The sequence below is a fragment of the Cetorhinus maximus genome, unplaced genomic scaffold (genome assembly GCF_964194155.1).
Source record: "Cetorhinus maximus unplaced genomic scaffold, sCetMax3.hap1.1 HAP1_SCAFFOLD_933, whole genome shotgun sequence".
Taxonomy (NCBI): Eukaryota; Metazoa; Chordata; class Chondrichthyes; order Lamniformes; family Cetorhinidae; genus Cetorhinus; species Cetorhinus maximus.
The window spans coordinates 1-138,758 of record NW_027596875.1 but is presented as its reverse complement, the minus strand read 5'-3'; the positions used below and the strand labels follow the sequence as shown (position 1 = coordinate 138,758).

The following is a 138,758-nucleotide window of genomic DNA, read 5'->3' as shown; positions in this document are numbered from 1 at the left end:
GACCCTAATCTCCAGATTACACACACACCCCCTCAAAAACAGACCCTAATATTCAGTTTACACAAACCCAATCAAAAACAGACCCAATATTCAGATTATACAACCCCCGCTTCAAAAACAAACCCTAATATCCAGAATACTCACCCCCCTCAAAAACAGACCCTAATATCCAGATTACACACACACCCTCAAAAACAGACCCCAATATCCAGATAACACACCCCCTCAAAAACAGACCCTAATATCCATTTTACACATCCATCAAATGCAGTCCCTAAAATCTAGTTTACACACACCCCTTCAAAAACAGAGCACAATATCCAGAATACACACCCCCTCAAAAACAGACCCTAATACCCAGATTACACACCCCCTCAAAAACAGACCCTAATACCCAGATTACACACCCCCTCAAAAACAGACCCTAATACCCAGATTACACCCCCCTCAAAAACAGACCCTAATATCCAGATTACACACACCCCCTCAAAAACAGACCCTAATATCCAGATTACACCCCCCTCAAAAACAGACCCTAATATCCATATTACACACACCCCCTCAAAAACAGACCCTAATATCCAGATTACACCCCCCCTCAAAAACAGACCCTAATATCCATGTTACATACATATGCAGATTGCACAAACCCCATCAAAAATAGACCCTAATATTCAGATTATACACATCCCCTCAAAAACAGACCCTAATATGCAGTTTACACACCCCCGACCAAAAACAGACATTAATAATCAGATTACAAATCCCCCATCAAAAACAGACCCTGATATGCATCTTACACACCCCCCCCGTCAAAAACAGACCCAAATATGCATCTTACACACCCCCCCTCAGAAACAGACCCTAATATCCGGATTACACACCCCATCAAAAACAGACCCTAATATCCACATTACACATCCTCAAAATGCAGTCCCTAATATCCAGTTTACACACAGCCCTTCAAAAACAGACCCTAATTTCCAGATTACACACACCCTAAAAAACAGACCCTAATATCCAGATTACACACACTCCCTCAAAGCACACCCTAATATACAGATTTCACACGCCCAGACAGCCCGTAACACAGAGAGCACACACCCAGACAGCCCGTAACACACAGAGCTCACACAGACACACCGTAACACACAGAGCACACACCCAGACACCCCGTAACACACAGAGCATACACCCAGACACCCCGTAACACACAGAGCACACACCCAACCACCCCGTAACACACAGAGCACACACCCAGACACCCCGTAACACACAGAGCACACACCCAGACTCCCCGTAACACACAGAGCACACCCCCAGACAGCCCGTAACACACACAGCACACACCCAGACACCCCGTAACACACAGAGCACACACCCAGATACCCCGTAACACATAGAGCACACACCCAGACACCCCGTAACACACAGAGCACACACCCAGACACCCCGTAACACACAGAGCACACGCCCAGATACCCCGTAACACACAGAGCACACGCCCAGACAGCCCGTAACACAGAGAGCACACACCCAGACAGCCCGTAACACACAGAGCACACACCCAGACACACCGTAACACACAGAGCACACACCCAGACACCCCGTAACACACAGAGCATATACCCAGACACCCCGTAACACACAGAGCACACACCCAACCACCCCGTAACACACAGAGCACACACCCAGACACCCCGTAACACACAGAGCACACACCCAGACTCCCCGTAACACACAGAGCACACCCCCAGACAGCCCGTAACACACACAGCACACACCCAGACACCCCGTAACACACAGAGCACACACCCAGATACCCCGTAACACATAGAGCACACACCCAGACAGCCCGTAACACAGAGCACACACCCAGACAGCCCGTAACACACAGAGCACACACCCAGACACACCGTAACACACAGAGCACACACCCAGACACACCGTAACACACAGAGGACACCGCCAGACACCCCGTAACACACACAGCACACACCCAGACACCCCGTAACACACACAGCACACACCCAGACACCCCGTAACACACAGAGCACACACCCAGACACCCCGTAACACACAGAGCACACACCCAGACACCCCGTAACACAGAGGACACACCCAGACACCCCGTAACACAGAGCACACACCCATACACCCCGTAACACAGAGCACACACCCAGACACAGCGTAATACACGGATCACACACCCAGACACCCCGTAACACACAGAGCACACACCCAGACACCCCGTAACACATAACACACACCCAGACACCCCGTAACACAGAGCACACACACAGACACCCCGTAATACACAGATCACACACCCAGACACCCCATAACACACAGAGCACACACCCAGACACCCCGTAACACAGAGCACACACACAGACACCCCGTAACACACATATCACACACCCAGACACCCCGTAACACACAGAGTACACACCCAGACACCCCGTAACACACAGAGCACACACCCAGACACCCCGTAACACACAGAGCACACACCCAGACACCCCGTAACACACAGAGCACACACCCAGACACGCCGTAACACAGAGCACACACCCAGACACCCCGTAACACACAGAGCACACACCCAGACACTCCGTAACACACAGAGCACACACCCAGACACTCCGTAACACACAGAGCACACACCCAGACACCCCGTAACACACAGAGCACACACCCAGACACCCCGTAACACAGAGCACACACCCAGACACCCCGTAACACAGAGCACACACCCAGACACCCCGTAACACACAGAGCACACACCCAGACACCCCGTAACACAGAGCACACACCCAGACACCCCGTAACACAGAGCACACACCCAGACACCCCGTAACACACAGAGCACACACCCAGACACCACGTAACACACAGAGCACACACCCAGACACCCGGTAACACACAGAGCACACACCCAGACACCCCGTAACACACAGAGCACACACCCAGACACCCCGTAACACTGAGAGCACACACCCAGACACCCCGTAACACACAGAGCACACACCCGGTCACCCCGTAACACTGAGAGCACACACCCAGACATCCCGTAACACACAGAGCACACACCCAGACACCCCGTAACACTGAGAGCACACACCTAGACACCCCGTAACACGCAGAGCACACACCCAGACATCCCGTAACACACAGAGCACACACCCAGACATCCCGTAACACACAGAGCAGACACCCAGACACCCCGCAACACACAGAGCACACACCCAGACACCCCGTAACACACAGAGCACACACCCAGACACCCTGTAACACTGAGAGCACACACCCAGACACCCCGTAACACACACAGCACACACCCAGACACCCCGTAACACACAGAGCAGACACCCCGTAACACGCAGAGCACACACCCAGACACCCCGTAACACACAGAGCACACACCCAGACACCCCGTAACACTGAGAGCACACACCCAGACACCCCGTAACACTGAGAGCACACACCCAGACACCCCGTAACACACAGAGCACACACCCAGACACCCCATAATACTGAGAGCACACACCCAGACACCCCGTAACACATAGGGCACACACCCAGACACCCCGTAACACACAGAGCACACACCCAGACACCCCTAACACACAGAGCACACACCCAGACACCCCGTAACACTGACAGCACACACCCATACACCCCGTAACACACAGAGCACACACCCAGACACCCCGTTACACACAGAGCACACACCCAGACACCCCGTTACACACAGAGCACACACCCAGACACCCCGTAACACTGAGAGCACACACCCAGACACCCCGTAACACTGAGAGCACACACCCAGACACCCCGTAACACACAGAGCGCACACCCAACCACCCCGTAACACTGAGAGCACACACCCAGACACCCCGTTACACACAGAGCACACACCCAGACACCCCGTAATACTGAGAGCACACACCCAGACACCCCGTAACACTGAGAGCACACACCCAGACACCCCGTAACACTGAGAGCACACACCCAGACACCCCGTAACACACAGAGCACACACCCAGATTACACACCCCTCAAACACATACCCTAATATCCAGATTACACACACACCCTCAAAAACAGACCCCATTATCCAGATTATACTCCCACCCTCAAACACAAACCCTAATATGCAGATTATACAAACCCCATCAAAAACAAACCCTAATATCCAGATTACGCACCCCCACAAAAAAATACTATAACATCCAGAATAGACACCCCCTCAAAGCAGACTCTGATATCCAGATTACACCCACCCCCTCAAAAACAGACCCTAATATCAAGATTACGCACCCCCACAAAATGCAGACCCTAATATTCAGATTATACACCTCCCCTCAAAAACAGACCATAATATCCAGATTACACGAACCCCATCAAAAACAGACCCTAATATCCATGTTACATATCCTCAAAACGCAGACCCTAATATTCAGATTATACACATCCCCTCAAAAACAGACCCTAATATGCAGTTTACACACCCCTCTAAAAAACAGACACTAATATGCAGTTTACACACCCCCCATCAAAAACAGACCCTAATATTTAGATTACACCCACCTTATCAAAAACAGACCCTAACATCCAGATTATACATCCCACCTCAAAAACAGACCCTAATATCCATTTTACACATACATCAAACACAGTCCCTAATATCTAGTTTACACACACTCCTTCAAAAACAGAGCATAATATCCAGATTACACACACCCCCTCAAAAACAGACCCTAATATCCAGATTACACACACCCCCTCAAAAGCAGACCCTAATACCATGAATATGCACCTCCACAAAAAAAGACTATAGTATCCAGACTACACCCACCTCAAAAACAGACCCTAATATCCAGATTACGCACACCCCCTCAAAAACAGACCCTAATATCCAGACTACACACACCTCAAAAACAGACCCTAATATCCAGTTTACACACCCCCTCAAAAACAGAGCCTAATATCCAGATTACACCCCCCCTCAAAAACAGACCCTAATATCCAGATTACACTCCCCTGAACAACAGACCCAAATATCCAGATTATACGCCCACCCTCAAAAACAAACCCTAATATGCAGATTGCACAAACCCCATCAAAAACAGACCCTAATCTCCAGATTACACACACACCCCCTCAAAAACAGACCCTAATATTCAGTTTACACAAACCCAATCAAAAACAGACCCAATATTCAGATTATACAACCCCCGCTTCAAAAACAAACCCTAATATCCAGAATACTCACCCCCCTCAAAAACAGACCCTAATATCCAGATTACACACACACCCTCAAAAACAGACCCCAATATCCAGATAACACACCCCCTCAAAAACAGACCCTAATATCCATTTTACACATCCATCAAATGCAGTCCCTAAAATCTAGTTTACACACACCCCTTCAAAAACAGAGCACAATATCCAGAATACACACCCCCTCAAAAACAGACCCTAATACCCAGATTACACACCCCCTCAAAAACAGACCCTAATACCCAGATTACACACCCCCTCAAAAACAGACCCTAATACCCAGATTACACCCCCCTCAAAAACAGACCCTAATATCCAGATTACACACACCCCCTCAAAAACAGACCCTAATATCCAGATTACACCCCCCTCAAAAACAGACCCTAATATCCATATTACACACACCCCCTCAAAAACAGACCCTAATATCCAGATTACACCCCCCCTCAAAAACAGACCCTAATATCCATGTTACATACATATGCAGATTGCACAAACCCCATCAAAAATAGACCCTAATATTCAGATTATACACATCCCCTCAAAAACAGACCCTAATATGCAGTTTACACACCCCCGACCAAAAACAGACATTAATAATCAGATTACAAATCCCCCATCAAAAACAGACCCTGATATGCATCTTACACACCCCCCCCGTCAAAAACAGACCCAAATATGCATCTTACACACCCCCCCTCAGAAACAGACCCTAATATCCGGATTACACACCCCATCAAAAACAGACCCTAATATCCACATTACACATCCTCAAAATGCAGTCCCTAATATCCAGTTTACACACAGCCCTTCAAAAACAGACCCTAATTTCCAGATTACACACACCCTAAAAAACAGACCCTAATATCCAGATTACACACACTCCCTCAAAGCACACCCTAATATACAGATTTCACACACCCCCTCAAAAACAGACCCTAATATCCAGATTACACACACCCCCTCAAAAACAGACCCTAATATCCAGATTACACATGCCCCTTCACATACAGACCCTAATATGCATCTTACATACACCCCCTCAAAGACGGACGTTAATATACACATTACACATCCTCAAAATGCAGACCCTAATATCCAGAATACATACACCCCTCAAAAACAGACTCTAATATCCAGATTATACACCCCTCATCAAAAACAGAGCCTAATATCCGGAATACACACCCCTCTCACAAAACAGACCCTAATACCCAGAAAACACACACCCGACAAAAACAGACCCTAATGTCCAGAATATACACCCCCCTCAAAAACAGATCCTAATATACAGATTACATACACCCCTCAAAAACAGACCCTAATATGCAGCTTACACACCCCCCCCCGCTTAAAAACAGATCCAAATATGCATCTTACACACACACCCTCAAAAACAGACCCTAATATCCGGATTACACACCCCATCAAAAACAGACCCTAATATCCACATTATACATCCTCAAAATGCAGTCCCTAATATCCAGTTTACACACAGCCCTTCAAAAACAGACCCTAATTTCCAGATTACACACCCTCCCTCAAAAAAAAGACCGTAATATCCAGATTACACTCCCCTCAACAACAGACCCTAATATCCAGATTATACACCCACCCTCAAAAACAGAACCTAACATCCATATTACACATCCTCAAAATGTAGGCCCTAAATATTCAGATTATACACATCCCCTCAAAAACAGACCCTCATATCCAAAATACTCACCCCCTCAAAAACAGATCCCGATATGCAGATTACACCCAACCGCTCAAAAACAGACCCGAACATCCATATTACACATCCTCAAAATGTAGGCCCTAATATCCAGATTACATACATCCCCTTAAAAACAGACCCTAATATCCAGAATACACCCCCCCTCAAAAACAGACCCTAATATCCATGTTACATACATATGCAGATTGCACAAACCCCATCAAAAACAGACCCTAATATTCAGATTATACACATCCCCTCAAAAACAGACCCTAATATGCAGTTTACACACCCCCGACCAAAAACAGACATTAATAATCAGATTACAAATCCCTCATCAAAAACAGACCCTAATATGCATCTTACACACCCCCCCCGTCAAAAACAGACCCAAATATGCATCTTACACACCCCCCCTCAGAAACAGACCCTAATATCCGGATTACACACCCCATCAAAAACAGACCCTAATATCCACATTACACATCCTCAAAATGCAGTCCCTAATATCCAGTTTACACACAGCCCTTCAAAAACAGACCCTAATTTCCAGATTACACACACCCTAAAAAACAGACCCTAATATCCAGATTACACACACTCCCTCAAAACACACCCTAATATACAGATTTCACACACCCCCTCAAAAACAGACCCTAATATCCAGATTACACACACCCCCTCAAAAACAGACCCTAATATCCAGATTACACATGCCCCTTCACATACAGACCCTAATATGCATCTTACATACACCCCCTCAAAGACGGACGTTAATATACACATTACACATCCTCAAAATGCAGACCCTAATATCCAGAATACATACACCCCTCAAAAACAGACTCTAATATCCAGATTATACACCCCTCATCAAAAACAGAGCCTAATATCCGGAATACACACCCCTCTCACAAAACAGACCCTAATACCCAGAAAACACACACCCGACAAAAACAGACCCTAATGTCCAGATTACACACCCCCCTCAAAAACAGACCCTAATGTCCAGAATATACACCCCCCTCAAAAACAGACCCTAATATACAGATTACATACACCCCTCAAAAACAGACCCTAATATCCAGATTATAAACCCCCCTCAAAAACAGACCCTAATGCCCAGAATATACACCCCCCTCAAAAACAGACCCTAATATACAGATTACATACACCCCTCAAAAACAGACCCTAATATCCAGATTACACACCCCCCTCAAAAAAAAGACCCTAATATCCAGATTACACTCCCCTCAACAACAGACCCTAATATTCAGATTATACACCCACCCTCAAAAACAAACCCTAATATGCTGATTACACAAACTCCATCAAAAACAGACCCTAACATCCATATTACACATCCTCAAAATGTAGGCCCTAAATATTCAGATTATACACATCCCCTCAAAAACTGACCCTCATATCCAAAATACTCACACCCTCAAAAACAGATCCTGATATGCAGATTACACCCAACCGCTCAAAAACAGACCCTAACATCCATATTACACATCCTCAAAATGTAGGCCCTAATATTCAGATTACACACCCCGCCTCAAAAACAGACTGTTTTATCTAGATTACACCCCCCTCAAAAACAGACCCTAATATTCAGATTATACACCTCCCCATAAAAACGGACCCTAATATCCAGATTACACACACATCAACACCAGACCCTAATATCCAGATTACACAAACCCCATCAAAATCAAACCCTAATATCCACGTTACACACCCTCAAAACGCAGACCCTAATATGCAGATTATACACATCCCCTCAAAAACAGACCCTAATATGCATCTTACACACCCCCCACAAAAAAGACGCTAATAATCAGATTACACCCCCCCCCCCCCTCAAAAACAGACCCTAATATCCGGATTACACACCCCCTCAAAAACAGACCCTAATATCCGGATTACACACCCCCTCAAAAACAGACACTAATATCCGGATTACACACCACCTCAAAAACAGACACTAATAACCAGATTACACACACCCCATCAAAAACAGACACTAATATCCGGATTACACACCTCCTCAAAAACAGACCATAGTATTCAGATTACACACACCCCCTCAAAAACAGACCCTAATATCCAGATTACACACCACCTCAAAAACAGACACTAATAACCAGATTACACACACACCATCAAAAACAGACCCTAATATCCACATTACACATCCTCAAAATGCAGTCCCTAATATCCAGTTTATAGACAGCCCTTCAAAAACAGACCCTAATATCCGGATTACACACACCCTAAAAAACAGACCCTAATAACCAGATTACACACACCCCATCAAAAACAGACCCTAATATCCACATTACACATCCTCAAAATGCAGTTCTAATATCCAGTTTACACACAGCTCTTCAAAATGAGACCCTAATTTCCAGATTACACACCCTCCCTCAAAAACAGACCCTAATTTCCAGATTACACACACCCTCTCAAAAACAGACCCTAATTTCCAGATTACACACACCCTCTCAAAAACAGACCCTAATTTCCAGATTACACACGCCCCCTCAAAAACAGACCCTAATATCCAGATTACACACGCCCCCTCAAAACAGACCCTAATATACAGATTTCACACATCCCTCAAAAACAGACCCTAATATCCAGATTACCCACCCCCGTCACATACAGACCCTAATATCCAGATTACATACCCCCCCTCAAAAACAGACCCTAATATACATATTACACACACCCCCCTCAAAAACAGACCCTAATTTCCAGATTACAAACCCATCAAAAACAGACCCTAACATCCAGATTACACACACCCCCTCAAAACAGACCCTAATATACAGATTTCACACACCCCCCAAAAACAGACCCTAATATCCAGATTACCCACCCCCCTCCCATACAGACTCTAATATCCAGATTACACACACCCCGCTCACAGACAGACCCTAATATCCAAATTACACCCCCCCCCTCAAAAACAGACCCTAATATACATATTACACACACCTCCTCAAAAACATACCATAATACCCAGATTACACACACCCCCCCACAAAAACAGACCCTAATATCCAGATTACACACACCCCCCCACAAAAACAGACCCTAATATCCAGATTACACACACCCCCTCAAAAACAGACCCTAATATTCAGATTATACACAACCTGTCAAAAACAGACCCTAATATGCAGCTCTCACACACCAACCAAACACAGACCCTAATATCCAGATTACGCTCCCCTCAACATCAGACCCTAATATCCAGATTACGCTCCCCTCAAAATCAGAACCTAATACTCAGATTATATACCGACCCTCAAAAAGAAACCCTAATATCCAGATTACACTCACCCTGTCAAAAACAGACCCAAATATCCAGATTACACATCTTCAAATTGCAGACCCTAATATTCAGATTATACACATCCCCTCAAAAACAGACCCTAATATACAGATTACACACACACCCTCAAAAACAGACCCTAATATCCAGATTACCCACCCCCCTCACATACAGACCCTAATATGCAGTTTACACACACCCCCTCAAAAACAGACGTTAATATCCACATTACACATCCTAAAAATGCAGACCCTGATATCCAGAATACATACACCCCTCAAAAACAGACTCTAATATCCAGATTATACACCCCTCATCAAAAACAGAGCCTAATATCCGGAATACACACCCGTCTCACAAAACGGACCCTAATACCCAGAAAACACACACCCCTCAAAAACAGACCCTAATGTCCAGATTATACACCCCTCATCAAAAACAGAGCCTAATATCCGGAATACACACCCGTCTCACAAAACGGATCCTAATACCCAGAAAACACACATCCCTCAAAAACAGACCCTAATGTCCAGATTACACACCCACCTCAAAAACAGACCCTAATGTCCAGAATATACACCCCCATCAAAAACAGACCCTAATATACAGATTACATACACCCCTCAAAAACAGACCCTAATATCCAGATTATACACCCCCCATCAAAAACAGAGCCTAATATCCAGAATACACACCCCCCTCAAAACACAGACCCTAATGTCCAGAATATACACCCCCTCAAAAACAGACCCTAATATACAGATTATACACACCCCCTCAAAAACAGACCCTAATATTCAGATTACACACCCCCCCACAAAAACAGACCCTAATATCCAGATTACCCACCCCCCTCACATACAGACCCTAATATGCATCTTACACACGCCCCCTCAAAAACGGACATTAATATCCACATTACACATCCTCAAAATGCAGACCCTAATATCCAGAATACATACACCCCTCAACAACAGACCCTAATATCCAGATTATACACCCACCCTCAAAAACAAACCCTAATATGATGATTACACAAACCCCATCGAAAACATACCCTAATATTCAGATTATACACACCCCCTCAAAAACAGACCCTAATATACAGATTTCACACACCCCCCAAAAACAGACCCTAATATCCAGATTACCCACCCCCCTCCCATACAGACTCTAATATCCAGATTACACACACCCCGCTCACAGACAGACCCTAATATCCAAATTACACCCCCCCCCCTCAAAAACAGACCCTAATATACATATTACACACACCTCCTCAAAAACATACCATAATACCCAGATTACACACACCCCCCCACAAAAACAGACCCTAATATCCAGATTACACACACCCCCCCACAAAAACAGACCCTAATATCCAGATTACACACACCCCCTCAAAAACAGACCCTAATATTCAGATTATACACAACCTGTCAAAAACAGACCCTAATATGCAGCTCTCACACACCAACCAAAAACAGACCCTAATATCCAGATTACGCTCCCCTCAACATCAGACCCTAATATCCAGATTACGCTCCCCTAAAAATCAGAACCTAATACTCAGATTATATACCGACCCTCAAAAAGAAACCCTAATATCCAGATTACACTCACCCTGTCAAAAACAGACCCAAATATCCAGATTACACATCTTCAAAATGCAGACCCTAATATTCAGATTATACACATCCCCTCAAAAACAGACCCTAATATACAGATTACACACACACCCTCAAAAACAGACCCTAATATCCAGATTACCCACCCCCCTCACATACAGACCCTAATATGCAGTTTACACACACCCCCTCAAAAACAGACGTTAATATCCACATTACACATCCTAAAAATGCAGACCCTGATATCCAGAATACATACACCCCTCAAAAACAGACTCTAATATCCAGATTATACACCCCTCATCAAAAACAGAGCCTAATATCCGGAATACACACCCGTCTCACAAAACGGATCCTAATACCCAGAAAACACACATCCCTCAAAAACAGACCCTAATGTCCAGATTACACACCCACCTCAAAAACAGACCCTAATGTCCAGAATATACACCCCCATCAAAAACAGACCCTAATATACAGATTACATACACCCCTCAAAAACAGACCCTAATATCCAGATTATACACCCCCCATCAAAAACAGAGCCTAATATCCAGAATACACACCCCCCTCAAAACACAGACCCTAATGTCCAGAATATACACCCCCTCAAAAACAGACCCTAATATACAGATTATACACACCCCCTCAAAAACAGACCCTAATATTCAGATTACACACCCCCCCACAAAAACAGACCCTAATATCCAGATTACCCACCCCCCTCACATACAGACCCTAATATGCATCTTACACACGCCCCCTCAAAAACGGACATTAATATCCACATTACACATCCTCAAAATGCAGACCCTAATATCCAGAATACATACACCCCTCAACAACAGACCCTAATATCCAGATTATACACCCACCCTCAAAAACAAACCCTAATATGATGATTACACAAACCCCATCGAAAACATACCCTAATATTCAGATTATACACACCCCCTCAAAAACAGACCCTAATATGCAGCTTACACACCCCCCCTCAAAAACAGACGTTAATATCCACATTACACATCCTCAAAATGCAGACCCTAATATCCAGAATAAATACACGCCTCAAAAACAGACCCTAATACCCAGGTTACACACACCCCCTCAAAAACAGCCACTAATATCCAGATAACACAACCCCTCAAAAACAGACCCTAATATCCAGGTTACACACACCCCCTCAAAAACAGACCCTAATATCCAGATAACACACCCCCTCACATACAGACCCTAATATCCAGATTACACACCCCCCCTCAAAAACAGACTCTAATATCCAAATTACACACACCTCCTTAAAAACATACCATAATATCCAGATTACACACACCCCCTCAAAAACAGACCCTAATATCCAGAATACATACACCCCTCAAAAACAGACTCTAATATCCAGATTACACACCTCCCTCAAAAACAGACCCTAATGTCCAGAATATACACCTCCCTCAAAAACAGACCCTAATATCCAGAATATACACCTCCCTCAAAAACAGACCCTAATATCCAGGTTATACACCCCACTCAAAAACAGACCCTAATGTCCAGAATATACACCTCCCTCAAAAACAGACCCTAATGTCCAGAATATACACCTCCCTCAAAAACAGACCCTTAAATACAGATTATACACACCCCCTCAAAAACAGACCCTAATATCCAGATTACCCACCCCCCCTCAAAAATAGACCCTAATATCCAAATTACCCACCCCCCCCCTCAAAAACAGACCCTAATATCCAGAATACACACCCCCTTCAAAAAAAGACCCTAATATCCAGAAAACACACCCCCCTCAAAAAAAGACCCTAATATCCAGAATACACATCCCCCCTCAAAAAAACAGACCCTAATATCCAGTTCCCCTCCCCCTCCTCCTCCTCCCAACACTCCAGGCCTTTCCTCATTCTCTCATTCTATCTCTCTCTCTCTTTCCTTGCTTCCCCCCCCCACCTCCCTCCTCTCTTGGAGTGCAGATGCTCCCACCACCCCAGCAGCAGCAGCACCCCCCCCCCACTCCTCCTCCTCCGCCCCCGCCCCCAGCCAGACCTCAGCCTGATCGCTCTCTCTCTCTCTCCCCTCCTGTTCCTGCTCCTCCGCCGGCGCTGGGAGGACTCCGGCGCCGGCCCGAGATGCATCGCGCCAGGGGTGGGTGGGGACCGCGCATGCTCAGCGCCGTCCGCCGGCCGGGAATAGGGCGCTTTCCCAGGTGCGGAGCAGCCTGGGTAAGGCAGACAGCCATTGACCCGGGAGAGACTCGCACACGCCAGACCTGGAATTTTTCTTTTTTCCGGGTTGCAGCTTCAAGGCTCTCCTACAGGGAGCCACGATGGACCAAATACCTCAATTATTGAGGGGTGGAAGACAGGGGTCGCCCATTTAAAACAGAGGTGAGGCATTTTTTTTTCACCCAGAGGGTAGTGATTCTTTGGGACTCTCTTCCTGAAAAGGCGGTGGAAGCAGAGTCTTTGAATATTTTTAAGACTGAGGTGGATAGATTTTTGGTAAGCAAGTGGGTGCCAGGTTAGTGGGGGTAGGTGGGATGCAGATTTCAGGTTACTAACAAATCAGCCATTATCTTATTAAATAGCAGAGCAGGCTCGAAGGACTGAATGGCCTACTCCTGCTCCTTGTTTGTATGCTCGTATTGGATAAGTTAGATAAAAGCAAAATACTGCGGATGCTAGACATCCGAAATAAAAAACACAAAATGCTGGTAAAACTCAGCAGGTCTGGCAGCATCTGTGGAGAGAAACAGAATTAACGGTTCAAGTCCGCATGACCTTTCTTCAGAGCTAAAGAGGATCTGCACCCCAAGGCAGATTATTGGACAAGTTAGGGCTGTTTTCCTTGGAGAAAAGGAGGCTGAGCGGAGTTTTTTTTGTTCATTCACGGGATGTGATTGTTGCTGGCTAGGCCAGCAATTACTGCCCATCCCTAATTGCCCCTTGAGAAGGCGGTAGTAAACTGCCTTTTTGAACCGCTGCACTCTCCCTTTGCCTGGATGATTGCAGCTCCAACAACACTCAAGAAGCTCGACACCATCCACGACAAAGCAGCCCCACATGACAACCACAAACATTCACTCCCTCCACCGCCGACGCACCTACATCACATGGACTGCAGCGGTTTGAGAAGGCAGCTCACCACCACCTTCTCAAGGGCAATTAGGGATGGGCAACAAGTGCTGGCCTAGCCAGTGACATCTGTATCCCATAAAATGAATTTTTAAAAAATCCATACACCTAGGTACAGGTGCAGGTACACCCACAGCGCTGTAAGGGAGGGAGTTCCAGGATTTTTATCCAGTGTCAGTGAAGGAACAGCCGATGTATTTCCAAGTCAGGATGGTGAGTGGCTCGGAGGGGAACTTCCAGGTGGTGATGTTCCCATGTCTGCTGCCCTTGTCCTTCTGGATGGTAGTGGTCATGGGTTTGGGCGGTGCTGTCGAAGGAGCCTTGGTGAATTCCTGCAGTGCATCTTGTAGATGGTACACACACTGCTGCTACTGTGTGTCGGTGGTGGAGGGAGTGAATGTTTGTGGATGGGGTGCTGATCAAGCGGGGCTGCTTTGTCCTGGACGGTGTCGAGCTTCTTGAGTGTTGTGGGAGCTACATTCATCCAGGCAAGTGGGGAGTATTCCATCACACTTCTGACTTGTGCTTTGTAGATGGTGGACAGGCTTTGGAGAGTCAGAAGGTGAGTTACTCGCTGCAAGATTCCCAGCCTCTGACCTGCTCTTGTAGCCACAGTATTTGTATGGCTGGTCCAGTTCAGTTTCTGGTCAATAGTAACCCCCAGGATGTTGATAGTGGGGGATTCAGTGATGGTAATGCCATTGAACATCAAGGGGCGATGGTTAGATCCTCTCTTGTTGGAGATGGTCATTGCCTGACACTTGTGTGATGCGAATGTTACTTACCACTTATCAGCCCAAGCCTGGATATTGTCCAGGTCTTGCTGCACTGGGACATGGACCACATTGATTGAGGTATTTAAAATCATGAGGGGCCAGGAGGGTGTCGATAGGGACAAACTGTTCCCACTTTTGAAAGGATTGAGAACGAGAGGGCACAGATTTAAAATAATTAGTAAAAGAAGCAAAAGTGATAGGAGGAGAAACTTTTTCACACAACAAGTGGTTAGGATCTGGAATGTGTTGCCTGACAATGTGGTGGAGGCAGGCTCATACACACAAGGAGCAGGAGGAGGCCACTCGGCCCTTCAACCCTGCTCCGCCATTCAATGAGATCATGGCCGATCTGATTGAAGCCTCAACTCCACATTCCCGCCGACCTGAGAACTTTTCACCCCCTTGCTTATCAAGAATCTATCTAGCTCTGCCTTAAAAATGTTCAAAGACTCTGCTTCCACCGCCTTTTGAGGAATGTTTCAATCAAGTCGCCTCTCACTTTTCTAAACTCCAGCGGATACAAGCCTAACCTGTCCAACCTTTCCTCATAAGACAACCCGCCCATTCCTGGTATTAGTCTTCTCTGAACTGCTCCCAACACATTTACATCCTTCCTTAAATAAGGAGATCAACACTGTGCACAATACTCCAGATGTGGTCACACCAATTCCTTGTACAACTGTTGCATAACCTCCCTACTTTTGTATTCAATTCCCCTCACAATAAATGATAACATTCTATTAGCTTTCCTAATTACTCGCTAGTCCCTGCAGACTAACCTTTTATGATTCATGCACTAGGACATCCAGATCCCTCTGCAGCTCAGAGCTCTGCAGTCTCTCACCATTTAGAGAAGATGCATCTTTTTTGTTCTTCCTGTGAAAATGGACAATTTCTCATTTGCCCACATTATACTCCATTTGCCAGATCTTTGCCCACTCACTTAACCTATCCACATCTGTTTGTAGCCTCCTTGTGTCCTCTTCACAACTTACTTTCTGACTTATCTTTGTGTCATCAGCAAATTTAGCAACCATACCTTTGGTCTCTTCATCCAAATCATGTATATAAATTGTAAAAAGTTGAGGCACTGATCCCTGTGGCACACCACTCGTTACATCCTGCCAACCAGAAAAAGACCCATTTATGCCAACTCTCTGCTTCCTGTTAGCCAGCCAATTTTCTATCCATGTCAATATGTTACCCACTAAACATGAGCTTTTATTTTCCGCAATAATCTTTGATGTGGCACTTTATCATATGCTTTCTGGAAATCTAAGTACAGTTCATCTACTGGTTCTCCTTTATCCACAGCACATGTGACTCCTTCAAAGAACGCCAATAAATTGGTTAAACATGATTTCCCTTTTACAAAACCATGTTGACTCTGCCTGATTGCCTTGAATTTTTCTAAGTGCCCTGCTATAACATCTTTAATAACATTTTCCCTGTGACAAACGTTAGGCTAATTGGCCTGTAGTTACCTGCTTTCTGTCTCTCTCCCTTTTTGAATAAAGGAGTTACATTGGAGGCAAACTTGATTGTCATCTGAAAAGGAAGTGGATTATTATCTAAAAAGGAAGAATGTGCAGGGTGAAGGGGAGAAGGCGGGGGAATGGCACTGGGTGAATTACTCATTCGGAGAGCCAGTGCACACACGATGGGCCAAATGGCCTTCTTCTGTATTATAACAATGCTGCAATTCTGTGGTAGGTGAGTGGTATTGTCACTGGACTAGTAATCCAGAGGCCCAGGTTACTGCTCTGCGGACCCGGGTTCAAAACACAGCCCAGCAGCTGGTGGCATTTAAATTCAATGAATAGAATCTGGAGGTGCTGTGGGCCATCAGCAGCAACAGATTTGTATTCGAACACAATCTGTAACCTCAAGGCCCAGCATATCCCCGGCTCTACCATTACCATCAAGCCAGGGGATCAACCCTGGTTCAATGAAGATTGCAGGAGGGCATGCCAGGAGCAGCACCAGGCATGCCTAAAAATGAGGCGGCAACCTGGTGAAGCTACAACACAGGACTACTTGCGTGCCAAACAGCATAAGCAGCAAGTGATAGACAGAGCCAAGTGATCCCACAACCAACGGGTCAGATCTAAGCTCTGCAGTCCTGCCACATCCAGTGGTGAATGGTGGTGGACAATTAAACAACTCACTGGGGGAGGAGGCTCCACAAATATCCCCATCCTCAATGATGGGGGAGCCCAGCACATCAGTGCAAAAGATAAGGCTGAAGCATTTGCTACAATCTTCAGCCAGAAGCACCGAGTGGATGATCCATCTCGGCCTCCACCGGAGGTCCCCAGCATCACAGATGCCGGTCTTCAGCCAATTCAATTCACTCCACGTGATATCAAGAAACAGCTGAAGGCACTGGATACTGCAAAGGCTATGAGCCCTGACAATATTCCAGCAATAATACTGAAGACTTGTGCTCCAGAACTTGCTGCGCCCCTAGCCAAGCTGTTCCAGTACAGCTACAACACTGGCACCTATCCGGCTATGTGGAAAATTGTCCAGGTATATCCTGTACACAAAAAGCAGGACAAATCCAACCCAGCCAATTACCGCCCCATCAGTCCACTCTCAATCATCAGTAAAGTAATGGAAGGGGTCATCAACAATGCGATCAAGCGGCACTTGCTTAGCAATAACCTGCTTACTGATGCTCAGTTTGGGTTCTGCCAGGGCCACTCAGCTCCTGAACTCATTACAACCTTGGTTCAAACATGGACAAAAGAGCTGAACTCCTGAGGTGAGGTGAGAGTGACTGCCCTTGACATCAAGGCTGCATTTGACCGAGTGTGGCATCAAGGAGTCCTCGCAAAACTGGAGTCAATGGGAATCAGGGGGAAAACTCTCCGGTGGTTGGAGTCATACCGAACACAAAGGAAGATGGTTGTGGTTGTTGGAGGCCAGTCATCTCAGCTCCAGGACATCACTGCAGGAGTTCCTCTGGGTAGTGTCCTCGGCCGAACCATCTTCAGCTGCTTCATTAATGACCTTCCTTCCATCATAAGGTCAGAAGTGGGGATGTTCGCTAATGATTACACAATGTTCAGCACCATTCTTGGCTCCTCAGATACTGAAGCAATCCATGTCCAAATGCAGCAAGACCTGGACAATATCCAGATTTGGGCTGACAAGTGGCAAGCAACATTCGTGCCACACAAGTGTCAGGCAATGACCATCTCCAACAAGAGAGAAACCAACCATCGCCCCTTGACGTTCAATGGCATCACCATCACTGAATCCACCACTATCAACATCCTGGGGGTTACCATTGACCAGAAACTGAACTGGACCAGACAAAGAAATACTGCAGTTACAAGAGCAGGTCAGAGGCTAGGAATCCTGTGGAGAGTCACTCACCTCCTGACTCCCCAAAGCCTGTCCACCATCTACAAGGCACAAGTCAGGAGTGTGATGGAATACTCCCCACTTGCCTGGATGAGTGCAGCTCCCACAACACTCAAGAAGCTCAACACCATCCAGGACAAAGCAGCCCTACTTGATTGGCAGCCCATCCACAAACATTCACTCCCTCCACCACCGACGCACAGTAGCAGCACTGTGTGTACCATCTACAAGATGCACTGCAGGAATTCACCAAGGCTCCTTCGACAGCACCTTCCAAACCCATGACCACTACCATCTAGAAGCACAAGGGCAGCAGACACATGGCAACACCACCACCTGGAAGTTCCCCTCCGAGTCACTCACCATCCTGACTTGGAAATATGTCGGCCGTTCCTTCACTGTCGCTGGGTCAAAATCCCGGAACTCCCCCCAAACAGCGGCATGGGTGTAGCTACACCACATGGACAAAATCCTGGAGCTCCCTCCCTAACAGTGCCCAGGGTGTACCTACACCACACAGACAAAATCCTGGAACCCCCTCCCTAACAGCGCTGTGGGTGTACCTACCCCACACGGACAAAGTCCTGGAACTCCCTCCCTAACAGGGCCGTGGGTGTACCTACACCACACGGACAAAATCCCGGAACTCCTACCCCAACAGCGCCGTGGGTGTACCTACACCACACGGAAAAAATCCTGGAACTCCCTCCCTAACAGCGCCGTGGGTGTACCTACACCGCAGGGACAAAATCCTGGAACTCCCTCCCTAACAGTGCCGTGGGTGTACCTACACCACACGGACAAAATCCTGGAACTCCCTCCCTAACAGCGCTATGGGTGTACCTACACCACACGGACAAAATCCTGGAACTCCCTCCCTAACAGCGCCGTGGGTGTACCTACACCAAACGGACAAAATCCTGGAACTCCCTCCCTAACCGCGCCGTGGGTGTACCTACACCACATGGACAAAATCCTGGAACTCCCTCCCTAACAGCGCTGCGGGTGTACCTACACCACACGGACAAAATCCTGGAGCTCCCTCCCTAACAGCGCCGTGGGTGTACCTACACCACACGGACAAAATCCTGGAACTCCCTCCCTAACAGCGCTGAGGGTGTACCTACACCACACGGACAAAATCCTGGAGCTCCCTCCCTAACAGCGCCGTGGGTGTACCTACACCACACGGACAAAATCCTGGAACTCCCTCCCTAACAGCGCCGTGGGTGTACCTACACCACAGGAACTACTGCGGTTCAGGAAGGCAGCTCACACCACCTTCTCAAGGGGCAATTAGGGATGGGCAATAAATGCTGGACCCAGCCAGCAAAGCTCATATCCCTGTGAATGTATAAAAAAGTATAATAAAATAAAATCTGGAGTTGAAAGCAAGTCTGGGTAATGGTGACCAATAAAACTATCATTGATTGTGGTAAAAACCCATCTGGGTCACTCATGTCCCTTTCGGGAGGGAAATCTGCCGTCCTTACCCACTCTGGCCCTACACGTGACTCCAGACCCACAGTCATGTGGTTGGCTCTGATACTGCACCTCGGGAATGGCCGAGCGAGACCCTCAGTTCAAGGGAAAGTTAGGGACAGGCAATCAATGTGGGCCTGGCCAGAAGCAGCCACACCCCATGGAACAATAAATTAAGCCCAAAATTTAAAACTTCTCATCCTCCTGTTCAAATCCCTCCCTCACCCCCTCCCTCCCTATCTCTGTAACCTCCTCCAGCCCCTACAATTCTCACCCTCCTGTTCAAATCCTTCCCTCACCCCCTCCCTCCCTATCTCTGTAACCTCCTCCAGCCCTCCAAGATCTCTGCACTCCTTTAATTCTGGCCTGTTTCAGTATCCCCCTGTTTGAATCACTCCAGCAGACATACAGCCAGAGCCAGCGAGTGAGGTGGGGCCCACTCCTGCTCCTAGATTTTATGAGTTTTTTTATCACCTTTGATGGTTGTGTTTCAGTTGCCGGGGATGGCAAGCTCTGGAATACACTCCCTGCCTCCCCCCCACCCACTCCCCCTTCCCCTTCCCCCCTCCCACTCCCCCTTCCCCCCTCCCACTCCCCCTTCCCCCCTCCCACTCCCCCTCCCCCTCCCCACCCCCCCCAACTCCCCCTCCCCCCACCCAACTCCCCCTCCCCCTCCCACTCCCCCTCCCCTCCTCCTCTCCTCCCCTCCCCCCTCCCCTACCACCGTCTCCCCTCCCCCGCACCCCCCCACCTCCCCTCCCCCGCACCCCCCCACCTCCCCTCCCCCGCCTCCCCTCCCCCGCCTCCCCTCCCCCTCCTCCCCTCCCCTCCCCCTCCCCCGCCTGCCCCTCCCCCGCTCAAGGGGCCGAATGGGATCCACCTTTTCCTCTGTAACAGGCTCGAGGGGCCGAATGGGCCTCCTCCTGTTCCTATGTAACAGGCTCGAGGGGCTGAATGGGCCTCCCCCTGTTCCTGTGTAACAGGCTCAAGGGGCTGAATGGGCCTCCTCCTGTTCCTGTGTAACAGGCTCAAGGGGGCTGAATGGGCCTCCTCCTGTTCCTGTGTAACAGGCTCGAGAGGCTGAATGGGCTCCTCCTGTTCCTGTATAACAGGCTCGAGGGGCTGAATGGGCCTCCTCCTGTTCCTGTGTAACAGGGTCGAGGGGCCTGAATGGGCCTCCTCCTGTTCCTGTGTAACAGGCTCGAGAGGGGCTTAAATGGGCCTCCCCCTGTTCCTGTGTAACAGGCTCGAGAGGGGCTGAATGGGCCTACTCCTGTTCCTGTGTAACAGGCTCGAGGGGCTGAATGGGCCTCCTCCTGTTCCTGTGTAACAGGCTCGAGAGGGGCTGAATGGGCCTACTCCTGTTCCTGTGTAACAGGCTTGAGGGGCTGAATGGGCCTCCTCTTGTTCCTGTGTAACAGGCTCGAGGGGGCTGAATGTGCCTCCTCCTATTCCTGTGTAACAGGCTCGAGGGGCCTGAATGGGCCTCCTCCTGTTCCTGTGTAACAGGCTCGAGGGGCTGAATGGGCCTCCCCCTGTTCCTGTGTAACAGGCTTGAGGAGGGGCTGAATGGCCTCCTCCTGTTCCTGTGTAACAGGCTCGAGGGGCTGAATGGGCCTCCTCCTGTGTAACAGGCTTGAGGAGGGGCTGAATGGCCTCCTCCTGTTCCTGTGTAACAGGCTCGAGGGGCTGAATGGGCCTCCTCCAGTTCTTTATGAGATGTTCTCTCTGTGATATTTCAGCGCTTTGATGGAGTAACAGAGGGAGTTGATGAGAATTGTGCAGTTGATGTTGAAATGGAGTCTGAAATGACATTTGATAAAGTGCTACAGAATTGTCTCCTAAGTAAAACAGAACCCCCAGGATTAAAGGGACAGTGTCATTGGGGATACAAAATGGACTGAGTGACAGAAAGCAGCGAGGAGTGGTGAACGATTCTCGTTCAGAATGGGGGAGGAAATAGACAGTGGGGTTACCCAGGGCTTGGTATTAAGATGACTGATTTTTTCTGATCTATATATTAACGATCTAGGCTTGGAGACAGCACATAATTTCATTGTTTGCAGATGATATGAAGGTCGGGAATGTAGGGAACAGTGTGGTGGATGGTAACAGATCCCAGGAGGATGTGGAGAGACTGGGGAAATGGGCAGACACATAGTGGGTGAAATATGTGAAGTGATACGCTTTGGCAGGATGACTGAGGAGAGACAATATAAACAAAATGGTTGAATTCTAAAGGGGAGGAAGGGACAGAGAGACCTGGGGGATGTAAGTTCACAAATCACTGAAGGTGGCAGGACAGGTTGAGAATAGTTTAAAACAAGCAAACAGGATCCTTGATTTTATTGATAAAGAATTAGAGTATGAAAGCAAGCAAGTTCTGCTCAATCTCTATAAAACACTGGTTAGGTCCCAGCTGCAGTGTTGCAGCATTTCTGGGTGCCACACTTTAACAAAGATGACAAGGTCTTAGGATAAGGTACATACATACACACACACGCACGCATACAAACAGGCACACGCACACTCCCACACAGACACACACACACTCAGGCAGGCGAACATAAACATGCACATACATACACACAAACACACACTCCCACATGGACACACACACACACTCTCACAATCCCACACAGACCCACGCACACAGACACACACACACTCTCTCACACACACACACACACACACATTGACTCCTACACACAGACACACACACACACACATAGACACCTACACACAGGCACACACACACACATAGACACCTACACACAGGCACACACACTCCCACACACACACACACTCAGGCAGGCACACATAGACATACACATACATACACACAAACACACACTCCCACATGGACACACACACAGACACACTATCATAATCACACACAGACCCACGCACACAGACACACACACACATTGACTCCTACACACAGACACACACACACACATAGACACCTACACACAGGCACACACACACACATAGACACCTACACACAGGCACACACACACACACACACATAGACACCTACACACAGGCACACACACTTTCACACAGATGCACACACACACACAGACACACCCACACATAGACACCTACACACAGGCACACACACTCACACACAGACACACCCACACATAGACACCTACACACAGACACACTTACACACACACAGACATGCACACAGACACACACAGATTCCCACACAGACATACTGACACACACACTCCCACTCAGACGCGCACACACTCACACACAGACATGCACAGTCACACACAGACAGACACACAGATACACAACACATAGACACACACACAGACACAGACACACACACACACTCTCACACAGGCACACACACAAAGACACAAACACACATATATACACAAACACAGATACACACACATACACACTCTCACACAGACACAAACACACATTCTCACAGACATATACAATGACACACACACACAAAATACATTCACACCCACTGACACACGCAAAGACACACTTACACACACACTGACACACATTCTCACAGACAGACACACAGAATAACACACACAGACAAACAGACATTTACACACACAATGACACACTTACATACAAACACACAAATACACACACACACAGAGTTTCACACAGACACACGCACTCTCTCACAAACACACACACAGACACACAGGCTCTCTCACACAGACACACACACAGACACGTGTGCACCCTCACACAGACTCACACACAGATACACACAGTCACACACAGACACACATAGTAATGTCGGTGTAGATACACATGCTGTATACCTTGGGGTACACACACACATGGTATATGTTGGTATACACACACTGTATACGTTGGGGTACACACATACATACACACACACACTGTATACGTTGGTGTATATACAGACACACACAGAGTATACGTTGGTGTACACACACACACTATACACATTGGGGTACATACACATACTGTAGACACTGGGGTGTGCATAGACACACAAATTGTATACCTTGGACGTGCGCGCACACGCACACACACACGCAGTATACATTGGGGTACACACACACACTATACATTTAGGATACACACACACAGCATACATTGGGATACATACACTGCATACATTATGGGTACACACACATATACACAGACTGTATACATCAGGATATACACACACACTGTATACATTGGGATATACACACTGTATACATAGGGGTATACAAACACACTGTATACATTGGGATACACACACTGTATACATTGGGGTATACACACTGTATACATTGGGGTACAAACACACACTGTATACATTGGGGTACAAACACACTGTACACATTGGGGTGGACACACACTGTATACGTTGGGGTAGACACACCCACTGTATACATTGGGGTACATACACGCACACACACACTCTCTACATTGGGGTACAGACACACACTGTATACTTAGGGGTATATGCACTCACACACACAGTATACATAGGGGTACACACACACTGCATACATTGGGATACACACACACACAACACACATTTGGGTACACACAGATACACACACACTATACATTGGAATACACACACACTGTATACATTGGAATACACACACACTGTATACATTGGAATACACACACACTGTATACATTGCAGGGTACACACACACAGAATCACACAGTGCAGAAGAGGCCCTTCGGCCCATCGAGTCTGTACCGACACATGAGAAACACCTGATCTACCTACCTAATCCCATTTACCAGCACTTGGCCCATAGCCGTGAATGTTATGACGTGCCAAGTGCTTATCCAGGTACTTTTTAAAGGATGTGAGGCAACTCCCCTCCACCACCCTCCCAGGCAGCGCATTCCAGACCCTCACCACCCTCTGGGTAAAAAAGGTTTTCCTCACATCCCCCCTAAACCTCCTGCCCATCACCTTGAACTTATGTCCCCTCGTGACTGACCCTTCAACTAAGGGGAACAGCTGCTCCCTATCCACCCTGTCCATGCCCCTCATAATCTTGTACACCTCGATCAGGTCGCCCCTCAGTCTTCTCTGCTCCAACGAAAACAACCCAAGTCTATCCAACCTCTCTTCACAACTTAAATGTTTCATCCCAGGTAACATCCTGGTGAATCTCCTCTGCACCCCCTCCAGTGCAATCACATCCTTCCTATAATGTGGCGACCAGAACTGCACACAGTACTTCAGCTGTGGCCTCACCAGGGTTCTACACAACTCCAACATGACCTCCCTACTTTTGTAATCTATGCCTCGATTGATAAAGGCAAGTGTCCCATATGCCTTTTTCACCACCCCACTAACATGCCCCTCCGCCTTCAGAGATCTATGGACACACACGCCAAGGTCCCTTTGTTCCTCAGAACTTCCTAGTGCCATGCCGTTCATTGAATACTTCCTTGTCAAATTACTCCTTCCAAAGTGTATCACCTCACACTTTTCAGGGTTAAATTCCATCTGCCATTTATCTGCCCATTTGACCATCCCGTCTTTATCTTCCTGTAGCCCAAGACACTCAACCTCACTGTTAACCACCCGGCCAATCTTTTTGTCATCCGCAAACTTACTAATCCTACCCCCCACACAGTCATCTATGTCGTTTATATAAATGACAAATAATAGAGGCCCCAGCACAGATCCCTGTGGTACGCCACTGGACACTGGCTTCCAATCACTAAAACATCCTTCTGTTATGCTTTGCTGAAATCCATATAAACTACATCAACGGCACTACCCTCATTAACACACCTAGTCACCTCCTCAAAAAATTCAATCAAATTTGTTAGGCATGACCTGCCTCTGACAAAGCCATGCTGACTATCCCTGATCAAACCTTGCCTCTCCAAGTGGAGATAGATTCTCTCCTTCAGAATTTTCTCCAATAGTTTCCCTACCACTGACGTGAGACTCACTGGCCTGTAGTTCCCCACACACTGTATATATTGGTGTAGACACACATACACACATACTGTATACATTGTGATACATACACACATGCACACACACACACACACACACACACACACTGTATACATTGGGATATTCACACACAAACACACGCTGTATACACTGGGGTACACACACACAGTACACATTGGGGTACACACACGCACTGTATACATTAGGATACACACACTGTACACATTGGGATACACACACATACTGTATACATTGGGGTATACATACGCACACACTGTATACATTGGGGAACACACACAAACACACACTGTATACATTGGGGTACACACACACTGTATACATTGGGGTACATACACACACTGTATACATTGGGGTAGACGCACACACACACTAAATACATTGGGGTAGATGCACACACTGTATACATTAGGATATATATACACACACACAGAGTTTACACTGGGGAACACACACACACTGTATACATTGGGATACACACACACACTGTACACATTGGGATACACACACACACACAGTATACATTGGGGTATACATACACACACTGTATATATTGGGGAACACATATGCTGTATACATTGGGCACACACATATACACACACTGTATACATTGGGGTATACATACACACATTGTATGTATTGGGGAACACATATGCTGTATACATTGGGCACACACATATACACACACTGTATACATTGGGGTATACATACATACACTGTATATATTGGGGAACACATATGCTGTATTCATTGGGCACACACACACACAAACTGTATACATTGAGGTAGATTCACACACACTGTATACATTGGGATACACACACACACATACTGTATACATTGCAGTAGACAAACATTATATATTGGGATACACACACTGTATACTTTGGGATATATACACACACACATTGTATAGATTGGCGTAGAGACATACACACACACAGTATACATAGAAACATAGAAACTAGGAGCAGGAGGAGGCCATTCGGCCCTTCGAGCCTGCTCCGCCGTTCATTATGATCATGGCTGATCATGCAACTCAATATCCTGCTCCCGCTTTCTCCCCATATCCTTTGATCCCTTTCACCCCAAGAGCTATATCTAACTCCTTCTTGAAAACATACAATGTTCTGATCTCAACTACTTTATGTGGTAGTGAATTCCACAGGCTCACCACTCTCTGGTTGAAGAAATTTCTCCTCATCTCAGTCCTAAATGGTCTACCCCATATCCTCAGACTGTGACCCCTGGTTCTGGACTCCCCCACCATCGGGAACATCCTTCCTGCATCTACCCTGTCTAGTCCTGTTAGAATTTTATAGGTTTCTATGAGATCCCCCCTCATTCTCCTGAACTCCAGCGAATATAATCCTAATCGACTCAATCTCTCCTCATATGTTAGTGTTGCCATCCCAGGAATCAGTCAGGTAAACCTTCGCTGCACTCCCTCTATAGCAAGTACATCCTTCCTCAGATAAGGAGACCAAAACTGCACACAATATTCCAGGTGTGGTCTCACCAAGGCCCTGTACAATTGCAGCAAGACATCCCTGTTCCTGTACTCGAATCCTCTGGCTATGAAGGCCAACATACCATTTGCCTTCTTTACCGCCTGCTGCACCTGCATGCTTACCTTCAGCGACTGGTGTACAAGGACACCCAGGTCACGTTGCACATTCCCCTCTCTCAATTTATAGCTATTCAGATAATAATCTGCCTTCCTGTTTTTGCTACCAAAGTGGATCACCTCACATTTATCCACATTATACTGCATCTGCCATGCATTTGCCCACTCACTCAGCTTGTCCAAATCACACTGAAGCATCTCTGCATCCTCCTCACAGCTCACCCTCCCACCCACCCTTTGTGTCATCTGCAAATTAGGAGATATTACATTTAATTCCCTCATCTAAATCATTAATATATATTGTGAATAACTGGGGTCCCAGCACCGATCCCTGTGGTACCCCACTAGTCACTGCCTGCCATTCGGAAAAAGACCCGTTTATTCCTACTCTTTGTTTCCTGCCTGCCAACCAGTTTTCTATCCATCTCAATACACTACCCCCAATCCCATGCGCTTTAATTTTACACGCCAATCTCTTATGTGGGACTTTGTCGAAAGCCTTCTAAAAGTCCAAATAAACCACATCCACTGGCTCCCCCTCAACAACTCTACTAGTTACATCCTCGAAAAATTCCAGTAGATTTGTCAAACATGATTTCCCTTTCATAAATCCATGCTGACTCTGTCCGATTCTGCCACTGTTTTCCACGTGCTGAGCTATTAAATCTTTTATAATGGACTCTAGAATTTTCCCCACTACCGACGTCAGGCTGACTGGTCTATAATTCCGTTTTCTCTCTACCTCCCTTTTTAAACAGTGGGGTTACATTAGCTACCCTCCAATCTGTAGGAACTGTTCCAGAGTCTATAGAATCTCAGAAGATGACCACCAATGCATCCACTATTTCTAGGGCCACTTCCTTAAGTACTCTGGGATGTAGATTATCAGGCCCTGGGGATTTATCGGACTTCAATCCCATCAATTTCCCTAACACCATTTCCCTACTAATTCCGATTTCTTTCAGTTCCTCCCTCTCACTAACCTATTTTACTTTTGCGCCAGACAGGAATAACCAATTGTTGCAGTTCACCCATGCACTCTTTGAATGTTTGCCATTGCCTATCCACCGTCATCCCTTTAAGTAACGTTTCCCAATCCATCATAGCCAATCCATCATACATTGGGGTATATACACATACATACATACTGTATACATTGGGGTAGGCACACACACTATATACATTGGGGTACACACACACTGTATACATTGCGGTAGACAAACGCTATATATTGGGATATACACACACACACTATATACATTGGGATATAACACACTGTATACATTGGAGTACACCCACACGCTGGATACATTGGGCTATATACACACACATTAGATACATTGGGATATTCACACACAAACACACGCTGTATACATTGGGGTACACACACTGTATACATTGGGGTATACACACACAAACACTGTACACATTGGAATACACACACATATACGTTGGGATACTAAACACACTGTATACACTGAGGAACACACACATGCTGTATACATTGGGTACACACACATACACAAACTGTATACATTGGAATACAGACACAGACACACACACTGTATACATTGCGGTGTATACACACACTGTATACATTGGGACACCCACACACAACAAACACTGTATACGTTGGAATACACACACATACATTGTATGCATTGGGATATATACACACACTGTATATATTGGGGTATATACACACTGTATACATTGGGGTACACACATACTGTATATTGGGGTACATATGCACACACTGTATACATTGGGGTATAAACACACACATAACTGTATACATTGGGGTATATATACACACCGTATACATTAGGGTATATACACACTGTATACATGGGGGTATATACACACGCTATATACATTGGGGTATATATACATGCTGTATACATTTGGGTAAATACATACGATGTGTATATTGGGGTATATACACTCACACATACTGTATACACTGCGGTATATACACACATACGTTTTGTACATTGAGGTATATATACACACGCTATATATATTGGGGTATATACACACGCTGTATACGTTGGGGTATATATACATGCTGTATACATTTGGGTATATACATACGATGTGTATATTGGGGTATATACACTCACACACACTGTATACACTGGGGTATATACACACATACATTTTGTACATTGGGGTATATATACACACACTATATATATTGGGGTATATACACACGCTGTATACATTGGGGTTTATACACACGCTGTATACATTGGGGTATATATACACGCTGTATACATTGGGGTATATACACACGCTGTATACATTGGGGTATATATACACATGCTGTATACATTGGGGTATATATACACATGCTGTATACATTGGGGTATATATACACATGCTGTATACATTGGGGTATATATACACACGCTGTATACATTGGGGTATATATATATACACACGCTGTATACATTGGGGTATATATACACACGCTGTATACATTGGGGTATATATACACACGCTGTATGCTTTGGGGTATATACACATACGCTGCATACATTGGGGTATATACACACACGCTATATACATTGGGGTATATACACACACGCTGTATACATTGGGGTATATACACACACGCTGTATACATTGGGGTAGATACACGCTGTATACATTGGGGAATATACACGCTGTATACATTGGGGAATATACACATGCTGTATACATTGGTGTATATACACACTATACATTGGGGTTTATATACACACGCTGTATACATTGGGGTATATATACACACGCTGTATGCATACCCCAATATATACCCCAATATACACACACACTGTATGCATTGGGGTATATACACACACGCTGTATACATTGGGGTATATACACACACGGTGTATACATTGGGGTATATACACACACTCTATATACATTGGGGTATATACACACATGCTGTATACATTGGGGTATACACACATACGCTGCATACATTGGGGTATATACACACACGCTATATACATTGGGGTATATACACGCTGTATACATTGGGGGATATACACGCTGTATACGTTGGGGAATATACACATGCTGTATACATTGGTGTATATACACACTATACATTGGGGTATATATACACACTGTATACATTGGGGTATATATAAATGCTGAATACATTGGGATATATACACATTGTATACATTGGGGTATATACACACTGTATACATTAGGGTATATATACATGCTGTATACATTGGGGAATATACACACACTGTATACATTGGGGTATATACACACTGTATACATTGGGGTATATATACACACTGTATACATTGGGGTATATACACACTGTATACATTGGGGTATATATACACACTGTATACATTGGGGTATATACACACACGCTGTATACATTGGGTTATATATACACACACTGTATGCATTGGGGTATATATACACACGCTGTATACATTGGGGTATATACACACACGCTGTATACATTGGGGTATATACACACACGCTGTATACATTGGGGTATATACACACACGCTATATACATTGGGGTATATACACACACGCTGTATACATTGGGGTATATATACGCTGTATACATTGGGGAATATACACGCTGTATACATTGGGGAATATACACATGCTGTATACATTGGTGTATATATACACTATACATTGGGGTATATATACACACTGTATACATTGGGGTATATATAAACGCTGTATACATTGGGGTATATACACATTGTATACATTGGGGTATATACACACTGTGTACATTAGGGTATATATACATGCTGTATACATTGGGGAATATACACACACTGTATACATTGGGGTATATACACACTGTATACATTGGGGTATATATACACACTGTATACATTGGGGTATATATACACACTGTATACATTGGGGTATATACACACACGCTGTATACATTGGGGTATATACACACACGCTGTATACATTGGGTTATATATACACACGCTGTATGCATTGGGGTATATATACACATGCTGTATACATTGGGGTATATACACACAAGCTGTATACATTGGGGTATATACACACACGCTGTATACATTGGGGTATATATACACACGCTGTATACATTGGGGTATATACACACACGCTGTATACATTGGGGTATATATACACATGCTGTATACATTGGGGTATATACACACACGCTGTATACATTGGGGTATATGCACACTGTATACATTGGGGTATATATACACACTGTATATATTGGGGAATATACACACACTGTATATATTGGGGTATATACACACGCTGTATATATTGGGGAATATACACATGCTGTATATATTGGGGTATATATACACACGCTATATACATTGGGGTATATATACACACGCTGTATACATTGGGGAATATACACACACTGTATACATTGAGGTATATATATACACACTGTATACATTGGGATATATACACACGCTGTATACATTGGGGTATATACACATGCTGTATACATTGGGGTATATACACACACTGTATACATTGGGGTATATACACACACTGTATACATTGGGGTATATATACACACGCTGTATTCATTGGGGTATATACACACACTGTATACATCGGGCTATATACACACGCTGTAAACATTGGGGTATATACACACACTGTATACATTGGGGTATTTACACACACACTGTATACATTGGGGTATTTACACACACACTGTATACATTGGGGTATTTACACACACACTGTATACATTGGGGTGTATACACACACACTGTATACATTGGGACACCCACACACAACAAACACTGTATACGTTGGAATATACACACATACATTGTATGCATTCGGATATACACACACTGTATATATTGGGATATATACACACTGTATACGTTGTGGTACACACATACTGTATATTGGGGTACATATGCACACACTGTATACATTGGGGTATAAACACACACACAACTGTATACATTGGGGTATATATACACACCATATACATTAGTGTATATACACACACTGTATACATGGGGGTATATACACACGCTATATACATTGGGGTATATATACATGCTGTATACATTTGGGTATATACACACGATGTGTATATTGGGGTATATACACTCACACACACTGTATACACTGATGTATATACACACATACATTTTGTACATTGGGGTATATATACACACACTATATATATTGGGGTATATATACACGCTGTATATATTGGGGTATATACACACGCTGTATACATTGGGGTATATACACACGCTGTATACATTGGGGTATATATACACGCTGTATACATTGGGGTGTATATATACACACGCTGTATACATTGGGGTATATATACACACACTGTATACATTGGGGTATATATACACACGCTGTATGCATTGGGGTATATACACACACACTGTATGCATTGGGGTATATACACACACGCTGTATACATTGGGGTATATACACACACGCTGTATACATTGGGGTATATACACACACGCTGTATACATTGGGGTATATAGACACACTCTATATACATTGGGGTATATACACACATGCTGTATACATTGGGGTATATACACACACGTTGTATACATTGGGGTATATACACACACGCTATATACATTGGGGTATATACACACACGCTGTATACATTGGGGTATATATACACACGCTGTATACATTGGGGTATATATACACAAGCTGTATACATTGGGGTATATACACACACGCTGTATACATTGGGGTTTTATACACACACTGTATACATTGGGGTATATACACACTATACATTGGGGTATATACACACGCTGTATACAGTGGGGTATATATACACGCTGTATACATTGGGGTGTATATATACACACGCTGTATACATTGGGGTATATACATACACGCTGTATACATTGGGCTATATGCACACTGTATACATTGGGGTATATATACACACTGTATATATTGGGGAATATACACACGCTGTATATATTGGGGTATATACACACGCTGTATATATTGGGGAATATACACATGCTGTATATATTGGGGTATATATACACACGCTATATACATTGGGGTATATATACACACGCTGTATACGTTGGGGAATATACACACACTGTATACATTGAGGTATATATACACACACTGTATACATTGGGATATATACACACGCTGTATACATTGGGGTATATACACACGCTGTATACATTGGTGTATATACACATGCTGTATACATTGGGGTATATACACACACTGTATACATTGGGGTATATACACACACTGTATACATTGGGGTATATATACACACGCTGTATTCATTGGGGTATATACACACACTGTATACATTGGGGTATACATACACACGCTGTATTCATTGGGGTATATACACACACTGTATACATTGGGCTATATACACACGCTGTAAACATTGGGGTATATACACACACTGTATACATTGGGGTATTTACACACACACTGTATACATTGGGGTATATATACACACCATATACATTAGTGTGTATACACACACTGTATACATGGGGGTATATATACACGCTCTGTACATTGGGGTATATATACATGCTGTATACATTTGGGTATATACACACGATGTGTATATTGGGGTATATACACACACACACTGTATACACTGATGTATATACACACATACATTTTGTACATTGGGGTATATATACACACGCTATATATATTGGGGTATATATACACGCTGTATATATTGGGGTGTATATACACACGCTGTATACATTGGGGTATATACACACGCTGTATACATTGGGGTATATATACACGCTGTATACATTGGGGTATATACACACACTCTATATACATTGGGGTATATACACACACTCTATATACATTGGGGTATATACACACATGCTGTATACATTGGGGTATACACACATACGCTGTATACATTGGGGTATATACACACACGCTATATACATTGCGGTATATACACACACGCAGTATACATTGGGGTATATACACGCTGTATATATTGGGGAATATACACGCTGTATACATTGGGGAATATACACATGCTGTATACATTGGTGTATATACACACTATACATTGGGGTATATATACACACTGTATACATTGGGGTATATATAAACGCTGTATACATTGGGGTATATACACATTGTATACATTGGGGTATATACACACACGCTATATACATTGGAGTATATACACACGCGCTGTATACATTGGGGTATATACACACTGTATACATTAGCGAATATATACATGCTGTATACATTGGGGAATATACACACACTGTATACATTGGGGTATATACACACTGTATACATTGGGGTATATATACACACTGTATACATTGAGGTATATACACACACGCTGTATACATTGGGTTATATATACACACACTGTATGCATTGGGGTATATATACACATGCTGTATACATTGGGGTATATACACACACGCTGTATACATTGGGGTATATACACACACGCTGTATACATTGGGGTAGATATACACACGCTGTATACATTGGGGTATATACACACACGCTGTATACATTGGGGTATATACACACACGCTGTATACATTGGGGTATATACACACACTGTATACATTGGGGTATATATACACACGCTGTATACATTGGGGTATATACACACACGCTGTATACATTGGGGTATATACACACTGTATACATTGGGGTATATATACACACTGTATATATTGGGGAATATACACACGCTGTATATATTGGGGTATATACACACGCTGTATATATTGGGGAATATACACATGCTGTATATATTGGGGTATATATACACACACTATATACATTGGGGTATATATACACACGCTGTATACATTGGGGAATATACACACACTGTATACATTGAAGTATATATATACACACTGTATACATTGGGATATATACACACGCTGTATACATTGGGGAATATACACACACTATACATTGAAGTATATATATACACACTGTATACATTGGGATATATACACACGCTGTATACATTGGGGTATATACACACACTGTATACATTGGGGTATATACACACGCTGTATACATTGGGGTGTATATATACACATGCTGTATACATTGGGGTATATACACACACTGTATACATTGGGGTATATATACACACTGTATACATTGGGGTATATATACACACACTGTATACATTGGGGTATATACACACACTGTATACATTGGGATATATACACACATGCTGTATTCATTGGGGTATATACACACACTGTATACATTGAGGTATATACACACGCTGTATACATTGGAGTATATATACACACGCTGTATACATTGGGGTATATGCACACGCTGTATACATTGGGGTATATATACAAACGCTGTATACATTGGGGTATATACACACACTGCATGCATTGGGGTATATACACAGACTGTATACATTGGGGTATATACACACTGTATACATTGGGGTATATATATACACACACTGTATACATTGGGGTATATATATACACACACACTGTATACGTTGGGGTATATACACACACACTGCATGCATTGGGGTATATACACAGACTGTATACATTGGGGTATATACACACACACTGCATGCATTGGGGTATATACACAGACTGTATACATTGGGGTATATACACACACTGTATACATTGGGGTATATAGACACACACGCTGTATACATTGGGATATATACACACTGTATACAATGTTGTTAGACTGGCATCCTGAAGGCCGGAAGTGCCTATTTGGCTATCGGAAGAGGCACGTCCTCCATACCGGAAGTGCCAATACCAAAGATGGCGGCCCCCATTGTGGGGGAGGGCGGAATCCGATCTCTAGGTGAGTGCGATGCAGGGAGAACAAAACCCGCCCCGTCCACCGCCGGCAGCCGCTAAAAATCTCGCCGGAGCCCCTTCGGTCGCCAACAAACACCTTCCCGACCTTCCTTCCCTACCCACTCTCTCCTCCTTCTTCCCCCTCCCCGGTAGCTTTTTTTGTCTCACCTTTCTTCCTCTTCGGAGCGGGGCTAACAAAATGGCGGCAGCTGCGACTCAATCGCTTCCGCTCCGCTCCGCGCCTGCGCAATACAGGCCATTCCCAAAGCGGAGGCGGAACGGCGCAGGCGGTGTAAGGTGGGCTGGTGTGGGCCGCCGCCCTCTTTGTAGAGAGGCGCCATTTCCCCTTCGCCGCCATCTTAGTGAGGGAATGTGTCGCCGCCGCCATTTTGTGTGTGCTGGGTGGAAACACAGGCCGCCATTTTAGCGGCCACCTGGCGGCGCCATCTTGGGAAGGGAAGTGGTCCCAGTGAGATGAATGGGACCTGAAGCTGACAAACCCCCATCTTGGTGCAGGAAAGTCCAGCCCTGTGGAAATTCATCCCAGGGGACTGTCCGAACTTGTGGCTTACTCAACAACAACAAAAATTGGCCTATGCAAATTTAATCCCTAGACGAGAAAAAAAATCTGTTCAAAGCAATTGGTCATCACCAACAAATCCCAAATTAATCAGCGGAGATGAGCCTCTCGCTGGGGATGTGTTGGCAGGACGGGTCTCAACGTGGGGTCTCCCTTCTCGCTGGGAGGGTGGAGGGGAACGTGTCTCCCTATGGGGTCTCCCTCCTCGCTGGGGGTTGGACGGGTCTCAACGTGGGGTCTCCCTTCTCGCTGGGAGGGTGGAGGGGAACGTGTCTCCCTATGGGGTCTCCCTCCTCGCTGGGGGTGGGACGGGTCTCAACGTGGGGTCTCCCTTCTCGCTGGGAGGGTGGAGGGGAACGTGTCTCCCTATGGGGTCTTCCTCCTCGCTTGCGGTGGGACAGGTCTCCCTCCTCGCTGGAGGTGGGATCGGTCTCCCTCCTCTTGGGGGAGGGCCGGGACGGGTCTCCCCATGGGGTCTCCCTCCTCGCTGGGAGTGGGGCGGGTCTCCCCGTGGGGTCTCCCTCTTCGCTGGAGGTGGGACAGGTCTCTCCGTGGGGTCTCCCTCCCTCCTCGCTGGGGTTGGGATGGGTCTCCCCATGGGGTCTCCCTCTTCGCTGGAGGTGGGACAGGTCTCCCCGTGGGGTCTCCCTCCTCGCTGGGGTTGGGATGGGTCTCCCCGTGGGGTCTCCCTCCTCGCTGGGGGGGGAGATGGGTCTCCCTCCTCTCGGGGGGGGGGGGGGGGGTGGGACGGGTCTCCCCATGGGGTCTCCCTCCTCTCGGGGGGGGGCTGAGTCCCCTCTTCGGGACTCCCTCCTCACTGGGGGCTGCGACAAATCTCCCCGTGGGGTCTCCCTCCTCGTTGCGGGGGGAACTGGAACTGGTCTCCCCGTGGGGACTGACCCTTCACCTGGGAGGACGTGTCTCCCCATAGGGACTGTCCCCTCATTGGGTGGGGGGATGGGTCTCCCCATGGGGACTGACCTCTCATTGGGTGGGGGGATGGGTCTCCCCGTGGGGACTGACACTTCACCCAGGAGGATGTGTCTCCCCATAGGGACTGTCCCCTCATTGGGTGGGGGGATGGGTCTCCCCATGGGGACTGACCCCTCATTGGGTGGGGGGATGGGTCTCCCCATGGGGACTGACCCTTGCTAGGGGTGGATCCCACTATTGCTAACCCCTCAACTTTAAAGTTCATCAGTTATTTATAAATCCCTACATGGCCCCTCACCCTCCCCCTCCCAATCTCTGTAACCTCCTCCAGCCTCTACAATTCTCATCCTCCTGTTCAAATCCCTCCCTCACCCCCCTCCCTCCCTATCTCTGTAACCTCCTCCAGCCCCTACAATTCTCATTTTCCTGTTCAAATCCCTCCCCACCCCCCTCCCTCCCTATCTCTGTAACCTCCTCCAGCCCCTACAATTCTCATCCTCCTGTTCAAATCCCTCCCTCACCCCCCTCCCTCCCAATCTCTGTAACCTCCTCCAGCCCCTCCAATTCTCATCCTCCTGTTCAAATCAGGATAAAGGAAGGCCCAGGCTAATGCCCTGGGGACACGGTTCAACCCCCACCATAGCAGCTTGTCGAACCGATAGCTGGTCTCAGCAATGGGGACCGTGAACCGATTGAAAAAACCCTTCTGAGTCACTCATGTCCCTTTAGGGAGGGAAATCTGCCGTCCTTACCCGCTCTGGCCCTACATGTGACTTCAGACCCACAGTCATGTGGTTGACTCTTAACTGCCCCTCGTGAATGGCCGAGTGAGACACTCGGTTGTATCAAACTGCTACAGTGAAGTCAAGAAGGAGTGAAAACGAACAGGCTGCTCCTCATCAACCTAGCCCTGTCCAACCTGCAAAGTCAAAAAGTCTTAGTTATTACAGCATGGAAAGAGGCTCTTCGGCCTGTTGTGTCCGTGCTGGCCATCAAGCCCCTATCTATTCTAATCCCATTTTCCAGCACTCGGCCCGTAGTCCTGTATGCTACGGTGTTTCAGCTCCTCCCTCATGCCTCTGTAGTTGCCTTTGTTCAACTGTAATACCGTTACATATGATTCCAGCTTTTTCCCCTCAAATTGCAGGGTAAATTCTGTCATATTATGGTCACTTCCTCCTAAGGGTTCCTTCACCTTAAGCTCCCTTATCAAATCTGCCTCATTACACATCACTAAATCTAGAATTGCCTGTTCCCTAGTGGGCTCCACCACAAGCTGCTCCAAAAAGCCATCTCGTAGACATTCCACAAATTCCTTTTCTTGGGATCCACTAACAACCTGATTTTCCCAGTCTACCTGCATATTGAAATCCCTCATGATCACCGTAACCTTGCCTTTCTTACACACCTTTTCTATCTCCTGGTGCATCTTGTGCCCCACATCCTGACTACTGTTCGGAGGCCTGTACATAACTCCCATTATGATTTTTTGACCTTTGCGGTTCCTCAACTCTACCCACACAGATTCTACATCATCTGACCCTACATCATTTCTTGCTATCGATTTAATTTCATTTCTTACTAACAAAGCAACCCCAGCCCCTCTGCCAACCTGCCTATCTTTTCGATAGGATGTATATCCTTGTATATTTAGCTCCCAGTCCTGATCCCCTTGCAGCCATGTCTCCGTAATGCCCACCACATCATACCTGCCAATTTCAATCTGCGCCACAAGCTCATTTACCTTATTTCGTATACTGCGTGCATTCAGATACAACACCTTCAGTCCTGTATTTCCCGTCCCCTTTCTCATTGTCGTCCCTTTATCTGATGTGCTTGAAGTTAGATTCCTAGCCCTTTCCAAACACTCTGTCCTATTTGTGTTCTGGAGACTTTAATAGCCTCTCCTAGGCTCTCCTTTCTTTTCAGTTTTTTAATAATTTTCCATGAAGTTGAATCCACCCCCCCTCCCACACACCACACGGACAAAATCCTGGAACTCCCTTCCTAGCAGCGCCGTGGGTGTACCTACACCGCATGGACAAAATACTGGAACTCCCTCCCTAATAGTGCCGTGGGTGTACCTACACCACAGGGACAAAATCTTGGAACTCCCTCCCTAACAGCGCAGTGGGTGTACCTACACCACAGGGACAAAATCTTGGAACTCCCTCCCTAACAGCGCCGTGGGTGTCCCTACACCACAGGGACAAAATCTTGGAAGTCCCTCCCTAACAGCACCGTGGGTGTACCTACACCACACGGACAAAATCCTGGGACTCCCTCCCAAACAGCGCCGTGGGTGCACCTACACCACACGGAAAAAAATCCCGGAACTCCCTCCCTGACAGCGCCGTGGGTGTACCTACACTACACGGACAAAATCCTGGAATTCCCTCCCTAACAGCGCCGTGGGTGCACCTACACCACACGGACAAAATCCCGGAACTCCCTCCCTGACAGCGCCGTGGGTGTACCAACACCACAGGGACTGCAGTGGTTCAAGAAGGCATCTCACCACCAACTTCTCAAGGGCCAACTAGGGATGGACAATAAATGCTGGCCCAGCCAATGAAGCCCACATCCCGTGAATGAATGAAAAATTGCCTTGGTATTTCCCAGACATCACCATCACCATTCCTGGGTTTGCCCTGTCCCACTAGAATACAGGCAGGAGGGAGTTGCCCTGGGAGTCTTCAACATCGACCCTGGACCCCATGAAATCTCATGGTATTAGGTCAGAAATGGGCAAGGAAACCTCCTGCTGATTACCACGTACCACACCCCCATCCCCATCAGCTGATGAATCCTTTCTCCTCCATGATGAATACCATTTGGAGGATGCAATGAGGGCACAGAATTGTACACAACTACAATTTGTAATGCCATGGCCCGGCATTTCTCCCACTCTACCATAACCATCAAATCAGAAATCTACTCTGGTTCAATGAAGAGTGCAGGAGGGCATGCCAGGAGCAGCACCAGGCATACCTAAAAATGAGGCATCAACCTGGTGAAGGTATAACACAGGACTACTTGTGTACCTAACAGCATAAGCAGCAAGTGGTAGACAGAGCTAGGCAGAGCTCAGCGATTCCGTAAGACATAGGAGCAGAAGTAGTCCATTCGACCCATCGAGTCTGCTCCACCATTCAATGAGATGAAGACTAACCTGATAATCCTCAGCTCCACTTTCCTGCCTTTTCCCCATAACCCTTGATTTCCTTACTGATTAAAAATCTGCCTATCTCAAATTTGAATATACTTAACAAGCCAGCCTCTACAGCCCTCTGCGGTAAATAATTTCACAGATTCACTACCTTCTGAGAGAAGAAATTCCTCCTCATCTCTTTCCTAAATGGGTGCCCCCTTACTCTGAGATTATGCGCTCTGGTCCTAGACACTCCCACAAGGGGAAACAACCTCTCAGCATCTACCCTGTCAAGCCCCCTAAGAATCTTGGAAAAACTCAGCAGGTCTGGCAGCATCGGCGGAGAAGAAAAGAGTTGACGTTTCGAGTCCTCATGACCCTTCAGCAGAACTGGTGTTCTGTGAAAAGGGTGTTCTGCTGAAGGGTCACGAGGACTCGAAACATCAACTCTTTTCTTCTCCGCCGATGCTGCCAGACCTGCTGAGTTTTTCCAGGTAATTCTGTTTTTGTTTTGGATTTCCAGCATCCGCAGTAGTTTTTTGTTTTTACCCCTAAGAATCTTATATGTTTCAATAAGGTCGCCTCTCATTTGCCTAAACTCCAATGAGTACAGGCCCAACCTACTCAACCTCTCCTCATAAGAAAATCCATCCATACCGTGGATCAACCTAGTGAACCTTCTCTGGACTGCCCCCAATGCCAGTATATCTTTCCTTAGATAAGGGGACCAAAACTGTTCACAGTATTCTGGGTGTGGTCTAACTAGTGCCTTGTATAGTTTTAGCAAGGCTTCCCTATTTTTATACTCCATTCCCTTTGAAATAAAGGCCAACATTCCACTTGCCTTCCCTATTACCTGCTGAACTTGTATGTTAGCTTTTTGTGATTCATGCACAAGGACCCCTAAATCCCTCTGTACTACATCTTTCTGCAGTCTTTCTCCATTTAAGTAATATTCAGCTCCTCTATTCTTCCTGCCAAACTGCATAACCTCACATTATATTCCATCTGCCACGTTTTTGTCCACTCACTTGTCTATAACACTCTGTAGACTCCTTGTGCCATCCTCTTGCCTTCCCACCTATTTTTGTGTCATCCGCAAACTTGGCGATAGTACATTCACTTCCCTCATCCAAGTCATTAATATAAATTGTAAATAATTGTGGCCCCAGCACTGATCCCTGTGGCACTCCACTAGTTCCAGGTTGCTATCCTGAAAATTCACCCCCCCCCCGCCATATCCCAACTCTCTGTCTTCTATTAGTTAGCCAGTCCTCTATCCATGCTAATATACTACCCCAACACAACCAACGGATCAGATCTAAGCTCTGCAGTCCTGACACATCCAGTCATGAATGGTGGTGGACAATTAAACAACTCACTGGAGGAGGAGGCGCCACAGATATCCCCATCCTCAATGATGGAGGAGCCCAGCACATCAGTGCAAAAGATAAGGCTGAAGCATTTGCTACAAGCTTCAGCCAGAAGCACTGAGTGGATGATCCATCTCGGCCTCCTCCGGAGGTCCCCAGCATCACAGATGCCAGTCTTCAGCCAATTCAATTCACTCTACGTGATATCAAGAAACATCTGAAGGCACTGGATACTGCAAAGGCTATGGGCCCTGACAATATTCCAGCAATAGAACTGAGGACTTGTGCTCCAGAACTTGCTGCGCCCCTAGCCAAGCTGTTCCAGTACAGCTCCAACACTGGCATCTACCCGGCTATGTGGAAAATTGCCCAGGTAAGTCCTGTACACAAAAAGCAGGACAAATCCAACCCGGCCAATTACCGCCCCATCAGTCCACTCTCGACCATCAGTAAAGTAATGGAAGGGGTCATCAACAGTGCTATCAAGTGGCACTTGCTTAGCAATAACCTGCTCACTGACGCCCAGTTTGGGTTCTGCCAGGGCCACTCAGCTCCTGACCTCATTACAGCCTTGGTTCAAACATGGACAAAAGAGCTGAACTCCTGAGGTGAGGTGAGAGTGACTGCCCTTGACATCAAGGCAGCATTTGACCAAGTGTGGCATCAAGGAGCCCTAGCAAAACTGGAGTCAATTGGAATCAGGGGGAAATCTCTCCACTGGTTGGAGTCATACCCAGCACAAAGGAAGATGGTTGTGGTTGTTGGAGGTCAGTCATCTCAGCTCCAGGACATCACTGCAGGAGTTCCTCAGGGTTAGTGTCCTCGGCCGAAACATCTTCAGCTGCTTCATCAACGACCTTCCTTCCATCATAAGGTCAGAAGTGGGGATGTTCACTGATGATTACACAATGTTCAGCACCATTCACTACTCCTCAGATACTGAAGCAATCCATGTCCAAATGCAGCAAGACCTGGACAAATCCAGGTTTGGGCTGATAAGTGGCAAATAACATTCATGCCAGACAAGTGCCAGGCAATGACCATCTCCCAGCGAGAGAAAATCTAACCATCTCCCTTTTACAATCAATGGCATTACCATCACTGAATCCCCCACTATCAACATCCTGGGTGTCACCATTGACCAGAAACTGAACTGGACCAGCCATATAAATACTGTGGCTACGAGAGCAGGTCAGATGCCAGGAATCCTGCAGCAAGTAACTCACCTCCTGATTCCCCAAAGCCTGTCCACCACCTACAAGGCACAAGTCAGGAGTGTGATGGAATACTCCCCACTTGCCTGGATGAATGCAGCTCCCACAACACTCAAGAAGCTCAACACCGTCCAGGACAAAGCAGCCCCACTTGATTGGCACCCCATTCACAAACATTCACTCCCTCCACCACCGACGCACATTAGCAGCAGTGTGTGTACCATCTACAAGATGCACTGCAGGAATTCACCAAGGCTCCTTCCACAGCACCTTCCAAACCCATGACCACTACCATCTAGAAGGACAAGGGCAGCAGACACATGGCAACACGTGACATGTGATAACTGGGCACCTAGAAAATTATGGTAGTATTGGGCAGAGTCAACATGGGTTTATGGAAGTTTGCCAAACCTGTTGAGTTTTGTGAGATATAACTAGCAGGATAGATAAGGGAGAACCAGTAGATGTGGTATATTTAGATTTTCAGAACACTTTCGATAAGGTCCCACACAGGACGTTAGTCAGCAAAATTAGAGCAGGTGGGATTGGGGGTAATATACCGGCATGGATTGAGGATTGGTTGATGGACAGAAAGCAGAGAGTAGGAATAAACAGGTTTATTTTGGAGTGGCAGGTGGTGAATGGTGGGGTTACCATCAGGATCAGTGCTTTGAGCCCCAGCTATTCACAATCTATATCAGTGATTTGGATGTGGGCACCAGATGTAATGTTTCCAAGTTTGCTGATGACAGCAAAACTAGGTGGGAATGTGAGTTGTGAGGAGGATGCAAAGAGGCTTCAAGGGCAATTAGACAGACTAAGGGCAGAATTTTGCCGTCGGTGAGCAGGGGGCGGGGCCCCTCTCACCAACGCTTAAAATGACGCGGGATGATGTCAGGGGGAACCCCCGCGGGATGATGTCAGGGGGAACCCCCGCAGGATGATGTCAGGGGGAACCCCCGCGGGATGATGTCAGGGGGAACCCCCGCGGGATGATGTCGGGGGAACCCCCGCGGGATGATGTCAGGGGGAACCCCCGATGTCATCCCACCCCATTTAAATTTTCAGGAAGGCGAGGGCGCAGCCAAATCAGCTGTGGACCCGCTGACCTGTCAATGGCCAATAGAGGCCATTGACAGGATCACTGAAACAATTAAAGGACCTGCCCGTCCAACCTTAATGTTGGCGGGTCGGCCAGGAGCCCCGGCGGCAAATAGAGAAAACATGAAACCTCATCCACCCGGCGGGATGAGGTTTCATGCAGGGTTTCAAAAAGTTTAATAAACTTATTATGTAAATTATGAACATGTCCCATCTCATGTGACATTGTCACACGAGGGGGACATGTTCAGGAATTTTCTTTTTCTATTTTTAATATTTTTCAAAGTGTGAGCGATCTCCCTGAGGCTGCACTTAGCCGCAGGGAGATGTGCGCTCTGTCGTGCACATGTGTGAAGGAGCGCACTCTCGCTTTTGGGGAATCCCCCCCCACCGTCGTCCGCACAGGAAGTGCTTCCCGCCGGACGTCACGCTGGGCGGGCCTTAATTGGCCATCCCACGTAAAATGGCGGCGGGGCTCGCTTCTCCGGCGGGGATCAGCTCCCCGCCCACCGGAGATTGGGTCAGGCCCGCCCGCCCGACAGGCAGAACATTCTGCCTTAAGTGAGTGGGCAAGATCATGGCGTGGAAAATGTGAAGTTATCCAGTTTGGTGGGAAAAACAGAAAGGCAGCGTATTTCTCAACTTTGGAGAGGTCGGGAAGTGTTGGTGTCCCAAGGAACCTGGGTGTCCTTGTTCAGGAGTCACTGAAAGCTAAATCAATCAGGAAGGCAAATGGTACGTTGGTCTTCGTCACGAGGAGATTTGAGTACAGGAGTAAAGCTCTGAAGAAGAGTCATATGGACTCGAAACATCAACTCTGTTTCTCTCGCCACAGATACTGTCAGACCTGCTGAGTTTTCCCAACATTTTCTGTTTCTCTTCAGATTTCCAGCATTCCCAGTATTTTGCTTTGATAATATTACAGGAGTAAAGGTGTCTTGCTGCAGTTGTACAGGGACTTGGTGAGACCTCACCTGGAATATTGTGCACAGTTTTGGCCGCCTTACCTAAGGAAGGATATACTGGCCATAGAGACAATGCAGCGAAGGTTCACCAGACTGATTCCTGGGATGGAGGGATTGTTGTATGAGGGAAGATTGAGGAGACTGGGCCTGTATTCTGTAGCAACTAGAAGAATGAGAGATGATCTCATTGAAGTGTACAAAATTCTTACAGGGCTTGACAGGGTAGATGCAGGAAGGATGGTTCCTCTGCCTGGGGTGGGGCAGGAATGTCTGGAACCGGGGGTCACAGTCTCAGGATAAGGAGCAGGTCATTTAGGACTGAGATGAGGAGGAATTTCTTCACTCAGAGGGTGGTGAATCTTTGGAATTCTCTACCCCAGAGGGGTGTGGAGGCTCAGTCATTGAGTATGTTCAAGACCGAGATCGATAGGTTTCTAGATAGCAGTTACATCAAGTGATGTGGGATAGTGCAGAAAGATGACATGGGGTAGAGGATTAGCCATGATCCAGTTAAATGGCAGATCAGGCTTGAGGGGCTGAATGGCCTACTCTTCCTCCTATGTTCCTAACACCACCACCTGGAACTTACCCTGCAAGTGAATCACCATCCTGACTTGGAAATATATCGGCCATTCCTTCACTGTCGCTGGGTAAAAATCCTGGAACTCCCTCCCTAACAGCACCGTGGGTGTACCTACACCACAGGGACAAAATCCTGAAACTCCCTCCCTAACAGCGCCGTGGGTGTACCTACACCACACGGACAAAATCCTGGAACTCCCTCCCTAACAGCGCCGTGGGTGGACCTACACCACACGGTCAAAATCCCGGAACTCCCTCCCTAACAGCACCGTGGGCGTACCTACACCACACGGACACAATCCTAGAACTCCCTCCCTAACAGCGCCGTGGGTGTACCTACACCACACGGACAAAATCCTGGAACACCCTCCCTAACAGTGCCGTGGGTGTACCTACACCACACGGAAAAAATCCTGGAACTCCCTCCCTAACAGCACCGTGTGTGCACCTACACCACACGGACAAAATCCTGGAACTTCCTCCCTAACAGCGCCGTGGGTGTACCTACACCACACGGACAAAATCCTGGAACTCCCTCCCTAACAGCGCCATGGGTGTACCTACACCACAGGGACTGCAGCGGTTCAAGTAGGCAACTCACCACCACCTGCTGAAGGGGCAATTAGGGATGGACAATAAATGCTGGGCCCAGCCAGTGACACCCGCAACCCGTGAAAATATAAATAAAAAGAACAAATCCCTCCATAGCCCCTCATTCCCCCCCCGCCACCACACACCTCTGTAAACTCCTCCAGCCCCTACAATTCTCACCCTCCAGTTCAAATCCCTCCCTCACCCCCTCCCTATCTCTGTAACCTCTTCCAACCCCTACAATTCTCATCCTCCTGTTCAAATCCCTCCCTCACCCCCTCCCTCTCTATCTCTGTAACCTCCTCCAGCCCCTATAATTCTCATCCTCCTGTTCAAATCCCTCCCTTACTCCCTCCGTCCCTATCTCTGTAACCTCCTCCAACCCCTACAATTCTCATCCTCCTGTTCAAATCCCTCCCTCATCCCCTCCCTCCCTATCTCTGTAACCTCCACCCAGTCCCTACAATCATCATCCTCCTGTTCAAATCCCCCCCTCACCCCCTCCCTCCCTATCTCTGTAACCTCCTCCAGCCCCTACAATCATCATCCTCCTGTTCAAATCCCTCCATGGCCCCCTCCCTCCCTATCTCTGTAATCTCCTGCGACCCTCCTTGATCTCTGCTCTCCTCCGATTCTGGCCTCTCGAGCTCCACCCCGATTTCCATTGCTCTGCCGTTGGGGGCTGTGCCTTCAGCTGTCCGGTGGGGGTGTGGTGGGGGTGGGGGTGGGGTGAGTCCTTAGCTCTGGAATCCCTCCCTAAACCTACCCACCTGCTCTCCTCCTTTCGGACTCTCCTTCACCCCTTTGTGTTAGCCTGAGATATTTGGCCCTGATATCTCCTCAGGTGGTTGAGCTTTGATTGATAGTTGTGGCTGTGGAGCAGCGTTGTTAAAGGGGCCGTGTTCACGCCGTATTTTGATGCTGAGGTTTAGAGGGGGAGCAGAGATGGGTTACAACATTTTACGTTTGGGGGGCTACAAGAGAAACCAAGGGGTGACTCCCCCCAACAGTCCTGAGGGACAGAAACCTGCCCTCTTTCACTGTTCTGGCCTCCATGTGACTCCAGTCCCTATCCCAACCATGCGTCGCCCCCCCCTCAGGGTTATAAATGGCGTTTACGGTTAGGGTGTCATCCACATCGCAAGGACAAGTAGAGAAATGATGAAAGCGTCAACCCAAAGACTCAGTGTTCTTTAATATTGAATATTTACCTCAGCGTGTCCCGGGTCACACCCTGAACAGAGGAGGTGAGGGCTTCCGTTCTCTACATGGGACAGTGAGGGAGACAGAGAGAAAAAGGGCTCCAAGGACCAAGATCATGATGAGCTACTGGGAACATACACAAAAAAAAATTCAAACGGCTCCTGGCCCTTAGCTTGTGGGGCCTGGAATAGAAATGTGTGTGTGTTGTTGTTCCAAGTGGACAGAGATCTGCTCCTCTTGGTCAGGCAGGTCCCTGGCGATCGAGGGTGACCTGCTACACTCTGAGCCGGCTGCCCAGGCCCAGTGTCTGATCTGCAGACTGACTCTTCCCCCAGTTCCCCGCAGACCGGGGAGGTGGTGCTCGGAGGGTTGGGTAGATGGGTTGTTTGGAGGTTCGTGTGCTCCCTCTGACTTCACCTCTGCCCACTCCCGACTGAGTCCCTCCATGTGTTCGGTGCCTCTCCGGATGGGCCTTCTCCGTTCTGGGGGTCGCAAGCCGGGGACTCCCAGGATCCGGCGGGAATGTTTGACCTCTTCAGGGATGCGCTGTGGATATCCCGACAGCGTTCCCGCTGCCCCTCCTGGGAGTCTCCTGCCAGGATCGAGTTGCGAGCAGAGCGGTTGCTTTGGGTGTTTGGTGTCAGGCACACGGGGGACATGTCCCGGCCAGTGGAGCTGGTTTGGAGCGATTCACTCCTCGACGCCGGGCAAGGTGGCTTGGAAGAAGACCTCGCCGCTGGGAGCACCTTCCTCGGCACTGATTGGGAGGATCTTCGAAGGAGCCACCGCTGGTGCTTCTCCAGTGCTTTGAGGCACCTGCCGTGGGTTGTCCAAGTCTCCGAAGCGGGTAGGAGCACAGGGGGATCACTGCTGCCCGGTAACCCATGACTTTAGTGTTGGGTTTGAGAAGCTGGGTCTCGATTCTCTTTCCCTCAGTCGGTTGAAGGCTGAGCTGACACGTTGGAGGCGAGGTTGAATTTTGTTGTCTCTGTCTGCCTTACTCGAGGGGGGAACCTCCCAATATCCGGAAAATGGTCCACGTTTCCCAGGATCTTAACCGATGCGGGGATGTGTTGTGCTGTGGGAGCTGGCTGGAAGAGGGCCGTCGTTTCCGGGCGTTTCGTTTCTGGGCCTATTTTCTCGATCGCTCTGGTTCAGTTCCCACCTGGAAGTATGTGTTCAGCTCTGGGTCACACACCTCAGGAAGGACGTGTGGGCCTTGGAGGGGGGGGCAGTGAAGATTCACCAGAATCGGACAGGACCTAAAAGGGTTCAGTGATGAGGGTGGGTGTCAGAGACTAGGCTTGTATTCCCTCGGGTGTGAAAGATTCAGGGCTGATCTAATCGAGGGCTTCAACACGATGAAAGGATTCGATAGGGTTGCCAGGGGGAAGCTTATTTCCTCTGGGTGGGTGGGCTGGTGTGGGGGGGAGCGTAGGGTGGTGGGAGAGACCAGAACAAGGGGGCAGAAACTTAAAGTGAGAGCCAGGCCATTCAGGGGTGATGTCAGGAAGCACTTCTTCACACACAGGGGAGGGGAAGTGTGGAACTCTCTCCCCCAAAACACTGTTGAGTCTGGCAGTGGGTTGGTGGGGGGGGTCGATTGAAAATTTCAAAATGACAGATTTTTGTTGGGTGAAAGGTATGAAAGGTTATGGAACTAAGGTCGGTAAATGCAGTTAAGATGCAGGACAACCGTGATATTATTGAACCGTGGAACAGGCTTGAAGGGTCCTCCTGTTCCAAATTTGATCCTTTCCTAAGTATCAGTCCCAAGTGAACCCCAGTTAACAGGTCAGACAGCATCTGTGGGGCTGATCTCGAACTGAGACATTAACTCTGTTTCTCTCTGCACAGACGCTGCCAGACATGCTGAGTTTTTCCAGCAGGCTCTGTTTCTATTTCAGATTTCCAGCATTTGCAGTGTTTTGCTTTTATAAATCAGCACCTTATTTATTCTTTCCTGGGACGTGGGGGTCACTGGCTGGGCCAGCATTTATTGCCCATCCCTAATTGCCCCTTGAGAAGGTGGTGGTGAGCTGCCTTCTTGAACCAATGCAGCACTCCGAGTGTGGTTTAACCGAGGGATACATTGACCGGAACTGTGCACGGTGCTCCGAGTGTGGTCTAACCGAGGGATACGGAGATCGGAACTGTGCACAGTGCTCCAAGTGTGGTCTCACCAAGGGATACTGAGACCAGAACTGTGCACAGTGCTCCGAGTATGGTCTAACCGAGGGATACGGAGACCGGAACAGCGCACAGTGCTCCGAGTGTGGTTTAACCGAGGGATACGTTGACCGGAACTGTGCACAGTGCTCCGAGTGTGGTCTAACCGAGGGATACGGAGACCAGAACTGTGCACGGTGCTCCCAGTGTGGTCTAACCGAGGGATACGGAGACTGGAACTGTGCACAGTGCTCTGAGTGTGGTCTAACCGAGAATACGGAGACTGGAACCATGCACGGTGCTCCGAGTGTGGCCTAACCGAGGGATACGGAGACAGGAACTGTGCACAGTGCTCCAAGTGTGGCCTAACCGAGGGATACGGAGACAGGAACTGTGCACGGTGCTCCGAGTGTGGTCTAGCCGAGGATATGGTGGCTGGAACTGTGCACAGTGCTCTGAGTGTGGTCTAACCGAGAGATACGGAGACCAGAACTGTGCACAGTGCTCCGAGTGTGGTCTAACCGAGGGATACGGAGACCGGAACTGTGCACGGTGCTCCGAGTGTGGTCTAACCGAGGGATACGGAGACTGGAACTGTGCACAGTGCTCTGAGTGTGGTGTAACCGAGGATACGGAGACCGGAACTGTGCACGGTGCTCCGAGTGTGGTCTAACCGAGGGATACGGAGACAGGAACTGTGCACGGTGCTCCGAGTGTGGCCTAACCGAGAGGAACGGAGACCGGAACTGTGCACGGTGCTCCGAGTGTGGTCTAACCGAGGGGTACGGAGACCAGAACTGTGCACGGTGCTCCGAGTGTGGTCTAAAGAAGGGATACGGAGACCTGGACTGTGCACAGTGCGCCGAGTGTGGTCTAACCGAGGGATACAGAGACCGGAACTGTGCACAGTGCGCCGAGTGTGGCCTAACCAAGGGATACGGAGACTGGAACTGTGCACGGTGCTCCTAGTGTGGTCTAACTGAGGGATACAGAGATTGGAACTGTGCACGGTGCTCCGAGTCTGGTCTAACCAAGGATACTTAGACCGGAACTGTGCACAGTGCGCCGAGTGTGGTCTAACTGAGGGATACGGAGACCGGAACTGCGCACGGTGCTTCGAGTGTGGTCTAACCGAGGGATACGGAGACAGGAACTGTGCACGGTGCTCCGAGTGTGGTCTAACCGAGCGATACGGAGACCGGAACTGTGCACGGTGCTCTGAGTGTGGTCTAACCGAGGGATATGGAGACAGGAACTGTACACGGTGCTCCGAGTGCGGTCTAACCGAGGGATACGGAGACTGGAACTGTGCACGGTGCTCCGAGTGTGGTCTAACCGAAGGGATACGGAGACCGGAACTGTGCACGGTGCTCCGAGTGCGGTCTAACCGAGGGATACGGAGACCGGAACTGTGCACGGTGCTCTGAGTGCGGTCTAACCAAGGGATATGGAGACTGGAACTGTGCACGGTGCTCTGAGTGTGGTCTAACTGAGGGATGTAAGGGACATTTAAGGACGGACAATAAATGCTGTTCCAGCCAGCGACGCCCACATCCCACGACAGAATAAAAAGAAAGGGATAGTAACAGAAAGTGGGTGCATAACAGAAAGGTAGTTAAGCCTTTTTTAAAATAGACACAGGATGAAAAAGAAGGGCAGGGTATGTAAGTGAATTGTCTGATCATCCAAATCGAGGTCTAGAAGCAAATTATGGAGCAAACATTACGATGTCCCAGGTAAAGAACGCTTTGGAACTGATGAGTACAGGAAAAGTTCCAGCAACAGAGGAAGTAACGACAGAACATCTAAAAACTCTTGGAGAAACAGAAATAGCAGTGATAACAGAAATTCCTGATCAAAAATAAACCAAAGGATTAACTTCAAATGACATTGACACATTCATTATGTGTTGTCACTGAAGAAAGCTAAAGCAATGGAGTGCACTCATTGTGGAACTATAAGCTTAATGAGTCATTTCGTTAAAGTTATCTTGAAACTCACAATAGAAAAAAATAACATCACATTTGAAGCAGAAATTGGTGCAATGCAGCCTGGATTTAGACCTGGAGGTGGAACAACAGAGGGATTATTTAACCAAAGACAATCTTCAATAAATATTTGGAAGTAAACAAGAACATTTACATATGCTTCATAGACTATGAACAAGCATTGGATTGTGTCTATCACCAAAAGTTAATAGACATGCTGCTGAAATGTGACATTGACAGTAAAGATGTGAGATTTACCCAGGGCCATTACCGGGATAAAATAGCGAGCATCAGGATAGAAGAGGGACAATCGGATATGTTTCAAGTGAACAGAGGAGAACATCAAAGCTGTGTAATGTCGTCAAAATTATTCAACTTACACATGGAACAAATATTCAGAGTGTTAGATGTACTTCCGGGGGTAAAAACTGAGCCAAGGACACCAGCGAGAACCAGTAGATGTGGTGTATTTGGATTTTCAGGGAGCTTTTTGATCAAGTCCCACCTAAGAGGTTAGTGTGTAAAATTAAAGCACATGGGATTGGGGGTAATATATTGGTATGGATTGAGAATTGGTTATCAGACGGGAAACAGAGAGTAGGAATAAATGGGTCTTTTTCAGGGTGGCAGGCAGTGACTAGTGGGGTACCGCAGGGATCAGTACTTGGGTCCCAGCTATTCACAATCTATATCAATGATTTGGATGAGGGAACCAAATGTAACGTTTCCAAGTTTGCTGACAACATGAAACTTGGTGGGAATGTGAGCGATGAGGAGGGTGTTAAGAGGCTTCAAGGCGATTTAGACAAGTTGAGTGAGTGGGCAAATACATGGCAGATGCAGCATAACGTGGATAAGTGTGAAGGTATCCACTTTGGTAGGAAAAACAGGATGGCAGAGTATTATTTAAATGGTGATAGATTGGGAAATGTTGATGTACAAAGAGACCTGGGTGTCCTTGTACACCAGTCACTGAAAGCAGGCGTGTAGGTGCAGCAGGCGGTTAGGAAGGCAAATGGTATATTGACCTTCATTGTGAGAGGACTTGAGTACAGGAGCAAGGATGTCTTACTGCAGCTGTACAGGGCCTCGGTGAGACCACATCCGGAGTATTGTGTGCAGTTTTGGTCTCCTTTCCTAAGAAAGGATAGACTTGACACAGAGGGAGCGCAGCGAAGGTTCACCAGACTGAGTCCTGGGATGGAGGGATTGTCGAGTGAGGAGAGATTGGGCTGACTAGGCCCTGTATTCACTGGAGTTTAGAAGAATGAGAGGGGATCTCATTGAAAAGTATAAAATTCTGACAGGGATGGACAGACTGGACGCAGGGCTGGACAGACTGGACGCAGGGATGGACAGACTGGACGCAGGGATGGACAGACTGGGTGCAGGGATGGACAGACTGGGTGCAGGGATGGACAGACTGGACACAGGGCTGGACAGACTGGACACAGGGATGGACAGACTGGACGTAGGGATGGACAGACTGGACGCAGGGATGGACAGACTGGACGCAAGGATGGACAGACTGGACGCAGGGATGATGTTTCCTCTGACTGGGCGGGGGGTCTAGAACAAGGGGTCACAGTCTGAGGACACGGGGTAGACCATTTAGGACTGAGATGAGGAGAAACTTCTTCACTCAGAGGGTGGTGAACCTGTGGAATTCTCTACCACAGAGGCTGTGGAGGCCAAGTCACTGAATATATATTTAAGAAGGAAATAGATAGGTTTCTGGACCCTAAAGGCGTAAAGGGGACGGGGAGAGAGCGGGAGTACGGTGTTGAGATAGAGGATCAGCCATGATCAGATTAAATGGTGGAGCAGGCTGGAATGGCCAAATACTTACTCCTGCCCCTAGTTTCTCTGTTTCTATGTCAATGTAATTTTGTAAAGGTGAAGGATGTGTTAACAACAAGAGCCCTCAAGCTCATGACAGGGGTAAAACCCATCAGATGCTGCATTCTATTCACTTCCCTGTCCATTCAGGAACCTGCACAACAAGTAAAGATCCATGGAAGAAAATAAATCGAGGCCTTTGAAAAGTGGAAGCTAAGGTGTACTCTTCAAATCCCAAATGCAGACGAGAAGGTCAATGAAGAGGTGCTGGAAGCTGCAAGAACAAATGCAATGTCAGCATTTCAAGCATTTCACCAGAGCTGGAGAGCCACAGAGATCACTTCCAGATGGTAAAGTGCAGGGCAGCAGAAAAACGAACCTACCTGGGTGTAGCTGGATAACAGTCAGCGCACAGCGGTTACAGACAAGCCAACAGCGGACGTGTGAGGATGGGGCCAGACAGACGAGCCAACAGCGGACGTGTGAGGATGGGGCCCGACGGACGAGCCAACAGCGGACGTGTGAGGATGGCGCCAGACGGACAGGCTAACAGCGGACGTGTGAGGATGGCGCCAGACGGACGGGCCAACAGCGGACGTGTGAGGATGGCGCGAGGCAGACGAGCCAGCAGCGGACGTGTGAGGATGGGGCGAGACAGACGGATGAGCCAACAGTGGACATGTGAGGATGTGGCCAGACAGACGAGCCAACACTGGACGTGTGAGGACGGGGCGAGACAGATGAGCCAACAGCAGACGTGTGAGGATGGTGCCAGACGGACGAGCCAACAGCGGATGTGTGAGCATGGCGCCAGACGGACGAACCAACAGCGGACGTGTGAGGATGGTGCCAGACAGACGAGCCAACAGCGGACATGTGAGGATGGGGCGACACAGATGGACGAGCCAACAGCGGACCTGTAAGGAAGGCGCCAGACGGACGAGCCAACAGCGGACGTGTGAGGATGGGGCGAGACAGACGGACGAGCCAACAGCGGACGTGTGAGGATGGAGCAAGACAGACAGACGAGAGAACAGCGGACGTGTGAGGATGGTGCCAGACGGACGAGCCAACAGCGGATGTGTGAGGATGGCACGAGACAGACGAGCCAACAGCGGACGTGTGAGGATGGCACGAGACAGACGAGCCAACAGCGGACGTGTGAGGATGGCGCCAGACGGACGAGCCAACAGCGGACGTGTGAGGATGGAGCGAGACAGACAGATGAGCCAACAACGGACGTGTGAGGATGGCACGACACCGACGAACCAACAGCGGACATGTGAGGATGACGCCAGACGGACGAGCCAACAGTGGACGTGTGAGGATGGAGCGAGACAGACAGACAAGCAAACAGTGGATGTGTGAGGATGGTGCCAGACGGACGAGCCAACAGCGGACGTGTGAGGATGGGCGAGACAGACGAGCCAACAGCGGACGTGTGAGGTGGCGCCAGACGGATGAGCCAACAGCGGATGGGTGAGGATGGGGCGAGACAGGCGGACGAGCCAACAGCGGACGTGTGAGGATGGGGCGAGACAGACAGACAAGCCAACAGCGGACGTGTGAGGATGGCGCCAGACAGAGGAGCCAACAGCGGACGTGTGAGGACAGAGCGAGTCAGATGGATGAGCCAACAGCGGACATGTGAGGATGGTGCGAGACAGACGAGCCAACAGCGGACGTGTGAGGATGGGGCCAGACGGACGGATGAACCAACAGCAGACGTGTGAGGATGGGGCCAGACGGACGGATGAGCCAACAGGGGACATGTGAGGATGGGTCCAGACGGACAAGTCAACATCGGACGTGTGAGAATGGGGCCAGACGGACGAACCAACAGCGGACGTGTGAAGATGGGGCCAGACAGAGGAGCCAACAGCGGACGTGTGAGGATGGAGCCGGACGGACGAGACAACAGTGGACGTGTGAGGATGGCGCCAGATGGACGAGCCAACAGCAGACGTATGAGGATGGGGTGAGACAGACGGATGAGCCAACAGCGGACATGTGAGGATGGCGCCAGACAGTGGAGCCAACAGCAGACGTCTGAGGATGGCGCCAGATGGATGAGCCATCAGCGGACGTCTGAGGACGGGGCGAGACAGACGAGCCAACAGCGGATGTGTGAGGATGGGATGAGACAGACGAGCCAACAGCGGACATGTGAGGATGGGATGAGATAGGCGAGCTAACAGCGGACGTGTGAGGATGGCACCAGACAGACGAGCCAACAGCAGATGTGTGAGGATGGGGCAAGACAGACGGATGAGCCAACAGCGGACGTGTCAGGATGTGGCCAGACGGACGAGCCAACAGCGGACGTGTGAGGATGGTGCAAGACAGACCGACGAGCCAACAGTGGACATGTGAGAATGGCGCCAGACGGACGAGCCAAAAGCGGAGTTGTGAGGATGGGGCGAGACAGACGGACGAGCCAACAGTGGACTGAGAGGATGGTACCAGACAGACGAGCCAACAGCGGACGTGTGAGGATGGCGCCAGACGGACGAGCCAACAGCGGACGTGTGAAGACGAGGTGAGACAGACGGACGAGCCAACAGAGGACGTGTGAGGATGGCGTGAGACAGAAGAGCCAACATCGGACGAGTGAAGATGGGGCCAGACAGACGGACGAGCCAACAATGGATGTGTGAGGATGGGGCCAGACAGACGAGCCAACAGCGGATGTGCGAGGATGGGTCCAGACAGACGAGCCAACAGCAGACGTGTGATGATGGGGCAACACAGACGGACAAGCCAACAGTGGACGTGTGAGGATGGGGCGAGACAGACGGATGAGCCAACAGCGGACGTGTGAGGATGGCGCGAGACAGACGAGCCAACAGCGGTCGTGTGAGGATGGGGCCAGACAGACGAGCGAACAGCAGACGTATGAGGATGGGGCGAGACAACGAGCCAACTGCGGATGTGTGAGGATGGGGCCAGACGGACAAGCCAACAGCGGACGTGTGAGGATGGCACCAGACGGACGAGCCAACAGCGGACGTGTGAGGATGGGGCCAGACGGACGAGCCAATAGCGGACGTGTGAGAATGGGGCCAGACGGACAAGCCAGCAGCGGACGTGTGAGGATGGGGCGAGACAGACGAGCCAACGCCAACAGCGGACGTGTGCTTTTGGGGCCAGACGGACGAGCCAACGCCAACAGCGGACGTGTGCGGATGGTGCGAGACGGACGAGCCAACAGCGGACATTTGCGGATGTTCGAGACAGACAGGTGAACCAACAGTGGACGTGTGAGGATGGGGCGTGACAGACGAGCCAGCAGCAGACGTGTGAGGATGGGGGCGAAACAGACGTACGAGCCGACAGGGGACTTGTGAGGATGGGGCCAGACGGATGTCCCAGCAGCGGATGTGTGAGGACAGAGCGAGTCAGATGGATGAGCCAACAGCGGACATGTGAGGATGGCGCGAGACAGACGAGCCAACAGCGGACGTGTGAGGATGGGGCCAGACGGACGGATGAGCCAACAGGGGACGTGTGAGGATGGGTCCAGATGGACAAGTCAACAGCGGACGTGTGAGGATGGGGCCGGACGGACGAACCAACAGCGGACGTGTGAAGATGGGGCCAGACAGAGGAGCCAACAGCTGACATGTGAGGATGGGGCCGGACGGACGAGCCAACAACGGACGTGTGAGGATGGGCGAGACAGACGAGCCAACAGTAGATGTGTGAGGCGGCGCCAGACGGACGAGCCAACAGCGGACGGGTGAGGATGGGGCAAGACAGGCGGACGAGCCAACAGCGGACGTGTGAGGATGGGGCGAGACAGACAGACAAGCCAACAGCGGACGTGTGAGGATGGCGCCAGACAGACGAGCCAACAGCAGACGTGTGAGGATGGGGCCGGACGGACGAGACAACAGTGGACGTGTGAGGATGGCGCCAGACGGACGAGCCAACAGCAGACGTGTGAGGATGGGGTGAGACAGACGGACGAGCCAACAGCGGACATGTGAGGATGGCGCCAGACAGTGGAGCCATCAGCGGACGTCTGAGGACGGGGCGAGACAGACGAGCCAACAGCGGATGTGTGAGGATGGGATGAGACAGACGAGCCAACAGCGGACGTGTGAGGATGGGATGAGACAGGCGAGCTAACAGCGGATGTGTGAGGATGGCACCAGACAAACGAGTCAACAGCAGATGTGTGAGGATGGGGCAAGACAGACGGACGAGCCAACAGCGGACGTGTCAGGATGTGGCCAGACGGACGAGCTAACAGCGGACGTGTCAGGATGGGGCGAGACAGACGGACGAGCCAACAGCGGATGTGTGAGGATGGAGCCAGACAGAAGGACGAGCCAACAGCGGACGTGTGAGGATGGGGCGAGACAGACGGACGAGCCAACAGTGGACGTGTGAGGATGGGGCGAGACAGACGGATGAGCCAACAGCGGACTTGGGAGGATAGGGCCAGACGGACGAGCCAACAGCAGACGTATGAGGAAGGGGCCAGACGGACGAGCCAACAGCGGACGTGTGAGGATGGTGCCAGATGGACGAGCCAACAGTGGATGTGTGAGGATGGGGCCAGACGGACAGACGAGCCAACAGCGGACGTGTGAGGATGGGGCGACACAGACGGACAAGCCAACAGCGGACTTGTGAGGATGGGGCGAGACAGACGGATGAGCCAACAGCGGACGTGTGAGGATGTTTAAGACAGACAGATGAGCCAACAGTGGACGTGTGAGGATAGGGCGAGACAGACGAGCCAGCAGCGGACGTGTGTGGATGGGGGCGAGACGGACGGACGAGCCAACAGGGGACTTGTGAGGATGGGGCCAGATGGACAGATGATCCAACAGCGGATGTGTGAGGATGAGGCCAGACAGACGGATGAGCCAACAGCGGATGTGTGAGGATGGGGCCAGACAGAGGAGCCAACAGCGGACGTGTGAGGATGGGATGAGACAGGCGAGCTAACAGCGGACGTGTGAGGATGGTGCCAGACAGATGAGCCAACAGCAGATGTGTGAGGATGGGGCAAGACAGACGGACGAGCCAGCAGCGGACGTGTGAGGATGTGGCCAGACGGACGAGCCAACAGCGGACGTGTCAGGATGGGGCGAGACAGACGGACGAGCCAACAGCGGAAGTGTCAGGATGGCGCCAGACAGTCGAGCCAACAGCAGACGTGTGAGGATGGTGCAAGACAGACCGACAAGCCAACAGTGGACTGAGAGGATGGTGCCAGACAGACGAGCCAACAGCGGACGTGTGAGGATGGCGCCAGACGGATGAGCCAATAGTGGACGTGTGAGGATGGAACCAGACGGACGAGCCAACAGCGGACGTGTGAAGACGAGGTGAGACAGACGGACGAGCCAACAGAGGACGTGTGAGGATGGCGTGAGACAGACGAGCCAACAGCGGACGAGTGAAGAAGGGGCCAGACAGACGGATGAGCCAACAACGGATGTGTGAGGATGGGGCCAGACAGACGGGCCAACAGCGGATGTGTGAGGATGGGTCCAGACAGACGAGCCAACAGCGGACGTGTGATGATGGGGCGAGACAGACGGGTGAGCCAACAGCGGACGTGTGAGGATGTTCAAGACAGACAGATGAGCCAACAGTGGACGTGTGAGGATAGGGCGAGACAGACGAGCCAGCAGCAGACGTGTGAGGGTGGGGGCGAGACGGACGGACGAGCCAACAGCGGATGTGTGAGAGTGGGGCGAGACAGACGGACAAGCCAACAGGGGACTTGTGAGGATGGGGCCAGATGGACGGATGATCCAACAGCGGATGTGTGAGGATGAGGCCAGACAGACAGATGAGCCAACAGCGGATGTGGGAGGATGGAGCCAGACAGAAGGACGAGCCAACAGCGTACGTGCGAGGATGGGGCCCGATGGACGGAGGAGCCAACAGCGGACGTGTGAGGATGGGGCGAGACTGACAGACGAGCCAACAGCGGTCGTGTGAGGATGGGGCCAGACAGACGAGCGAACAGCAGACGTATGAGGATGGGGCGAGACAACGAGCCAACAGCGGATGTGTGAGGATGGGGCCAGACGGACAAGCCAACAGCGGACGTGTGAGGATGGCACCAGACGGACGAGCCAACATCGGACGTGTGAGGATGGGGCCAGACGGACGAGGCAATAGCGGACGTGTGAGAATGGGGCCAGACGGACGAGCCAGTAGCGGACGTGTGAGGATGGGGCGAGACAGACGAGCCAACGCCAACAGCGGACGTGTGCGGATGGGGCCAGACGGACGAGCCAACGCCAACAGCGGACGTGTGCGGATGGTGCGAGACGGACGAGCCAACAGCGGACATGTGCGGATGGGACCAGACGGACAAGCCATCAGCGGACGTGCGAGGATGGCGCCAGACGGACGAGCCAACAGTGGACGTGTGAGTATGGGACCAGACGGACGAGCAAACAGCGGACGTGTGAGGATGGGGCCAGACGGACGAGCCAACTGTGGACGTGTGAGGATGGGGTGAGACAGACCAACCAACAGCGGATGTGTGAGGACGGGGCGAGACAGAGGAGCCAACAGTGGACGTGTGAGGATGGGGCCAGACGGACGAGGCAACAGCGGACGTGTAAATATGGGGTGAGATAGACGAGCCAACATCGGACGTGTGAGAATGGGGCGAGACAGATGGACGAGCCAACAACAGACATGTGAGGATGGGGCCAGACGGATGAGCCAACAGCGGACGTGTGCAGATGGCGCCAGACGGATGAGCCAACAGCGGATGTGTGAGGATGGGGCGAGACAGACGGACGTGCCAACAGCGGACGTGTGAGGATGGCGCGAGACAGACGGACGAGCCAACAGCGGACGTGAGCCAGACGGATGAGCCAACAGCGGATGTGTGAGGATGGGGCGAGACAGACGGACGTGCCAACAGTGGACGTGTGAGGATGGGGCGAGACAGATGGACGAGCCAACAACAGACGTGTGAGGATCGGGCCAGATGGATGAGCCAACAGCGGACATGTGAGGGTGGCACCAGATGGACGAGCCAACAGTGGACGTGTGAGGATGGGGCGAACCAGACGGACAAGCCATCAGCGGACGTGTGAGTATGGGGCCAGACGGACGAGCCAACTGTGGACGTGTGAGGTTGGGGTGAGACAGACCAACCAACAGCGGATGTCTGAGGACGGGGCGAGACAGAGGAGCCAACAGCGGACGTGTGAGGACGGGGCGAGACGGACTAGCCAACAGCGGACGTGTGAGGATGGGGCCAGATGGACGAGGCAACAGCGGACGTGTAAATATGGGGTGAGATAGACGAGCCAACATCGGACGTGTGAGAATGGGGTAAGACAGACGGACGAGCCAACAACAGACGTGTGAGGATGAGGCCAGACGGATGAGCCAACAGCGGACGTGTGCAGATGGCGCCAGACGGACGAGCCAACAGCCGACGTGTGCAGATGGCGCCAGACGGACAAGCCAACAGCGGACGTGTGAGGATGGCACCAGACGGATGAGCCAACAGCGGACGTGTGAGGATGGGGCCAGACGGACGAGCCAATAGCGGACGTGTGAGAATGGGGCCAGACGGACGAGCCAACAGCGGACATTTGCGGATGTTCGAGACAGACAGATGAACCAACAGTGGACGTGTGAGGATGGGGCATGACAGACGAGTCAGCAGCGGACGTGTGAGGGTGGGGTCGAGACGGACGGACGAGCCAACAGCGGACGTGTGAGGATGGGGCGAGACAGACGTACAAGCCGACAGGGGACTTGTGAGGATGGGGCCAGACGGATGTCCCAACAGCGGATGTGTGAGGATGGGGCGAGACAGACGAGCCAACAGCGGACATGTGCGGATGGGGCCAGACGGACAAGCCATCAGCGGACGTGCGAGGATGGCGCCAGACGGACAAGCCAACAACAGACGTGTGAGGATGGGGCCAGATGGACGAGGCAACAGCGGACGTGTAAAGATGGGGTGAGATAGACGAGCCAACAACAGATGTGTGAGGATCGGGCCAGACGGATGAGCCAACAGCGGACGTGTGCAGATGGCGCCAGACGGACGAGCCAACAGCGGATGTGTGAGGATGGGGCGAGACAGACGGACATGCCAACAGTGGACGTGTGAGGATAGCGCGAGACAGACGAGCCAACAGCGGACGTGTGAGGATGGGGCGAGACAGACGGACGAGCCAACAACAGATGTGTGAGGATCGGGCCAGACGGATGAGCCAACAGCGGACGTGTGCAGATGGTGCCAGACGGACGAGCCAACAGCGGACATGTGAGGATGGTGCGAGACAGACGGACAAGCCAACAGCGGACATGTGAGGACGGGGCCAGAGGGACGAGCCAACAGCGTACGTGTGAGGATGGCGCCAGACGGTCAAGCCAGCAGTGGACGTGTGAGGATGGCACCAGACGGTTGAGCCAACAGCGGACGTGTGAGGATGGGGCGAGACAGACGGATGAGCCAACAGTGGACGTGTGAGGATGGGGCAAGACAGACGGACGAGCCAACAGCGGACTTGGAAGGATAGGGCCAGACGGACGAGCCAACAGCGGATGTATGAGGAAGGGGCCAGACGGACGAGCCAACAGTGGAGGTGTGAGGATGGGGCCAGACGAACGAGCCAACAGCGGACGTGTGAGGATGGGGCGAGGCAGACGAACCAACGCCAACAGCGGACGTGTGCGGATGGGGCCAGACGGACGAGCCAACGCCAACAGCGGATGTGTGTGGATGGTGCGAGACAGACAGATGAACCAACAGTGGACGTGTGAGGATGGGGCGTGACAGACGAGCCAGCAGCGGACGTGTGAGGATGGGGGCGAGACGGACGGACGAGCCAACAGCGGACGTGTGAGGATGGGGCGACACAGATGGACAAGCCAACAGCGGACGTGTGAGGATGGGGCGAGACAGACGGATGAGCCAACAGCGGACGTGTGAGAATGTTCAAGACAGACAGATGAGCCAACAGTGGACGTGTGAGGATAGGGCGAGACAGACAAGCCAGCAGCGGACGTGTGTGGATGGGGGCGAGACGGACGGACGAGCCAACAGGGGACTTGTGAGGATGGGGCCAGATGGACGGATGATCCAACAGCGGATGTGTGAGGATGAGGCCACACAGACGGATGAGCCAACAGCGGATGTGTGAGGATGGGGCCAGACGAACAAGCCAACAGCGGACGTGTGAGGATGGCACCAGATGGACGAGCCAACATCGGACGTGTGAGGATGGGGCCAGACGGACGAGACAATAGCGGACGTGTGAGAATGGGGCCAGATGGACGAGCCAACAGCGGACGTGTGAGGATGGGGCGAGACAGACGAGCCAACGCCAACAGCGGACGTGTGCGGATGGGGCCAGATGGACGAGCCAACGCCAACAGCGGACGTGTGCGGATGGTGTGAGACGGACGAGCCAACAGCGGACATTTGCGGATGTTCGAGACAGACAGATGAACCAACAGTGGACGTGTGAGGATGGGCGTGACAGATGAGCCAGCAGCGGACGTGTGAGGATGGGTTCGAGACGGACGGACGAGCCAACAGCGGACGTGTGAGGATGGGGCGAGACAGACGTACAAGCCGACAGGGGACTTGTGAGGATGGGGCCAGACGGATGTCCCAACAGCGGATGTATGAGGATGGGGCGAGACAGACGAGCCAACAGCGGACATGTGCGGATGGGGCCAGACGGACAAGCCATCAGCGGACGTGCGAGGATGGCGCAAGACGGATGAGCCAACAGTGCACGTGTGAGTATGGGGCCAGACGGACGAGCAAACAGCGGACGTGTGAGGATCGGGCCAGACGGATGAGCCAACTGTGGACGTGTGAGGATGGGGTGAGACAGACCAACCAACAATGGATGTGTGAGGACGGGGCGAGACAGAGGTGCCAACAGCGGACGTGTGAGGATGGGGCGAGACGGACTAGCCAACAGCGGAGGTGTGAGGATGGGGCCAGACGGACGAGGCAACAGCGGACGTGTAAATATGGGGTGAGATAGACGAGCCAACATCGGACGTGTGAGAATGGGGCGAGACAGACGGACGAGCCAACAACAGACGTGTGAGGATGGGGCCAAACGGATGAGCCAACAGCGGACGTGTGCAGATGGCGCCAGACGGATGAGCCAACAGCGGATGTGTGGGGATGGGGCGAGACAGAAGGACGTGCCAACAGCGGACGTGTGAGGATGGCGCGAGACAGACGAGCCAACAGTGGACGTGTGAGGATGGGGCGAGACAGACGGACGAGCCAACAACAGACGTGTGAGGATGGGGCCAAACGGATGAGCCAACAGCGGACGTGTGCAGATAGCGCCAGACGGACGAGCCAACAGCGGACATGTGAGGATGGGGCCAGAGGGACGAGCCAACAGCGTACGTGTGAGGATGGCGCCAGATGGACGAGCCAACAGTGGACGTGTGAGGATGGGGTGAGACAGACCAACCAACAGCGGATGTGTGAGGACGGGGCGAGACAGAGGAGCCAACAGCGGACGTGTGCGGATGGGGCCAGACAGACGAGCCAACGCCAACAGCGGACGTGTGCGGATGGGGCCAGACAGACGAGCCAATGCCAACAGCGGACGTGTGCGGATGGTGCGAGATGGACGTGCCAACAGCGGACGTGTGAGGATGGAGCCAGACGGACAGATGAGCCAACAGCGAACGTGTGAGGATGGGGCGAGACTGACAGACGAGCCAACAGCGGACGTGTGAGGATGGCACCAGGCGGACGAGCCAACAGCGGACGTGTGAGGATGGGGCCAGACGAACGAGCCAACAGCGGACGTGTGAGGATGGGGCGAGGCAGACGAACCAACGCCAACAGCGGACGTGTGCGAATGGGGCCAGACGGACGAGCCAACGCCAACAGCGGATGTGTGCGGATGGTGCGAGACAGACAGATGAACCAACAGTGGACGTGTGAGGATGGGGCGTGACAGACGAGCCAGCAGCGGACGTGTGAGGATGGGGGCGAGACGGACGGATGAGCCACCAACCGACGTGTGAGGATGGGGCGAGACAGACGTACAAGCCAACAGGGGACTTGTGAGGATGGGGCCAGACGGGTGTCCCAACAGCGGATGTGTGAGGATGGGGCGAGACAGACGAGCCAGCAGCGGACGTGTGCGGATGGGGCCAGACGGACAAGCCATCAGCGGACGTGTGAGGATGGCGCCAGACGGACGAGGCAACAGCGGATGTGTGTGGATGGGACGAGACAGAGGAGCCAACAGCGAACGTGTGAGGATGGGGCGAGACGGACGAGCCAACAGCGGAAGTGTGAGGATGGGGCCAGACGGACGAGCCAACAGCGTACGTGTACGTATGGGGTGAGATAGACGAGCCAACATCGGACGTGTGAGAATGGGGCGAGACAGACGGACGAGCCAACAACAGACGTGTGAGGATGGGGCCAGACGGATGAGCCAACAGCGGACGTGTGCAGATGGCGCCAGATGGACGAGCCAACAGCGGATATGTGAGGATGGGGCGAGACAGACGGACGTGCCAACAGCGGACGTGTGAGGATGGCGCGAGACAGACGAGCCAACAGCGGATGTGTGAGGATGGCGTGAGACAGACGAGCCAACAGCGGACGTGTGAGGATGGCGCCAGACGGACGAGCCAATAGTGGACGTGTGAGGATGGTGCCAGACGGACGAGCAAAACAACGGACGTGTGAGGAAGGCACCAGATGGACGAGCCAACAGCGGACGTGTGAGAATGTGCTACACAGACGGATGTGCCAACAGCAGACGTGTGAGGAAGTGGCGAGTCAGACGGACGATCCAACAACGGGCGTGTGAGGATGGGGTCAGACGGATGAGCCAACAGCAGACTTATGAAGATGGCGCTAGACGGACGAGCCAACAGCAGACGTGTGAGGATAGTGCCAACGGGCGAGCCAGCAGCGGACGTGTGAGGATGGTGCGAGACGGACGGATGAGCCAACAGAGGACGTGTGAGGATGTCGCCAGACGGACGAGCCAACAGCGGACGTGTCAGGATGGGGCCAGACGGACGAGCCAACAGCGGACGTGTGAGGATGGCACCAGACGGACGAGCCAACATCGGACGTGTGAGGATGGGGCCAGATGGACGAGCCTACAGCGGAAATGTGACGATGGCGCGAGACAGATGAGCCAACAGCGGACGTGTGAGGATGGGGTAAGACAGACGAGCCATCAGCGGACGTGTGAGGATGGGGTAAGACGGACGAGCCAACAGCGGACGTGTGAGGATGGCGCGAGACAGATGGGCCAACAGTGGATGTGTGAGGATGGGGCGATACAGACGAGCTAACAGCAGAGGTGTGAGGATGGGGCCAGACAGACGAGCCAAAAGCGGACGTGTGAGGATGGCGCCAGACGGACGAGCCAACAGTGGACGTGTGAGGATGGGGCCAGACGGACGAGCAAAACAACGGACGTGTGAGGATGGCGCCAGATGGACGAGCCAACAGCAGACGTGTGAGGATGGGCGAGACAGACGGACGAGCCAACAGCAGACGTGTGAGGATGGGGCGAGACAGACGGACAAGCCAACAGTGGACGTGTGAGGATGGGGCGAGACAGACAGATGAGTCAATAGCGGATGTGTGAGGATGGGGCCAGACGGATGAGCCAACAGCGGTCGTGTGAGGATAGGGCGAGACGGACGAGCCAACAGCGTACGTGTGAGGATGGGGCCAGACAGCCGAGCCAACAGTGAATGTGTGAGGATGGGGCGAGACAGACGAGCCAACAGCGGACGTGTGAGGATGGGGCAGACGGACGACCTTACAGCGGACGTGTGAGGATGGTGCGAGACAGACGGACGAGCCAACAACAGACGTGTGAGGATCGGGCCAGATGGATGAGCCAACAGCGGACGTGTGCAGATAGCGCCAGATGGACGAGCCAACAGCGGACATGTGAGGATGGGGCCAGAGGGACGAGCCAACAGCGTACGTGTGAGGATGGCGCCAGATGGACGAGCCAACAGTGGACGTGTGAGGATGGCACCAGACGGTTGAGCCAACAGCGGACGTGTGAGGATGGGGCGAGACAGACAGACGAGCCAACAGTGGACGTGTGAGGATGGGGCGAGACAGACGGACGAGCCAACAGCGTACGTGTGAGGATGGCGCCAGATGGACGAGCCAACAGTGGACGTGTGAGGATGGCACCAGACGGTTGAGCCAACAGCGGACGTGTGAGGATGGGGCGAGACAGACGGACGAGCCAACAGCGGACATGTGAGAATGGGGCCAGACGGACAAGCCAACAGCGGACGTGTGCGGATGGTGCGAGACGGACGAGCCAACAGCGGACATTTGCGGATGTTCGAGACAGACAGATGAACCAACAGTGGATGTGTGAGGATGGGGCGTGACAGACGAGCCAGCAGCGGACGTGTGAGGATGGGTCCAGATGGACGAGCCAACAGCGGACGTGTAAGGATGGGGTGAGATAGACGAGCCAACATCGGACGTGTGAGAATGGGGCGAGACAGACGGACGAGCCAAAAACAGACGTGTGAGGATGGGGCCAGATGGACGAGCCAACAGCGGATGTGTGCAGATGGCGCCAGATGGACGAGCCAACAGCGGATGTGTGAGGATGGGGCGAGACAGACGGACGTGCCAACAGCGGACGTGTGAGGATGGGGCGAGACAGAGGAGCCAACAGCGGACGTGTGAGGATGGCGCCAGACGGACAAGCCAACAGCGGATGTGTGAGGATGGGGTGAGACAGACGAGCCAACATCGGACGTATGAGAATGGGGCGAGACAGACGGACGAGCCAACAACAGACGTGTGAGCATGGGGCCAGATGGATGAGCCAACAGCGGACGTATGCAGATGGCGCCAGACGGACGAGCCAACAGCGGATGTGTGAGGATGGGGCGAGACAGACGGATGTGCCAACAGCGGACGTGTGAGGATGGGGCCAGACGGACGAGCCAACAGCGGACGTGTGAGGATGGGGCGAGAGAGACAAGCCAAAAGTGGACATGTGATGATGGGGCCAGACGGTCGAGTCAACAGCGGACGGGTGAGGATGGTGCGAGACAGACGGATGAGCCAACAGAGGACGTGTGAGGATGGGGCCAGACAGATGGACGAGCCAACAGCGGATGTCTGAGGATGGCGCCAGACGGACGAGCCAACAGCAGACGTGTGAGGATGGGGCGAGACAGACGGACGAGCCAACAGCGGACATGTGAGGATGGGGCGAGACAGACGGACGAGCCAACAGCGGACGTGTGAGGATGGAGCGAGACAGACGGACGAGCCAACAGCGGACGTGTGAGGATGGGGCGAGACAACGAGCCAACAGCGGATGTGTGAGGATGGAGCCAGACGGACGAGCCAACAGCGGACGTGTGAGGTTGGCACCAGATGGACGAGCCAACAGCGGACGTGTGAGGATGGGGCGAGACAACGAGCCAACAGCGGATGTGTGAGGATGGAGCCAGACGGACGAGCCAACAGCGGACGTGTGAGGTTGGCACCAGACGGACGAGCCAACAGCGGACGTGTGAGGATGGGGCGAGACAACGAGCCAACAGCGGATGTGTGAGGATGGAGCCAGACGGACGAGCCAACAGCGGACGTGTGAGGATGGCACCAGACGGACGAGCCAACAGCGGACGTGTGAGGATGGGTCCAGACGGACTAGCCAACAGCGGACGTGTGAGAATGGGGCCAGACGGACGAGCAAACAGCGGACATGTGAGGATGGGGCCAGACGGACGAGTCAACAGCGGACGAGTGAGGATGGGGCGAGACAGACGGACGAGCCAACAGCAGACGTGTGAGGATGGGGCGAGACAGACTGACGAGCCAACAGCAGACGTGTGAAGATGGCGCCAGACGGACGAGCCAACAGCAGTCGTGTGAGGATGGCGCCAGACGGACTAGCCAACAGCGGACATGTGCGGATGTTCGAGACAGACAGATGAACCGACAGTGGACGTGTGAGGATGGGGCGTGACAGACGAGCTAGCAGCGGACGTGTGAGGATGGGACGAGACAGACGGACAAGCCAACAGGGGACTTGTGAGGATGGGGCCAGATGGATGTCCCAACAGCGGATGTGTGAGGATGGGGCGGGACAGAAGAGCCAACAGCGGACGTGTGCGGATGGGGCCAGACGGACAAGCCAACAGCGGACGTGTGAGGATGGGGCCAGACAGACGAGCCAACAGTGGACGTGTGAGGATGGGGTGAGACAGACCAACCAACAGCGGATGTGTGAGGATGGGGCGAGACAGAGGAGCCAACAGCGAACGTGTGAGGTTGGGGCGAGACGGACGAGCCAACAGCGGACGTGTGAGGATGGGGCCAGACGGACGAGCCAACAGCGGACGTGTAAGGATGGGGTGAGATAGACGAGCCAACATCGGACGTGTGAGAATGGGGCGAGACAGACGAACGAGCCAACAGCAGACGTGTGATGATGGCGCCAGACGGACGAGCCAACAGCGGATGTGTGCAGATGGCGCCAGATGGACGAGCCAACAGCGGATGTGTGAGGATGGGGCGAGACAGACGGACGTGCCAACAGGGGACGTGTGAGGATGGAGCCAGACGGAATCACGAGCCAACAACAGACGTGTGAGGATGGGGACAGACGGATGAGCCAACAGCGGATGTGTGCAGATGGCGCCAGACGGACGTGCCAACAGCGGACGTGTGAGGATGGGGCGAGACAGAGGAGCCAACAGCAGACGTGTGAGGATGGGGCCAGACGGACGAACCAACAGCGGATGTGTGAGGATGGGGTGAGACAGACGAGCCAACATCGGACGTATGAGAATGGGGCGAGACAGACGGACGAGCCAACAACAGACGTGTGAGCATGGGGCCAGACGGATGAGCCAACAGCGGACGTGTGAGGATGGGGTGAGAGAGACAAGCCAACAGTGGACATGTGAGGATGGGGCCAGACGGTCGAGTCAACAGCGGACGTGTGAGGATGGTGCGAGACAGACGGATGAGCCAACAGAGGATGTGTGAGGATGGGGCCAGACAGATGGACGAGCCAACAGCGGACGTCTGAGGATGGCGTCAGACGGACGAGCCAACAGCAGACGTGTGAGGATGGGGCGAGAAAGACGAACGAGCCAACAGCAGACGTGTGATGATGGCGCCAGATGGACGAGCCAACAGCAGACGTGTGAGGATGGGGTGAGAAAGACGAACGAGTCAACAGCGGACGTGTGAGGATGGGGCCAGACAGACGAGCCAACAGTGGACGTGTGAGGATGGGGTGAGACAGACCAACCAACAGCGGATGTGTGAGGATGGGGCGAGACAGAGGAGCCAACAGCGAACGTGTGAGGTTGGGGCGAGACGGACGAGCCAACAGCGGACGTGTGAGGATGGGGCCAGACGGACGAGCCAACAGCGGACGTGTAAGGATGGGGTGAGATAGACGAGCCAACATCGGACGTGTGAGAATGGGGCGAGACAGACGAACGAGCCAACAGCAGACGTGTGATGATGGCGCCAGACGGACGAGCCAACAGCGGATGTGTGCAGATGGCACCAGATGGACGAGCCAACAGCGGATGTGTGAGGATGGGGCGAGACAGACGGACGTGCCAACAGGGGACGTGTGAGGATGGAGCCAGACGGAATCACAAGCCAACAACAGACGTGTGAGGATGGGGACAGACGGATGAGCCAACAGCGGATGTGTGCAGATGGCGCCAGACGGACGTGCCAACAGCGGACGTGTGAGGATGGGGCGAGACAGAGGAGCCAACAGCAGACGTGTGAGGATGGGGCCAGACGGACGAACCAACAGCGGATGTGTGAGGATGGGGTGAGACAGACGAGCCAACATCAGACGTATGAGAATGGGGCGAGACAGACGGACGAGCCAACAACAGACGTGTGAGCATGGGGCCAGACGGATGAGCCAACAGCGGACGTGTGAGGATGGGGTGAGAGAGACAAGCCAACAGTGGACATGTGAGGATGGGGCCAGACGGTCGAGTCAACAGCGGACGTGTGAGGATGGTGCGAGACAGACGGATGAGCCAACAGAGGATGTGTGAGGATGGGGCCAGACAGATGGACGAGCCAACAGCGGACGTCTGAGGATGGCGTCAGACGGACGAGCCAACAGCAGACGTGTGAGGATGGGGCGAGAAAGACGAACGAGCCAACAGCAGACGTGTGATGATGGCGCCAGATGGACGAGCCAACAGCAGACGTGTGAGGATGGGGTGAGAAAGACGAACGAGTCAACAGCGGACGTGTGAGGTTGGGGCCAGACGGACGGACGAACCAACAGTGGACGTGTGAGGATGGGGCGAGACAGACAGACGAGCCAACAATGGACGTGTGAGGATGGCGAGAGACAGACGAGCCAACAAGATGGGGCCAGACAGACGAGTGAACAGCAGACATGTGAGGATGAGGCGAGACAATGAGCTAACAGTGGATGTGTGAGGATGAGGCCAGAAGGACGAGCCAACAGCGGACGTGTGAGGATGGCACCAGACGGACGAGCCAACATCGGACGTGTGAGGATGGCGCGAGACAGACGAGCCAACAGCGGACGTGTGAGGATGGGGCGATAGAGACGAGCCAACAGCAGAGGTGTGAGGATGGAGCCAGACAGATGAGCTTAAAGTGGACGTGTGAGGATGGCGCCAGACGGACAAGCCAACAGTGGACGTGTGAGGATGGGGCCAGACGGACGAGCAAAACAACGGACGTGTGAGGATGGCGCCAGATGGACGAGCCAACAGCGGACGTGTGAGGATGGGCAAGACAGATGGACGAGCCAACAGCAGACGTGTGAGGAAGGGGTGAGACAGACGGACGAGCCAACAACAGACGTGTGAGGATGGGGCCAGACGGACGAGCCAACAGCGGATGTGTGAGGATGGGGTGAGACAGACGAGCCAACATCAGATGTGTGAGATTGGGGTGAGACAGACGGACGAGCCAACAACAGACGTGTGAGCATGGGGCCAGACGGATGAGCCAACAGCGGACGTATGCAGATGGCGCCAGACGGATGAGCCAACAGCGGATGTGTGAGGATGGGGCGAGACAGACGGACGTGCCAACAGTGGACGTATGAGGATGGGGCCAGACGGACGAGCCAACAGCGGACGTGTGAGGATGGGGCGAGAGAGACAAGCCAAAAGTGGACATGTGATGATGGGGCCAGACGGTCGAGTCAACAGCGGACGTGTGAGGATGGTGCGAGACAGACGGATGAGCCAACAGAGGACGTGTGAGGATGGGGCCAGACAGATGGACGAGCCAACAGCGGATGTCTGAGGATGGCGCCAGACAGACGAGCCAACAGCAGACGTGTGAGGATGGGGCGAGACAGACAGACGAGCCAGCAGCAGACATGTGAGGATGGGGCGAGACAGACGGACGAGCCAACAGGGGACGTGTGAGGATGGAGCGAGACAGACGGACGAGCCAACAGCGGACGTGTGAGGATGGGGCGAGACAACGAGCCAACAGCGGATGTGTGAGGATGGAGCCAGACGGACGAGCCAACAGTGGACGTGTGAGGTTGGCACCAGACGGATGAGCCAACAGGGGACGTGTGAGGATGGGGCGAGACAACGAGCCAACAGTGGATGTGTGAGGATGGAGCCAGACGGACGAGCCAACAGCGGACGTGTGAGGATGGCACCAGACGGACGAGCCAACAGCGGACGTGTGAGGATGGGTCCAGACGGACTAGCCAACAGCGGACATGTGAGGATGGGGCCAGACGGACGAGTCAACAGCGGACGAGTGAGGATGGGGCGAGACAGACGGACGAGCCAACAGCAGTCGTGTGAGGATGGCGCCAGACGGACTAGCCAACAGCGGACGTGTGCGGATGTTCGAGACAGACAGATGAACCGACAGTGGACGTGTGAGGATGGGGCGTGACAGACGAGCTAGCAGCGGACGTGTGAGGATGGGACGAGACAGACGGACAAGCCAACAGGGGACTTGTGAGGATGGGGCCAGATGGATGTCCCAACAGCGGATGTGTGAGGATGGGGCGAGACAGAAGAGCCAACAGCGGACGTGTGCGGATGGGACCAGACGGACAAGCCAACAGCGGACGTGTGAGGATGGGGCCAGACAGACGAGCCAACAGTGGACGTGTGAGGATGGGGTGAGACAGACCAACCAACAGCGGATGTGTGAGGATGGGGCGAGACAGAGGAGCCAACAGCGAACGTGTGAGGTTGGGGCGAGACGGACGAGCCAACAGCGGACGTGTGAGGATGGGGCCAGACGGACGAGCCAACAGCGGACGTGTAAGGATGGGGTGAGATAGACGAGCCAACATCGGACGTGTGAGAATGGGGCGAGACAGACGAACGAGCCAACAGCAGACGTGTGATGATGGCGCCAGACGGACGAGCCAACAGCGGATGTGTGCAGATGGCGCCAGATGGACGAGCCAACAGCGGATGTGTGAGGATGGAGCCAGACGGAATCACGAGCCAACAACAGACGTGTGAGGATGGGGACAGACGGATGAGCCAACAGCGGATGTTTGCAGATGGCGCCAGATGGACGAGCCAACAGCGGATGTGTGAGGATGGGGCGAGACAGAGGAGCCAACAGCGGACGTGTGAGGATGGGGCGAGACAGACGGACGTGCCAACAGCGGACGTGTGAGGATGGAGCCAGACGGAATCACGAGCCAACAACAGACGTGTGAGGCTGGGGACAGACGGATGAGCCAACAGCGGATGTTTGCAGATGGCGCCAGATGGACGAGCCAACAGCGGATGTGTGAGGATGGGGCGAGACAGAGGAGCCAACAGCGGACGTGTGAGGATGGGGCGAGACAGAGGAGCCAACAGCAGACGTGTGAGGATGGGGCCAGATGGACGGACGAGCCAACAGCGGACGTGTGAGGATGGGGCGAGACAGAGGAGCCAACAGCAGACGTGTGAGGATGGGGCCAGATGGACGGACGAGCCAACAGCGGATGTGTGAGGATGGGGCCAGACAGACGAGCCAACAGCGGACGTGTGAGGATGGGGTGAGACAGACGGATGAGTCAATAGCGGATGTGTGAGGATGGGGCCAGACAGACGGACAAGCCAACAGCGGACATGTGAGGATGGTGCCAGACAGACGAGCCAACAGCAGACGTGTGAGGATGGGGTGAGACAGACGAGCCAACAGCAGACGTGTGAGGATGGGGTGAGACAGACGAGCGTGACGTACCATGACAGCAGATCTCCTGGTATGGGCAGCTATGAGCAGCAGCAGTGTTTGTTCTCCGAGGTCTCTTTGTTCCTTTCCCCCACCTAGACTTGCGTCGTCTAAGTAATGAGTGACCTCCCTTATTCTTGCTACCAGTGTTTTCTTAATTCTTTTCATGGGGTGTGGGTGTCGCTGGCCAGGTCAGCATTTGTTGCCCGTCCCTAACTGCCCCTTGAATTGAATGTCTCGCTCGGCCCTTTCAGCAGGGCAGTTAAGAGCCAAACACATGGCTGTGGGATCTGGAGTCACGTGTAGGGCCAGAGCGGGTAAGGACGGCAGATTTCCCTCCCTAAAGGGACATTAGTGACCCTGATGAGTCTTTACAACTCTCGATGATAGTTTTACTGTCCCTGTTACCCAGACTGGTTTTCAACTCCCGATTTTATTCATCGGATTTAAATCCCACCAGCTGCCGGGGATGGGGATTGAACCCGGGTCCCCAGAGCATTAACCTGGGCCTCTGGATTACTAGCCCAGTGACAGTAACGGTACACCACCATCTCCCCCTGCTGAAATTCATTTGCCATTATTTGGCCATTCCACACACAAACATATGAATTAAGAGCAGGAGTGGGCTATTCAGTCCCTCAATCCTGCTCTGCCATTCGATAAGATCGTGACTGATCTGATTGTGGTCTCAGCTCCGCTCTCCTCTCTGTCCCTCCATAACCCTTGCCTCCCCCTGTCGATCAGAAACCTGTCTAACTCAGCCTCGAATATATTCAACGCCCCGACCCCCATTGCTGTCTGTTGCGGGGGGTAGAGAATTCCACAGACTGACCACCCTCTGAGAGAAGAAATTCCTCCTCATCTCCGTCTTCAACAGGAGACCCCTCATTCTGAAACTGTGCCCCTTCCCCCTCGTTCTAGATACCCCCACGAAGGAGGGGAGGGGAACATCCTCTCAGCCTCCACCCTGTCGAGACCCCTCCCCCTCAGGATCTTATATGTTTCAATAAGATCACCTCTCATTCTTCTAAACTCCAATGGGTACAGGGCCTAACCTGCTCAACCTTTCCTCATCAGACAAATCCCCTTCATCCCGGGAATCAGCTGAGTGAACCTTCTCTGAGCAGCCTCCAATGTAAGTCTATCTTTTTTCAAATAAGGAGACCCAAACTGCACATTGGTCTCTCTAAGGCCCTGTACATCTGCAGAGAAACACCCTTACTTTTCTATTCCATTCCCCTTGTGATAAACAACACTCCATTTGCCTCCCTGTACCTACATACAAACTTTTAATGCTTCTGAAATTTTATAAATGTCTTCTTGCAACTTCGTCCATCCTCTTCAGCATTGACTGACCACCCTGCAAATTTAGAAATTCCAAGATTAACTTTTCCTTTCTTCCCAAACTGGGATCTAAATTGACAGAGTTGAACTCATTTCTTCCTATCTTGACTCTGTTTTCTCTCCCCTTGTCCAGTCACTTCCCATTTATGTTCGTGATTCTCCTGATGCCCTACGTCATTTCAACAATTTCCAGTTCCCTGGCTCTAACTGCCCCTCTTCACCATGGACGTCCAGTCCCTCTACACCTCCATCCCCCAGCGGGATGGTCTGAGGGCTCTCTGCTTCTTCCTCAGACAGAGGCCCGAACAATCCCCATCCACCACCGCTCTCCTCCGCCTGGCTGAACCTGTTCACCATGGACGTCAGGTCCCTCTACACCTCCATCCCCCACAGGGACGGTCTGAGGGCTCTCTGCTTCTTCCTCGAACAGAGGCCCGAACAATCCCCATCCACCACCGCTCTCCTCCGCCTGGCTGAACTTGTTCTCTCACTGAACAATTTCCCCTTTAACTTCTCACTTCCTCCAAATAAAAGGTGTGGCTATGGGCACCCGCATGGGCCCCAGTTATTCCTGTCTCTTTATGGGATATGTGGAACATTCCTTGTTCCAGTCCTACACAGGACCCCTGCCACAATTCTCTTTCTGGTAAACCATGACTGTATCGGTGCCATTTCCTGCTCTCATCTGGACCTGGAAAGATTAATCACTTTGCTTCCAGTTTCCACCCCTCTCTCAGCTTCACATGGTCCATCTCCCACATTCCCTTCCCTTCCTTGGCCCCTCCGTCTCCATTTCTGGTGATAGACTGTCAACTAATCCTCGTGACAAGCCAACCGACTCCCACAGCTCCTCGACTATAGTTTCGGGTAAGAGTCCAGATAGTATATTGCCTGTATCGACCTATACCGCTGTTCCTTCACTGTCGCTGGGTCAAAGTCCTGGAACTCCCTCCCTAACAGCGCCGTGGGTGTACCTACACCACACGGAAAAAATCCTGGAACTCCCTCCCTAACAGCGCCGTGGGTGTACCTACACCACACGGACAAAATCCTGGAACTCCCTCCCTAACAGCGCCGTGGGTGTACCTACACCACACGGACAAAATCCTGGAACTCCCTCCCTAACAGCGCCGTGGGTGTACCTACACCACACGGACAAAATCCTGGAACTCCCTCCCTAACAGCGCCGTGGGTGTACCTACACCACACGGACAAAATCCTGGAACTCCCTCCCTAACAGCGCCGTGGGTGTACCTACACCACATGGACAAAATCCCGGAACTCCCTCCCTAACAGCGCCGTGGGTGTACCTACACCACACGGACAAAATCCTGGAACTCCCTCCCTAAAAGCGCCGTGGGTGTACCTACACCACAGGGACTGCAGCGGTTCAAGAAGGCAGCTCACCACCACCTTCTCAAGGGGCAATTAAGGACGGGCAAGAAAAAGCACTGGACACCCACGTCCCATGAAAGAATGAAAAGGCATCGGACTCGAGGCATTAACTCTGCTTCTCCCTCCCCAGTCGCTGCTCGGGCTGCTGAGTTTACCCAGCACTTGCTGTTCCTTAATTCAGATCGGCAGTGTTTCTGTGTATATTGAGAAGTTGACATCCTTTTCTCTGTGAGGTGGCTTCAGTGTCGGCCAAGACATGAAGTGCTTTGCATTGACTTTCAGCGAATGGCCGAGGTGAGCATCAAATGCCTGTTGCTGGGAAGCTGTAGGAGGGAAGGGTTTAATGGCGGCCGGCCCTCCCCAGAGTGCCTTGCGACTGGGAAAAGGGTCTATCTGGGGAGCGGGGGGAGGTGGGAGGGAGGAGAGAGAGGGGGTGTGGCCGGGCGGGAGCCCCGCCCACCGCCACGACTGCGGTGCATTGTGGGTCGGGGCAACAAAGAGAGGATCAGGAAGTGGAGAGGGAGCAGGAAGTGAAGCTGGAGGTTCCCAATTTCCTGGGCCATACACAGAAGGAGCACTTCCATTGGTGGAAATAAACTGCAAAATGAGTTAAACTGCCCTGCAGCACTGACCCTCTGACAGTGCAGCACTCCCTCAGGACTGACCCTCTGACAGTGCAGCACTCCCTCAGGACTGACCCTCTGACAGTGCGGCACTCCCTCAGTACTGACCCTCTGATAGTACAGCACTCCCTCAGTACTGACCCTCTGACAGTGCGGCACTCCCTCAGTACTGACCTTCTGACAGTACAGCACTCCCTCAGTATTGACCCTCTGACAGTGCAGCACTCCCTCAGTACTGACCCTCTGACAGTGCAGCACTCCCTCAGTACTGACCCTCTGACAGTGCAGCACTCCCTCAGTACTGACCCTCCGACAGTGCAGCACTCCCTCAGTACTGACCCTCCGACAGTGCAGCACTCCCTCAGTACTGACCCTCCGACAGTGCAGCACTCCCTCAGTACTGACCCTCTGACCGTGCAGCGCTCCCTCAGTACTGACCCTCTGACAGTGCAGCACTCCCTCAGTACTGACCCTCTGACAGTGCAGCACTCCCTCAGTACTGACCCTCCGACAGTGCAGCACTCCTCGGTGCCAGTACTGAGGGAGTGCTGCACTGTCGGAGGGAGATGTATATACTCTAGGACTTGAGCTCCATAATCCAGACTGACACTCCCCACCGGTGCCAGTACTGAGGGAGTGCTGCACTGTCGGAGTTGTTCCATCAGCCAGTAACAGCAACAGGGAGCAACAGAATGAACGAACTGGTCCTTTCAGCCCTTGAAAATTTGTCAGCACGTTTTTCGATAAATTATCCGTGTCTGAAACTCAAAAGAGTCCGTTCCATGCAAAGCACTTCCGAGATGAATGAGGAGCATTTCCATTGTTCCTGAGTATAAGTGCAAGCCTGCCGTTTAGGCGCTCCCTTTCCCTTCTCTCTCCAGCCGCTGTGTGACAATACTGATCTGCAGTATACTTAAGGCTGGGTTTGACAGAGCTTTGGTCTCTCAGTGAATGAAGGGATACTGGGAGTTGGCAGGAAAGCCAAGTTGAAGCCCAAGATCAGATATGAACTTATTGAATGTGTGAACAGGCTCGATGGGCCGAATATCCTATTCCTGCTCCTATTTCTCGTGTTCTTATGTATCGGAGTATCGTAACATTTTTACAGTACAGAAAAGGCCATTCTGCCCGATAACTCCATGCTGGTGTTTCTGCTCCACACAAGCCACCTCCCGCCCCCTCGTCACCTCTTCCCCCTCACCATATCCTCCTGTTCTCCCTGTTTTCGTTGGAGAAGAGAAGGTCGAGATGAGATTTGATAGATGTGTTCTGGACAGAGCAGGCAAAGAGGAACTGTTCCCATTGGCGGAAGGATAGGGAACCAGAGATGACACAGATTTAAGGGGATTGGGAAAAGAAGCAATGGTGACATGAGGAGAAACTTTTTCACTTAGTGAGTGGTTAGGATCTGGAACGCACTGTCTGAGAGTGTGGGGGAGACAGGGTCAATCGAGTGGTTAGGATCTGGAACGCACTGTCTGAGAGTGTGGGGGAGACAGGGTCAATCGAGTGGTTAGGATCTGGAACGCACTGTCTGAGAGTGTGGGGGAGACAGGGTCAATCGAGTGGTTAGGATCTGGAACGCACTGTCTGAGAGTGTGGGGGAGACAGGGTCAATCGAGTGGTTAGGGTCTGGAACGCACTGTCTGAGAGTGTGGGGGAGACAGGGTCAATCGAGTGGTTAGGATCTGGAACGCACTGTTGAGAGTGTGGGGGAGACAGGGTCAATCGAGTGGTTAGGATCTGGAACGCACTGTCTGAGAGTGTGGGGGAGACAGGGTCAATCGAGTGGTTAGGATCTGGAACGCACTGTCTGAGAGGGTGGGGGAGACAGGGTCAATCGAGTGGTTAGGATCTGGAACGCACTGTCTGAGAGTGTGGGGGAGACAGGGTCAATCGAGTGGTTAGGATCTGGAACGCACTGTCTGAGAGTGTGGGGGAGAGAGGGTCAATCGAGGCGTACAAGATTGGAATTGGATTACGCTGTGAAAGGGCTGAGTGTGCAGGATTGCAGGGAGAGAGCAGGGGAGTGGAATTGGTGCATTGCTCATTTGGAGAGCCAGCACAGGCCCGAGGGGCTGAATGGCCTCCTTCAGTGCTGTAACTATTCCATGATTCTGTTTGTGCCTCTCCCTCATGTCCACTGACTTCCTGTTAAAGGAAACCCAGTGCCTTTCACCATCTCAGGGTGTCTCAGAATTGCTCTGCAGACAAGGGAGTCTTTAGGGAAGCCTGGTCTCTATTCCCATGCAGGCACCTGGCTGGTGGTTGTGGCTGGGAGCCTACCTGAACACAGCAAGCTCCTGTGTATGTGTGTGTGTGTGTGCATGTGTGTGCGTGCATGCATCCGCGCGTGTGTGTAGTCATGCCAGGCAAGCGAATGGAGGTGGCTGTTGGGCTGTTGTAAGAAATAGAAGTGGAGGAGGCTATTCAGTCTCTCAGGCCACTGAATGCTGATCTGTAACCTAACTCCACTCTCACTTTGACCCACATCCTCTTAAAAACAATCTGCAATGCCAGTCTTGAATATATTAGTCACAATCTAGGTGAGCATTTATTGCCCATCCCTAATTGCCCCTTGAGAAGGTGGTGGTGAGCTGCCTTCTTGAACCGCTGCAGTCCCTGTGGTGTAGGTGCACCCACGGCGCTGTTAGGGAGGGAGTTCCAGGATTTTGTCCGTGTGGTGTAGGTACACCCACGGCGCTGTTAGGGAGGGAGTTCCAGGATTTTGTCCGTGTGGTGTAGGTACACCCACGGCGCTGTTAGGGAGGGAGTTCCAGGATTTTGTCCGTGTGGTGTAGGTACACCCACGGCGCTGTTAGGGAGGGAGTTCCAGGATTTTGACCCAGTGACAGTGAAGGAACGGCCGATATATTTCCAAGTCGGGACGACGAGTGGCTCGGAGACGGTATCCCCACGTGGTTTTTTTTTATTCTTTCACGGGATGTGTGGGCATCGCTGGCCAGGCCAGCATTTAGTCGCCCCTCCCTAATTGTCCCTTGAACCGAGCGGCTCACTCGGCCATTTTAGAGGGGGCAGTCGTTGAGCGTGTGGGTCTGGGGCTCACATCTCAGCCACAGCAAGTGAGCACCTCAGTGATGGGGTTTGAAGACAAGGCCATAATTGGCTGGGTTAACTTTGTAGACTTTCAATTCCGGTTTTTATGAACTGAATTTAAATTCCACCAGCTGCCGGGGGGGAGGGTGTTGGGGGGGTGGATTTGAACCCCACGTTCCTCCCCCCCTCCCCCCTGGAGGATTAGCCCAGGCCTCTGCATTGTTAGCTCTGTGACATTGCCAGCAGACCCCCACCTCCCCCACCCCCCCGAACATTGCAGCAAAGGTACCGTCCGCCCTGTACTCCAAGGCCCCACCCCCGCCCACTTTGCGGGCTGAGAGCCGCCGGGGAGGCTTTGGAGGGCGGGGGGTGACGGCTGGGCGGGGGAGCCATGGAGGTGCCCCTTACCCAGCCTGCCCCGCGCCCGGGAAAGCGCCCCGGGCGGGCAGCGGGCGGGGCGGCCGGGCGCATGCGCGGCGCCGGGGGCCGGAGGCCCCGCCCCCCTGCCTCCGGCCGCGCTGCACCCTGGGAAGGAGCTGCGCCAGGGTCCCCGGGAGCAGGAGAGAAAATGCCAAGAATGTAGGGGCGGCCGCCTCCTTCCCCCCCCGACCCCACACCCTCCCCACAGCCTGATATCCAGCCCGGCCCTGCTGCCCAGGCCCAACACACCACAGCCTTGCACACGCCGGAGATTGCAGCACAAGGACACCGATGCATCGAGTGGAGCTGGAGGGCTGGGCCTGGGAGGCCCCCCCCAGAATGTGAGTAATAGAAACAGAGGAGGGGGCAGACAGAGGGGGTAAATCCTGGTGGGGAGGGGGGAAACTAAAGTTCTCCACCACCCACCCCTCTGCATTCATCAGATTGCAAACCCCAGGGTTAGTATTAATTACATTGCACACCCTCCAACCCCCTCCCCAGAATGTGAGTAATAGATACAGAGGAGGGGGCAGACAGAGGGGGTAAATCCTAGTGTGGGGAGGGGGGGAAACTGAAGTTCTTCACCACCCACCCCCCCCCTCCACCCAGAGTCTGCATTCATCAGATTGCAAACCCCAGGGTTAGTATTAATTACATTGCACACCCTCCAACCCCCCAGAATGTGAGTAATAGAAAAGAAGAGGGGGTAAATCCTGAGGAGCAGGGGGAAACCAAAATTCTTAACTGCCACCCACCCCCTGTCTCCATCCAGAGTTTGCATTCATCAGATTGCAAATCCCAGGGTTAGTATTGATCAGATTGCACCCCCCTTCCCCTCACAGGATTAGTACTTATTATATCGCAAACGCTTAGGGTTAGTATTGATCAGATTGCACCCACCGCAGCACCCCCACCCCCCCACCCCCCGGTTAGTATTGATTAGATTACAAATTCCCAGCTCACGGTTAGTATTTATTAGATTGCACCCCCACCCCAGGGTTAGTGTTTATTGGATGGCAAACCCCAGGCTTAGTATTTATTGCACACCCCCCCCACGGTTAGTATTTATTGCACCTCCCCCCCCCAGGGTTAGTATTTCGTGCACACCCCTCTCAGGGTTAGTATTTATTGCACACCCCTCTCAGGGTTAGTATTTATTGCACACCCCTCTCAGGGTTAGTATTTATTGCACACCCCTCTCAGGGTTAGTATTTATTGCACACCCCTCTCAGGGTTAGTATTTATTGCACACCCCTCTCAGGGTTAGTATTTATTGCACACCCCTCTCAGGGTTAGTATTTATTGCACACCCCTCTCAGGGTTAGTATTTATTGCACACCCCTCTCAGGGTTAGTATTTATTGCACACCCCTCTCAGGGTTAGTATTTATTGCACACCCCTCTCAGGGTTAGTATTTATTGCACACCCCTCTCAGGGTTAGTATTTATTAGATTGCAAACCCCCAGGGTTAGTATTTATTAGATTGCAAACCCCCAGGGTTAGTATTTATTAGTTTGCAAACGCCCAAGGTTAGTATTTATTAGATTGCAAACCCCCAAGGTTAGTATTTATTGCACACCCCCACAGGGTTAGTATTTATTAGATTGCAAACCCCCAGGGTTAGTATTTATTAGATTGCAAACCCCCAGAGTTAGTATTTATTAGATTGCAAACCTCCAGGCTTAGTATTTATTAGTTTGCAAATGCCCAAGGTTAGTATTTATTAGTTTGCACCCTCCCCCTAGGGGTTAGTATCTATTACTTTGCACCCCCACCCTCCTCTACCCTACCCTGGGTTAGGATATATCAGGTTGCACCCCTCCCCTCAGAGTCAGGATTTAAAGGGACCATGTCCCCAGAGCCAGTATTTAAAGCGACTGCGTCCCCTAGAGTTGGTATTTAAAGGGACAGTGACCCCTGGAGTCAGCATTTAAAGGGACTGCAGCTTGGTGTCAGTATTTAAAGGGACAGCAGACTCGAGTTAGTATTTAAAGGTACCGCAACCAAGTGTCGGCATTTAAAGGGACCGCGGCCCCCACAGTCGGCATATAAAGGGACTGCGGATCCTGCAGTCGGTACTTAAAGGGACCACTGTTCCCGGTGTCGGTACTTAAAGGCCGTGGCCCCCAGAGTCGGTACTTCAAGGGACCGTGGCTCTCGCAGTCAGTACTTCAGTACTTAAAGGGACTGTGCCCCCCCCCCCTGTAGTCGATACTTAAAGGGACCGCGGCCCCCCCGATGTTGGTACTTAAAGGGGCCGCGCTCCCCCCCTCCAATTCGGTACTTAAAGGGTCCGCGGCCCCTGTAGTCAGTACTTAAAGGAGCCGTGGCCCCCTCAATTGGCACTTAAAAGGACCGTGCGCTGGAGTCAGTATTTACAATGATTGGCTCCAGATTTGGTAGTGAAAGGAGCCATCGGTTAAAGCGGCAGCCCCCAGGGCCTGTCTATTCTGTTCACTTCACCTACAGGCCTCCGTATTAACACCTGCCTGAGCTGTGTTTCCTCGGGCAGTGAGGTAAACCCTTCTGGGTGGGATGTGGCCGCAGTCACTGAGGGATGGGAGAGTTGAAATTATGGAGACTCTGTCCACAATCTTCATGTCAGAGTTCGATTTGGGTGGGGGGTGGTGGGGATGTGGTGCCAGGGGACTGGAGGATTGCAACTACCTTGCTGAGGGATAGAGCTAGAAGTACACATTGGCAGCCGAATGTCAGCGGTGGAGACCCTAATCTGAGACACGGTTATAGCTGCAGGAGGAGGCCATTCAGCCCATCGTGGCTGAACGAGCAACCCAGTTAATCCCAGGCTCGAGGGGCTGAATGGGCCTCCTCCTGTTCCTGTGTAACAGGCTCGAGGAGAGGGGGGGGTTTTGTTGAATGGGTTTCTTTTTTGTGTCCTGAGACCAGGATCTCTTCATCTATTTTCTCTTTAATTTGGCAGTAAAGAAGAGGAGACTGAGAACGAGGCATCAGCCCAGGAGCCCCGCGAGGCTGCCATTTTTGCCCAGGAAGAGGAGGAGGAGGGGGAGCACAGCCCTGGCGTTCTGCCCCCAGGGATCCCCGTGGAGGAGGGGCTGGGGTTGCCCATGGACCTCGGGCAGCAGGAGGACTTGGTGCCGGAGGTGAAGCCCCTGGTGTGTACCGTGTGCCACCGAGCCTTTGGCAGTGCCCAGGAACTGGAGGGCCACGTGCGAGAGAGCCACGAGCCCTCGAGCCCTCCGAGGGACGGCCCAGCCCCCTCCTTCCAGTGCCCTCTGTGCCAGCGCACCTTCCTGACTGCCACCGAGCTGAGGGCGCACCGCCGCTCGCACACCAAGGACCGGCTCTTCCAGTGTTCCGTCTGCAAGGAGGCTTTCAGCCAGGCGGGCGACTTCTTCAACCACCAGTGCCTCCTCGGCCAGGACAAGCCCTGCCAGTGCAGCGTCTGCCACAAGACTTTCCAGCGCCTCTCCTCCTTCCTGGTGCACCAGTGCTCCCGCCCCCTCCAGAAACCCTTCAAGTGCGACATCTGCGGCAAGGGGTTCGCCCAGTCCTCGAAGCTGTCCGATCACCAGCGGACGCACACCGGAGAGAGGCCTTTCAGGTGAGGCAGGGCACGGCCACCGGGGTCGGGTTGGGGCGAGGCAAGGCGGTTAGAGGTTTGTGGGGGGGTGCCGGTGTTTTCTCTGGGCTTGGACACAAGCCCAGGACCGCGAGGAGGTGTTAGTGCGGTAGGTGAGCCAAACCGGCAAATGGATTTCAGCGTGAGCACCCGCTTTGGAGAGGGCACAGCAGAGTCACACTGGGTACACCAGCAGCGAAACCTGCTACTTTGGCCCATCAGCTCTGTGCCGGCCTCTGCCCTCCGCTCGAGCTGGGGCCCAGATAGTTTAGAGAATTAGAAAATATTAAATCGAGACAGGTAAGGCCACAGTGCGACGCCGTGATTAGGATGAAGAAAGCAGAGTGTGACAGTTTTAATGCTAATAACGTATCAGGAAGAAAGGCCCTGTGGACAGAAGAATCAGGAGCAGGAGGAGGCCATTCGGCCCCTCTAGCCCTGCTCCGCCATTCAATAAGATCGTGGCTGGTCTGATTGTCACCTCAACCCCACATTCCCGCCTCCCTCCCCCCCGATAACCTTTCACCCCCTTGTTAATCCAGAATCTATCTCACTCGGCCGTAAAAATATTCAAAGGCTCTGCTTCCACAGCCTGTTGAGGGAGAGAGTTCCAAAGACTCACCACCCTCTGCGAGAAAATATTTTCCCATATATCTGTCCTAAATGGGCGACCCCTTATTTTTAAACAGTGACCCCCCCCCCGTTCAAGATTCTCCCGCAAGAGGAAACATCCTCTCCACATCCACCCTGTCCAAGACCCCTCAGGATCTTAAAGGTTTCAATCAAGTCGCCTCTCTCACTCTTCTAAACTCCAGCGGGTACGAGCCTAACCTGTCCAACCTTCCCTCATAAAACAGGCCGCCCATTCCTGGTATTAGTCTGGTAAACCTTCTCTGAACTGCTTCTAACACATTTACATCCATCCTTAAGTAAGGAGACCAACACTGTACACAATACCCCAGATGTGGTCTCACCAATTCCCTGTACAACTAAAGCACAACCTCCCTATGTCTGTATTCACCTCCCCCTCGCAATGAATGATGAGGTTCAATTAGGTTTCCTAATTACTTGTTGGTCTTAGCAGATTTTAAAAAAAGTATTCAAGGTGCTCTATCTGAATGCACAAAGGATTCATGATGAGCCAGGCAGATTAATGGCACAAAGAGAGAGAGGTAGTAGGGTTCAATCTCCATAGCCATGGTTACGAGGCGGCCGGGAGCTGAATATTTTGAGATACTTGACGTGTCAAAGTGACAGGCAGAATGGAAAAGGAGTGTTGTGTGGTGGGGGTGGCTGGTGGTGTGTTGGGGTCAGGGTGGTGCAGGGAGATGGGGTTGCCTGACAGTAAAGGGCATTAGTGAACAAGGATCTTGGCTCAGAAGAACAGGAAGTAAAATCAGGTAAGCTGGAGAGCAAAGGGTAGAAAAGGCTGGTGGCTTTTGGTTATAGACCGCCCCCACCCCCCCCTAACAGTAGCTGTCATGTTGGACAGAGCATTCAGCAAGAAATTAGTGGAGTTTGTAACAAAGACATTGCCAGGGGCATGGGGAGCTTTCATTTTCATACTCGCTGCAGAGATATAACCTGGCAGAGATCGTCTGGTGGACCAGCTCATCGAGTGCACTGGCAACAGTGCGTCAGGGAAACAGCTTAGCTTGTGCACTGAGGCAGGGTTAGTTTGTAATCTGAGCCTCTGGGGAAGAGCGATCACAATACAGTGGAATTGAAATGTGAGTTCAAGAGTGATGTAGTTAAGTCCAAAATAGAGTATTAAACTTTGATAAAGCTAATGACACCGGCATGATGGGTGAATTCACTAAGATTGGGAAATTAAATGGAAAATTACGATGATCGATAAGCAACGATGAACATTGAGAGTTCTAAAACATTTCTTTCAGTGAGCGTACGTTGCATTGAGAAATAAAAACTCTGCAGGAAAGAGCTCTGTCAGTGGCTGACTAAAGAGGTCAAGATGGAGAAGAGAAATGTATAATATTGTCAAGAAGAGTAGTAAGGCTGAGGGTAGAGAGAGAAGCCAGCAAAGGATGACCAAAAGTGATAAAGAGAGAGAAAATAGAATGAGATGAAACTGTCAAGAAGTATGTAAATGTTTCTATAGGTAAGTTTGTTTTTATTCTTTCACGGGACGCGGGCATCGCTGGGTAGGCTAGCATTTATTGCCTATCCCTAATTGCCCTTGAGGAGGTGGTGGTGAGCTGCCGCCTTGAACCGCTGCAGTCCTTGTGGTGTAGGTACACCCACGGCACTGTTAGGGAGGGAGTACCAGGATTTTGACCCAGCAACAATGAAGGAACGGCCGATATATTTCCAAGTCAGGATAGTGTGGGGTTTGGAGGGGAACTTCCAGCTGGTGGTGTTCCCATGCGTCTGCTGCCCTTGTCCTTCTAGATGGTAGTGGTAGTGGGTTTAGAAGGTGCTGTGGAAGGAGCCTTGGTGAATTCCTGCAGTGCATCTTGTAGATGGTACACACACTGCTGCCACTGTGCGTCGGTGGTGGAGGGAGTGAATGTTTGTGGATGGGGTGCCCATCAAGCGGGGCTGCTTTGTCCTGGACGGTGTCGAGCTTCTTGAGTGTTGTTGGAGTTGAACTCATCCAGGCAAGTGGAGAGTATTCCATCACACTCCTTTGTAGATGGCGGACAGGCTTTGGGGAGTCAGGAGGTGAGTTACTCACCGCAGGATTCCCAGCCTCTGACCTGCTCTTGTAGCCACGGTATTTATATGGCTGGTCAGTTCAGTTTCTGGTCAATGGTAACCCCCAGGATGTAGATAGTGGAGGATTCAGCGATGGCCATGTCATTGAATTAGGATAAAGAAGAAAAAGTGTGCACATGACAGATGCCAGATAGAAAATACAGTTTGACAACCAGGCATAATGTAGAAAGTTCAGAGGGGAGGTGAAAAAGCAAATAAGAGAAGCAAAGAGGGAGTATGAAAAGAGACTGGCAGTTAACATATAAAGGAATCCCAAAGTCTTGTATGGACATATAAATAGTAAAAGGGTGGTTAAAGGAGGAGTAGGACTGATTCTATCTTAACAGAGGAAGACACAAAAACCTCCTAATCATAGCAGAGAACCAAGGGGCTAGTGTGAGAATGAGGAACTGAAAGAAATTAGTGTGAGTAAAAAAAGTACCACTGGAGAAATTAATGTTACTGAAAGTAGATAAATCCCCTGGACCTGATGCTCTACACCCCAGAGTGTTGAAAGAGGTGGCTGCAGAGATTGTAGACGCATTGATGGTCATCTTTGAAAATTCTGTAGACTCTGGAATGCTTCCTGCAGATTGGAAGGTGGGAAATGTAATCCCGCCCTTTAAGAAAGGTAGGGGAGGGAAAATGGGGAGTTACAGACCTGTTAGTCTGACACCCAGTAGTGGGGAAAATGTTAGACTATATAATCAAGGATGTGATAACAGGACACTTAGAAAATAATGATAGGATTAGGCAGAGTCAAACTTGAGTTTATGAAAGGGAAATCATGTTTAACAAACCTGTTGGAGTTTGAGGATGTAACTAGCAGGATAGATAAGGGGGAGCCAGTAGATGTGGTATATTTAGATTTTCAGAAAGCTTTCGATAAGGTCCCACACAGGACGTTACTCAGCAAAATTAGAGCAGGTGGGATTGGGGGAATATACCGGCATGGATTGAGGATTGGGTAATGAACAGGGAACAGAGAGTAGGGATAATCGGGTCAATCTCAGGTTGGCCAGGCTGTGACTAGTGGGGTTACCATCAGGATCAGTGCTTTAGGCCCCAGCTATTCACAATCTATATCAACGATTTGGATGTGGGCACCAGATGTAATATTTCCAAGTTTGCTGATGACAGCAAAACTAGGTGGGAATGTGAGTTGTGAGGAGGATGCAAAGAGGCGTCAAGGGGATTTAGACAGACTAAGTGAGTCGGCAAGAGCATGGCAGATGGAATATAATGTGGAAAAATGTGAAGTTATCCACTTTGGTAGGAAAAACAGAAAGGCAACGTATTTCTTAAACGGAGGGAGGTCGGGAAGTGTTGATGTCCAAAGGAACCTGGGTGTCCTTGTTCAGGAGTCACTGAAAGCTAAATCAATCAGGAAGGCAAATGGTATGTTGGTCTTCATCACGAGGAGATTTGAGTGCAGGAGTAAAGATGCCTAACTGCAGCTGTACAGGGCCATGGTGAGACCTCACCTAAAGTATTGTGCACAGTTTTGGTTTCCTTACCTAAGGAAGTATATACTGGCCATAGAGACTGTGCAGTGAAGGTTCACCAGACTGATTTGTGGGATGGTGGGGTGTCGTATGAGGAGAGATTGAGCAGACTGTATTCTCTAGCATTTAGAGGAATGAGAGGCTAACTCATTGAGACATAACAAAATTCTTACAGGGCTCAGCGTGAAGGGCACAGAAGGCATAAAATTCTTGAACTGTTCTCAAGAGAACCTTTTTTAGCCAACACATAACAAGTCCAACAAGAGGGGGCACAATTCTAGATTTAGTCTTAGGAAATGAAGCTGGGCAAGTGGATGAAGTAGCAGTGGGAGGCCATTTTGGAGATAGTGACCATAATACAGCTAATAGTGACCATATTGTTAGGTGTTTATCCCCCAGATAGTCAGCGGGAAATTGAGGAGCAAATATGTGCACATTTTGCGGAGGTGTGTAAAAACAATAACAATAGGGTGATTATATTAGGTGATTTCAACTTTCCCAACATTAATTGGGATAGACAGAGTGTTAAGGGGTTGGATGGAGTGGATTTCTTGAAATGTGTACAGGAGAACTTTTTAGGTCAATATGTAGAGGGTCCAACAAGGGACGGCGCAGTGCTGGACCTAATTCTGGGCAATGAAGCCGGACAGGTGGCTGAGGTGGTGGTGGGGGAGCATTTTAGCAATAGTGACCACAACATGGTACAATTTAAGCTTGTTACGGACAAAGAAATAGACAAGTTGCAAAAAAATGTTTTGGATTGTGGGAGAGCAGCTTTTAGTAAAATAAGGCAAGATCTGTCCAAGGTAGACTGGGAACAGCTACTTGTGGGGAAATCTACAGAGGAGCAGTGGGGGGGCGTTCAAAAAGGAAATGGGGAGGGTACAGGCACAACATGTTCCCTCTAGGATGATAGGAAGGAGTAACAAGCCCAGAGAACCATGAATGACCAGAGATATTCAGGTTACGATGAGAAGGAAAAGAGAGGCTTTTAGCAGATACAAGGGAAGCAAATCAGCGGAGGCATTAGTGGAGTACAGACAGTGCAGGGTGGAGCTTAAGAAAGCAATTAGGAAAGTAAAGAGGGGATATGAGAAAGCTCTGGATGGTAAAAGTAGGGAAAATCCCAAGATATTTTGTAAGTATATCAATGGGAAGAGGATAACCAGGGAAAGAGTAGGGCCCATTAGGGACCAAGGGGACAATCTATGGGTGGAGCCAGAGGACATCGGTAGAGTGTTGAACAAATATTTCACATTCACCTTCACCCAAGAGAATGAGGATGAAGGTATCGAACTCGGGGAGAGAGACTGCGAGGTTCTTGAGCAAATTGATACAGGGAGTGACAAGGTATTAGAGGTGTTGGCAGGCTTAAAAGTGGACAAATCTCCAGGTCTGGATGATTTGTGTCCCAGACTGCTGAGGGAGGCAAGGGAGGAGATCGCAGGGGCTCTGACCCAAATTTTTAATTCCTCTCTGGCCATGGGGGAGGTGCCAGAGGACTGGAGAACAGCTAATGTGGTTCCGCTATTTAAGAAGGGTTGTAGAGATAAGCCAGGGAACTACAGGCCAGTGAGTCTCATCTCAGTGCTCAGGAAACTATTGGAGAAAATTCTGAAGGAGAGTATCTATCTCCACTTGGAGAGGCAAGGTTTGATCAGGGATAGTCAGCATGACTTTGTCAGAGGGAGGTCATGCCTAACAAATTGGATTGAATTTTTTGAGGAGGCGACCAGGTGTGTAGATGAGGGTAGTGTAGTTGATGGAGTTTATATGGATTTCAGCAAAGCCTTTGACAAGGTCCCACATGGGAGACTTATAAAGGAGGCAAATGCACATGCGATACAGGGTAATTTGATAAGGTGAATTCACAACTGGCTTAGTTGTAAGAGGCAGAGGGTGATAACAGAAGGATGTTTTAGTGACTGGAAGCCAGTGTCCAGTGGCGTACCACAGGGATCTGTGCTGGGGCCTCTATTATTTGTCATTTATATAAACGACATAGATGACTATGTGGGGAGTAGGATTAGTAAATTTGCGGATGACACAAAGATTGGCTGGGTGGTTAACAGTGAGGTTGAGTGTCTTGGGCTACAGGAAGATATGGACGGGATGGTCAAATGGGCAGATAAGTGGCAGATGGAATTTAACCCTGAAAAGTGTGAGGTGATACACTTTGGAAGGAGTAATTTGACAAGGAAGTATTCAATGAACGGCATGGCACTAGGAAGTTCTGAGGAACAAAGGGACCTTAGCGCGTGTGTCCATAGATCTCTGAAGACGGAGGGGCATGTTAGTGGGGTGGTGAAAAAGGCATATGGGACACTTGCCTTTATCAATCGAGGCATAGATAAATCTGCACCAAATTTGAAAAAAAAACACTGCAAGCTAATTAATAAATTAATTATCTAAGTCGAGATGGCTGGGCAGGTGATGTGCTGTAGCTGTGCTGGGACAAATAACATAGGTAAGGCTAGGAAAGAGGACCTGTTTGGGGATTATCAGAAACTAGGAACTAAAAGAACAGGACCTCAAGGGTTATAATCTCCGGATTACTACCTGAGCCACGTGCAAATTGGCATAGGGACGCGAGAATAAGGGAAGTAAACACGTGGCTAAAGGAGTGGTGCGGGAAAGAGGGGTTCTATTTCGTGGGGCACTGGCATCAGTATTGGAACAGGAGGGATCTGTACCGTTGGGATGGTCTCCACCTGAACTGATCTGGGACCAATGTTCTAGCGAAAAGGGTAAATAGGGTGGTCAACAGGACTTTAAACTAGAAAGTGGGGTGGGGGGGTGGGGGAGGGAAGGGTAAAACTCTAAGAAGTATGACTAATGGGAAACAAAGCAGCAGGTTAGTGTGTGGGGGGTGGATTCAACTTCATGGAAAATTATGAAAAAACTGAAAAGAAAGGAGAGCCCAGGTGAGGCTATTAAAGTCTCCAGAACACAAAATAGGACAGAGTGTTTGGAAAGGGCTAGGAATCTAACTTCAATCACATCAGATAAAGGGACGACAATGAGAAAGGGGACGGGAAATACAGGACTGAAGGTGTTGTATCTGAATGCACGCAGTATACCGAATAAGGTAAATGAGCTTGTGGCGCAGAATGTAATTGGCAGGTATGTTGTGGTAGGCATTACGGAGACATGGCTGCAAGGGGATCAGAACTGGGAGCTAAATACCCAAGGATATACACCCTATTGAAAAGATAGGCAGGTTGGCAGAGGGGGTGGGGTTGCTTTGTTAGTAAGAAATGAAATTAAATCGATAGCAAGAAATGACATAGGGTCAGATGATGTAGAATCTGTGTGGGTAGAGTTGAGGAACCGCAAAGGTAAAAAAAACATAATGGGAGTTATGTACAGGCGTCCGAACAGTAGTCAGGATGTGGGGCACAAGATACATCAGGAGATAGAAAAGGTGTGTAAGAAAGGCAAGGTTACAGTGATCATGGGGGATTTCAATATGCAGGTAGAATGGGAAAAACAGGTTGGTAGTGGATCCCAAGAAAAGGAATTTGTGGAATGTCTACGAGATGGCCTTTTGGAGCAGCTTGTGGTGGAGCCCACTAGGGAACAGGCAATTCTAGATTTAGTGATGTGTAATGAGGCAGATTTGATAAGGGAGGTTAAGGTGAAGGAACCCTTAGGAGGAAGTGACCATAATATGATGGAATTTACCCTGCAATTTGAAAGGAAAAAGCTGGGATCAGATGTAACGGTATTACAGTTGAATAAAGGCAACTACAGAGGCATGAGGGAGGAGCTGGCCAGAATTGACTGGGAGATGAGCCTAGCAGGAAAGACAGTGGAACAGCAATGGCAGGAGTTTCTGGGAGTAATTTGGGAGACGCAGCAAAAATTCATCCCTAGGAAGAAGAAGCATACTAAAGGGAGGACGAGGCAACCATGGCTGACAAGGGAAGTCAGGGACAGCATAAAAGCTAAAGAGAAAGCATACAATGCGGCAAAGAGCAGTGGGAAACCAGGGGATTGGGAAGCCTACAAAGGCCAACAGAAGACAACTAAAAAAGAAATAAGGAGGGAGAAGATTAAATATGAGGGTAAACTAGCCAATAATATAAAAGAAGATTGCAAGAGCTTTTTTAGATATATAAAGGGTAAGAGAGAGGCAAAAGTGGACATTGGGCCGCTGGAAAATGACGCTGGAGAAGTAGTAGTGGGGAACAAAGAAATGGCGGAGGAACTGAATGGGTACTTTGCATCAGTCTTCACGGTGGAAGACACGAGTAACATCCCCAAAGTTCAAGAGAATCGGGGGGCAGAGGTGAGTTTGGTGGCCATTACCAAGGAGAAGGTGCTAGGAAAACTGAAAGATCTGAAGGTGGATAAATCACCTGGACCAGATGGATGACACCCCAGAGTTCTGAAGGAGATAGCTGAAGAGATAGTGGAGGCATTAGTGGTGATCTTTCAGGAATCACTGGAGTCAGGGAGGGTCCCAGAGGACTGGAAAATCGCTAATGTAACCCCCCTGTTTAAGAAGGGATTGAGGCAAAAGATGGGAAATTACAGGCCGATTAGCCTGACCTCGGACGTTGGTAAGATTTTAGAGTCCATTATTAAGGATGAGATTTCAGAATACTTGGGAGTGCATGGTAAAATCGGGCAAAGTCAGCATGGTTTCATCAAGGGTAGGTCATGCCTGACAAATCTGTTCGAATTCTTTGAGGAGGTAACGAGTAGGTTGGACAAAGGAGAGCCAATGGATGTTATCTACTTGGACTTCCAGAAGGCCTTTGACAAGGTGCCGCACAGGAGGCTGCTCAGTAAGATAAGAGCCCATGGTGTTAGAGGCAAGGTACTAGCATAGATAGAAGATTGGCTGTCTGGCAGGAGGCAGAGAGTGGGGATAAGGGGGTCCGTCTCAGGATGGCGGCCAGTGACTAGTGGAGTTCCGCAGGGGTCAGTGTTGGGACCACAACTTTTCACTTTATACATTAATGATCTAGATGAAGGAACTGAGGGCATCCTGGCTAAGTTTGCAGATGATACAAAGATAGGTGGAGGGACAGGTAATATTGAGGAGGCGGGGAGGCTGCAGAAGGATTTGGACATGTTAGGAGAATGGGTAAAGAAGTGGCAGATGGAATACAACGTGGGGAAGTGTGAGATCATGCACTTTGGTAGGAAGAATAGAGGCATAGACTATTTTCTAAAAGGGGAGAGAATTGAGAAATCTGGAGTGCAAAGGGACTTGGGAGTCCTAGTCCAGGATTCTCTTAAGGTTAACTTGCAGGTTGAATCGGTAGTTAGGAAAGCAAATGCAATGTTGGCATTTATTTTGAGAGGACTAGAATATAAAAGCAGGGATGTGCTGCTGAGGCTTTATAAGGCTCTGGTCAGACCACATTTAGAATATTGTGAGCAATTTTGGGCCCCGTATCTCAGGAAGGATGTGCTGGCCCTGGAGAGGGTCCAGAGGAGGTTCACGAGAACGATCCCAGGAATGAAAGGCTTAACATATGAGGAACGTTTGAGGACTCTGGGTCTATACTCAATGGAGTTTAGAAGGATGAGGGGGGATCTAATTGAAACTTACAGAATACTGAAAGGCCTGGATAGAGTGGACGTGGGGAAGATGTTTCCATTAGTAGGAGAGACTAGGACCCGAGGGCACAGCCTCAGAGTAAAGGGAAGACCTTTTAGAACAGAGATGAGGAGAAACTTCTTTAGCCAGAGAGTGGTGAATCTATGGAATTCATTGCCAAAGAAGGCTGTGGAGGCCAGGTCATTGAGTGTATTTAAGACCGAGATAGATAGGTTCTTGATAGGTAAAGGGATCAAAGGTTACGGGGAGAAGGCGGGAGAATGGGGTTGAGAAACTTATCAGCCATGATTGAATGGTGGAGCAGACTCGATGGGCCGATTGGCCTAATTTCTGCTCCTATGTCTTATGGTCTTATTACAAAAGTAGGGAGGTCATGTTGGAGATGTATAGAACCTTGGTGAGGCCACAGCTGGAGTACTGTGTGCAGTTCTGGTCGCCACATTATAGGAAGGATGTGATGGCACTGAAGGGGGTGCAGAGGAGATTCACCAGGATGTTGCCTGGGATGAAACATTTAAGTTATGAAGAGAGGTTTGGATAGACTTGGGTTGTTTTTGTTGGAGCAGAGAAGACTGAGGGGCGACCTGATCGAGGTGTACAAGATTATGAGGGGCATGGACAGGGTGGATAGGGAGCAGCTGTTCCCCTTAGTTGAAGGGTCAGTCACAAGGGGGCATAAGTTCAAGGTGAGGGGCAGGAGGTTTAGGGGGGGATGTGAGGAAAACCTTTTTAACCCAGAGGGTGGTGAGGGTCTGGAATGCGCTGCCTGGGAGGGTGGTGGAGGCGGGTTAGACTCACATCCTTTAAAAAGTACCTGGATGAGCACTTGGCACGTCATAAAATTCAAGGCTATGGGCCAAGTGCTGGTCAATGGGATTAGGTAGGTAGGTCAGGTGTTTCTCACGCGTCGGTGCAGACTCGATGGGCTGAAGGGCCTCTTCTGCACTGTGTGATTCTGTGATAATACCGTTCGATTTAGCATCATTATGGAAAAGGACAAAGTTGAACAGGAGTAAAAGTTCTAAATTGGTGGAAGACAAATTTTCCAAAGCTGAGAGATGAGCTGTCGAGAGTGGACTGGATACATCTATAAGAAGGAAAAACTGGGTCAAATCAGTGAGAGGCCTTCAAAAGCGAGAGTCTGCATGCCAAGTGTGGACATGCCCCCACAAAGAAAAAGGGCGGCACTGCCAAATCTGCAGCCCCCTGGTTATCCAGAAGCATACAGGCCAAGATAAAGCCGAAAAAGAAAGCTGATGACAGGTCACAAAAAGCTCCATACTGTCGAAAGCCTAGAGGGGTATAGAAAATACAGGGGTGAAGTATAAATGGAAATTATGTAAGCAAACAGAGGATATGAAAAAATATTGGCAGGCAAAATCAAAGAAAGCCTTAAGATATTTTACCAGTACATTAAGAGCAAGAGTATAACTGAGGAAAGGATAGGGTCTATCAGAGATGTACAAGGAAACTTCTGGGTTGATGAGAAGACGTGGGCAGGGTTCCCAATGAGTACTTTGTCCCAAGGCGATTTAGAGAGGCTTCAGGGCGACTTAGACAAGTTGAATGAGTGGGCAAATACATGGCAGATGCAGTATAACGTGGATAAGTGTGAAGGTATCCACTTTGGTAGGAAAAACAGGATGGCAGAGTATTATTTAAAAGGTGATAGATTGGGAAATGTTGATGTACAAAGGGACCTGGGTGTCCTTGTACACCAGTCACTGAAAGCAGGTGTGTAGGTGCAGCAAGCAGTTAGGAAGGCAAATGGTATGTTGGCTTTCATTGTGAGAGGACTTGAGTACAGGAGCAAAGATGTCTTACTGCAGCTGTACAGGGCCTCGGTGAGACCACACCTGGAGTATTGTGTGCAGTTTTGGTCTCCTTACCTAAGAAAGGATAGACTTGACATAGAGGGAGCGCAGCGAAGGTTCACCAGACTGAGTCCTGGGATGGAGGGATTGTCGAGTGAGGAGAGATTGGGCTGACTAGGCCCTGTATTCACTGGAGTTTAGAAGAATGAGGGGATCTCATTGAAAAGTATAAAATTCTGATAGGGATGGACAGACTGGACGCAGGGATGATGTTTCCTCTGGCTGGGCGGGGGGTCTGGAACAAGGGGTCACAGTCTGAGGATACGGGGAAGACCATTTAGGACTGAGATGAGGAGAAAATTCTTCACTCAGAGGGTGGTGAACCTGTGGAATTCTCTACCACAGAGGCTGTGGAGGCCAAGTCACTGAATATGTATTTAAGAAGGAAGCAGATGGATTTCTGGACTCTAAAGGCGACAAGGGGTATGGGGAGAGCGCGAGAGTACGGCCTTGAGAGAGAGGATCAGCCGTGATCATGTTGAACAGCGGAGCAGGCCTGAAGGGTCGAATGGCCTACTCCTGCTCCTAGTTTTAATGTTTCTATGTCTTCACTAAAGAGAGGGATGAAGCAGACATTCTAGTTAAACAGGAGGAGTGTCATATCATAATACAGTAAAACAATCAAGTCACAGGGAGTACAACTGCATTAAGTTTCAAGGGAGTAAGGCAAGGCTGGATGGCCTCTACTTTAATGCCAAGAGTATTACAGGTAAAATGGATGAGTTGAGGGTGTGGGTTGACATGTGGAATTGTGATATAGTCGCCATCACTGAGACGTGGTTGAGGGAGGGGCAGGATCGGCAGCTCAACATTCCGGGATATAGAATCTTCAGGAGAGACAGGGGAGGGGGTAAAAGAGGAGGAGGCGTTGCATTATTAGTTAAGGAGAGATGATATCTTGGAGGGGGCATCGAATGAAGCTTTGTGGGTAGAGCTTAGGAATAAAAAACGGGCAGCCACATTGTTAGGTGTTTATTATAGACCCCCAGATAGTCAGCGGGAAATTGAGGCGATTTCAACTTTCCCAACATTAATTGGGATAGACAGAGTGTTAAGGGGTTGGATGGAGTGGATTTCTTGAAATGTGTCCAGGAGAACTTTTTAGGTCAATATGTAGAGGGTCCAACAAGGGACGGTGCAGTGCTGGACCTAATTCTGGGGAATGAAGCTGGACAGGTGGCTGAGGTGGTGGTGGGGGACCATTTTAGCAATAGTGACCACAACATGGTACAATTTAAGCTTGTTACGGACAAAGAAATCGACAATTTGCAAAAAAATGTTTTGGATTGGGGGAGAGTGGATTTTAGTAAAATAAGGCAGGATCTGGCCAAGGTAGACTGGGAACAGCTACTTGTGGGGAAATCCACAGAAGAGCAGTAGGGGGCGTTCAAAAAGGAAATGGGGAGGGTACAGGCACAACATGTTCCTTCTAGGGTGATAGGAAGGAGTAACAAGCCCAGAGAACCATGGATGACCAGAGATATTCAGGATATGGTGAGAAGGAAAAGGGAGGCTTTTAGCAGGTACAAGGGAAGCAAATCAGCGGAGGCATTAGTGGAGTACAGACAGTGCAGGGTGGAGCTTAAGAAAGCAATTAGGAGAGCAAAAAGGGGATATGAGAAAGCTCTGGCTGGTAAATGTAGGGATATCCCAAGATATTCTATAAGTATATCAATGGGAAGAGGATAACCAGGGAAAGAGTAGGGCCCATTAGGGACCAAGGGGACAATCTATGGGTGGAGCCAGAGGACATCGGTAGAGTGTTGAACGAATACTTCACATCCGTCTTCACCCAAGAGAATGAGGATGAAGGTATCGAACTCGGGGAGAGAGACTGCGAGGTTCTTAAGCAAATTGATATAGGGAGTGACAAGGTATTGGAGGTGTTGGCAGGGTTAAAAGTGGACAAATCTCCAGGTCCGGATGATTTGTGTCCCAGACTGCTGAGGGAGGCAAGGGAGGAGATCGCAGGGGCTCTGACCCAAATATTTAATTCCTCTCTGGCCACGGGGGAGGTGCCAGAGGACTGGAGAACAGCTAATGTGGTTCCGCTATTTAAGAAGGGTTGTAGAGATAAGCCAGGGAACTACAGGCCAGTGAGTCTCACGTCAGTGGTAGGGAAACTATTGGAGAAAGTTCTGAAGGAGAGTATCTATCTCCACTTGGAGAGGCAAGGTTTGATCAGGGATAGTCAGCATGACTTTGTCAGAGGGAGGTCATGCCTAACAAATTGGATTGAATTTTTTGAGGAGGTGGGACCAGGTGTGTAGATGAGGGTAGTGTAGTTGATGGAGTTTATATGGATTTCAGCAAAGCCTTTGACAAGGTCCCACATGGGAGACTTATAAAGGAGGCAAATGCACATGGGATACAGGGTAATTTGATAAGGTGGATTCAAAATTGGCTTAGTTGTAGGAGACAGAGGGTGATGACAGAAGGATGTTTTAGTGACTGGAAGCCAGTGTCCAGTGGTGTACCACAGGGATCTGTGCTGGGTCCCCTATTATTTGTCATTTATATAAACGACATAGATGACTATGTGGGGGGTAGGATTAGTAAATTTGTGGATGACACAAAGATTGGCCGGGTGGTTAACTGTGAGGTTGAGTGTCTTGGGCTACAGGAAGATAAAGACGGGATGGTCAAATGGGCAGATAAGTGGCAGATGGAATTTAACCCTGAAAAGTGTGAGGTGGTACACTTTGGAAGGAGTAATTTGACAAGGAAGTATTCAATGAACGGCATGGAACTAGGAAGTTCTGAGGAACAAAGGGACCTTAGCGTGTGTGTCCATAGATCTCTGAAGGCGGAGGGGCATGTTAGTGGGGTGGTGAAAAAGAGGAGATTCACCAGGATGTTGCCTGGGATGAAACATTTAAGTTATGAAGAGAGGTTGGATAGACTTGGGTTGTTGTTGTTGGAGCAGAGAAGACTGAGGGGGGGGCGACCTGATCGAGGTGTACAAGATTTCTTGGGGAAAAAAGGGATCAAAGGGTATGGGGAGAAAGCGGGAGCAAGCTATTGAGTTGGATGATCAGTCATGATAATGATGAATGGCGGAGCAGGCTCGAAGGGCCAAATGGCGGCCTCCTCCTTGTTTCTATTATGTGGAACATGGACAGGGTGGATAGGGAGCAGCTGTTCCCCTTAGTTGAAGGGTCAGTCACAAGGGGGACACAAGTTCAAGGTGAGGGGCAGGAGGTTTAGGGGGGATGTGAGGAAAAACTTTTTGACCCAGAGGGTGGTGAGGGTCTGGAATGCGCTGCCTGGGAGGGTGGTGGAGACGGGTTGCCTCACATCCTTTAAAAAGTACCTGGATGAGCACTTGGCACCTCATAAACATTCAAGCCTATGGGCCAAGTGCTGGTAAATGGGGTTAGGGAGGTAGGTCAGGTGTTTCTCACGTGTCGGTGCTGACTCAATGGGCCGAAGGGCCTCTTCTGCACTGTGATTCTGTGAAATATTAGATACAATATGCAAAGTGAGAGAGGAAGTACTGGAGGGACTAACACCCTTGAAGGTGGATAAATCACCAGGGCCGGATGGATTGTATCCCAGGCTGTTGAAGGAAGCCAGGGAGGAAATAGCGGCTGCTCTAAGGATCTCTTTCCAATCCTCACTAGATACAGGTGAGGTCCCAGAGGATTGGAGGTCTCCGAACATTATACCATTATTTAAAAAAGGGTGCGATGGATAGGCCAGAAAATTATAGGCCGGTCAGTCTGACTTCAGTGGTGGGCAAATTATCGGAAACAATCCTGAGAGACGGGATAAACTATCACTTAGAAAGGCACAGATTGATCAGGGATAGTCAGCACGGTTTTGTCAGGGGGAAGGTCGTGTCTTACTAACTTAAATCAAATCTTCTGAGGAAGTAACAAGGAGGATTGATGTGGGTAGTGCAGTGGATGTTGTCTACATGGATTTCAGGGAGGCGTTCGACAAGGTCCCACATGGCAGGCTGGTCAGGAAAGTGAGATACAAACATACGAATGAGGAGCAGGAATAGGCCATTCAGCCCCTCGAGCCTGCAGGAGAAGGTGGTGAGTTGGATCCATGGCAGGAAACAAAGGGTAATGGTCAATGGGTGTTTTTGTAGATGGAAAACAGTTTCCAGTGGTGTTCCACAGGGCTCAGTGTTGGGCCCCTTACTGTGTGTTGTATATATTAATGATTGGATTTAAATGTGGGAGGCAATTGGCCGTGTAGTTGATAGTGAAGAGGATAGCTTCCGACTCCAGAATGATATCGGTGGTTTGGTTGAGTGGGTGGAGAAGTGGCAAATGGAATTCTATCCAGGAAAGTGTGAGGTCAGGAATGTGAGGAGGGCAAATAAAGCAAGGGAATACTCAATAAACGGGAGGGTATTGAGAGGGGTTGAGGAAGTGAGAGACCTTGGAGTGCATGTCCACAGGTCCCTGAAGGTGGCAGGACAGGTGGAGAAGGTGGTCAAGAAAGCGTAAGGAATGGTTTCCTTTATTGGACGAGGTATTGAATACCAAAGCAGGAATGTCATGCCAGAACGGTATAAACCGCTGGTTAGGCCACAGCTGGAATTTTGTGTACAGTTCTGGTCACCACATTACAGGAAGGACATCATTACTCTGGAGAGAGCACAGAGGAGATTTACAAAGGTGTTGCCAGGGTTTGAAAATTGCAGCTAGGAGGAGAGATTGGATCGGCTGGGGTTGTTTTCCTTGGGGAGGCGGAGGGGGGTGGGGGGTGACCTGCTTATGAGGGGCCCAGATAGGAGAGACAGTAAAGACTTGTTTCCCCCCTAGCTAAGGGGTCAGTTACCAGGGGGGCACAGGTTTAAGGGGGTTGGTAGAAGGAGTAGAGGGGGACATGGGGAAAAACTTGTTCACCCAGAGGGTGATGGGTGTCTGGAATTCACTGTCTAAACTGGTGGTTGAGGCTGAAACTCTCAACTGATTGAGAAGCTCCCAGGATCTGCTCCTGAAGCGCTTTAACCTGCGAGGATACAGACCAGGGGATGGAAACTGGGATCAAAATGAGCAACTGGTTTCTTTCTTCTATTTTTGGCTGGCGTGGACACGATGGGCTGAATGGTCTCTTCCTGCACCGTAATTTTCCTATGGTTAATGCTGCAGGACGTTTCCCCTGGCTGGGGTTTGGGGGGGCGGTCTAGAGCCAGAGGATACAGTCTCAGGATAAGGGGCAGGCCATTTAGGACTGAGATGAGGGGGAATTTCTTCACTCAGAGGGTGGTGAATCTTTGCAAGGCTCTATCCCAGAGGGCTGTGGAGGCTTAGTCATTGAGTATGTTCAAGACTGAGGCCGCTAGATTTCTAGACATCAAAGGTAATGTGGGATATGGGGATAGCGTGGGAAATGCCATTGAGGTCGTGTTGAATGGCAGAGCAGGCTCGTGGGGCCAAATGGCCGACGACTCCTATTTCCCATGTTTCTATCATCAGGGACCAAAAAGGGGTTTGAAACATGGAGGCTGGAGGTGCGGCTGAGGTATTAAATCAACACTTTGCATCTGTCTTTACCAAGGAAGAAGATGCTATCCAGGCCGTGGTGAAAGAGGAGGAAACTCAGACGTTGGATGGGTTTGAAATTGGAGGGGGTATTGGGTAGGCCGCCTGTACTTAAAAATGGACAGGGCACCAGGAGCAGATGAGATGCATCCAAAGATACTGAGGGAAGTGAGGGCGGAAATTGGGGAGGCACTGGCCATAAATTTTCAGTCTCCCTTAGACTCAGGGGTGGTGCCAGAGGACTGGAGAATTTCAAACATTACACCCTTGTTCAAAAAAGGGCGTAAAGATGTGCCCAGCAACTACAGGCCAGTCAGTGGGAAAATTCCAGAAACAACAATTCAGGATGACATTAACAGTCACATGGGCAAAGGTGGGTTAATTCAGGAAAGCCAGCATGGATTTCTTAACTTGCTGGAGTTTTTTTGAAGAGGTAATAGAGAGGGTTGATGAGGGTAATGTTGTTGATATGGTGTACATAGACTTCCAAAAGGCGATACAGTGCCACACAACAGACTTATGAGGAAGATCATAGCTCATGGAATAAAAGGGACAGGAGCAACGTGGATACGGAATTGGCTGAGTGACAGAAACAGAGTCGTGGTTAATGGATGTTTTTCGGGCTGGAGGGAGATTTGTATTGCAGTTCCCCAGGGGTCAACGTTGGGGCCCCTGCTTTTCCTGACATATATTAATGACCTAAACCTTGGTGTACAGGGCACAATTTCAAAACTTGTGGATAATACTAAACTTGGAAGCATTGAGAACTGTGAGGAGGATAATGTAGAACTTCAAAAGGACATAGACTAGTTGGTGGAGTGGGCGGACAGATGGCTGATGAAGTTCAATGCAGAGAAGTGTGAGGTGATTCTTTTTGGTAGGAAGAACATGAAGAAAAGTGTAAAATAAAGGGTAAATGTGGTGCAGGAACAGAGGGACCTGGGTGTATATGTATGTAAATCATTGAAAGTGGCAGGACAGGTTGAGAGAGCGGGTAATAAAGCCGACAGTATCCTGGGCTTTATTAATAGGGGCAGAGAGTACGAGAGCAGGGAGGGTGTGTTGAGCTGGTAATAAGACACAAGTTCGGCCTCAGCTGGAATATTGTGTCCAGTTCTGGGCTCCGCACTTTGGGAAGGATGTGAAGGCGTTGGAGAGAGTGTGGAAAAGATTGACGAGAATGGTTCCAGGGATGAGGAACTTCAGTTCACGGGGAGAGATTGGAGAAGTTGGGACTGTTTTCCTTGGAGAAGAGGTCGAGAGAAGATTTGATCGAGGTGTTCAAAACCATTTGGGGTCTGGACAGAGTAGAGAGGGAGGAACTGTTCCCATTGGCGGAAGGATGGAGAACCAGAAGGGACACAGATTTAAGGGGATTAGGAAAAGAAGCAATGGTGACATGAGGAGAAACTTTTTCACGCAACGCGTCGTTAGGATCTGGAATCCCAAGGTCTTCTATAAGCTGAGAAATAATAAAAAGGTGGTAAAAGGAGGAGTAGGGCCAATTAGGGATAAAAAAGGGGACTTGCATGCGGAGACAGGAGAATTAGCGGAGGTATTAAACAAGCATTTTGTATCTGTCTTCACAAGGGAAGAAGATGTTACCCAGGCCGAGGTGAGAGAGGAGGTAACTGGTGCACTCGAGGAATTTACAATTGAGAAGGAGGAGGCGTTAGAAAGGCTATCTTTATTTAAAATAAGCTACCAGGACCGGGTGAGATGCATCTGAGGATACTGAGGGAAGTCAGAGTGGGAATTTCGCAGGCGCTAGTGATAATCTTCCAGTCTTCCTTAGACACAGGAGAGGTGCCAGAGGACTGGAGAAATGCGAATGTTACACTCTTGTTCAAAAAGGGATGCAAATATAAAGCCAGCAACTCCAGGCCAGTCAGTTTGACCTCGGTGGTAGGGAAACTTCTGGAAACTATAGTTCAGGACAAAATCACTCATCACTTAGACCGGTGCAGGATTATTAAGGAAAGCCAGCATGGGTTCATCAAGGGAAAATCATGTTTAACTAACCTGCTGGAGTTTTTTTGAGGAGGTAACAGAGAAGATTGATAAGGGCAATGCTGTGGATGTGGTGTATATGGATTTTCAAAAGGCATTTGATACAGTGCCACACAACAGACTTGAACAAAATTCCAGCTCATGGGATAAAAGGGAAGGTAGGCACTTGGATAAGAAATTGGCTGAGTGACAGGAAGCAGAGAGTAGTGTTAAATGGTTGTTTTTCAGATTGGGGGAAGGTTTGTCTGTGGAGTTCCCCAGGGGGCCAGTGTTGGGACCCTTGCTGTTCCTGGTATATATTAATGACCTAGACTGTGGTGAGCAGGGAATGATTTCAAAATTTGCAGATGACACAAAGATTGGAAATGTTGTCAACTGTAATGGGGATCGTCTTGAACTTCAAAAGGACATCGACATGTTGGTGGATTGGGCAGACAAGTGGCAGATGAAGTTCAATGCAGAGAAGTGTGAGCTGATTCATTTTGGCAGGAAGAATATGGAGAGACAGCATAAAATAAAGGGAGAAACTCTAAAGGAGGTGCAGGAACAGGGGGACCTCTGTGTAGATGCACTTAAGTCAGTGAAGGTGGCAGGACATGTTGAGAGAACAGTTAATAAAGCAAATAGTATCTTAGGCTTTATTAACAGGGGCATTAAGTACAAGAGTAAGGAGGTCATGTTGAACTTGTATAAAACACTAATTAGTTCTCATCTGGAGTTCTGCCTCCAGTTCTGGGCTCCATACTTGAGGAAGGATGTGAAGATATTGGAGAGAGTACAGAGGAGATTCACAAGAATGATTCCCGGGATGAAGAACTGTAGCTATGAGGAAAATTGGAGAGGTTGGGACTGTTTTCCTTGGAGTTAAGGAGGCTGAGAGGAGATTTGACAGAGGTATTCAAGATCCTGAGGGGTGTGGACAGGGTAAAGAGGGAGAAACTGTTCCCACTCAAAAGGACATCAAGAACGAGAGGGCACAGATTCAAAATAATGGGCAAAAGGAGTAAATGTGATATGAGGAAAAATATATTTCACCCAGAGGGTGGTTGGAGTCTGGAACAAACTTCCTGAGAGGGGGGTGAAGGCAGGTTTGATCGAGGTATTTAAAAGAGAATTGGATTGTTACCTGAAAGGAGAGAATGTGTAAGGTTACAGGGATAAGGCAGGGGAGTGGGACTAGGTGGAAATGCTCTTTCAGAGAGCCAGTGCAGACTCGATGGGCCGAATGGCAGCTTCCTGTGCTGTAAAGGTTCTGAGATTCTGGAATGTGCTGCCTGAGAAGCAGGTTCAGTCGAGGTATTCAGAAGGGAATGGGATTGCTATCTGAAAAGGAAGAATGTGCAGGATTACAGGGAGAAGGTGGGGGAGTGCCACTGAGGGAATTGCTCATTCGGAGAGCTGGTGCAGACATGATGGGCTGAATGGCCTCCTTCTGTACTGTCACCGTTCTGTAATTCTGTGAACGTAAAGGGGAGGTGGTTAGATTCTCTCTTGTTAGGAACACAGGACTTAGGAGCAGGAGGAGACCATTCAGCCCTTCGAGCCTGCTACCCCCATTCGATAAGATTGTGACTGATCTGATTGTGGTCTCAGCTCCACTCTCCTGTCTGTCCCTCCATAACCCTCGCCTCCCCCTGTCGATCAGAAACCTGTCTAACTCAGCCTCGGATATATTCAACACCCCGGCCCTCACTGCTCTCTGAGAAGTGGGGGAGAGATTTCCACAGACTGACCACCCTCTGAGAGAAGAAATTCCCCCTCATCTCTGTCTTCAACAGGAGACCCCTCATTCTGAAACTGTGCCCCTTCCCCCTCGTTCTAGACTCCCCCACGAAGTGGGGAAACATCCTCTCAGCCTCCACCCTGTCAAGCTCCCCTCCTCCCCCACCCTCAGGATCTTATCTGTTTCAATAAGATCACCTCTCATTCTTCCAAACTCCAATGGGTACAGGGCCCAACCTGCTCAACATTTCCTCACCCCAGGTATTAGTCGAGTGAAACTTCTCTGAACTGCTTCAACGCAGTTATACCTGTTTCCAGTAAGGAGACCAAAACTGTGCACAGTGCTCCAGGTGTGGTCTCACCACGGCCCTGTACAACTGCAGGGAAACTTCCCTAACTTTTATATTCCCTTCCCCTTGGAGTAAATGAGGAGATTCCATTTGCCTTCTGAATCACTAACTTTAACATGATTCATGTACCAGGACACCCGGGTCCCTCTGCACCTGGAGAGTTCTGCAACCTCTCTCCGTTTATATAGTGTAGCGTTGTTGGAGATGGTTATTGCCTGGTGTTTGTGAGGTGCGAATGTCACTTGCTGCATCCCAGCCCCGCTAACCTTTGCCTCTTTTTCTCTCTCTCTCTCTCTCTCTCTCTTGTGTGTCCTGAACACAGATGTGAAGTTTGCGGGAAGAGGTTTGCTCTGTCGAGTAAGCTGATTGTTCACCAGTGCATCCACACCGGCGACAAGCCCTTCAAGTGCGAGACCTGCGGCCGATCCTACAACCGGCTGGACAACCTGCGGAGGCACCAGCGCACCCACCTGATCGAGCGGCCGTTCAAGTGCCCCGTCTGCGGCAAGGGTTTCACCGACTCCTCCTGCCTGCTGGCCCACCAGCGCGTCCACTCGACCGAGAAGCCCTTCAAGTGCAGCGTCTGTGGCCGCGGCTTCACCCGCTCGGCCAAGCTGGCCCTGCACCAGTGCCTGCACACCGGCGAGCGGCCTTACCGCTGCGGAGAGTGCGGCAAGAGTTACAACCGCTCGGAGAACCTCAAGAGGCACCAGCGAAGCCACACCAGAGCCCGCAAGGCCCTGCAGTGCCTCCTCTGCCAAAAATCCTTCAACCTCTTCTCCACCTTCCTGGCACACCAGGCCAGCCACACCGGCGAGAAGCCCTTCAAGTGCCCCGTGTGCCAAAAGGGCTTCGGCATGTCCTCCTCGCTGCTGGCCCACCAGTCCATCCACACCGGTGACAAGCCATATCGCTGCCAGACCTGCGGCAGCAGCTACAACCGGCTGGACAACCTCAGGAGGCACCAGCGCAGTCACCAGGGGGCCGCCGCCGAGCTGCGATGGGGGGCCAGGGGCCGGAGGAAGGCCAAGAGGCCGCTGCCCACCAGGCTTCAGCCCGGGCACCAAGTGGGCGGGTGGGTGGCCCCGGCCAAGCTGGAGGCCGACTCGCCCGCCCTTCAGACAGACCCGGTCGTTCACGTCGAGACGCGGTTCCGGTGTGACGTCTGCGGAGAGACGTTCGCGGAGCCGTCTGCCCTCCAGACGCACCGACTAACTCACACCGAGACCCCCTATCGGTGCGACATCTGCGGAGAGACGTTCGCGGAGCCGTCTGGCCTCCAGACGCACCGACTAACTCACACCGAGACCCCCGATCGATGTGACGTCTGCGGAGAGACGTTCGCGGAGCCGTCTGCCCTCCAGACGCACCGACTAACTCACACCGAGACCCCCTATCAGTGTGATGTCTGTGGAGAGACATTCGCAGAGCCGTCTGCCCTCCAGACGCACCGACTAACTCACACCGAGACCCCCTATCGATGTGACATCTGTGGAGAGACGTTCACGGAGCCGACTGGCCTCCAGACGCACCGACTAACTCACACCGAAACCCCCTATCGATGCGACATCTGTAGAGAGACGTTCACAGAGCCGTCTGGCCTCCAGACGCACCGACTAACTCACGCCGAGACCCCCTACCGATGCGACGTCTGCGGAGAGACATTCGCGGAGCCGTCTGCCCTGCAGACGCACCGACTAACTCACACCGAGACCCCCTACCGGTGTGACGTCTGCGGGGAGCTCTTTCCCAATCCGTCTGACCTTCAGACGCACCAGCTGGCTCACGCCGAAGCTGCCTATCGATGTGACGTCTGTGGGATGACCTTTGCTGATCTGTCTGCTGTCCAGACGCACCGGCTGATTCACACCAAGAGGCAGGTCCACCGGTGCAACATCTGCGGCAAGTCCTTCAAGCAGTCGTCCGACCTGCTGGTTCATGGCTACGTGCACACGGGCGAGAGGCCCTTTGGCTGCACCGTGTGTGGCCGCAGCTTCACCAAAGCCACCTCGCTCCGCGCGCACCAGGCTATCCACACTGGCCAGAAGTCTTACCGCTGCCACGTCTGCCCCAAGAGCTACAACCGGCTGGACAACCTGCGCCGGCACCAGCGGGTGCACCTGGGGGACCGGCCGTTCCGCTGCACCGTCTGCGGCGACAGCTTCATCTCCTCGGCTCTGCTGCGCGCCCACCGGGCGGGCCACAGCTACAAGTGCCATGGCTGCGGCGAGACCTTCGCCCGCCCGGCCTCCCTGGCCGAGCATCGGTGCCCGGGGGGGGTGCTGCCCCCTCCCGGCGGGGAGGAGCCCACCGTCGTCACTGCCACGCCACCCTCCTCGCCACCCGACCAGGTCATCCACGTGGCCACGCGCTTCGAGTGTGAGGTTTGCGGCCAGGCGTTCGGAGACGCCAGTGCTCTCCAGGCTCACCGGCCCTTCCACCTGGAGCGATCCTGCGAGTGCCTGGAGTGCGGGGAGATCTTCAACAGCAGGGCTGCCCTTCAAGATCACAGAACCATCCATACCGAGCCCTCCTACCAATGCAGTGTGTGTGGAGAGATCTTCAATGATGCATCTTCACTTGAAGCCCATCAACCCATCCATTCCGAGCCCTCCTACCAATGTTCTGTGTGTGGAGAGATCTTCAATGACTCATCTTCACTTGAAGCCCATCAACCCATCCATTCCGAGCCCTCTTATCAATGTTCTGTGTGTGGGGAGATCTTCAATGACTCATCTTCACTTGAAGCTCATCAGCCCATCCATACCGAGCCCTCCTACCAATGCAGTGTGTGTGGGGAGATCTTCAATGATTCATCTTCACTTGAAGCCCATCAACCCATCCATACCGAGCCTTCCTATCAATGTTCTGTGTGTGGGGAGATCTTCAATGATTCATCTTCACTTGAAGCCCATCAACCCATCCATACCGAGCCTTCCTACCAATGTTCTGTGTGTGGGGAGATCTTCAATGACTCATCTTCACTTGAAGCTCACCGGGTGACCCACGCAGAGCGGAGCCTCAAATGCAGTGGCTGCGGCCAAAGCTTTGAGAGCCCCTTGGCGCTCTCCGCCCACCACTGCAGGAACGTGGGCGCCAAGCCCTTCCGGTGCCTGCTTTGTGGCAAAGGCTTCAGCCAGGCCATCTCGCTGAGGAAACACCGGTGCCCCAGCCCGGGGGATCAGCGAGCCTTCCGCTGGTCGGTGAGCGGCGAGCGGCTGAACCAGCCCCTTCCACCCCCGATCCCGCGGGGGTCCCGCCTCTCCACCCGGCCCAGGGACCGCTGCTTCAAGTGTGATGTCTGCCCCAAGAGCTACAACCGGCTGGACAACCTGCGCCGGCACCAGCGGGTGCACCTGGGGGACCGGCCGTTCCGCTGCACCGTCTGCGGCGACAGCTTCATCTCCTCGGCCTCCCTGAGAGCCCACCGGGCGGGTCATGGCGCCCGGGGGGGATACAAGTGCGAGGCCTGCGGCGAGACCTTTGCCAACGCGGCCTCCCTGACAGAGCACCGGTGCAGCCAGCCCTTCAAATGGTCGGTGGAGGAGCCCCCGATGGCCAGCGCCTCTTCCCCTTCCTCCTCCTCCCCCCCCGCCACCCCCCTCGGGGGCCGGGAAGCCCCCAGCAGCACCCTGCCCCTGGTAGCCCCTTTGCCGTCCGACCGGCTGTTCGAGTGCGGCGTGTGCGGCGAGAACCTGACCGATGCTTTCTCGCTGCAGACCCACCAGCTCCTTCACAACTGGGAGAAGCCCTTCCGCTGTGACCTCTGCGACCAGAGCTTCGAGGACTCCTCCTCCCTCACCGAACACCAGCTCAGCCACGGCGCGGAGACCCAATCCCCGGCCCGGTACAAGTGTGACCAGTGCGAGGAGACCTTCGACACCCCGTCCTCGCTGGGGGAGCACCAGCTCCTTCACAGCTGGGAGAAGCCCTTCCGCTGTGACCTCTGCGACCAGAGTTTCGAGGACTCCTCCTCGCTGACCGAACACCAGCTCAGCCACGGCGCGGAGACCCAATCCCCGGCCCGGTACAAGTGTGACCAGTGCGAGGAGACCTTTGCGGCTTTGTCATCGCTGCACGCCCACCAGCTCAGTCACGGTGCGGAGAGCGGTTCCCCAGCCCGGTACAAGTGTGACCAGTGCGAGGAGACCTTCGACACCCCGTCTTCGCTGGGGGAGCATCAGCTCCTTCACAGCTGGGAGAAGCCCTTCCGCTGTGACCTCTGCGACCAGAGCTTCGAGGACTCCTCCTCGCTGACCGAACACCAGCTCAGTCACGGGGGCGCGGAGACGGGTCCCCCGGCCCGGTACAAGTGCGGGCAGTGCGAGGCCAGCTTCGAGGCTTTGTCCTCCCTCCACGCCCACCAGCTCCTCCACGTCTGGCAGCCGCCCTTCAAACACGAGCAGGCCTTTGAGGAGCTGGCCCTGGGCGAGCAGGAGGCCCCGGCCTGCGGCGAGCTGCTGGCCGACCCGGCGGCCCTGCAGGCCCACAGGCACCTGGCCCAGGGACTGGAGCCCACGGCCCCTTCCCCCTCCCCCTCCCCGGCCCCCTCCCCTCGCCAGAAGCCCTACCGATGCTCGGCCTGCCAGAAGACCTTCGCCCTCCACTCGGCTCTGAAAGCTCACCAGACCATCCACACGGGGAACAAGCCATTCCGCTGTGACGTCTGCGCCCGCAGTTACAATCGGCTGGACAACCTCCGGCGCCACCAGTACTCCCACGTGAAAGCTGCTCGCTGATGGAACGCGTGGCGTCGATTTACTCTGGACTCAGCGGGGCCCTGGCAAAGGGCCGGGAGCCCGTGCGGGACCATCTCTCCGAACCCCGGAAGGGAACAGGAAGAGCTGGCAGTGAATTGGCCCGGCGCCTGCTCTCCGCTAAAAGACTATGAGCCTCATCTCTGGAATGGACAATTGGGACCAGCCCTCTCCGGTACAAAGACAATGGGAGAACTGTGGGGATGGGGAGCAAAACAGGGGTGGGGGGGCAGATTTGAGTCTGAACCATGATGTATCTGTTTGGGAAAAACCCCAGACAGGAAGGGAGAGGGAGATTTACTCTGTATCTAACCCCGTGCTGTACCTGTCCTGGGAGTGTTTGATGGGGAGAGTGTAGAGGGAACTTTACTCTGTATCTAACCCCGTGCTGTACCTGTCCTGGGAGTGTTTGATGGGGACAGTGTAGAGGGAGCTTTACTCTGTATCTAACCCCGTGCTGTACCTATCCTGGGAGTGTTTGATGGGGACAGTGTAGAGGGAGCTTTACTCTGTATCTAACCCCATGCTGTACCTGTCCTGGGAGTGTTTGATGGGGACGGTGTAGAGGGAGATTTACTCTGTATCTAACCCCGTGCTGTACCTGTCCTGGGAGTGTTTGATGGGGACGGTGTAGAGGGAGATTTACTCTGTATCTAACACCGTGCTGTACTTGTCCTGGGAGTGTTTGATGGGGACAGTGTAGAGGGAGCTTTACTCTGTATCTAACACGGTGCTGTACCTGTCCTGGGAGTGTTTGATGGGGACAGTGTAGAGGGAGCTTTACTCTGTATCTAACACGGTGCTGTACCTGTCCTGCATCTTCAGACATTCTCAAAGCTCTTTACAGCCATTGGGTTAATTGATGGTAAATTGGTAATAGGGCAGCTGATTTGTGAATAGCAAGATCCCTCATCAACTCTCCGGTAATGTTTCGTTTGCATAGTATCAGGTGTGGGAGAATTTTTGACAGTAGCTCACCCAGAGGAACCCACCCCACGGGACCAGATTTTAAAGATTCCCCGAAAGACGACACCTCCGACAGTGCGGCATTCCCTCAGCACTGACCCTCTGACAGTGCGGCACTCCCTCAGTACTGACCCTCTGACAGCTCGGCGCTCCCTCAGTAGTGACCCTCCTACAGCGCAGCGCTCCCTCAGTACTGACCCTCCTACAGCGCAGCGCTCCCTCGGTACTGACCCTCTGACAGTGCGGCACTCCCTCAGTACTGTCCCTCTGACAGTGCAGCACTCCCTCAGTCCTGACCCTCCAACTGTGAGGCACTCCCTCAGTCCTGCTTCTCCGACTGTGAGGCACTCCCTCAGTACTGACCCTCCTACAGCCCAGCACTCCCTCAGCACTGACCCTCCTACAGCGCAGCGCTCCCTCAGTACTGACCCTCCGACAGTGCGGCACTCCCTCAGTACTGACCCTTCTACAGCGCAGCACTCCCTCAGTACTGACCCTCCTACAGCGCAGCGCTCCCTCAGTACTTATCCTCCGATAGTGCGGTGCTCCCTCAGCACTGACGCTCCGATAGTGCGGTGCTCCCTCAGCACTGACCCTCCGACAGCGAGGCGCTCCCTCAGCACTGACCCTCTGACAGTGCGGCACTCCCTCAGTACTGACCCTCTGACAGTGCGATGCTCCCTCAGCACTGACCCTCCGACAGTGAGGAGCTCCCTCAGCTCTGACCCTCCGACAGCGAGGCGCTCCCTCAGCACTGACCCTCCAACAGCGCGGTGCTCCCACAGTAGTTCAATGTACTTTGAAAGCCTCGAATTTCGGGTGTAGCAGTGGTGAATGGAGGGACTGTTAGAGGGAGTAAGGTAGGGAGGGAGTGAGGCAGGGAGGGAGTGAGGCAGGGAGGTCACGATGATACATAGTCCGGGTGGGAGGTACTGGGATTGACAGCTGGTTGGCTGGCAATTTCTATATTTAATATAAATTGATATATTTACATGTTACATAAGAGGTTAGGTTAGTTAGTGAGTGGCACATGTTTGAAAGTCTTTCCCACATACTGTATGTGGCATTTATGTTTCTCATGGACCTTCTCCCTGTGAGGAAATGTCATTAAAAAATTTTAAAATAACTCATGTTTCTACCTGGGACTCATTCAACTCGTGTGGTCCTGATTGAGGGAAATGGGGACTCTCACTATTGGCACTGCCCCTCCAGCCAGAGGACCGCGTCTCCCTGCGCCGTCTTGTGTGCGAGGGGACGGTGTTTACACCCACGCTCCTCCCCCTTGCGACGGGGTGGTGCTAACCCTTCCCGAGGGGACCACGTGCCCCCACCATCCCATCCTGGGGCTCAGGGACAGTGTTCTGTGTTTGAAGGAGCCAAGACGTGAAGCTCACACTTGCACATTTTCTGTCAGGCCATGACCCAAAAGGCCTGGCAGCCTGTATCATAAATAGTGTAAAGGGCGGAGAGGACAAATAGTTTCTCAGATTTCTACATCAGTGTGCTTGCGGTCGGACAAGGAAGGACACGCTGCTGGTTCTGGTCCTGGGGCGTGAGGTGAGTCAAATGGTACAAGTGTAAGTAGGGGAACCTCTTGAGAAACATCGATCATAGTATACAGCTCAGGCTGACCTTGAAGAAGGACAAGGAGCAATCCAGAGGAAAAATAATGAGTTGAGATTGCAGGGGGGGGGGCGCAATTTCACTGGGGGTGAGAATGGATCTGGTCCTGGTAAATTTGAACACAAGCTGAGCCTGCAAAGCTGTAACTGAGCAATGGGCTTCCCTTTAAAGAGGAGATGGTTTGGGTGCAGCCAAGGGTACGTTCCTCCCTGGGTGACGAAAGAGAGGGGTGATGCAGGAAACGGTATATCGGTTAAATAATGCAATGGAGAAAGTAGACTCAATACGTCAATTCTGTAAAACAGGAGGTTCAGAGGGCAGCTGAACAAAAATCGGAGAAGAAAAGAGGGCATGAGAAGAGACTGGCAGCTAAATTAAAAGGGAACCCCAACGTCTTCGATAGGTTTTTTTTTCCTTTCTACGAGGCAGCTTCCCATCTTGTAAGCTGAAGGTTTGTGCCGTGGTGCTCAGCTCTGGGGGGGGTTAAGCATCACCTGGAGTGGCTCAGGAGCCCACTCTGGGATGGCAGTCTCTGCTGTATCTGCAGCTGAGGAAGACACAGGGACTGAGAGGGTGCAGGAGCTGCCCTCTTTTCCTCTGGGGCCTCTTCTCGGCCAGCGGAGCTTCTCATTGGTGGTCGCGTCTTCCGATGCCCTTCCAAACGGTCAGTCACCAGAGGTCATGGCCGTCAGCGAGTGTCCCCCCCCCCCACCCCCCCAGTTGTCAGTGCCAGCCCCCTCCCTCTTCATACCTTGCCTGCGGGTGTCCTTGTAGCCGAGACATGGGTGTTCAGAGGGTCGTGACCCAGTGGTCAGCTCACCGTACAGAAGATCTTTGGGTATGTTTGGTGAGCTCGGCCGAACCAGGGCAGACATTGCTGGCTTAGCCGCGAGTGTCTGCTGATGGTATTGGAACGCTCCAGGCCCTGTCGAGTTGGTGACCTTTTCCGGCCGGGAGATGTCAGCGAGATGCCCGAGACAGCGGAGGTGCAAACTGTTCAGCCTTTTCCCCTGCCTGGTTGCCCGAGCCCCATCGCTGTAGAGGAGTAGACTGAGGACGCAGGCTCGGTAGGCTTGACGTTTGGTGTTGGCAGTCGGGCTGCTGTTCTAAAGTTTGTTACTCAGCTTGGACATAACAGCTGCAGTTTGTTGCAGGGTGTGTGTGTGCGTGTGTGTGTGTGTGTGTGTAGGCTTCAGCACCGTGACAGGTTGCTGCTGATTGTGGAGTCTACATATGTGGAGCTATCAACAACCTCCAGCCTCTGTGTCACTGCTGATAGAGGGCAGCATGGCGATGGCCTGGACCCCGCCATTGATCTTCCTGATGCTGCTGGTCAAACCAAACTTTTTACAGGCCTGAGCAAGCCTTGTCCATTTGCCGCTGAAGGTGTTCCTCAGTGTGGAATGTTGGTGCAGCATCATCAGTGTCTGTGATGAGGACTCAGCACCTTTGCCTTTGATCTCAGGCAGGCAAGGCCTCTGTCAGTCCTGGTATGTAAACAGACACCCTCTGGGCTGCTGTCACTTGCCTTCAGGTCATCTAAAGAGAAGAATATGCCAGAGTACTGGTGCTAGCTGTTATTACTGAGATGGGAAGAGTGCGCAGTCTATCCAGCCCGACTACTGCACAGGTCAGGCTGCTGGTTTAAAAGTTTAGTGAACTGACTACAATGGCCAATTATTTACCATCACAACTATTAGAACCAGGATAAAAGAGACTTTGACCAGATTCCTTTCTATAAACTCCGAATGATTGATTTATTCTCAAACAAAACTTTTTTAAAATAAGTTGCAAGAACTGGTTAAAACACCGTTGTCATCTGGCAGTATAACTATCGATCACTTTTAATAATATCCTAGTGTGTGCGCGCACACAAACAAACGATAGACAAACAGAGTCCCTGCGGAGATGGGCTTTGGAGGATAGACTTTATACAAAAAAAGATAAAGTGCACAGAGTTTCAACATTGTCAATCTGGAACACCCTCACATGAAGACAGATCACGAGTCCCAGTCGATGTCTGGAGGTTCTCACCGATGGAGCTTCGGCACGGAGGAAAATAGAGCCGGATCAATCCTTCGCGCCTCAGCCTCTCGGGTTTCCAAAGACAGACAAGTTCCACTGAGATGAAGATTCTTGGCTGGACCAACACACGGTTTCAGGCAAGGCAAAGAAAGCTGGGCAGGCTTCCCCCTTCTTAGTTCAGTCCCCAACTGAATTCAAAAAGGAGCAAGTTCAAAACTTAAAGTTCATCTCTGTCGTGTGATTTCCAGTACATCCAGTACAAAGCCTTTGCCTTTGAACCAGTTTGTTTCCCACCCATTAAAATAATTGCAGTGCAAGCAAGCCAACATCTCTTCCCCCTCAAGTCCCATGCTGCTCAGGTGATTTTGTGGAAAAGGCAAAGGTCCCAGGCCAAAGGTGAACTTATGACCCTTTCAAATAAAAACTCCAGGTCAAGCATCCAAGTGTCCAGATAATGCAATGTCTTTCCACGTTTTAAAAAATATTGTCCTGAAAGATATGGTTCTAATACAGAATTTAAACCCATTTGACCTGACTGTGGGTCTCAAAGGGTTCCAATATTACCCCGTCACACCTGACCTTCTCTCGGTATGTAGTAAAAGGGCAGTAAAAGGAGGGGTGGGGTCAATCAGTGACCTACGGATGGACAAGAGGGTCCTGGCTGAAACACTAAATGAACACTTTGCATCTGTCTCTATCGAGGAGGACGATACTGCCCAAATCATAGTGAAAGAGGAGGGAGTTGAGATACCCGATGGGTTAAAGATTTGACAGGGGAGGTAACAGGATGAATGTACTTAAAGTTGACAAGTCACCAGGACCAGATCAGATGCATCCAAGGATACTGAGGGAAGGAAGGGAGGAAATTGGGGAGGCACTGGCCATAATTTTCCAGCCTTCCTTAGATACAGGGCTGGTGCCAGAGGATGGAGAATTGCAAGTGTTACCCCCTTGTTCAAAGAAAGGGTGCAGAGATAAACCCATCAACTACAGGCCAGTAATATTGACTTGGACAACTGTGGATTGATGAAGGAAATGCAGCACGGATTTGATAATGTTTAACTAGAGTTTCTCTTTGACGCGGTAACAAGAGAAGGTCGATGAGGGTAATGCGGCAGATGTGGTGTACATGGACATTCATAAGGCATTTGATATAATGCCACAGAACAGTGTCACAACGGGGGTGGGGGGTATTGTCACTAGACTAGTAATCCAGAGACCCAGGGTAATGCTGTGGGGACCCGGGTTCGAATCCCACCCCGGCAGATAGTGGAATTTGAATTCAATCAGAATCTGGAATTAAAAGTCTAATGATGACCGTGAAACCAAGGTCAATTGTTGTAAGAACCCTTGTTGTTCGCGAACATCCTTCAGGGAAGGAAATCTGCCCTCCTTACCTGGTCTGGCCTACATGTGACTCCAGACCCACAGCAATGTGGTTGATTCTTAAATGCCTTCTGAAATGACCTAGCCAGCCATTCAGTTGTATCAGTTGCAAAAAAGGAATGAAAATGGACGGACCACTCACCATCGACCAAGGCACCGGAAACAACAACAGCAATCTCAGCTCTGTATGCCCTGCAAAGTCCTCCTTACAAACATCTGGGGGCTAATGCCAAAATTGGGAGAGCTGTCTCACAGTAACAGACTGACATAGTCACCCTCACGGAATTATACCTTATAGCCAGTGTCCCAGACACCACCGTCACCATCCCTGGGTATGTCCTGTCCCACTGGTAGGACAGACCCAGCAGCGGTGGTGGCACAGTGGTATACAGTCGGGAGGGAGTTGCCCTGGGAGTCCTCAATATCGACTCCGGACCCCATGACTTCTTATGGCACCAGGTCAAACATGGGCAAGGAAACCTCCTGCTGATTACCATGTACCGCCCTCCCTCAGCTGCTGAATCAGTGCCCCTCCACGTTGAACACCACTTGGAGGGTGGTAAGGGTGCAGAATGTATTCTGGGTGGGGGACTTCAATGTCCATCATCAAGAGTGGCATGGTAGCACCATTACTGGCCAAGTCATCATGGCCCGGCATATCCCCACTCTACCATTACCATCAAGCCAGGAGATCAACCCTAGTTCAATGAAGAGTGTAGGAGGGCATGCAAGGAGCAGCACCAGGCATAGCTAAAAGTGAGGTGTCAACCTGGTGAAGCTACAACACAGGACTACTTGCGTGCTAAACAGCATAAGCAGCAAGTGATAGAGCTAAGCAATCCCACAACCAACGGATCAGATCTAAGCTCTGCAGTCCTGTCACATCCAGTCATGAATGGTGGTGGACAATTAAACAACACACTGGAGGAGGAGTGTCCACAAATATCCCCATCCTCAATGATGGAGGAGCCCAGCACATCAGTGCAAAAGATAAGGCTGAAGCATTTGCTACAATCTTCAGCCAGAAATGCCAAGTGGATGATCCATCTCAGCCTCCTCTGGAGGTCCCCAGCATCACAGGTGCCAGTCTTCAGCCAAATCGATTCACTCCATGTGATATCAAGAAACATCTGAAGGCACTGGATACTGCAAAGTCTATGGGCCCTGACAATATTCCAGCAATAATACTGAAGACTTGTGCTCCAGAACTTGCCGCACCCTTAGCCAAGCTGTTCCAGTACAGCTACAACACTGGCACCTATCCGGCTATATGGAAAATTGTCCAGGTATATCCTGTTTACAAATGCAGCAAGATCTGGACAATATCCAGACTTGGGCTGACAAGTGGCAAGTAACATTCTTGCCACACAAGTGTCAGGCAATGACCATCTCCAACAAGAGAGAATCTAACTATCACCCCTTGATGTTCAATGGCATTATCATCACTGAATCCCCCACTATCAGTATCCTCAGGGTTACCATTGACCAGAAACTGAACTGGACCAGCCATATAAATACTGTGGCCCTAAGAGCAGGTCAGAGGCTGGGAATCGTGTGATGAGTAACTCACCTACTGACTCCCCAAAGCCTGTCCACCATCTACAAGGCACAAGTCAGGAGTGTGATGGAATACTCCCCACTTGCCTGGATGAGTGCAGCTCCCACAACACTCAAGAAGCTCGACACCATCCAGGACAAAGCAGCCCCGCTTGATCAGCACCCCATCCACAAACATTCACTCCCTCCAGCAACGATGCACAGTAGCAGCACTGTGTGTACCGTCTACAAGATGCACTGCAGGAATTCACCAAGGCTCCTTCGACAGCACCTTCCAAACCCACGACCACTACCATCTAGAAGGACAAGGGCAGCAGACACATGGGAACATCACCACCTGGAAGTTCCTCTCCAAGCCACTCACCATCCTGACTTGGAATTATATCGGCCATTCTTTCACTGTCGCTGGGTCAAAATCCTGGAACTCCCTCCCTAACAGCGCTGTGGGTGTACCTACACCGCACGGACAAAATCCTGGAACTCCCTCCCTAACAGTGCCATGGGTGTACCTACATTGCATGGACAAAATCCTGGAACTCCCTCCCTAACAGCGACATGGGTGTATCTACACCACATGGACAAAATCCTGGAACTCCCTCCCCAACAGCGCCGTGGGTGTACCTACACCAAACGGACAAAATCCTGGAACTCCCTCCCTAACAGCGCCGTGGGTGTACCTACACCACACGTACAAAATCCCGGAACTCCCTCCCTAACAGCGCCTCCTAAAACACTCCGTGATCTCTGTGCTCCTCCGATTCCGGCCTCTCGAGCATCCCCCGATTCCCATCGCTCCGCCATTGGCAGCCAGGCCTTCAGCCGCCTGGGGGACAGGGGCACTGAGCTCGGAAATTCCCTCCCTAAGCCTCCCCGCCTCTCTCTTCCTTTCAGACACTCTTTAAGACATCCCTCTTTGAATTAGCCTCTGGCCCCCCAACCTGAGTATCACTCTCCGTCTCACGGTGAGTTTGACCTCACACCCACCTCTGCGACTCGGGAGAGTTCAGGAGTTAATGCTGCTGGACGTGCGGCTGTTGTATTTGTTGGGGGGTTTTCCCAGGTATTGGGAGAGTTCGGGAGGTCGGGCGTGGGGAGCGTTCCCAGGTCTGGGAATGAGCCGCCTGTGGTCAATGGCAGATGTGTGTACCCAGAATGCAGAGCATGTTGGAATAGGCTGGGCCTCCTCACCAGGCGGAACTGCCATGTGCAGGTGCGAGTGCCCTCCACCCACTGGCGCAGAGGGGCACCCAAGGGGGATTTGGATTATTATCTGAATAGGAAGAATGCACAGGGTTACATGGAGAAGGCACTGGGTGAATTTTTCATTCGGAGAGCCAGTGCAGACATGATGGGCTGAATGGCCTCATTCTGCACTGTCACAATTTGTGATTCTACAAACTCTCCTTCCCCACACTCTCAGGCAGTGCGTTCCCGATCCTAACCACTCGATTGACCCTGTCTCCCCTACACTCTCAGACAGTGCGTTCCAGATCCTAACCACTCGATTGACCCTGTCTCCCCCACACTCTCAGACAGAGCATTCCAAATCCTAACCACTCGATTGACCCTGTCTCCCCCACCCTCTCAGACAGTGCGTTCCAGACCCTAACCACTCGATTGACCCTGTCTCCCCCACACTCTCAGACAGTGCGTTCCAGATCTGAACCACTCGCTGGGTGAAAAAGTTTCTCCTCATGTCTCCATTGCTTCTTTTCCCAATCCCCTTAAATCTGTGTCCCCTCTAGTTCTCCATCCTTCCGCCAATGGGAACAGTTTCTCCCTCTCTACTCTCTCCTGACCATTCATGATTTTGCACACACCCATCAAATCTCCTCTCGACCTCTTGCCCAAGGAAAACAATCCCAACTTCTCCAATCTATCCACGTGAACTGAAGTTCCTCATCCCTGGAGCCATTCTCGTCAATCTTTTCTGCACTCTCTCCAATGCCTTCACATCCTTCCTAAATTGCAGGGCCCAGAACTGGATGCAATACTCCAGCTGAGGCTGAATCAGATTCTTATAAAAGTTCACTTCCTTTTACTGCAGGGATAGTGGATGCGCTGGCTACAATTTTTCAAAATTCCTTAGATTCAGGAACGGTTCTATCAGATTGGAAGTTAGATAATGTTACACTGCTTTTTAAGAAAGGAGGGAGAGAAAAAACAGTGAACGATTAGCCAGTTAGCCTCATATCAGTCATTTTTGCAGGAATCTATTATTAAGGAAGTCTTAACAATATGAACAAGTCTTCAGGATTTTACGAAAAGGAAATCGTGTTTGACAAATTTATTAGAGTTTTTTGAGGACATAATTAGTAGAGTCGATAAAGGGGAACCAGTAGATGTATATCTGGCTTTCCAAAAGGCTTTCGATAAGGTGTCACACAAAAGGTTAAAAGACAAGATAAGGGCTCGTGGAATAAAAACAGAAAATGCTGGAATGTTTCGAGTCCCTGTGACCCTTCTTCGATTTGTCACTTATTTTCTTTTCGTATAATCATGATGACTTGTTCATGTTGTTCAGAGTTCCGAAGAAGGGTCGGATTCAAAACGTCAACTCTGCTTCTCTTTCCACAGAAGCTGTCAGACCTGTTGAGCTTTTCCAGCATTTTCTGTTTTTATTTCAGATTTCCAGCATCCGCTGTATTTTGCTATTATCTGCTATTATCTAAGGGCTCGTGGAGTTGTGATAATACATTAACATGGATAGAGGATTGGTTAACAGACAGAAAGCAGAGGATGGGCATAAATGGGGTATTTTCAAGTTGGCAGGCAGTGAATAGTGGGGTGCCCCAAGGATCAGTGCTGGCGCCTCAGCTATTTACAAAGCTAGGTGGGAAGATAAGCTGTGAGGAGGATACAAAGAGACAGCTGAGATGTAGACAGGCTAGGTGAGATGGCTGATGAAGTATAATGTGGGGAAGTGTGAAGTTATTCACTTTGGTTGTAAGAATGTTAAACTAGAATTTTTTTAAAAGGTGTGGAATTTGTAAGTGTTGATGTCCAAAGAGACTTGGATCTGCTCATACAGGGAACACGGAAAGTTAGCATGGAGGTGCAGCAAGCGATTAGGAAGGTAAATGGTGTGTTTATTGAAAGGGGATTGGGGTATAACTATAAAGAAGTCTTGCTACAATTGTACAGGGTTTTGGTGAGACCACATCTGGAATACCGTGTGCAGCTTTGGTCTCCACATTTAAGGAAGGATATATTTGTATTGGAGACGGTACAGTGAAGGAACACGAGATTGGTCCCTGGGGTGAGGGGGCTTTCCTGTATGGTGAGAGGCTGAGTAAATTGGGTTTATATTCTCTGGAGCTTAGAAGAATGAGAGGTGATCTCACTGAAACCGACAAAATTCGGAAGGGGTTGGACAGGGTGGGCACAGAGAGATAGTTTACGCTGGTCGGGAGAATCTAAAACACGGGGGGCACAGTCTCAGGATAAGGGGCTGATCATTTCGGACTGAGACGGAGAGAAATTTCTTCACTCAGAGGGTTGTGAATCTCTGGAATTCTCTCCCCCAGGGGGTTGTGGACACTCCATCGTTGAGGACACTTAAGGCCGGGATGGACAGATTTCTGGGGTCTCGGGGAATTGAGGGATTATGGGGAATGGGCGGGACAGCAGAGTTGAAGCCCAAGATCAGCCATGATCATATTGAATGGTGGAGCAGGCTCGATGGGCCGAATGGCCTCCCCCTGCTCCTATATTTTTTGTTTCACATTCTGAGATATGTTTGCAGGACAAGTTGATGAAGGTTGAAAAAGTTAAACACATCGGCAAAACAGCAGCAAATTTTTGCAGCTCCAGATCCCACAAGCAGTAATGTGATAGATACTCAGATCATCTTTATTGCTCAGGTTATTTCTAGGACAAATATCGGGGCCTGGGTCACTAGACCGGATCTACCCCCCCCCCGCCCGCTCTTTGTCCAAAAGTGGCCACGGGATCATGCACATCCAATCAGGCAGGCAGGTAAGACCTGGGTTCAACAGCACATCCAACAGTGCAGCACTCCCTCGGTACTGACCCCCTCGTCAGTGCATCACTCCCTCAGTACTGACCCACTGACAGTGCAGCACTCCCTCAGTACTGACCCTCTGACAGTGCAGCACTCCCTCAGTACTGACCCTCTGACAGTGCGGCACTCCCTCAGTACTGACCCTCTGACAGTGCAGCACTCCCTCAGTACTGACCCTCTGACAGTGCGGCACTCCCTCAGTACTGACCCTCCGACAGTGCAGCACTCCCTCAGTACTGACCCTCCGACAGTGCGGCACTCCCTCAGGACTGACCCTCCGACAGTGCGGCACTCCCTCAGGACTGACCCTCCGACGGTGCGGCACTCCCTCAGGACTGACCCTCCGACAGTGCGGCACTCCCTCAGGACTGACCCTCCGACAGTGCGGCACTCCCTCAGTACTGACTCTCCGACAGTGCGGCACTCCCTCAGTACTGACCTTCTGACAGTGCAGCACTCCCTCAGTACTGACCCTCTGACAGTGCAGCACTCCCTCAGTACTGACCCTCTGACAGTGTAGCACTCCCTCAGTACTGACTCTCCGACAGTGCAGCACTCCCTCAGTACTGACCCTCCGACAGTGCAGCACTCCCTCAGTACTGACCCTCCGACAGTGCAGCACTCCCTCAGTACTGACCCTCTGATAGTGCAGCACTCCCTTAGTACTGATGCTCTGACAGTTCAGCACTCCCTCAGTACTGACCCTCTGACAGTTCAGCACTCCCTCCGTCTTGGCTCTGGGTGACTGTCGGCCTGGATTATGGAGCGCAAGTCCTGGAGTATGCTATAATTTTATTCATTCACGGGACATGGGCTTCACTGGCTGGTTCTGCATTTATTGCCCATCCCCAATTGCCCTTGAGAAGGTGGTGGTGAGCTGCCTTCTTGAACTGATGCAGTCCATGTGGTGTAGGTACACCCACGGCGCTGTTAGGGAGGGAGTTCCGGGATTTTGTCTGTGTGGTGTAGGTACACCCACGGCACTGTTAGGGAGGGAGTTCCGGGATTTTGACCCAGCGACAGTGAAGGAATGGCTGATATATTTCCAAGTCAGGATGGTGAATGGCTTGGAAGGGAACTTCCAGGTGGTGATGTTCCCAACTACCTGCTGCCCTTGTCCTTCTAGATGGTAGTGGTCGTGGGTTGGGAAGGTGCTGTCGAAGGAGCCTTGGTGAATTCCTGCAGTGCATCTTGTAGATGGTACACACACTGCTGCTACTGTGCGTTGGTGGTGGAGGGAGTGAATGTTTGTGGATGGGGTGCTGATCAAGCGGGGCTGCTTTGTCCTGTACCGTGTTGAGCTTCTTGAGTGTTGTGGGAGCTGCATTCACCCAGGCAAGTGGAGAGTATTCCATCACACTCCTGACTTGTGCCTTGTAGATGGTGGACAGGCTTTGGGAAGTCAGGAGGTGAACAGGATTCCCAGCCTCTAACCTGCACTTGTAGCCACAGTATTTATATGGATAGTTCGGTTCAGTTTCTGGTCAATGGTAACCCCCAGGATGTTGATAGTGGGGGATTCAGTGAGGGTAATGCCGTTGAACATCAAGGGGCGATGGTTAGATTCTCTCTTGTTGGAGATGGTCATTGCCTGACACTTGTGTGGCGCGAATGTTACTTGCCACTTGTCAAGTGAATGGTGCTGAACATTGTGCAATCATCAGTGAACATCCCCACTTCTGACCTTATGATTGAAGGAAGGTCATTGTTGAAGCAGCTGAAGATGGTTGGGCCGAGGACACTACCCTGAGGAACTCCTGCAGTGATGGCCTGCAGCTGAGATGACTGACCTCCAACAACCACAACCATCTTCCTTTGTGCTAGGTATGACTCCAACCAGTGGAGAGTTTTCCCCCTGATTCCCATTGACTCCAGTTTTGCTAGGGCTCCTTGATGCCACACTCGGTCAAATGCAGCCTTGATGTCAAGGGCAGTCACTCTCACCTCACCTCAGGAGTTCAGCTCTTTTGTCCATGTTTGAATCAAGGCTGTAATGAGGTAAGGAGCTGAGTGACCCTGGCAGAACCCAGTGACCCCTTCCATTACTTTCCTGATGGTTGAGAGTGGACTGATGGGGCGGTAATTGGCCGGGTTCGATTTGTCCTGCTTTTTGTGTACAGGACATACCTGGGGCAATTTTCCACATAGCCGGGTAGATGCCAGTGTTGTAACTGTACTGGAGCAGCTTGGCTAGGGGCACAGCAAGTTCTGGAGCACAAGTCGTCAGTACTATTGCTGGAATATTGTCTGGGCCCATAGCCTTTGCAGTATCCAGTACCCTCAGCCGGAGTGAATTGAATTGGCTGAAGACTGGCATCTGTGATGCTGGGGACCTCCGGAGGAGGCCGAGATGGATCATCCACTTGGTGCTTCTGGCTGAAGATTGTAGCAAATGCTTCAGCCTTATCTTTTGCACTGATGTGCTGGGCTCCTCCATCATTGAGGATGGGGATATTTGTGGAGCCTCCTCTTCCAGTGAGTTGTTTAATTGTCCACCACCATTCATGACTGGATGTGGTAGGACTGCAGAGCTTAGATCTAATCCGTTGGTTGTGGGATTGCTTAGCCCTGTCTATCACTTGCTGCTTATGCTGTTAGGCACACAAATAGTCCTGCTTTATAGCTTCACCAGGTTGACACCTCATCTTTAGGCATGCCTGGTGCTGCTCCTGGCATGCCCTCCTGCACTCTTCACTGAACCAGGGTTGATCCCCTGGCTTGATGGTAATGGTAGAGTGGGGGATATGCCAGGCCGTGAAGTTAGAGATTGTGTTCGAGTACAATTCTGCTGCTGCCCCACAGCGCCTCATGGATGCCCAGCCCTGAGCTGCTAGATCTGTTTGAAATCTATCCCATTTAGCACGGTGATAGTGCCACACAACATGGTGGAGGGTATTCTCAATGTGAAGGTGGGACATCGTCTCCGACAGTGCAGCACTCCTTCAGTACTGCCACCGGGGGAGTGTCGGCCTGGATTATGGAGCTCAAATCCTAGAGTATATACATCTCCCTCCGACAGTGCAGCACTCCCTCAGTACTGGCACCGGGGGGAGTGTCGGCCTGGATTATGGAGCTCAAATCCTAGACTTTATACATCTCCCTCCAACAGTGCAGCACTCCCTCAGTACTGGCACCGGGGGGAGTGTCGGCCTGGATTATGGAGCTCAAATCCTAGAGTATATACATCTCCCTCCGACAGTGCAGCACTCCCTCAGTACTGGCACCGGGGGGAGTGTCGGCCTGGATTATGGAGCTCAAATCCTAGAGTATATACATCTCCCTCCGACAGTGCAGCACTCCCTCAGTACTGGCACCGGTGAGAGTGTAAATCTGGATTCTCTAACCACAAGCTTCTGCCCCTGATCCACAGCCGCCTTCTTACTGGTTGCTTGATGTCTTTTGCTGTTCGAGTCTCTGGTATATCTTTGCTTGATCTCCGTGCTACGCTCCCTAATCTAGTTCCTGACTGCTGACTTGAGTGTGTACAGAGTGACGACAGCAAGTGATTCGGGAGGCAAATGGCCCTTATTGCGAGGGGGATGGAGTATAAAAGCCGGGAAGTCTTGCTCCAAGTGTACAGGGCACTGGGGAGTCCGCACCTGGAACACTGTGGACAGTTTTGGTCTCCTGACTCAAGGAGGGACAGACTCATATTGGAGGCCGTTCGGAGAAGGTTCACTGGGCTGATTCCCGGGATGAAGGGGGATTTGTCTGATGAGGAAAGGTTGAGCAGGTTGGGCCCTGTACCCATTGGAGTTTAGAAGAATGAGAGGTGATCTTATTGAAACAGATAAGATCCTGAGGGAGGACAGGGTGGAGGCTGAGGGGATGTTTACCCCCCTCATGGGGGAATCTAGAACGAGGGGGAGGGGGAGACACAGTTTCAGAATGAGGGGTCTCCCATTGAAGACGGAGATGAGGAGGAATTTCTTCTCTCCGAGGGTGGTCAGTCTGTGGAATTCTCTCCCCCCCCTCATAGCGCAGTGGGGGCCGGGGCGTTGAATATATTCGAGGCTGAGGTAGACAGGTTTCTGATCGACAGGGGGAGGCGAGGGGTATGGAGAGACAAACAGGAGAGCGGAGCTGAGACCACAATCGGATCAGCCACGATCTTATCGAATGGGGGTAGCAGGCTCGAGGGGCCGATTGGCCCACTCCTGCTTCTAACTCCTGTGTTCCAGTGGCTGAGAGTTTCCCGTTTGCTGCTGTGTGCTTTCCACATCTTTCACTCGCTCCAACATCATCAAAGGTCACAGGAGAAACTGGGAGAGATCTTAATGAAGTAGACAGGATCCTTGACTTTATTATTAGACAGAGTACAGTTCGCTGCTGGAGGACCCTGTCCAGTTCTGGGCACCGCACACTTTAGGAAGGTCAAGCTCTCTCCTCCCTCCCGACCATCTCTTTCTCTCCGGCATCTCGGCCTGAACCAGACTGTTGTCTCCCTTTCCGGTCACCGGGGTTTCAGGAATTCCTCGGAGAGAGAGAGGGGGTGCGGAGGAGATTTCCAGGAACTGTTCCCCCACCCCACCCCGGGGGGGAAGGGGAGGAACTTCAGACCGCGCGGAGAGAGAGAGAGAGAGAGAGACCGGGAGGAGCCGGGGGTCCTCGTTCTCCTCGGAGCGGAGAAGGTTAAGGGGGAGATTGAATTGAGGCGTTCGGAATCGGGAAGGGTCTGCGATGGGGGAGGGGGGTCAATGAGGAGAAACTGTTCCCGGTGGCAGGAGGGTCGGGAACCAGAGGGGGACACAGATTGAGGGCGATCGGGGGGAAAGAACCAGAGGGGGACGGGGTTGGTGGGGGTGGGGGGGGTGGGGGTGGAGATGGGGGTTGGGTGGGGGTGGGGAGGGGGGGGTGGTGGAGATGGGGAAAGATTTAGTTTTAAACACAGCGAGTTGTTGTGATCTGGAAGGCGCTGCCCGAAAGGGCGGCGGAAGCAGATTCAATCGGCATTTTCAAAAAGGGGAAATCGGATAAATACTCGAAGGGGGAACATTGACAGGGAGAGGGAGGGAGGGAGGGAGGGGAGGGGGAGAAGGAAGAGGTGGGAGGGAAAAGAGAGGGAGGGAAAGGGGTGAGGACAGACGGAGTGAGAGAGGCAGGAGCGTGAAGAGTGAACAGAGAGTGAACAATTAAATCCAGAGAAGGGAGGGGGGTGGGGAGAGGAGAGGGCGGGGAGGGGGAGAGGAGAGGGCGGGGAGGGGGAGAGGAGAGGGCGATGAGGATGAGGTGAGGGGGAGAGGAGAGGGCGATGAGGATGAGGTGAGGGGGAGAGGAGAGGGCGATGAGGAGAGGAGAGGGCGATGAGGAGGAGGGGAGGGCGATGAGGAGGGGAGGGCGATGAGGAGAGGAGAGGGCGATGAGGAGAGGTGAGGGCGATGAGGAGAGGAGAGGGCGATGAGGAGAGGAGAGGGCGATGAGGAGAGGAGAGGGCGATGAGGAGAGGAGAGGGCGATGAGGAGAGGGCGATGAGGAGAGGAGAGGGCGATGAGGAGAGGGCGATGAGGAGGAGCGGAGGGGGAGAGGAGAGGGCGATGAGGAGGAGGGGATGGGGAGAGGAGAGGTCGATGAGGAGGAGGGGAGGGGGAGAGGAGAGGGCGATGAGGAGGAGGGGAGGGGAGAGGAGAGGGCGATGAGGAGGAGGGGAGGGGAGAGGAGTGGGCGATGAGGAGGAGGGGAGGGGGCGAGGAGAGGGCGATGAGGAGGAGGGGAGGGGGCGAGGAGAGGGCGATGAGGAGGGGAGGTTGGAGCAGTGAGGAGGATGAGGGGGTTGGGGGAAGAGGCGAGGAGGATAATGGGGAGGGGTTGAGGGGGAGGGGAAGGGCTGAGGTGAGGAGAATGAGGGGGAGGCGAGGAGGATGAGGGGGAGGGGAGATGGGTGGGAATGAGGGAGAGGGGAGGAGGGGGAGGTGAAGAGGATGAGGGGGAGGGGGGATGAGGAGAGGCGAGGAGGATGAGGGGAGGGGAAGGGATGAGGGGGAGGGGGAGGGGAGGAGGCGAGCAGGATGAGGGGGAGGGGAATGGGGATGAGGGGAGGGGGAGAGGTGAGGAGAATGAGGATGAGGGGGAGGGGAGGGGCTTGAAGGGGAGGGGAGATGGGCGGGAGGTGGGAAGGAGGGGAGAGATGAGGAGGATAAGGGGAGGGGAGGGGTGGGGAGGGGGATGAGGGGGAGGGAGGGGGAAGTGAGGAGGATGAGGGAGGGGGAGGGGACGGAGGGTCTCTAGTCTCCGCCCAGGCACTGCAGTGGGTAGGGACTCTGCCCAAAGTGGGCGAGCTGGTGGTTGGCGAGGTGGGCAGACTGGGTGAAGGCCTTGTCACACCGCAGGCACTGGAAGGGCCTCTCGCCGGTGTGGATGCGGCAGTGCACGGTCAAGCAGGAGGAGCGGGTGAAGGCCTTGCTGCAGTACGGACAGGCGAAGGGCCGTTCGCCGGTGTGGTTCCGCTGGTGCCGCAGGAGCTCGGTTGAGTTGGTGAAGGCCTTGGCGCAGTCCCCACACTTGAAGGGCTTGTCGGCGGCGTGGATGCGGCGGTGGACGGTCAGGTAGGAGGACTGGGTGAAGGCTTTGCCGCAATCGGGACAGCAGAACGGCCGTTCCCCGGTGTGCACCCGCAGGTGTTTGATCAGGCTGGACGAGTAGGTGAAGGCCTTGGCGCACACCGAGCACAGGAAGGGCTTCTCGCCGGTGTGGATTCGCCGGTGAGCCGACAGGTGGGAGGATTTGGTGAAATCTTTGCCGCACTCGGCGCAGGTGAAGGGTTTCTCGCCGCTGTGCAGCCGCCGGTGCCTCAGAAGGTCGGTGGAGTTGGTGAAACGGCTCTCGCACTCACCGCAGGCGAATGGCCTCTCCTGGCTGTGGCTGCGCCGGTGCACCAGGAGCTGCGAGGACTTGCAGAAGCTCTTACCGCATGACAGGCACTGGTGCGGCTTCTCGCCAGTGTGCGTGCGCCGGTGGTCCGTCAGCGACGACGACTTGGTGAAGAGCTTCAGGCACAGCGGGCACTGATGGCGCCTCTCCGGCGCTTCCCCCACTGCAACCACGTCGCGCCCACAAACAGCTCCTCTCAGCGCCTCGCTGCTCTCCACGGAATCATCCATCCCGGCAACGTCCGACACAGACTGAGAACCAAAATAAATACCATCAACACCGTCCCCATCAAACACTCCCAGGACAGTTACAGCACGGGGTTAGATACAGAGTAAAGCTCCCTCTACACTGTCCCCATCAAACACTCCCAGGGCAGGTACAGCACCGGGTTAGATACAGAGTAAAGCTCCCTCTACACTGTCCCCATCAAACACTCCCAGGACAGGTACAGCACGGGGTTAGATACAGAGTAAAGCTCCCTCTACACTGTCCCCATCAAACACTCCCAGGACAGGTACAGCACCGGGTTAGATACAGAATAAAGCTCCCTCTACACTGTCCCCATCAAACACTCCCAGGACAGGAACAGCACAGATCCAACAGAGGGCACTGGTGAGAAGTGACTGAAGCATTCTGGGAGAAGTCATCGCAGCCACCGCGACTCAGGAGGGAATTGAGGAGGACCCACTGTTAAAGAATGGAATAGCCCCAAACATTACATTGCTGTTGTGTTTCCATCCTTCCCTCCTCCTCAAACCTAAAAAAATAGAGAGGAAGAGGCAGTGCCTTCAGGAGAGCACCAGACCTGCCTTCTGAAAGTCGATTTTAAAGAAAAAGCAGCTGATTGGTGAGTAAATCCTGGGAGCAGACTCGGAGGGAGGAGCACCGGAGCAGTAAGTATAAATCTAGCTTACCTCGGGGATTCGCGGCCTTGTCTCTAGGGAGCAGACTCTGAGGGAGGAGCACCGGAGCGGTGAGTATAAATCTAGCTTACCTCGGGGATTCGCGGCCTTGTCTCTAGGGAGCAGACTTGGAGGGAGGAGCACCGGAGCGGTGAGTATAAATCTAGCTTACCTCGGGGATTTGCGGCCTTGTCTCTACGGAGCAGACTCGGAGGGAGGAGCACTGGAGCGGTGAGTATAAATCTAGCTTACCTCGGGGATTTGCGGCCTTGTCTCTAGGGAGCAGACTCGGAGGGAGGAGCACCAGAGCGGTGAGTATAAATCTATCTTACCTCGGGGATTCGTGACCTTGTCTCCAGGGAGCAGACTCGGAGAGAGGAGCACCGGAGCGGTGACCTCGGGGTACAGAATAACTGAAGCCAAAACTGAAAAAGTGAAGTCACAGGAAAACTGTGACCTGATTGGTTGGTAGGAAATCTGCACCAAATTTGAAAAAAAAAAACTGCAAGCTAATTAATAAATGAATTATCTAAGTGGAGATGGCTGGGCAGGTGATGTGCTGTAGCTGTATGATGTGGGAGCTGGCAGATCCCATTGCGAGCCGCAGTGACCACATCTGCAGCAAATGCTGGTTGCTGGAGGAATTCCGGCTCAGAATTGATGAGCTGGAGTCCGAGCTCTGGACGCTGCGGCACATCCGGGAGGGGGAGAGTTACCTGGAGGCTTTGTTTCAGGAGGCGGTCACACCCGGTAGATTAAGTACCTCAAGTTCGGTCAGTGGTCAAGGTCAGCAGGGTGTGACTGCAAGTGAGGCAGATAGAGGGCTCCTGTGTTCAGGAACAGAGGAGCCTCAGCTCTTGACCTTGTCCAACAGGTACGAGGTACTTGCTCCCTGTGTGGATGAGAAAGAGGGCTGTAGGGAGGATGAGCCAGCTGACCACGGCACTGTGGCACAGGAGGCCATTCAAAAGGGGGGAGCAAAAAGACAAGTGGTAGTTGTAGGGGATTCTATAATTAGGGGAATTGATAGCATCCTTTGAAAGCAGGATCGAGAGTCCCGCATGGTATATTGCCTGTCTCGTGCCAGGGTGAGGGACATCTCTGACCGGCTTGAAAGGATATTGAAGAGGGAGGGGGAGGATCCAGTTGTTGTGGTCCACGTCGGGACAAATAACATAGATAAGAGGAAACATAGGAAAGAGGACCTGTTTGGGGATTATCAGGACCTAGGGACTAAATTAAAGAACAGGACCTCAAGGGTTATAATCTCCGGATTACTACCCGAGCCACGTGCAAATTGGCATAGGGACACGAGAATAAGGGAAGTAAACACGTGGCTAAAGGAGTGGTGGGGGAAAGAGGGGTTCCATTTCGTGGGGCATTGGCATCAGTATTGGAACAGGAGGGATCTGTACCGTTGGGACAGTCTGCACCTGAACCGATCTGCGACCAATGTTCTAGCGAAAAGGGTAAATAGGGTGGTCAACAGGACTTTAAACTAGAAAGTGGGGTGGGGGGGTGGGGGAGGGAAGGGTAAAACTCCAAGAAGTATGACTAATGGGAAACAAAGCAGCAGGTTAGTGTGTGGGGGGGTGGATTCAACTTCAGGGAAAATTATGAAAAAACTGAAAAGAAAGGAGAGCCCAGGAGAACTAACTTCAAGCACATTAGATAAAGGGACGTCAATGAGAAAGGGGACGGGAAATACAGGACTGAAGATGTATCTGAATGCACGCAGTATACGAAATAAGGTCAATGAGCTTGTGGCGCAAATTGTAATTGGCAGGTATGATGTGGTGGGCATTACGGAGACATGGCTGCAAGGGGATCAGGACTGGGAGCTAAATATCCAAGGATATACATCCTATCGAAAAGATAGGCAGGTTGGCAAAGGGGGTGGGGTTGCTTTGTTAGTAAGAAATGAAATTAAATCGATAGCAAGAAATGACGTAGGGTCAGATGATGTAGAATCTGTGTGGGCAGAGTTGAGCAACCGCAAAGGTAAAAAAACCATAAATGGGAGTTATGTACAGGCGTCCGAACAGTATTCAGGATGTGGGGCACAAGATACATCAGGAGATAGAAAAGGTGTGTAAGAAAGGCAAGGTTACAGTGATCATGGGGGATTTCAAAAAGCAGGTAGACTGGGAAAAGCAGGTTGGTAGTGGATCCCAAGAAAAGGAATTTGTGGAATGTCTACGAGATGGCTTTTTGGAGCAGCTTGTGGTGGAGCCCACTAGGGAACAGGCAATTCTAGATTTAGTGATGTGTAATGAGGCAGATTTGATCAGGGAGCTTAAGGTGAAGGAACCCTTAGGAGGAAGTGTCCATAATATGATAGAATTTACCCTGCAATTTGAGAGGAAAAAGCTGGAATCAGATGTAACGGTATTACAGTTGAATAAAGGCAAGTACAGAGGCATGAGGGAGGAGCTGGCCAGAATTGACTGGGAGATGAGCCTAGCAGGAAAGACAGTGGAACAGCAATGGCAGGAGTTTCTGGGAGTAATTTGGGAGACACAGCAAAAATTCATCCCTAGGAAGAAGAAGCAGACGAAAGGGAGGACGAGGCAACCATGGCTGACAAGGGAAGTCAGGGACAGCATAGAAGCTAAAGAGAAAGCATACAATGCGGTGAAGAGCAGTGGGAAACCAGGGGATTGGGAAGCCTACAAAGACCAACAGAGAACAACTAAAAAAGAAATAAGGAGGGAGAAGGTTAAATATGAGGGTAAACTAGCCAGTAATATAAAAGAAGATTGCAAGAGTTTTTTTAGGTATATAAAGGGTAAGAGAGAGGCAAAAGTGGACATTGGGCCGCTGGAAAATGACGCTGGAGAAGTAGTAGTGGGGAACAAAGAAATGGCGGAGGAACTGAATAGGTACTTTGCGTCAGTCTTCACGGTGGAAGACATGAGTAACATCCCCAAAGTTCAAGAGAGTTGGGGGGCCGAGGTAAGTATGGTGGCCATTACCAAGAAGAAGGTGCTAGGAAAACTGAAAGGTCTGAAGGTGGATAAATCACCTGGACCAGATGGATGACACCCCAGAGTTCTGAAGGAGATAGCTGAAGAGATAGTAGAGGCGTTAGTGGTGATCTTTCAGGAATCACTGGAGTCAGGGAGGGTCCCAGAGGACTGGAAAATCGCTAATGTAACCCCCCTGTTTAAGAAGGGATTGAGGCAAAAGATGGGAAATTACAGGCCAATTAGCCTGACCTCGGTCGTTGGTAAGATTTTAGAGTCCATTATTAAGGATGAGATTTCAGAATACTTGGGAGTGCATGGTAAAATCGGGCAAAGTCAGCATGGTTTCATCAAGGGAGGTCATGCCTGACAAATCTGTTCGAATTCTTTGAGGAGGTAACGAGTAGGTTGGACAAAGGAGAGCCAATGGATGTTATCTACTTGGACTTCCAGAAGGCCTTTGACAAGGTGCTGCCACAGGAGGCTGCTCAGTAAGATAAGAGCCCATGGTGTTAGGGGCAAGGTACTAGCATGGATGGAAGATTGGCTGTCTGGCAGGAGGGAGAGAGTGGGGATAAGGGGGTCCTTCTCAGGATGGCGGCCTATGACTAGTGGAGTTCCGCAGGGGTCAGTGCTGGGACCACAACTTTTCACTTTATACATTAATGATCTAGATGAAGGAACTGAGGGCATCCTGGCTAAGTTTGCAGATGATACAAAGATAGGTGAAGGGACAGGTAATATTGAGGAGGCAGGGAGGCTGCAGAAGGATTTGGACATGTTAGGAGAATGGGCAAAGAAGTGGCAGATGGAATACAACGTGGGGAAGTGTGAGGTCATGCACTTTGGTAGGAAGAATAGAGGCATAGACTATTTTCTAAAAGGGGAGAGAATTGAGAAATCTGGAGTGCAAAGGGACTTGGGAGTCCTAGTCCAGGATTCTCTTAAGGTTAACTTGCAGGTTGAGTCGGTAGTTAGGAAGGCAAATGCAATGTTGGCATTTATTTTGAGAGGACTAGAATATAAAAGCAGGGATGTGCTGCTGAGGCTTTATAAGGTTCTGGTCAGACCACATTTAGAATATTGTGAGCAATTTTAGGTTCCGTATCTCAGGAAGGATGTGCTGGCCCTGGAGAGGGTCCAGAGGAGGTTCACGAGAATGATCCCAGGAATGAAAGGCTTAACATATGAGGAAAGTTTGAGGACTCTGGGTCTATACTCAATTGAGTTTAGAAGGATGAGGGGGAATCTGATTGAAAGTTACAGAATACTGAAAGGTCTGGATAGAGTGGACGTGGGAAGATGTTTCCATTAGTTGGAGAAACTAGGACCCGAGGGCACAGCCTCAGAGTAAAGGGAAGACCTTTTAGAACAGAGATGAGGAGAAACTTCTTTAGCCAGAGAGTGGTGAATCGATGGAAATCATTGCCACAGAAGGCTGTGGAGGCCAGGTCATTGAGTGTATTTAAGACCGAGAAAGATAGGTTCATGATTGGTAAGGGGATCAAAGATTATGGGGAGAAGGCGGGAGAATGGGGTTGAGAAACTTATCAGCCATGATTGAATGGTGGAGCAGATTCGATGGGCCGAATGGCCTAATTTCTGCTCCGATGTCTTATGGTCTTATGGTCTACACTGTCCCCACCAAACACTCCCAGGGCAGGTACAGCACGGGGTTAGATACAGAGTAAAACTCCCTCTACACTGTCCACATCAAGCACTCCCAGGACAGGTACAGCACAGGGTTGGATACAGAGTAAAGCTCCCTCTACACTGTCCCCATCAAACACTCCCAGGACAGGTACAGCACGGGGTTAGATACAGAGTAAAACTCCTCTCTCTCTCTCCAGTACTCACCTTCGCTCTCTCGCTCCTTTACTCACCTACCCTCTCTCTCTCTCCTTTACTCACCTTCCCTCCCTCTCTCCTTTACTCACCTTCCCTCTCTCGCCTTTACTCACGTCTCTCTCCTTTACTCACCTTCCCTCCCTCTCTCCTTTACTCACCTTCCCTCCCTCTCTCCTTTACTCACCTTCCCACTCTCATTCTCTCCTTTACTCACCTTCCCTCTCTCTCCCTCCTTTATTCACCTTCCCTCTCTCTCTCGCTCTCCTTCACTCACATTCCCTCTCTCTCTCCTTTACTCACCTTCCCTCTCTCTCCTTTACTCACCTTCCCTCTCTCTCTCTCCTTTACTCACCTTCCCTCTCTCTCCCTCCTTTACTCACCTTCCCTCTCTCTCTCCTTTACTCACCTTCCCTCTCTCTCCTTTACTCACCTTCCCTCTCTCTCTCCTTTACTCACCTTCCCTCTCTCTCTCCTTTACTCACCTTCCCTCTCCTCTATCTCCTTTACTCACCTTCCCTCTCTCTCTATCTCCTTTACTCACCTTCCCTCTCTCTCCATCTCCTTTACTCAACTTCCCTCTCTCGCCTTTACTCACCTCCCCGCCCTCTCTCTCCTTTACTCACCTTCTCTCTCCCTCTTCTTAACTCACCTTCCCTCTCTCCATTACTCACCTTCCCTCTCTCTCCTTTACTCACCTTCCCCTCTCTCTCTCCATTACTCACCTTCCCTCTCTCTCTCTCCTTTACTCACCTTCCCTCTCTCTCTATCTCCTTTACACACCTTCCCTCTCTCTCCTTTACTCACCTTCCCTCCCTCTCCTTTACTCACCTTCCCTCTCTCTCTCCTTTAATCACCATCCCTCTCTCTCTCCTTTAATCACCTTCCCTCTCTCTCTCCTTTACTCAACTTCCCTCTGTCTCTCTCCTTTACTCACCTTCCCTCTCTCTCTCTCTCTCTCCTTTACTCACCTTCCTCTCTCTCTCCTTTACTCACCTTCCCTCTCTCCCTCCTTTACTCACCTTCCCTCTCTCTCCTTTACTCACCTTCACTCTCTCTCTCCTTCACTCACCTTCCCTCTCTCTCTCTCCTTTCTCACCTTCCTCTCTCTCTCCTTTACTCACCTTCCTCTCTCTCTCCTTTACTCACCTTCTCTCTCTCTCCTTTACTCACCTTCTCTCTCTCTCTCTCCTTTACTCACCTTCCCTCTCTCTCTCCTTTACTCACCTTCCCTCTCTCTCTCTCCTTTACTCCCTTCCCTCTCTCTCTCCTTTACTCACCTTCCCTCTCTCTCTCTCATTTACACACCTTCGCTCTCTCTCTCCTTTACTCACCTTCCCTCTCTCTCACTACTTTACTCACCTTCCCTCTCTCTCTCCTTTACTCACCTTCCCTCTCTCCCTCCTTTACTCACCTTCCCTCTCTCTCCTTTACTCACCTTCACTCTCTCTCTCCTTTACTCACCTTCCCTCTCTCTCTCCTTTACTCACCTTCTCTCTCTCTCTCCTTTACTCACCTTCTCTCTCTCTCTCTCCTTTACTCACCTTCCCACTCTCTCTCTCATTTACTCACCTTCCCTCTCTCTCTCTCCTTTACTCGCCTACCCTCTCTCTCTCTCCTTTACTCACCTTCCCTCTCTCTCTCTCTCTCTCTCATTTACTCACCTTCGCTCTCTCTCTCCTTTACTCACCTTCCATCTCTCTCACTAATTTACTCACCTTCCCTCTCTCTCTCCTATGCTCACCTTCCCTCTCTCTCTCTCCTTTACTCACCTTCCCACTCTCTCTCTACTTTACTCACCTTCCCTCTCTCTCTCTCCTTTACTCACCTTCCCCTCTCTCTCTCCTTTACTCACCTCCCTCACTCTCTCTCCTTTACTCACCTTCCCTCTCTCTCTCTCCTTTACTCACCTTCCTCTCTCTCTCTCCTTTACGCACCTTCCCTCTCTCTCTCTCCTTTACTCACCTTCCCTCTCTCTCTCTCCTTTACTCACTTTCCCTCTCTCTCTCTCTCCTATACTCACCTTCCCTCTCTCTCTCTCTCTCTCTCTCATTTACTCACCTTCCCTCTCTCTCCTTTACTCACCTTCCCTCTCTCTCTCCTTTACTCACCTTCCCTCTCTCTCTCTCTCCTTTACTCACCTTCCTCATTCTCTCCTTTACTCACCTTCCCTCTCTCTCTCTCTCCTTAACTCACCGTCTCTCTCTCTCTCTCCGTTACTCACCTTCACTCTCTCTCTCTCCTTTACTCACCTACCCTTTCTCTCTCCTTTACTCACCTTCCCTCTCTCTCTCCTTTACTCACCTTCCCTCTCTCTCTCTCCTTTACTCAACTTCCCTCTCTCTCGATCCGTCACTCACCTTCACTCTCTCCTTTATTCACCTTCCCCCTCTCTCTCTCTCCATTACTCACCTTCTCTCTCTCTCCTTTATTCACCTTCCCCCTCTCTCTCTCTCCTTTACTCACCTTCCCTCTCTCTCTCCTTTAGTCACCTTCTCTCTCTCTCCTTTACTCACCTTCCTCTCTCTCTCTCCTTTACTCACCTTCCCTGTCTCTCTCCTTTACTCACCTTCCTCTCTCTCTCCTTTACTCACTTTCCCTCTCTCTCTCTCTCTCCTATACTCACCTTCCCTCTCTCTCTCGTTTACTCACCTTCCCACTCTCTCTCCTTTACTCACCTTCCCTGTCTCTCCTTTACTCACCTTCCCTCTCTCTCTCCTTTACTCACCTTCCCTCTCTCTCTCCCATTTACTCAACTTCCCTCTCTCTCTATCCGTCACTCACATTCACTCTCTCCTTTTTTCACCTTCCCCCTCTCACTACTTTACTCACCTTCCCTCTCTCTCACTACTTTACTCACCTTCCCTCTCTCTCACTACTTTACTCACCTTCCCTCTCTCTCTCTCCTTTACTCACCTTCCTTCTCTCTCTCTCTATCCTTTACTCACCTTCCCTCTCTCTCTCTCCTTTAATCACCTTCCCTCTCTCTCTCTCCTTTACTCACCTTCCTCTCTCTCTCACCTTTACTCACCTTCCCTCTCTCTCTA

At 50.9% G+C, this 138,758-nt stretch overlaps 2 protein-coding genes and 2 long non-coding RNA genes across 5 annotated transcripts; 2 read left to right on the top strand and 2 right to left on the bottom strand.

Moving 5' to 3' along the window:
* Positions 1-82,109: 82,109 nt before the first annotated feature.
* On the top strand, positions 82,110-113,074 carry LOC144675288 (uncharacterized). The gene is made up of 4 exons (XM_078536149.1): positions 82,110-82,278; positions 84,879-85,520; positions 107,116-112,162; positions 112,302-113,074. Exons 1-3 carry the CDS (start codon positions 82,229-82,231, stop codon positions 111,530-111,532), a joined length of 5,109 nt encoding a protein of 1,702 aa, XP_078392275.1. The 5' UTR covers positions 82,110-82,228; the 3' UTR covers positions 111,533-112,162; positions 112,302-113,074.
* A 10-nt stretch (positions 113,075-113,084) lies between these two features.
* LOC144675289 (uncharacterized) lies at positions 113,085-113,642 on the top strand. Its single transcript, XR_013574917.1, has 2 exons — positions 113,085-113,376; positions 113,409-113,642. It is a non-coding gene; the product is annotated as an uncharacterized LOC144675289 (long non-coding RNA).
* A 15,692-nt stretch (positions 113,643-129,334) lies between these two features.
* Positions 129,335-130,245, bottom strand: LOC144675287 (uncharacterized). The gene has a single exon (XM_078536147.1). The coding sequence runs from the start codon at positions 130,226-130,228 to the stop codon at positions 129,353-129,355; it is 876 nt and encodes a 291-aa protein (XP_078392273.1). The 5' UTR covers positions 130,229-130,245; the 3' UTR covers positions 129,335-129,352.
* A 5,753-nt stretch (positions 130,246-135,998) lies between these two features.
* On the bottom strand, positions 135,999-137,847 carry LOC144675286 (uncharacterized). 2 transcript variants are annotated; one of them, XR_013574915.1, is made up of 5 exons: positions 137,773-137,847; positions 136,734-136,757; positions 136,495-136,542; positions 136,364-136,409; positions 135,999-136,170 (listed from the first exon to the last, which is right to left on the bottom strand). It is a non-coding gene; the product is annotated as an uncharacterized LOC144675286 (long non-coding RNA). The 2 variants fall into 2 exon arrangements; XR_013574916.1 differs by having other exon boundaries at positions 135,999-136,144; positions 136,386-136,409.
* Between the last annotated feature and the right edge of the window lie 911 nt (positions 137,848-138,758).

Bases quoted from the DNA above. Each gene is read 5' to 3' on its own strand.
- LOC144675288 (XM_078536149.1), top strand. From the start codon at position 82,229: ATGCATCGAGTGGAGCTGGAGGGCTGGGCCTGGGAGGCCCCCCCCAGA. The intron at 82,279-84,878 runs GTGAGTAATAGA...TTAATTTGGCAG, and splicing joins TGGGAGGCCCCCCCCAGAAT to TAAAGAAGAGGAGACTGAGA. The intron at 85,521-107,115 runs GTGAGGCAGGGC...TCCTGAACACAG, and splicing joins ACCGGAGAGAGGCCTTTCAG to ATGTGAAGTTTGCGGGAAGA.
- LOC144675287 (XM_078536147.1), bottom strand. From the start codon at position 130,228: ATGGATGATTCCGTGGAGAGCAGCGAGGCGCTGAGAGGAGCTGTTTGT.